Source organism: Lampetra fluviatilis, chromosome 32 (genome assembly GCF_964198595.1).
Source record: "Lampetra fluviatilis chromosome 32, kcLamFluv1.1, whole genome shotgun sequence".
NCBI lineage: Eukaryota > Metazoa > Chordata > Hyperoartia > Petromyzontiformes > Petromyzontidae > Lampetra > Lampetra fluviatilis.
This window is the reverse complement of record NC_136306.1, coordinates 57,479-179,374: the sequence shown is the minus strand read 5'-3', so window position 1 is coordinate 179,374 and position 121,896 is coordinate 57,479. Positions and strand designations below refer to the sequence as shown.

At 48.2% G+C, this 121,896-nt stretch overlaps 4 protein-coding genes across 9 annotated transcripts; 3 read left to right on the top strand and 1 right to left on the bottom strand.

Moving 5' to 3' along the window:
- Positions 1-264: 264 nt before the first annotated feature.
- Positions 265-16,222, top strand: THG1L (tRNA-histidine guanylyltransferase 1 like). 3 transcript variants are annotated; one of them, XM_078871210.1, is made up of 7 exons: positions 265-1,021; positions 5,185-5,361; positions 7,191-7,360; positions 7,798-7,886; positions 8,053-8,160; positions 15,309-15,353; positions 15,637-16,222. In XM_078871210.1, the coding sequence occupies exons 1-7, from the start codon at positions 771-773 to the stop codon at positions 16,141-16,143; spliced, it is 1,347 nt and encodes a 448-aa protein (XP_078727336.1). In that variant the 5' UTR covers positions 265-770; the 3' UTR covers positions 16,144-16,222. The 3 variants fall into 3 exon arrangements, with proteins under 3 accessions (XP_078727336.1, XP_078727338.1, XP_078727337.1); XM_078871212.1 differs by lacking the exon at positions 15,309-15,353 and having other exon boundaries at positions 15,637-16,221; XM_078871211.1 differs by lacking the exon at positions 15,309-15,353 and having other exon boundaries at positions 15,634-16,221.
- Positions 16,223-16,902: 680 nt separating this feature from the next.
- Positions 16,903-39,810, bottom strand: LOC144943604 (cytochrome P450 4B1-like). The gene is made up of 13 exons (XM_078871208.1): positions 39,508-39,810; positions 38,803-38,968; positions 36,143-36,287; positions 35,280-35,324; positions 33,809-33,936; positions 32,065-32,189; positions 23,942-24,093; positions 23,362-23,468; positions 22,751-22,941; positions 22,348-22,481; positions 20,200-20,264; positions 19,771-19,853; positions 16,903-17,918 (listed from the first exon to the last, which is right to left on the bottom strand). Exons 2-13 carry the CDS (start codon positions 38,959-38,961, stop codon positions 17,720-17,722), a joined length of 1,533 nt encoding a protein of 510 aa, XP_078727334.1. The 5' UTR covers positions 38,962-38,968; positions 39,508-39,810; the 3' UTR covers positions 16,903-17,719.
- A 10,918-nt stretch (positions 39,811-50,728) lies between these two features.
- PEX14 (peroxisomal biogenesis factor 14) lies at positions 50,729-73,402 on the top strand. The gene is made up of 10 exons (XM_078871214.1): positions 50,729-50,816; positions 51,649-51,690; positions 52,237-52,321; positions 66,253-66,372; positions 66,552-66,628; positions 67,128-67,218; positions 69,335-69,432; positions 71,027-71,094; positions 71,565-71,797; positions 72,586-73,402. Exons 1-10 carry the CDS (start codon positions 50,775-50,777, stop codon positions 72,777-72,779), a joined length of 1,050 nt encoding a protein of 349 aa, XP_078727340.1. The 5' UTR covers positions 50,729-50,774; the 3' UTR covers positions 72,780-73,402.
- A 33,800-nt stretch (positions 73,403-107,202) lies between these two features.
- Positions 107,203-117,955, top strand: LOC144943602 (proteasome assembly chaperone 1-like). 4 transcript variants are annotated; one of them, XM_078871203.1, is made up of 8 exons: positions 107,203-107,279; positions 109,661-109,785; positions 110,252-110,334; positions 111,382-111,539; positions 111,645-111,707; positions 113,494-113,668; positions 114,464-114,600; positions 117,463-117,955. In XM_078871203.1, exons 2-8 carry the CDS (start codon positions 109,691-109,693, stop codon positions 117,535-117,537), a joined length of 786 nt encoding a protein of 261 aa, XP_078727329.1. In that variant the 5' UTR covers positions 107,203-107,279; positions 109,661-109,690; the 3' UTR covers positions 117,538-117,955. The 4 variants fall into 4 exon arrangements, with proteins under 4 accessions (XP_078727329.1, XP_078727331.1, XP_078727330.1 ...); XM_078871205.1 differs by having other exon boundaries at positions 107,249-107,289; positions 109,670-109,785; XM_078871204.1 differs by having other exon boundaries at positions 107,267-107,289.
- Positions 117,956-121,896: the final 3,941 nt, after the last annotated feature.

The window sequence follows — 121,896 nt, the reverse complement described above, 5'->3', positions numbered from 1 at the left end:
TTGGTCTCGGAAAAGACAATTTCATGAGAGCCCACCGAGTTGTAGCAATGATCGGCAACGGCCGAAGAATCAGTTCTGCCGTGTTTCAGATCTGACTTGTGCTCGCAGACACAATCAGAAACATACGTTTCGTTTCTCCAATGTAGCAATCACCACAAATGCAACTCAATTTGTAGACTCCAGGATACTGTAAGTCAGGAACGACATCCTTCACAGATGGAATCAGATCACGGATGTTATGCACTGTACTGAATCGGACTTGAATCTAATGTTTGTTTAGAATTTTGGAGATCTTTTTGGTCACGCCTGCTATGTATGGTAACGTGATAGTTTTGGTCGGAGTTTCATGTGGCTGTTTCTGTGTGGTGGGAGAGACAGCTTGGCGGATAGTACGGTCAGAGTATCCGTTTATCCTGAGGGCCCGATGTACATGTCTTAATTCACCGGTCAGGTGGTGTTGGTCAGAAATGCCATGGGCTCTGTGGTATAGCGTTTTGATGAGAGAATTCTTTTGAGATGGGTGGTGGTGGGAATCCGATTTCAACACTTGTGTTTGGACAGCGGGAACCTCGCCCACGCGCCCCGCCCCTTCGCCCACGCGCCCCGCCCCCTCGCAACGAGCCCCGCTCCCTCGCCCACGCGCCCCGCCCCCTCGCCCACGCGCCCCGCCCCCTCACCCACGCGCCCCGCCCCCTCGCAACGAGCCCTCGCCCCGCCTCCCATAGTCCCACCCCCTCCTACACGAGCCCCGCTCCTGCCGCCGCCTCCGCATGCGCGCCCCACGCCTCTTGCTGCTGCCCGCGCTTTGCCGCCGCCTCGCCGCGTCTCGCCCCGCGCCTCCTCCGCGTCTCCCCGCGCCGCCGCCGCCTCCCAGCGCGCCTGCGCGCCGCGAGCTGCACGCGGCGCCGCACCCCGCCATGGCGCTGAGCCGCTTCGCGTACACGCGCGGCTTCGAGCGCGAGGACGCGTGCCTGCCCGACACGTGGGTGGTGGTGCGGCTCGACGGGAGATCCTTCCGCAAGTAGGGCGCACTGTACGCCCGTCCACACGTAGAGACAGCGGCAGTCGCCGTCTCTCGCGCACGCACACATGGGGCTCAACCACCACCACGGCGCCACAGAGACAAAGAGCCCCCGCGTAGCCTTAACAGACTGTTGGGACAAGTGCTCTGCGAGCGAGTAGCACCTTTGAAGGGGGGGGGGGTGGCCAGCACCACACCTGGCCACCTTTGACTCCCTAGTTGCGATGTCTACACGCCGCACCAGGTACTCATTTGAGGCCGAGTCAACCTAGGAGAGGCCCGTGACGGGTTCCGATAAGTCACTGGTGTTGGCCGTAAGCGGGAATCCAACTCCCCACATCAACACCACAACACTCCAAAAACAACACCCCCATCCGCCACGAAGTAGCGGTGACATCACCACGGCGCTTGTGCCAGGCGAGGTCGTATGTCTTGAGGGCACGTCAAGTGCCGAAGGCTCGCTGCTGGCAGGAGGTCCCGGGACAGACCCTGTCACCCACCCACTCATTCACTTCCACTCTTAACCAGCCTCACTCAACCACCCACCTGCTCACCCATCCATCCACCCACTCGCTCACCCGTCCACCTACCCACTCACCACACTGTGGGTTATACTGTAGTCCTTTTCTGTTTTTCCAATCCCGTTGTCACTCATCCCAAGCTCATAATGCAGTCCTTGCTCGGGTTCAAGAAACGCATTCACCCTTACCGATTGCAACTTTGAGAGTGCTGTTTGTTGTCGGCCCGTTTGACGTTCTGGGCCTGTGCTCAGCAGCTGTGTAAACTACAAAACGCGCCGAGCTGCAGACGACGGCTCCCCGGGACTCGCCCGCCTCGCCTGCTGCTCTCGAAAGCCTCCACCGCGTGCAGCAGCCAGCGGGCGATGCTGCTGCTGTGATCCCAATTAGTCCTTGGGCCAGACCACATATCGGCACCACCCAAAGTGGCAAAACTTAAATGGTGCCATTTTATTTGTTACACCAACAGAAGTTAAATAATACGTGATAACCTTTCCAAATGAGCAGCTGTTATTTTTTTCTCGCAGGAAACCTGTCTCTGCACCTATCGCAATCACTCCTATTTGCCCGGACGTTACAAATAAAACATTCTAACGCATCCGCTGTTAATGAAGACAATAAATAATTGACAAAATGGATGTTTGGCCCCAAGGCATGTATTTCATACATATTCTTGCATTCACGCTTGTTCTTCAATTTCAGTGACTTAGTTAAGTCTGGAATAGATTGGCGCTCTCTGTTTTCCTTCTGTTTCTAGCAGCTTGTTTGCTCATGATCATTTACTGGCAGGTGAGTCAAGTACTGGTGGTTCTGTATTATCTGTTCAGTAAAGATATCTAAAGTGCTAACTTTACCCTCAATGTATTGTTAATGTACCTGTTAAGATTATTAAAGGCCAGGGACTAGAGGGAAAAAAAATATTTTTGTTCAGTTTGTCAATTTTGATACCTTCTATAAATTGTAAACTTTCATAACATGCACACAATTATTAAATTCATAAAAACTAACTATATTTGATAAATATAGTTCGTTTTTACGATTTTATACGAACTTCGCCAAGTAAGCAGCCTTAAATCAGCTTTTTTTTGCGTCTTTCATCGCAATTACTACAGCAGTGCATACTGACTGTGATGGGATCTGCTATGATTACAGCAGTGCAGATTGTAGTGGTATCTATTGTTTACAGCAGTGCATGCTGACTGGTGGTACCTGCTATGATCCCAGCAGTGGCATACTGACTGTGCTGGTACCTGCTTTCACTACAGCAGTGCATACTGACTGTGGTTGTACCTGCTATCACTACAGTCGTACATGCTCACTATAGCAGTATATATCGACTCTATAGCACAAAGTACTCACCTGACAGAGTGAACTCCGCAAAGGTTATCATAGAATATGTCCCACACACAGGGAGGATTACAAAAATCATTACGAGACTTTGCCACCTCAGGTCGTACCAATAAGTTATTTTTTTGGCCCGAGCCCATGGACTAAATTGAGTGATTTGCAGGTTACAGGTGTCCTATACCTGCTGTCAACCCCTTATCAGTGCTGCCTACCTTATTGTAGTGTTGCTCCCCAATATGGAGGCACACACTCTGGACTGGGAGGCAACACTTTTATTTAACAACTTCCCTAGCGGGTAACATTGAACGCAACTTGGGTTCTATAGTAGGTGATCTGGTTAACTATGTGAATAGCTAATTAACTCTAGACGAAGACCCGGAGACGATGAGACGCGGGAGCCAGGCTTGTTTCTACAGACGAGCCCAGAACACTCTCGGGACTGCCCCTTGATGCTCCTGGGCGTGGCCTCGTTCCGCCTTCGGCCATGCCCCCTTCGAGACCTTTCCCGAATGATCTCGACCGAGCATCACGTGCCCCACTCAGGCTACCACCCCTCCCTTGCCCTCTCTCAGACCATCGCCAGGAATCTGCCCCCTAGGGCTGGCTGACATGCCGTACTTTGGTGCTAGAGAGAGGCTCCAGACGCATTGTTGCACTCCTGTAACAGTAGCTGGCGCGAACACCCGAGTGACACCATTTACGTCACATTATTACAGACCAATTCAGATCTGATTGGTCACCCCGTGCCCCTTATAAATCTCAACGTTCATCCTACAAAGTCCAATGACTAGGGAGAAACACAAAAAAACAAATTTTTGTGCCCGTATTAAAACAGCAGTACACCGTATGGACCTGAAAACTCAATTAGCCTGTCCAAGAATACGGGTAAACCGTATGGGTTGGAAGGTATGGGTGACCCTCGCTTTGAGATAGTGGGATGCGTTCTTCAAAAAAACACAGGTTCAACGAAAACGGTCTGTCCTCGTGTAACGCGGTAGGGGCGATCCTGAAGAACATCGCGTTATGGAAAAATCACGTCTTAATATATAATGTAGGGTAAAGCACAGTCCGCAATAACACGATGCGTATGCAGGCGTGTGGGTGGCATCCAGCAGCATCGCACCTTGTGTGATGATGCTATGCTTAGGCAGCTGTACAACCGCTTATTCCTACTAATGCGTCATAGTTCTGTTCATTCAATCGCGTTACAGGGACTCCTCTACTTTCTAACGAGTTAGGTTCCAGAGGTCTGTTCGTAAGTCGATTTGTTCGTAAATCCAACTTTACTCCTGTCAATTCAAAAATGTTGTACGGCATGTACACTAAACACGGGGAATGGCTTTAAAAGTTGTATAATCTCCTGTGGCTGTAGATATCACTTGTTCTTCATGTTCTGTAGATGTCACTACCGCCATCTATTTTTGCGCGGTGGTTGAACTTTAGACTCTCGGTCCGAACAGGCAACTGGACATACGGACAGGTTTGTTCGTATCTCTCGAAGTTTGTATGTCGAATGTTTGTAAGTAGAGGAGTCACCGTATATCCCATTCGCATTAGTTGAAAAACGTGTTCCCTAATTCATCAATCGCGTTACATCCAATTAGCATTATGAAAACACGTCATATAAGAACGGACTATCGTAAATCGGAATGGCTTTTCCCATTAATTGAAAAAAGAAATGAGGGATGTGTTTCGGACACTAATTCCAACTCAACTCCTAACATTAAAATATACACCGATATCACTTTTCCCAAAACAAAAATAATGTAAATATTAAAACGATTTAATAATAACTTAAAACTAATATAATTAACGTTTTCAATGAACTGATCAAAAGATACCATAACGCTATCACGAATGGATGAAGCAGCCTCCTGGGCGCTTCTTGTTTGGTGATGTCACGGCGCGTGCCGTAGTGAAATTTCATTAACACGGATATTCGATTTTATTCATCAAAAAGTGTCTGTAATTTGTTAATTGCTTTCACGCAAAATTTTGTAAACTGTAATTCGTTGGTAAATCGAGGTGTAGCTGTCATTTTTCAGCATTGGGATATTTGGACAACACCAGTTATATTTTTTTTAGATATCGGAAGAAACCCAGGAATTCAGAGGAGCAACCCATGCAGAACAAACAAAGAAGGGCCTGGGTTCGATTCTTAAACTCGGGTGCCTTTCTGCGTGGCTTTTGTTCTCCCGATGTTTAACTGTGGGAGGAAACCAGAGAACCCGGAAGAGAGACACACGGAACGGCGACGCTGACGTGGCTTGTGTCGGCGGTGTCTGCTCCGCGACGCAGGTTCGCCGAGGACCACGGGTTCGTGAAGCCCAACGACGCCCGTGGGCTGCGCCTCATGGCGCACTGCGCGGCGCACGTGGTCACAGAGCTGGACGACCTCGTCCTGGCCTACGGGCAGAGCGACGAGTTCAGCTTCGTGTTCCACCGCAAAACCAACTGGTTCAAGCGCAGGGCCAGGTAACCACCATCACCACTGCCGTCACTCATGCCTCACAGTCAGGGCTATCCATAGGGGGGTGCGGGGCCTGGGAAAATCACACTGTGCGCCCCTCCCCTGACGCCTTCAAAATAAACCGGAAGTATTACATCTAACACTGTGACGTCGAAGCACGGGCCCCCCAAAACGCGGGGCCCGGGGCATCCACCCTGATTTGCCGTACCTTAGGGATGGCTCTGCTCACAGCAGAAAGGCCTGAGTTTGATTCCTGAATCGGCTGCCTTCCTGTGTGCAGTTTGTATGTTCTTTCTCTCTTGTTCTGCATGGGTTTTCTCTGAGTTTTCTGGTTAAGTGACAGTACAGTAAATCTCCATTTAAAACGTGTGGCATTCACACTACACATTTTAGCTTGAACGCGATTTTTTGTATTGGAACGTTTTCCACTTAACGCGTACCGTGCCTGCTATAACACAACTTTTCTGAACGGCTTGGGTAATGGCAGCATTGTTCGGTGATGCTGGGAGCTGGTCCTGTAGGTCTGATGTGTGCTGTGATACATGGCACGCCTTCCTGTTCCTCAGTCTTTGTTCTGGCATCTTTGTGTGCGAAGTGTCATCTCACTCTCTTATCTTTTCACTCGCCATATCTTTTACACACTTAATATTTGAATGACTGTTACACATAGCATATGTATAGCAAATATATATAGTGGGTTATCAGCGAGACAGAGACGACGTAGTCGAGGCACACTTGTTTATTAAAGCAAAGGCCAGTAACATAACACTTGAAGGGGTAATGGCCCCTTCACCCGTACTCAACAGGAATACACCCCTAGCACTATCCATGACTGATCTACTCCCAGTCCTCCTCTAAGAGTGCTAGGGGAGGCTATCTGATCCGGCCCTGGTTAAGCACGGATCCCGGCACCCAGCCAACCAGACCGTGCTCTTACAAGAGCATCGGTCCTGAGGCTCTAAGGGCCGCGCCATTGGCTTGCCCTGCCCGGCCCTGAGAAGGACAGCGAGCCAGGGAAGTTCCAGGGCCTATCTGCCGGTCTTCAATCTTCGCTGGTTAAGCTTCACACTGGACCCCGAGCCCTCTGGCTCCCCGCCTTTTATACCAACCGCCACCGAGGGGTGGGGCTATGGGGGATCACAGCGCCACCCATAGCCCCCCAGGGTTAACCATTGCGGACGTGGATGTAGACACCCCTGTGTGTTTGTCCGCTTCCCTTTCCGTAACCACCTCTACATATATAAACACAACACATAAAAAAATAAACATGTGAAACAGTCGGCTGTCAAATAAAAACAATTAAATTATGGGCTGGAACAGCACCCCTACCTTTGCCATTATTCCTTATGGTAAAATAACTCCTGCTTAAAGCGAATTCGTTTTACGTGGCAATTTCAGGAATGCAACCCCCGCGCCTAACACGGACTTCGTAGTTTAAAAGAGTGTTGAGTCTTTTTTGGGTAAACAAGAATTGTAATAATATAAATAACGTAACGGAAATATCATGGGACCTTTTTTGCTAGTATCAAAGTATGAAAAATAAGAATAGGTTTTACCTTTTCTGGCAATAAAACAGGAGGTGTTAAGATGCACAAACACGAAATAGATACCTTTTGTAGGCCAATCAATTTAAAAGACAATGCATTTTTATCAGAGCATGTTTTGTTTGCATGTTCACCACAAGTATGTGTGGTTAATGCAGACTTGATTTATTGCAAAATGTATCTATTTGGTGTTTGAACATCAAAACACCTGTTTTATTGCCAGAAAGAGTAAAATCTATTATTTTTCATAACTTATCGGGAATATGCGTCTCTGTGTCATCCCACGGCAGTAAGTTCATGACGCAGGTGGCTTCGCTCTTCTCCTCGGCGTTCGTCTTCTACTGGGACAAGTTCTTCGCGCCGGAGCGGCTCCTCTACCCCCCGGCGTTTGACGGCCGCGTTGTGCTCTACCCCACAGAGCGGCATCTGCGGGACTACCTGAGCTGGCGCCAGGCCGACTGTGAGCACAAACTCCTCCATGGGAATCTGCCTCCTGATATAACCTTTGCTCTTGAATTAAACCTCAAAAGTAATTTTAGTAGTTCAATTGATAACTTGAGACTCTGGGTATCCTTTGTTAAATGTTGTATCATAGGAAATAAGCTTAAAGGGTTGTGTAAAGGGAGAGAGGGTACGATTGCATCCTCCTTATGGAAACGTGTTTAAGATAATTTGGCTGCTAGAAATGTGATCATGATAAGCCACTTTGTTGAACTATCATTTATGGCTAGGTTGCTTCTGAAAAAGAGCTATATAGCTCAGCGGGCCTTACCTGGTGAAATAAAAAAGTTTATATTTTAGTTTATGGTTTTATGTGCGGCTCCAAGTAGAACCACGGAGAGATTCTCGAGTCGGTGATTCTGAATCTCCACCCCCCCTCCCCCTTCAATGGGGCAGGCCACATTAACAACCTCTACAACACCGTGTTCTGGGCGCTGGTGCAGAACGGGGGCCTCACCACTACCCAAGCCCAGGAACGGCTCAAGGTGAAGTCCTGGGCTTGTCACTCACGTGTGTGCAATTGACAAATATGTCCACGTCTTGCATCTGCACGTGCTGGCAGCGTGAATGCGTCGGTGAAACTCCTTTTCGAACTCCCCTTACTCTCCCACCGTCATAATCCCCTCATGTGGTTGTTTGGTGCATTCACAGCTCACGGTGGCGGCAGACAAGAATGAGATCTTGTTTTCAGAGTTCGGTATCAACTACAACAAGGAGCCGTTGCAGTTCCGCAAGGGAACTACCATCATCTGGGAGAAGGTGCTCGCACGCAGGCCAATCCCATACGCGCGCCGAGAACGTGCAGAACGCTGGCCGCTCATCGAGTTATTTAATGTTTTCGCGGCTATCACAGAGCGTTATCACTGTTGGCTATTTACAGTGCGAAAGAAGTTGAACATACATACTAATATTGGAAGAAAGACCGTTCCAGACAGTCGCAGAAGCGTATCTGAAAGCACGCGATGCACTGACCGTCTTTGTTCGATGGTTCCCTAAAAACCGCTGTAAGGATGACCAGAGTTTACGTGATGGTTTATGCTCTTTGACAAGATCAGCAATTTGTATATACAGAATGTGAACCTCACCCAGGCTATTTCCAGTCAAAATCTACACTTTTTAATTAAATATATAAACTAGTGGGAAGTACCCAGCATTGCCCGGGCAAAAAAAACACACACACATCGACTTACACACATACAGACATAGACTCACACACACATCGACCTACACGCACACACATATGGACTTACACACGCACACATTGACTAACAACAACAACCACCATTCGCCACTAAGTGGCGGTGACGTTACCACGACGCTTGTGCCAGGCCATGTGCACCTTGAGGCCACGTGAAGTGTCGAACGCCCGCTGGCAGGAGGTCACGAGGCAGACCCAGGTGTCACGGGTCGACTGAATGAGATGACCGAGATGACTAGCTGATGCACCACCTGTGCCAACTTGCTGTGCTTTAGCCACCCGGCGCTCCGCTCATTGTTGTGAGCGTCGTTCCTCCGCTCTCCGTTGTTGTTGGAGGGCGACTGCCTCCAACTGCCCAGTAGCGTCCTTCACGATCCTCCTCCACAGAGGCCGATCTTGACACCGCTGGTACCAGTCATCGGCAAGTCCACTCAGCTCCACGTCCTCCTGTATCACATCACTCCATCTCTTCTCTAGCCCATGCCGCGCCCGTTTAGCCCCCTCGATCCGGCTGAACAAAAGCTGTTTAGGCATGCGGTGGCTGGGCATGCTGGCTACATGACCCAGCCAACGCAGCCTTGCCTGCCGGAGGAGCTCACCGATGGGACTTTGCCCAGATCTTTCAAGGATTTGTGAGCTCCTCACACAATCCTGCCTAGTTAAACCCAGGATGGATCGTAGGCAGGCCAGCCTAAATGTTTCTAACCGGCGAAGATGCTCCATTAGGAGGGTCCACGTTTCGCAAGCGTAGAGAAGGGAGGGAATGACTGTGGCCGAGAAGACCTGAAGCTTCGTGCGGAGCGACAGACCAGGTAACGTCCACACAGCGTTATGCAACCAATGAAAAGATATTGCCGCTCGACTGATTCGGAGTGAGACCTCTGCTGTTAAACTGGAGCCGGTCATAAGCACACTGCCCAGGTATGGGAAACTCTCCACTCTCTCCACAACTGCCCCATCACCGATTGGGAGTTGTGTGGGTGTAGTGTCCGATGGTACAAAATACCCAGGCAGGTGCTTAGTTTTGGTGGGGCTGATAGTAAGGCCCCACCTCTTTGTGGCACGCTCCAGTCTCAGCAGCAGCAGCATCTCCAACTCCTCCTCTGAATGAACAGCTATTACCAAATCGGCATACATAAACGTGGTTGGCCAATAGGGAGCCATCCCTTGATCGCACCCGGGCATCGATCAGCCTCCCATTATATCTGTACCAAATGGAAATTCCCCCGGTACAGCTATTGAAGGCTTCACGAACTGCATGGTCAAAATAGATGTTAAATAATGTGGGAGCCAGAGGACATCCCTGTCACACCTCAAGGTGTACAGGGAATGACTCTGACTTCCGGCCACGTAGTTTTACCCGGGCCCGCTCACCATCATGAAGGTCCTTAATGATCGTGAGCAGAGGGTCAGGGACTCCAAAAGCACGAAGAACAACCCAGAGCCCAGGCCTACTGATGGTATCATAGGCCTTGACCAGATCAATAAAGCAGAGATGTAGGTCTTGTTGGAATTCCCTACACCTCTGGTGTTGCAGACGGACAGAAAATATGGCATCTGTGCAGGACCGCCCTTTCCTGAAACCGCATTGGGGCTCCGTAAGCCTCTCCTCAGCGTGCCTAGCAAGGCGATGTTGAATAATCCTTGCCAGGACCTTTCCCGGCACACCGAGTGAGATGCCCCTGTAGTTGTTACAGTCTGTGCTTCTTAAAGAGGGGGACCACCAGGGCATCCTTCCAATCCTGCGGAACCCGTCCAGTGGTCCAGACTGTTGTTATGATGTCATATAGGGCAGTCTGTGCACAAACGCCACCCTCCCTCAGCATTTTGCTTGGGAGATCATCTCTGCCCGGTGCCCTTCCTGGTCTCAGACTCCGGATCGCCTTCAGTACTTCCTCAACAGACGGCACCTCAGCCAGCCACTCACAATAATTGAGGCACCGCAGCCTCAGCAGGGTCATCCCCACTTTGTGCCATGATGTTTTCCTGGCTAAGGGATTTCCCCTCCCCCAGGATCTCACAGAAATGCTCAGCAAATCTGCAAACCTGTCCCTGGGGGTCGGAGATTGGATCACCGTTTTTTCCCCTAATGATGGTAATAGATGTGCCGCTGCAGGTTACTTTTTTGATGGAGTTAAATAGTGATTTGTGATCGCGGGCCACTGAGGCAGACTCCCATCTCTTCAGCAACCCACGACCACCACCCATCCTTGCAGCGCCTTACGGCTCTCCGAACCTCCGAGCGAAGGCTGCAGTAAGCCTCCTCATTCTCTGACGTGGGATGCTGTAGCTGATGAGAGTGGGCCTGTCGCTTTTTCTCAACTATCCTGAACACCTCCTCTGTCAGCCAGGGTCTCTGGAGAGGTCTGGACCGCGTACCCAAAGCAGCCATTGCAGCTGCATGAGTCAGTCCTAAACCTCGCCCATTTACCCTCGACATCAGGAAGAGTGGGGGGGAACGATGCCAACCCCAGCCGCAAGCGATGATGGAATTTTCGCTTGCAACTTTCATCAGCTAACTGAGACCAGGCCACTTTAGGTTGGAATGGGATCCTGGGTGTACACCCACCACCGGAGTGGAAGAATGGTAGGCGCATCTTACAGATGACTAGTCCATGGTCAGAGGGCAGATCAGCGCCACGGTAGGTCCTGGTGTCAAGGACATGGGCTCGCATCTGCTGGTTCGTCAATATCTAGTCCAGAAGATGTTCTTGCTTGGACCTGGCATGCATCCATGATGTTGTGTGGATGCGCCGATGCCGGAAGAGCGTGTTGGTAATTACAAGCCCATGGGCTGCACAAAAATCTAGCAGCCTCCTACCGTTGTTATTGAGCTGATCTGGCCCATGCCCTCCAATCACTCCAGACCAGGTGCCAGCATCATGACCAACTCGGGCATTGAAGTCACCCAACAAGATGACTATCCCGAGTGGCCACTTTAACCAGCACCTGTGACAGGAGGTCATAGAAGACATCTGACTCATCGGCTTTGCCTGCTTCCCTCCACGGATGTTCGTCTTCGGTGGGGGCATAAGTAACCACGACCCCCACTCCTCGCCTCCGGTTGATTGGAAGGCGAGGCCAAAGTAGCCTGGGGCTTACAGCTTCCCACACCTCACCGCCACACTCCCACGCTCCCACGCTCCCTTCATTATTTTGTTCAGAAGAAGAGCCCACACCCTGTTGTTTGGCAGTCTCCTGCCCCGAGTAGAGGACTGTCCACCCCTCATGGTGGCAGGAGCCAGAACCGGTCCACCGGACCTCCTGAATACCACAGAGATCCAGGCGGTACCGGTCCAGCTCCCGACAGAGGAGTGGCAGCCTCTCCTCCGCAGTGAGCGTTCGGACATTCCACGTGGCCACACGAAGTGGCTTTTCGTTGTTTCTGGAGGAACCTTGAGGGTAAAGATTCAATCTCCTGCCTCCGCCAATTGGGATTTGGCCAGGAGACGTCATAGACGCCTGTCCCCCCGCGGCATCCGGCACAAGCTTATTAGTTACATGTTTTAAGTCGTGGTTTAGTGGTAATTAATTGAAAGGTGGAGGGGTTACCAGCCCCTCGCACCCGTCCAGAGCCCCCGTATAGCCACTGTGGTGGTCACAGACGCCATTAGGGGAGAGGCCAATCAGCATTGGCCCTCCCCCCACAGCACTGTCCACGACAGAGTTGCCCGTCCGGCACCGCGAGGAGGTAGGGGGTTGTTTTGCCAGACTTGCACACATACATCGACTCGCACACACAGAGAAATGGACTTGCACACTCACATGGAGCCAAGCACACACATCCACTAACACACACACACGTCGACTGACATACACACATATCGACTCACGCACACACACACAGACTTACATACACACATCGACTTGTATACACACACACATGAACGTACACACACACACATCGACTCACACACGGGCATCGACTCACACACACATCGACTTAGACACACACATCGACGCAGACACGCACATCGACTCACACGCACACATGGACTTGGACACACACATTATTATAGTAAAAATTACTAACTTAATTGTTAAATATTAGTTGTCCACACACACCACACACACACATTGACTAACACACATCGACTGACACACAGACATTGACCCACACACACAAACACATCGACTTACACACTCACATACATCGACCCACACGCACACATATCGACTTGCACACACACACAGTGACTGACACACACACACATCCACTTACACACACAGATGTGGACTTGCACACAGCGACTCACACACACATCCATCTCCACACACAAACATCGACTTAAACACACACACATATGGATTTACACACATTGACGCACACACACACGGACTCACACACATGGACTAACACACACACATCGACTTACACACGGACGTATCGACGTACAGACACACAGTGACTCACACGCACATATCGACTTACACACATACACACACATGGACTTAAACACACACATACATAGTGACACACACATGGACCTACACACACATATTTACTAACACACACATATCAACGTACACACACATGGACTAACACATACAGTGAGGGAAAAAAGTATTTGATCCCCTGCTGATTTTGTACGTTTGCCCACTGACAAAGAAATGATCAGTCTATAATTTTAATGGTAGGATTATTTGAACAGTGAAGAGACAGAATAACAACAACAAAATCCAGAAAAATGCATGTCAAAAATGTTATAAATTGATTTACATTTTAATGAGGGAAATGAATATTTGACCCCCTCTCAATCAGAAAGATTTCTGGCTCCTAGGTGTTTTTTTTATACGGGTAACGAGCTGAGATTAGGAGCACACTCTTAAAGGGAGTGCTCCTAATCTCAGCTTGTTACCTGTATAAAAGACACTTGTTCACAATCAATCAATCAGATTCCAAACTCTCCACCATGGCCAAGACCAAAGAGCTCTTCAAGGATGTCAGGGACAAGATTGTAGACCTATACAAGGCTGGAATGGGCTTACAAGCCCATCGCCAAGCAGCTTGGTGAGAAGGTGACAACAGTTGGTGTGATTATTCACAAATGGAAGAAACACAAAAGAACTGTCAATCTCCCTTGACCTGGGGCTCCATGCAAGATTTCACCTCGTGGAGTTGCAATGATCATGAGAACAGTGAGGAATCGGCCCAGAACTACACGGGAGGATCTTGTCAATGATCTCAAGGTAGCTGGGACCATAGTCACCAAGAAAACAGTTGGTAACACACTACACCGTGAAGGACTGAAATCCTGCAGCGCCCGCAATGTCCCCCTGCTCAAGAAAGCACATATACATGCCCGTCTGAAGTTTGCCAATGAACATCTGAATGATTCAGAGGACAACTGGGTGAAAGTGCTGTGGTCAGATGAGACCAAAATGGAGCTCTTTGGCATCAACTCAACTCGCCGTGTTTGGAGGAGGAGGAATGCTGCCTATGACCCCAAGAACACCATCCCCACCGTCAAACATGGAGGTGGAAACATTATGCTTTGGGGGTGTTTTTCTGCTAAGTGGACAGGACAACTTCACCACATCAAAGGGACGATGGACGGGGGCCATGTACCGTCAAATCTTGGGTGAGAACCTCCTTCCCTCAACCAGGGCATTGAAAATGGGTCGTGGATGGGTATTCCAGCATGACAATGACCCAAAACACACGGCCAAGGCAACAAAGGAGTGGTTCAAGAAGAAGCACATTAAGGTCCTGGAGTGGCCTAGCCAGTCTCCAGACCTTAATCCCATAGAAAATCTGTGGAGGGAGCTGAAGGTTCGAGTTGCCAAACGTCAACCTCGAAACCTTAATGACTTGAAGATCTGCAAAGAGGAGTGGGACAAAATCCCTCCTTAGATGTGTGCAAACCTGGTGGCCAACTACAAGAAACGTCTGACCTCTGTGATTGCCAACAAGGGTTTTGCCACCAAGTACTAAGTCATGTTTTGCAGAGGGGTCAAATACTTATTTCCCACATTAAAATGCAAATCAATTTATAACATTTTTGACATGCGTTTTTCCGGATTTTGTTGTTGTTATTCTGTCTCTCACTGTTCAAATAAACCTACCATTAAAATTATAGACTGATCATTTCTTTGTCAGTGGGCAAACGTACAAAATCAGCAGGGGATCAAATACTTTTTTCACTCACTGTACAGCCAGTCACACACACACATGGACGATAACACACACTTAGACTTACACAAGTGTAAATTAAATGTAAACAAAGTAAAAATAGTTCTTGACAAAGTCCTGCTCACAAGAGGAAAGTTTGTGGGGAAAAAGACACAATGGCTGTGCTTTGTTGTCTTAAGGAAATGAAATAGAACAGTTGGTATGCAGGGGAAACAAGCCGGTTACATAGTGTATATCTACTGTCATCAAACATTTTGTTAAGAAAATTAGAGGCGAGGGAAAGTGTACAAACTCAATAGTTTGTGACGTAAAGTCCTGCTCACAAGAGGAAAGTTTGTGAGACAAAAGACATAATGGTTGTACTTTGTTGTCTTAAGGAAATGAAATGTAACAGTTAGTACCCAGGGGGAAAAGCATGTTACATAGTGTATATTACCAACAGAACCAAACGGTATAGTGTATATTTACTGGTTAATGTCTACGATGTATTATGAAAAAGCAGTAATAGAAATGAGAGAAATAAGATAGATGTATGGTTGACGGGTGCTGTAATTTCGTGTGTGTTACCTTGCGCAGTGTCCACAAGATAGAGAAATGCCTCCTCACCCCCACCGAACGCGTGTGAGTTGGTATGGTCGAGCACGTGCTATGTAATAAATAAGTAATGGAAAACAGCACTGAATCGCTAATTAAACAACTTTAAAGGTGACAGATACGAAATCGGAATAGTGCTGGCTCAGCACAGGGCTTATGGCGTGCTACCTGTCTACTTTAAAAAAATATATAAACCCCACGGTTTGTGAGCCAAATCCTTCGCAAGTTTCAGCCACACACACATGGACAGACAGACAAAAAATTACTCATAGGTTAAGATGAGCTGACCAAAATGTCCTCCTCTCAGCAGGTGGTCTCCGGACACCAACTAAAGGAGACTGAAGCCGCTCCCCATGGGGAAGCCGACCCAGGAAAAGGAGATGTCATTGAGAAGGAATGCAGTGGCAGTCGAGACCTTGTGGACAGGTCTGCGGATGAGCCCACGGCAGAGGGCAGACCTGAACAGCGGCGGGAGCGCCCTGTGGGAAGCGGTGATCGTGTCAGCAAGGTGCAGGAGTCCGTGTCTGCGAAGCGAATGAGCGATGGTGAGCCAGCGGCGAGTTACAGCGTGGGCGTTGAACCAATTGCTGCATCCGATTCTGCGAGCCGGTGTGCGGCTCCAGACACCCCGACAGAGGGAAGGCGTGCCTCGCGGAAGGCCAAGGGAACGGACAAAAGGCAGGAACAGCAGCGCAAGGTGGTGATGCTACACGAAGACATCATTGGGGATTCTTTCTGGGAAAGGCACCCAGATATCCTCGCAGACTTTTCAATAAAAAATAGTAAAAGCCTCACGCTTACAAAAGTAACCAACTGATGAAAAGTTAGACCGTAAAGATCAACAACAATACATTATGAAACAGCTTCATGATTCGGTCAGGAAAATTTATTTTTTAATAAAATAAAAAAAGTTTATATTGTCAGCTTTATTCTTATCTTTGGGCATTGTGGACCTGCTCTTCACGCAGCAGGATGATGCAAAATATTTCCAGTGTTTTATTTCACAAAATGTATCTTGACGGCTCATATACCAACAACCCAGCAGACCTATCGAGGAGCATGGTTCAGTTTATTTTATTATCCACAGGTTTCCCATCTCCAGCAGGAATAGATACCCATATGGACGGCAGAGTGCCAGCGCAGTGGTTACACTCGTGCCTCACAGCAAAAAGTTCCTGGGTTCAATTCTTGGCTCACGTACCTTGCTGTGTGAAGTTTGTTGTTCTCCCCCTATGCAGTATGGGTTTCCTCCAGGTTCTCCGGTTAGTTCCCAAAGCTAAAAATAAATGTAGAATGCAACTGGGTTTGACCAAACATCCCAATGCTGAAAAATTACCTCAATTGGGATAACACGCTGCAGAAAACATCGCTCACTACTGTAAAAACCTGGCATGATCCTCCTGAAAAAGTCTTGACTCAGGCCTTCCTGCGTATACCAGTGTCAAGCAAGATGCACGGTACGTGGCTGATGTTGTTCAGTGACCAGGACACAGGGTTTCAAACCAAACTGCGGTTTATTAGGACATTTCTTTTTAGGCGGCTGGCAAAGCAAAACATGTTTTACAGTGTACCACCATTGACAAGAACAACTCCCATTAAGAAAAATAGGCCCCTCAGGAGAACACAGCCCCCTCTTAGAACACAACAATCTGAGCACTCACACACGCTACACAAGCATCGCGCCGCAGCCACGCACCACGTGTCGTTTTGCTCCAGCCCTGATCATGCTGGTTGCTCTGGATCGGCAGTCTCATCTTGGTCACCTTGCATCTCCTCAGCTCGACTGCCTCTTGCTGCCTGACCCAGGCCCCATGACTGAAGTATTCCCCAACCTTCAGCACCAAATGCTCTAAGCTACTTGGCACAATACTTGTCTAATCGTCTTCTGTTCCAGTCAATTCCACTTCTATATTTATAGCAGATGGCCCCATATCTTAAATCCTTGGAACAGCAGCAGCACCACCTGCATTGATTTGACCGCAGCGACCTCTGCACTGCAGAGGCAAACCTCCATGTGTGTGGGATTTCCCCCAGACAAAGCTGTTATTTTTATTCTTCATATCATATGGCTGGAGGTGTTAACGGTGAAAAGTTGGCGCAGTCGTGCCTCATAGCAAGGGGGTCCTCTGGGTTAAATTACCAACTTGGGCACATTTATGTATGGAGTCATTTTTTATTAACAAACGTGTTTGTATTTGCATTGCACTAAGTAGTACAAGTTTCAGCACTTAATGGTTTTTATTTAGATTTTAATTTTTTTTTACCTTTTGCATCTTACCGTTTATCTAAAATTTCACTGATAAATCAGACTTGTCTTGGTGGTTTTTGATCGCCACGTTTATCAAAAACTAATATAAATTGCGCATGCCTTACCTTGTCTGGGTATCAAAATGTTATTTTGGGCCATATTTGAGAGGCTCGACTCTTTCAAAACGGAAATGAAAGCCAGTGTTTGAGCGTAGAACTATTCGAGAGATAGGCTGAGGCAGGGGCCAGGCTGGCGGGGAGGCCGAATGGATGCGGAATCGTGACAGGATCATCGCCACGGTGACGCGCAGCTCGTTGAGGGCAAAGTTCTGGCCAATGCAGTTTCTGCAGACAAAGGAGTCGGGAGCAATGATCACTCAATATACAGTACAACATAAACAATGCGGCCTTTAGTGCAATTGTGAACGATAAGGCATGTACCGACAGTCAAAGGCCATTACATTGACAAACGTGTGTTGAGTACATCTCTCTTAAAGTGGTGCATTGCTTAGTTGCCTGTGCTGTAAACGGCATGTCAGAAAACAGATGTGTTATGATTAAAACAAATCAGAATAGCAAATAAACCAACAGTGCAATACTTGTGAAGTGACAAGTCTTGTGACTAACATTTGGCACTTTTCAACCCTTCCCAGCTCAGGTTGACTGTTAATGCACGAGCTCTCTCCGTCTGTGTGTAGCATTGGGTCATGATAATCTAATTTAAGTGAAATATTTGTTTCAAGTTGTTTAGCTTGTCGGGACTTGGCATATAGAAACTACAGATTGTATTCCCCCTTGCATGTCTTAACCATGCTGCGATAATTCCACAAATTTGGTGGAACGATGATCATGTGCTCACTGATTCTCACTCATTGTTCAGTCACCTCTTTGTTGCTATTTAACGATGACAATCACTGTCATATCTGAACGTCACACTTTGATGCCTCTGCCCATATCAAGCACTCATTCTGGCTGATTAACTCTTCCCTCTCAGCTGTATTGTGTTCATCCACTCCATTGTAGGACAACTCTTCTTTTCCTGCTTCTTTCCTGGCATCGCTCGACTTTGGAACCGTCTCCCATCATCTCTTTTTTGCCAAGTCGCTGTCATCACCTATCCTTTGCTTCGGCTGATTTGCACCAACGGGATCAAACTCACTTTTGCCATGGTTCCTGTAACCTTGCTCCCAGAATCAAGTTGTTTATTTGGGTTTCATAAATCAAGTTGTATAATACAGATCGCCCAGGGGTGCAACTATGGGGGGTATGCAGCGTTATGCGACGCATTGGGGCCCAGTCAGCCACAAGGGGGACCCGAATAAAGAGATAAACAAGTACAAACATGTTAAGTAAAATTATAAAGATAATAAAAAAATTACCTGTGGTCTACCATGGACCCAAGCCCGATTAACGCATCTGGCTATCATATCGATGGAGAAGCATCAAGTTGCACGATCCACCCCCTTTGAGGAAATCATACACCGACGAGGCCGGCATGAAAGCAAGACGCATAACAACTTAAATATGTTTTCATAAATACTGTCACTGTGAGACCGTCTTTCTCTAAACCCAATACACGGTGCAACTAAAATGATTTATATAGTTATAGCCTACATATTGTATACGGAGTAAAAAAAAATTCGTAGCTATTCCAGTAAAAGTGAGTCGGGAGACAGGAGGGGGGCCCACAGTGGTTATCTTGCCATAGCCACCCCGTTGAAATAGGCGTTTGCTCCCCCTGGTGGTGCGGCAGTGTGGTGACACTCGTGCCTCAGCAAGAGGGCCTGGTTTCGATTCCTGACGTGGGCGCCTCTCTCTGAGGCGTTTGTTCTCCCCTTGTTCTGCGTGGGTTTCCTTCGAGTTCTCAAATCCCCCCTCCACAATAGCAAAAAAACATACAATCTAATAGGTATTGGTCAAACGTCCCAAGCCTAAATATTGCCTGCAAATTACTTTCTTCAGATTACACAGCAACATTGCATCATCATGGAGAAAACCTGGCAGGACTGTCCAGAAAAAGTATCTTGAGACTCAGGAATTCCTGGGTAAACGAGCAGAATAATAATCTGGGAGCCTAGCATAAATATTCCTTGTGGGCCACTTTGTATAAGAGGCATTTAGGCCCGTGCCCAGCATCTGTAATAGAGATGCATGTTCGTGTAAACCTGTGAAGCCCGCGTGTCTACGCGTGACTAACCGTGGTCCAGCAGAGAATGGAATAAAGGCGTACGGATGTCTGTGTGCGGAATTCTCCTGAGAAAACCGCAGCGGATCAAAAACCTACAGAAGCATCCACGCACATTACACACACTTGCATGTGAGCACAAACACAACTCATCTGCTGATAGGTAAGTTCGATGTGATATAAGTGAGTACTGCTGCTGAGCCCCATCTTTTCGTGTGTCAACATTGTGCAAAGATAAGCGTGTTGACTTTACGGCCTCGAATTAAGAATTGCACCAAACATGAGGGTTTTCCAATATGAGAAGAGATTTAAAATATTTCAAAACTGTCGGCATGATCTTAGCACAACCTGAATCGTGATTGGAAACTACATATGGTATTTGAATAGGCACATACAAATGTTTGTATATAATTCACAACACAGGGGCACTGCCATACATACCTCAGGATCCTTCCAGAATTCCTCATTTCTATGGATGCAGAAGATGCTGACGCCGACCCGCATCCCTGCGTCGCGCACACACACATCACCTCGCTATGCATCGCCGCGACGAGACACGGCATCGCTCATCGCAAGACATCGGCTGCGGACTTCGCGAACCGGGACCGAATCCTGCTCACGGTCAGCACCAGTGACGATTATTTGATTCGGCATTAAATGAGTACCTTGTGCGGTTGTCAACATCGCCACTGGAGAGATAGAGGCGACCGGGCGTGGTGCTGGCTAGCCACCCCCTGGTGTGCCAGTGCCGGCTTTCATTCGGTGCTCGCTAACAGCACTTGCTCCTATAGTCGGTGAAGGCTACATGGGGATTCTTTGTCTAGGGAGATGGCAGTGCAACGATAAGGTGATATCTTATATAGAATTATATGGCTGCTTAATCCAAGGCACTTTACAAGATGATAGTGGTTCAAATAAAGAGTGGGGTTCTTAAAAGTGGTGGTGTAGTTATGGTGACAGGACAGCTGAGAGTGGTTAAGGAAGTTAGTGGTAGTCGTAGGGGTTCGCCTGGTCGTAGCTGGGAGGCAGGGAGTAGCAATCGGATAGGCTAGGGAGGGTTTTAAAGGAAGAACGGAAGCAGGTTAGAGTGAAGATGATTGCTGTGTGCTGCAGTGGGAGGTTTTTTTTTCTTTTCCCAGTGAAGGTGAGCAAGAAGGGAAAAGGGACAAGAGAGTGAGACTGGGAGCAGGGCAGGCGTGAACAGAGAGGGACAGTAGACACTGGGAGTGTAGAAGACGCGATGGGACACGGTCAGACATAAGAGAAGCAAGGTGCGAAAGAAGTTCAACGTACACACAAGAAAATGTGGGGCAAGACCACGGAGGGATTTAGAGACTAGACCAAGGATTGGCAACAAAAATAACAAGAGCCATTTATTTTTCCAATTCGGTAAAAACTCACAATTTGAAAAGGAGCGATGCAATGTAAATACGAGACGGTGGTCCTTAATAAATCACGTCACGTGGTTTATTAAATCGCGTCACTTGGTTTATTACACCGACCGCATGCATGACCGCATGCTCCGGTCGGCTCCGGTCGGCTCCGGAGCACGCGGCTCCGGAGCTGACCCCTGGACTCGACTTTCCTAAAAGTATTCGATAAAAAGTAATAGACCTCAGCCACAAAATCCATCAACCTAAAAAATGCACTGAATGAACAAATCCTTCTGTTGGAGTGCAGTCTGTGAGTACAGATGCTCACAGCGGTGCAATGTCACTGCAAGTCGGAGATCTATGTATCAATTCACGAAATGTCCAAAGGTACGTATGCAATGCAGTGGAAACGCAGTTTCAAGTATATTTTGTTGAATCAGGCGCGAAGGCAAGCGACAAGGACAGAGACCGATATGCAAGGGTGACCTGGGTCATCACAATGACAAGAGCAATAACAATCAGAGCTAAAACAACCAAACATATCTAAACGACACCTAATTGCATAATAAGGCAAGGATAACTCTTAGGGTCTTTCGGTAAAGTCACCTAGATAGAAAAATTATGATACAAATCACGACGTTTTGAACGCAACACAAGCAATCGTCCTCAGGTGAAAAATATAGCAAGAGATTGCTTGTGTTGTGATCGAAACGTCGTGATTTTTTATTATAATTTTTCTATCTATGTGACTTTACCGAAAGACCCACAGAGTATGAATTCCTGCAGTCACGAAAGCTTTAAGTCAAGATTTAAGGCAAGGATACACATGCCAATACAACACATGGAACACAGCATGTACAACATACGAGTGTTCCGCTTGTTTACCCAGGCAAGCCGTACAGAATATATTTTTTTCACGAGTGTCGTACCAATATTTTCGCTGCTGTATGTAATCCCAACTAAGTGATTTGTAGGTACATTTTCAGCATTGGGGATATTTGGCCAATACCAGCTACATTGTGTACGTTTTATTAGCTATGGGAGAAAACCGGAGAACTTACGGTAGAATCCTGTGCAGAACAGGGGGCGAACGTACAAAAACTCCAAACAGAAAGGCACCCAAGTCAGGAATCGGACCCAGGCACCCTCTTACTGTGAGGCACGAGTGTTAACTTCTGCGCCGCCGCCCTGCCACCCACGAAGGCGCGCGACCTACCGGCTGGGAGAACGTGTCCGTGTGGCAGCTTGAGCGGCTGCGTGAGCTTGCGGCCGATGCCCGGCACCGGCGGGTAGAGACGGAGAGACTCCTTAATGACCATGGTGGTGTAGGGCAGGTTCGACATGTCGTCCCTGTGTGGATGCGCGAGAATCGACAGACACACCAAAGAAAACGTTGCTGGAAAACAGCGGTCCACAAGGTATGCAGGCTGACGAACAAAGCATGCACGTTGTATTTAATGCGCAAGGTTTTCGAAAGACTCTTCCCCTTCACCCTCCCCATCCTCCTCTCCCTCCTCTTCCCCATCCTCTTGCCCATCCCCATTCTTCTCCTCCCCATCCTTCTCTTCACCATCCCCATTCTTCCCCTCCCCATTTCCCCCCCCCCCGCTTCGCCTCACCACTCTGGCTGCGAGCGCCCGGCCAGCACGCGGGCCGCCTCGTTGCGGCACACCTCCTGGTGGTGCGGGTTGCTTGCTAGCGCGTGCAGGACCCAGGAGAGGCCACTCGCCGTCGTGTCGTGGCCTTCAAACATGAAGGTGTCGACCTCCGCGCGAATCTCTTCGTCCGATAGGCTCTGCCCATCTACGTCCTGGTAAGGGTTGGGACAAAGGCAGGGCAGCACAAACATTGGTACAGATGACGTCGTCTTCAACGAATTGGGGCACACTCACCTTGTCACACTTCATTGCCTATTTATCCCTGTGCACCGTTTACTTTCACCCGCCATGAACACCTGGTGGACACGTTTAAAGATTCCTGCGCTAAATTCTTTAAGGAACAAAAAAAACACACATCACAATGCTAAAATGACCTTCAAATTACTCAAATCGGAATACGCATTGCAACATTGACCCCCTACTGGCAGGGAAAACTTGGCGGGACCTTCCTGAAAACGAGTCTTGAAACTCGCTGGGTGAACATGTATCAAAGGAATAAAACAGAACATGGGCAGAATGAGGGCAAATGCATGGGCAGGGTGTGTCTTGTGCGATCCCAACGTTGTGCTCACACGGGCACTCAGCAAAATGTCGAGGAAATCCAGGTTCCGTTTCTGCTGCGTCTTGTGCTGCTGAGCTTCCAACTTCAGCGTCTCTCTCCTCCGTCTGATCACCTCCTCTGAATATGCGTGGCACGTGACACGTGTGATACAACACACACTTGTGACACAACAAAGACAAAAATCCCCCTTATAGCCTCAGACTGTTGGGGCAAGTGTTATTCGTGAACACCCATAAAGACCGGCACTGGGGCACATGAGCGGTGGGTAGCCAGCACCACGCCCGGCCGCCATTGTCTCCCTAGTGGCTCCCCATGTGACACAAAATACACACACATACAAGTCCTGTACACGCGATGCAGGCTGTAGGTCAGTTTAGAGGCATCACGGCTACCTTTTAGTTATCCTGAGATGTTCCAGAAATTGTTCTCGGAGTCACTTCAAACGTGCTGAATGGAAATGACCATGGCAATCATGCGATTGATAACGCCCCAAAACACACGCCCCACTTGTGTCCTTGTGCTTGTCATTACGTGATATTTACGACGTGTACGGCGTGTGTGTGCCCACGAGGGGATGTTGGCGCGTTTACCTGTGTGCTTATGTGCATGTGCTTTGGCTTTTTGAAAGCGCCATCCATCTGGGGTGAGGTAATATACCCACTTGTTATGCAACGCAAAATTTCGGAAGCGACGGTCAACCAAATCCGTCATTTCGTACACAGCTCGCACGTACGAATTGCCCCTGCAACGACAGACAACGACAGCATTTCGTGAGAAGAGGAATGATCATTAAACGCGGTCTGCATTATGTAGCCACTGCATTAAAAAGCAGAAACAGACATTAATGCATGCCTTACGTCACTCATGGATTCTCACCGATTCAGCATTAAACCGTGTTTAACTTTCAGCTGGGGATGGGGACTACAATCTAGGACAGTGGTTCTTAACCTTTACTGCAGCCTTGGTTCTCAATCGTTAAAACATGTATTCTGTTAATACACACATAGGTTTGATGAAACAAACTAGTTGTACACAGTGCCCTGCTTAATTTCTGTTTCGATTATATGCCTGAGGAAACCCATGAAAAACAGGGGAAGAACTTACAAACTCCACACAGAAAGGTGCTCCAGTCGGGAATACAACCCAGGTAACCTTCTTACTGTGAGGCCCGAGATTTACCGCCGCACCACCACCCTGCTGCCCAGAATACTGCTGCAGAAAATTCCTTTACCATGCACCTCCAACTCAAAAGAGTCGGCGCTAGGTCCGTAGAACAGGGTGGGCTACTCGAGAAACGCGAGGCTTGTGTAGGGCCGTGAAGGGGGTTGGGGCTATTTGGAGACAAATACGTGAATCCGATTGGGCTGGGGATTGCTAAATATGGACGATGATGACCAGTGCCGAATTAAGCTAGTGCGGGGCCTGTAGCATATGTTAAAAAAGCCCCTAAATAAAAAAAACCATAAATATTAAAACACATACACTTTTACCTTGCATAATAAAGTAATTGTATTTTTTCATTTGCTATACAGCCGGATAATACGATAAATCGCTAACCTTAAACACCCAGTCGTTTATAAAAGTTGAAGGCGGTATAGTATTATAGTAATAGAGCAAGTGCAGAATCACTGAACCGGAATTGATATCTTGAAAGCATTTAGCGCAGGGCCCTTGAAAGTGCCGGGCCCGTAGCGTATATGTAATATAGTAATTACGGCAGGAGACCACTTGACGGGTAGCACACTTTTATTAACACCCACTTAGCCACAATAACACGTGTGGCCAACTGCAGCCTACGCTACGCGTTCCACCCGGCTACACACACACGGGCTCTCCGGCCCCGTAGCTTCCAGGGGAACTCACAGACCCACCCCGGCTGGGGTATGGGTCCCGACCACTGGGTCCCACAGCCCGCCCTCACAAGGACGTCCGGCCGCGGGTCCCACGGTCTCGCCTCTGAGCCGCACAGGGTCCCGGCCCTTACAAGGACAGCGGGGCTAGGGGTCTCAGGGCCCTATCTCTTCCTCCTCCGTCTTCGGTCTTCACTGGTTACCAACTCCCCGAGGGCTGCTGCACATCGCCCTATATAGTCCTCCGCTCCAGGGGGCGGGGCCTATGCGGACCGCGATGTGGACATCTGCCTGCGGACCGCGATGTAGCCACACCCGACACGCTCTCACACAATCCCCCCCCTTGTCAGCACGCACCGCCACTATACCACGCGATGTAGCCACACCCGACGCGCTCTCACACGATCCCCCCCTGCCAGCGCGTACCGCCACTACATCACCCCCCACCACATAGCTCGCAGCCGGCTCGGCTGCTAAAAAAAACTCCCTCCCCGTGTGTGCCCCGTAACACCAACAATAACAACAACAATACAACAACATAACACAACACAACACAACAAGAACTCCGCAAATCCCGTAACAATCCGAACACGCCACCGTAACAACAAGAATTATATGTACAAACCGACGAGTGACAACAATAAACTATACACAAGAATGACCCGTGCAGCGTCCCTTCATTACTGGCCGCCCCTTGAACGGGACATTAGAACGGACAGAAGGGGAACGCTGCGACGAGTTGACACCGCGGGACCCCCTCTCCCCTCCCTTCAGGAAAAGTGTCGTGTCTTAGCACGAGTCCGCCTGGCCGGTCCGTCATACGGCACCGGACGCGGTTGACCGTCAGGTGGCTCCGGCAGTCCAGGAAGGCCGCCCCAAGATCGGCCCGCTCCACGCTCCAGGCCGCGCTACACCTCATGGCCAGGGTGTATGGACCGCCCTCGGCCTGTCGCCACCAGTTCTACGAGTGGCGGAAAGGGGACATGGAAACTCCGCTCGCCTACCGCACGGCACTGCTCGCCCTTGCAGAAGCCGCCTTTCCCCGCATGGACGAGGAGGGGAAGGACGCCATGGTGATGGAGCAGCTACTGGCGTTGGCCCAGGACCTGGGGGTCCCCATCAATACGGCGGACGAGGTGGACATTTGTTCTTTGCGGGTTGCTACGAGTATCCATGCACACGAGGTCCTGAAACGGAAGCGGACGGTCGTCTGTGCATCGGCTGGAGTCGCACCACCTGCCTCGATAGTCGCCGAGCCCCAGAGTGTTCCGTCTCGGGAGGAGGCCTTCTCCGTGGCAAGACCGGGGGATTGGAGATCGGGAGGTCGTTCACCCCTGCGATCGACCCGCAAGCTGGAGCAACCGAAACCTGCGACGTCTCTCGTCATGTGCTACAACTGCGGCCTTCGGGGTCACGTCGCGTCCGGGTGCCGGGCTCCTCATCAGCGTGCCACGGGACCACGTCCGGACGACGACCAGGGGCCCAAGTCATCCCAGCTGCCCCCGGCAAGTCGCAGCACCACACATGCTCGGTCCACATACACGGCACACGCGGGTCGCCGCTTCGCGGCGGAGGGAACGCGCATGGGGGCCGGGGATTCGGTTCGGCGAGGGGGGTTCGTACACGGCCTGGGGGCAGTCAAATGGTCCGAGTTGGCCCACAGAATAGTGGCTGCGTCGGCCGGGTCGTCCGTGGTTACTGGTTTTATTGACGGGGTTGAGGTCCGGGTACTGGTGGACATATATAACATCCTCCCCGTCCAATGTCGACCCCTACTCCCGGTGGATGTACCATGTTACGCGGCGAACGGGGGCTCCTTGGGGATTGTCGGCCAGATTCGGGCGACCATTTGTATCGGAGATATTAAATTGGCGGGTCCTGTTTTGGTCTCATCGTCCCTGGCAGTTCCATGTTTATTGGGTACCGACTTTTGAGCTAAAATGCCCATTAAAATTCTCGTCGATCAGGGCTGCATCGAGCTTCCATCGGGTCGGCGTGTTGCATTTTTGGCAAGTCCTACCAAACTACGCACGGTTTGTGCAACGGTCCAGGCGCTGGCGACTCAGACAGTGCACGTGCCCCCGGGATCGCAGATGCTGGTACCCCTTCGGTTACGGAAACCCTTCGGGGTGGATGCGGCAGGACAGGGGGTTCTGTTGGGCCCGTCAAACAAAGCTGTTGGGGGCCTCGACTTGGCGGTAGCTCAGACCATGGTGCGGGCGGACAGGGATCCATTCGTTATGGTTCTGAACGCGGGGTCGCGACCGGCCGTTATTATGCAGGGCACCGTGCTTGCTCACGCGGCGCCGGTGCCCGTGGACGAGCAGCTCGTTGCACATGTTGATTCTACCCTGGACCCGCATCCTCCATCGGTGGAGGACAAACAATGGTTGGACTCGTTGTGTGCAGGGTCCGATAACCTGTCTAGTGTGCAGTTGGGAGCGCTGAGGGGCCTGCTACTTGAATTTTCCGATGTGTTTAGCAGACACAAATACGATATTGGCTGCACGGACCTGTTGCGCGACCACATAGCGACGGGTGATACGGCCCCGATTCGGCAGAATCCCTTCCGGTTGAGCCCAGCCGAGAAGGACCATGTACAGTCGGCTGTTAATGACGTGCTGGCTGCCGACATCATTTCGCCCTCTTCCAGTCCATGGGGTGCTCCCATCGTACTTGTTAAAAAGCAGAACGGGTCCTTGCGTTTTTGTGTAGATTTCCGCCGCCTTAATAAAATCTCGGTGGCCGACACGTATCCGCGTCCCAGAATGGATGAATCTCTGGATGCCCTGGCAGGTGCACGTTTTTTCTCGACGCTTGACCTGCTTTCGGGATTTTGGCAATTGCCCCTCGATGAGGAATCGAAACCAAAGACCGCTTTCTGGACACCGGGAGGCCTGTTTCAGTTTAATCGATTGCCCATGGGGCTTCATTCCGCTCCCGCGACGTTCCAGAGGCTAATGGAATTGGTTTTGTCAGGTCTCCAATGGGATACCTGCTTGATTTACCTCGATGACATCATCGTTTTCAGCCGGACCTTTGAGGAGCACCTCCAACGATTAAGGGGGGTGTTCCTCAGGATGCGTTCCGCTAAGTTAAAATTTAAACCGGGGAAATGCCACCTGCTTTGGGAATCGGTGAGGTACTTGGGGCATATTGTTGGCCATTCAGGGATCTCTACAGACCCTGCTAAGACGCACTGCGTCAGCTCGTGGCCAACGCCAACCTCAGTCACTGAGGTCCGCAGCTTCATAGGGTTCGCCTCCTACTACCGCCGTTTTGTCGAACATTTTGCCACCATAGCCAGGCCCCTACATGCTTTGACGGCGAAAGGGGTAAGGTTTCACTGGGGGCCGGAGGAGGCCGCTTTCTGCTCCCTTCGGGACGCCTTAGTAAGGGCTCCTCCCTTGTGTTACCCCGATTTCACGCAACCGTTCCTGCTTGACACGGATGCCAGTAACACGGGTATCGGGGGAGTGCTCTCGCAGGTGGTCGGGGGTGTCGAACGGGTGGTCGCCTACGGTAGCAGGGTCTTGTCACCAGCGGAACAGCGCTACTGTGTGACCCGTCGTGAATTGCTGGCGATCGTTTTTTTTATCCAGCAATTCAGGCCGTATCTCTACGGCCGTCACTTTACTGTTTGTACGGACCACGCGGCGCTTCAGTACGCAATGCGGGTTGCCCAACCCTCCGGTCAATTATCCCGATGGTTGGAGGTCCTCCAGGACTACCAATTCATGACCATTTACCGTAAGGGGTTGCGGCACTCGAATGCGGATGCCTTGTCGCGATTGTTGCCTCGCTCGGAATGCGCATGTCTTCTGGGATCGGCGCGTTGTAAACCCCCTGTCGCCGTCCCCGCGGGAGTTCTGCTCGCCGCCACCGACGCACCACGGGTCGACGTCCCTGCCGCTCCCGCGTGTGGGGACTCGTTACTCGCGTTGCCTCTTATTGAGTGGGGCCGTCTCCAGATGGCTGACAGCTCCCTACTCACGTTGCGTCGCAAGGCAGAGGGTCCTGAGGGGGGGGAGACGGGGGTCGGCTCCTGGGTGGTCAAACAGGGCCTCCTGATGAAGTGGGACAATATGTCCCGGCGTCATGCGCTCGTTGTGCCATCTGCTATGCGGGGTAGGGTCGTTCTAGCTGCTCACGAACGACTCCTGCATTTGGGATTTCACAAAACGCTCGCCCTACTCCAACGGGACTATTATTGGCCGGGTATGGGGAGCGATGTGGCGAACATCCTTAAGGGGTGTGTGGGGTGCGCTCAAAGGAAACCGCCGCCAGTGGCGGCTAATCCGCCGCTACAGTCCATCCAGGTCTCGCGCACGAACGAACTGGTCGCGCTCGACATCTTGGGGCCCTTTCCCGTGACACCTAGGGGTAACAAGTACCTGCTGGTTGGCGTGGAATACTTCACCCGATCGCCCATGGCATGGCCGCTCGCCAACCAGTCGGCTGCGGCAGTGGCAGACGCCTTTGTCCAGGGCTATGTTTTGAACAAGGGTGCCCCCGAACGCTTGCTGACTGACCAGGGAAAAAATTTCTCGAGCGTTTTGTTGTGCGAGGTGTGCGACCTGTTGGGTACGAAAAAAGTGCGTACCTCCCCGTACCACCCGCAGACTGATGGAATGGTTGAGCGTCTCTACAGAACGATTACTTCTATGTTGTGCCAACAGGTGTGCGACGATCAGGTTGATTGGGACTTACAGGTACCTGGGGTCCTCGCAGCATATAGGATGGCCCCCCATGCGGCGACGGGCTTTTCCCCATTTTTTCTCATGTATGGTCGAGAGGCCGATCCGCCCATGGATGCCCATCTGGGGATTTCCGAGCCGCGTGCAAATTCGAAATTGGCCGACCACATCAAATTTAATATCGCTAAGCTGGCTGAAGCGCGGGAGGCTGCGAGGTTGAATTCAAGGTCTCGCCAGATCGCTAACGAGAAATTGCGTGCACGGAAGGTGCATACGCACGATTGGAAACCAGGCGATAGGGCCTGGCTGCACTGCCCGCATGCACCGTTGGCTACGTCCCCGAAATTGCTGAGGCCATGGAGGGGACCTGTGGAAGTCGTGCGTATTGCGCGACCCCAGTGCGTTCAGATTAAATGGGGAAAACGCCATTGGTACGTTCACCCCTCCCGTCTGAAACCTTTCGCGGCGCCACATGGCCTCCCTTTATGTCGTGACGACCGAGCATGTGATGTGGCCGTCGACTTGGGGAGGGACATGTCGCCGCCTGATCCTCACGTGTCTCCGCCTGATCCGCTCCCAGGTGTCTCGGACCTGACGGCTGCTGACCGTCGGAAACCGGAACCCCAAGGCGCGTCGTCGTCCAGCGTCGCCGGCAGCGCACGTAAGGCCGTGGCGTCGGACCACCCCGACATTTCTTGATGTGCGAGAAATCTTCGCTGGAAGGCTCCCCAGTCGCCCCCCTCAGCCTTGAACGCCGTCAGCGCGGGAAGTCTTTGTTGGAACACTTGGTCGTCCTCCGACAGATGATTTTCCCGCGCACCGCCTTTGCTGAGAAGAATGGCGGCTCCCTCGGCGGGTGTTTCGTGGGGACTGTTTGCGCGCGCTGATGACGCGGGCAAAGAGTGGAGGTCCCTGACCACGTGGTGCCCACGATTCCCGCCAATCGACGGGTGATCAGCAAAATTGGCGCCAACTTCAAAATTCGAGGCGCGGAGCGCATTCTGGCGGGATTCGTCGGCCCGCGCTCCCTCCTCCAGCCTTGTCGTCGTCCTCCCTCCTCCAGAAGTGGTGATTTCCGCCAAAATAGAAGCGGCGGCGAGCAGCAACTCCGCCAGGCGGGAGTGCGCATCCTGGAGCCCGATGTCGGACCCCAGCGGAGCGTTGGGCATCCCCGCGAGGTGCTGTGGCGTCGGCATCTCCTCCTCCTCCCCTCCCGAGGCTTGCAGTCCTGGTACGTCGTGGTCGTCTTCCCGATCTCGATTGTGGGTACGGGTAGTCTTCCTAGTATCCATTCTTTGAAGACAGGTTCACTTCTGACGCCAGTTGTAATATAGTAATTACGGCGGGAGACCACTTGACGGGTAGCACACTTTTATTAACACCCACTTAGCCACAATAACACGTGTGGCCAACTGCAGCCTACGTTACGCGTTCCACCCGGCTACACACACACGGGCTCTCCGGCCCCGTAGCTTCCAGGGGAACTCACAGACCCACCCCGGCTGGGGTATGGGTCCCGACCACTGGGTCCCACAGCCCGGCCCTCACAAGGACGTCCGGCCGCGGGTCCCACGGTCTCGCCTCTGAGCCGCACAGGGTCCCGGCCCTTACAAGGACAGCGGGGCTAGGGGTCTCAGGGCCCTATCTCTTCCTCCTCCGTCTTCGGTCTTCACTGGTTACCAACTCCCCGAGGGCTGCTGCACATTGCCCTATATAGTCCTCCGCTCCAGGGGGCGGGGCCTATGCGGACCGCGATGTAGCCACACCCGACACGCTCTCACACGATCCCCCCCCTTGTCAGCACGAACCGCCACTACATATATAGCTACTTTTGCTACTGGGATAATCTGGCACTAATGCTGACTGGCGGCAGGACACGCATCACCCAGGGGGTGTTGCTGGGTGATTAGCTCAGCTGCTGCTGTGCACAGCGACATGAGAAGCCAAGCAGGGGGGAGGAAGGCAATCAAGCTGTGGACGTGTTGTCGTTATTCTTCCTATCGCTGCTTCTACCGCTGCTAGTGGTGGTGGTGATAATGATGATGCTCAGGAGCAGGATGGAGATGCTGTCGTGAGCCTGAGTTATTGGTAAAATGTGCACAACGAACCGTCGTCCAAATTTACATTCAGAGTGACGTCGTATTTGTACTACCGTGCAAGACTCACGTTTCTGTTTGGCAATTGCCTTCATAGCTGAACGCACATTTGAGGATGCTGTCAAGCATGAGCAGGGAAATGTCACCATAAACCTCTAAAGTTGGTTGCTTCTCTGAAAGTCTCTCCCATTTATCCTGAAAACGAGAATAATGTTTTAATCGTATGCATGGTGAGTGCATGCCGGACATATCGAGTGGTTTTACACAACATCGATTGAATTTGAGTAAATACAATAAGTTTAATAGCACGATGTTCTCCTGAAAGTAGAAATTCAGCGTGGTTAGAATATTATATTATTGCCTCACTGCAGTTTATTCGAGAACTGCTCTTTCACATTTCTACTGGACCATTATTGCCGATATTTCTGCTCTAACACTGGTGGTGAGACAAGGCCATAAAGGAGGCCTTCTCTAGTGTAGGCCAATCTGTTTCAAAGACATGACAACATTATTATCAAAGCACGTTTGTTTGCATGTTTTACCACGAGCATGTGTGGTTAATAGAAACTTGACTCCTTGCAATAGGTGTCTATTTGGTGTTTGAACACTTGTAGGGATGGGTAAAGCCTTTTAATTTACATTATTAAGTAGCCTCAGCTGGTACTTGGGCTTCAGCTGTTGGAAATGTAAAATACCCTAAACTTTGTATAACACGATCTACTCATCCAGGAGCAAAACTTCGTAACTTCGATTGTTTTCAACAACAATCCCTAAACCGACCTGTTGCCTCTCATCTTTGTGCCCACTACAAAGGTGTGTTCACCTCTAACGCACCCCTCTTGTTCCACACAGTCACGTTAAACATATCAACGCAACATCCAGCATGCTCACCTGCTTGGCAGGTTCCCTTGCCCTATCCCCTTTTTGGACCCTACTTCCAAGCAAATCCCGTTTGAGTACCAATGATACGAAACGGTTTGCTCAGCTGGGGAGACTGGGTGTGACAGCCCACTTTTGACAGCCACTGATGCGCCTGAGTGGGCTGCTGCACGGACTTCGTTAATCTGGACAATGTCTGAGCTGGCAAAGGAATTGTTATCAGAGCTCGTGTCATGGTTTGCGGCTGATGACAAGACGCGATCACTCTCCACCGTCTACTGGGACCTCCTCTGCCTTTGCTCGCTGTACCATGGTCCACCCTAAATCGCATTCGCACAAACCATAGTAGATGCGGATACCTGATGCAAAAATGTAAAATAAAAAACTCTCCAGTAGTCTGCGACTGTGGTAATCTAGAACAGACCATACAAAGTGTAACGACGCAATGCCCGATCCACAAATATGAAGGAGACATCACGGCGATGCACTCCGCTGCTCCTGACGCGAATATCTAGTTTGACCATCTTAATGTAAAATTGTAGTTGTTGCTTCTGCATCTACATCAGCTGTACGAAAGAAGATAAGTTCTACCAGATGTGGGCCCCCACAATTTCAGACCATGGCCCCTTGAGAAATCACTTCTGGCCAACTCCCGCTTGTAACGATTCATAGTTGTGTTTTTGGGTTAGGGCACTACGTAATTATCTGACCCAGTTTGTGCCGTCAAGAATCCTCCACCACCCGACACAGCCAAACAATTTGTCACGTGTACAATTACTATTCCTTAAACTGACTGGTAAGTCAAAGAACAATTATCACAGCCATATTTAGCGGTTTTAGTTGACGTTTCATTTGAAACGGCGCCAAGCATGAGGACGACTTAGTGGAGACATTGTTAACTTCATTATGAAAATTGGAAATTTAACTTTACTCACCAGCATTGATGCAGTGCTTTGACCAATGATAGCAATGTATGGTTTGAGGATTTCATAGTGAAACCCAGGAGTCAGAAGTCGCCGGTTTCTAAACCACTTGGGTCCAGATAGCACAAGCAAGCCATTCCCTGAAAGAGAAACATTGCACATCGCCTTGAGTAATTCTTAAAGAAATATCCTCCCTGCATGAAGCCGTTGAGCAGACCAATGTCATCTACATAGCTCAGAGCAATAGGACAGCAGTCACAGCACTGATTTCCGGTGATAGCATGGAGATGATCATCAGACATGATAAATCCATGACTGGATGAAGGTCTCAACAAGCCATTGCCATATCTCACTAAATCAATCCATGTGGCACCTTCACATCAGCGCATATGAATGCTCCATCTACTTGGAGGATGAACTCTGGACAAGTTGCATTCCTTCGATGCCACTCCCATCATTATTCCTGTCAGCCATCATCCTTCTGGCCGTGACGTGTCCTGCACAAGCCCAGATATTTTCCTTCGCATGCGTATTCTTCAATCTGTGCGTTCTTTGTGTCAATACAATTCCACGCATGCATCTCTCCACACGTCTTTGAAAACGTATCAGTTTTTTTTTATTATTTGTTAAATACCATGTTTCTGATCCGTATGCCATAGCAAAATACAAATTGATTGATATAGTGGAGATTTATATTTTTAAACCCTACTACACAGGAAAGCCACTCTTCACTGCCCATAATGGGAACACATTTTATTAACCACGAAGGGTTGGAGTTAACCTTGAATCAGAATCTGAACTTGCAAACCTCGAAATGTAGATCAGGCACTCTAACCGAAGCACCACAACAAAACAGCCCGGCAGACTGGACTATCAGTCACGCAACTTTCGAAGCTATCCCACAGCTCACAAACTTCAACCTGGACGTATAATTTACACGTACCTGCCATACGCTAGAAGAATGAGAACAAAACACCCGGTGTAGCTCAACAAAAAGTCCATCCATTAAGACATTAGTATTCGTGCTGCGACATGTGTTTACACAGGAAAGTCTCAATGAGCATCAAGACTCTTATTTCACGAGGGTCCTGCCAGATTATTTATTTTTGCAGTAGGATGCGATGTTGCTACCGGCAAACCCAATTGAATAATTTGCAGGTACAATTTTTAGCACTGGAATGTTTGGCTAATGCAAGTTACGTTGCGTGGTTTTTTATAACATGGAGGAAACTCATGCAGAACAGGGGGAGAACATACAAACTTTACACAGAAAAGAACCCGGGTCCGGAATCGAACCCGGGTTCTCCTTTAGGTGAGGCACAAGCATTACTTTGTGTCAACCTGCCCCTCTGCTCCGTGGCCATCTAGCCGATCCGGCGCGTGACGAGACGAGAAACTCGCTTTGATGTGTGGGTCGTGGTTCCCCTCAGGGTATGAAACAACAATCTCACGTTTGTGCACATTTTGCAAATTCTCCACTTACCAATCCATGGGATAAGGAATTCATATGCCACATCGTCTTTTGGTTCTGCAATTGACACCATGGGTAATATGAACAAAGAAAGAGTTTTTTTTTACAAGTTTAACAATTAATAACAAAAAACGAGTAACTATTTGTTAAATTAAATCTTAAGAAAGTAATAAAGAGTGGTTTCAGGTAAATGCATTTCAATGTTAACACCAATACGGCGTCTCAAGTTGTCTTGCCTGGGCCACGTGTTCCTTCCTCGGGCTCGTGGCTGTGTAATTCCAAGTATTACATAAAACACGCACGAGCAGTGGGGAATGCGCAGCACTAGAATGTGTTCCGTAGTATGTAATACATGCAAACGGAATGTTAAATACTGTATCATGTATATTAAATGCACTGGAATACAATCTGTAGTATATGGTTATTACATGCATCAAAATTAATTACATAGTAGACCAGTCGTAGAGCGAGCAATCAACATCACCCCTCTAGCTGGGGTCGTTAAAATTAGAGTACCACTTTGTGGGGAAATCAACAGTGGGTTATGCTACGTCTAGACTAGCCCCCGTCATAGGATTGTGAATGTCATCCACTGGCTCATGTCTGTAAACGTTGCTCGTTTGAGAAGGAAATAACTTTGACTCTGAATGTGCGTTGAACGCGATACGGTTCATGTCTGTCCATATGAGCATCTTTTTCAAATCGCTAACAGCGTGAACAGTACACGGGGGGGGGAGGCCAGTCTGGCTTGACGCGTGGTACATGACTAGAGCAGTGCACCTACTTTGTTCTCGTGTGTACTTCTAGATCTGCTTCAAGCATATCAGAGATGCGCGTTTGGTCTCAATTGTCTGTTGGTGCAGTGTTGTAATTACCGCTGGATGTGAGCACTGCTCGAGCGTAGTCTGGATGCGTCATGGACAGGAAGCCTAATGTCGGCCCGAACCACAGCGGTGTGGCAAATGAATACTCCTTGGAGAACTTAAGCTCAATCTGCAGCGCCCTTTCATCGTTGGGGAACTACAAACATTACCCGAACATAAACACTCATCAGCATGTATTGCACGGTGTCAATCATGAAGACGTCTCGCCGCGCCAGAACATACGACATGAAGCTTCAGACATTTCATGCCTGAACAAATCACAAAACGCACAATCAGAACAGCTTCAAGCACATTTATAAATACGCAACAGACAGTTATCACGAGCACCCAAGGTTGCAGACTTGATTTCTTGCAAAAGGTTTATATTTGGTGTTTGAACATCTTAACACCTTCTGGTTTATTGCCAGAAATGGTAAAACCTATTTTATTTTTCATACTTTGACATTGACAAAAAGGTCCCACGATATAGCTCATCATATGTAAGAAACTTGGGGTTAATGTATAAATTAAGCATTGAGCTAATTTTGGTTACTCTCTGAGTTACTATTAACTGCAACAATGAGTGGTTGGTACACACAATGCTGAGCAGATAATAACATGCATCTGTTATAATGTGTCTGTTACGGTTGTGGTTACAATGTGCCTGTTATGATTGTGGTAATAATGGGTCTGTTATGGTTGTGGTTATGTGGTTGAGATTGTCGTCATCCTGGTTGTGGTCATATTGTGGCTACAGTTGTGGTCGTAAAATAGTTGTGAAGCTGTTGCTCATTTATAGAAGTGGTGTTAATGATATTAACATTATTGTGATGCCATGTTGTCATTGATGTTGTTGATGTCATTATTGTTGATGATAATTTAATATTTTAAAAAACCTAATTAGTTTAGTACAGCGTCGTTCATGCAAATTGTATCTTACAACCGCTGGGGATCAACAGATGAGCTGAAGGCTGGCAGGCGATGAACCGGCACCAACAATTGCTCGGCAGTTCGTTATGTACAGGGACTCTACTTACGAACACTCGACTTACGAACTTTCAGGGATACGAACAATCGTGTACATACGTTCAGTTGCCTGTTCGGACCGAGAGTCGCGTAATAGATGGCGGTGGTGGCATCTACGTCTGCAGAACGTGAATGTAGATGCCACTAAAGAATCAGTGGCATCTACAAGAGATTGTGTAACTTTTAAAGCCATTCTCCGTCTTTGGAATCGACAGAAGTAAAGTAGGATTTACGAACAAATCGACTGACGAACATACATCTGGAACCTAACTCGTTCGTAAGTAGAGGAGTCCATGTATTCAGCATCTGGACAATGCCCCCACATGCAAGGAAGCAACAACCTGTCCCATACAGAAGGGACATACTATATTCCTCCACTTTACTGTACTGCATTCTGCTGGCAAGCTAGGGTATAGCAATTTTGATGCACATGGGCAAGAGAGTTTTATAGCGTTCGTCATTTGTCTGATCTACCAACTCTCGCCTCTGCAGTTCTGGATCACAGGCGTGCGGGACCACCGCCAGGCTGTTGTTATTGATATGTAAATCGGTGTTGGTGTTGATCTGCTACTTTGTTTACGGTGTTGCTATGTCAATATATTGTTGCTGTTGATGGTGAGATTGCAGGTAGGCGAACGGGTGTCATTGGGAAACGAATGGCAAGGAAGCCAGATCGCTTGCAACTCACCGAAGGTATATCCCGCGCAAATGCACGTGCAAAGCTAGTTTGCTGTTATAAAAATACGTCGTTACACAAAGTAGAATTTTTCCTGGAGCTCCGTTTATTGAAACTTCGTATAATTAATAACTTATGACATTAGTACTATGATGATGCGCTCCCTGCCTTCGTAACTTACTATTTCATCAGATAAAGCCTTCATAAGTTACCTTTCATATTGTAAATACCATTTATATTCAAAATAATAATACATTTTATACTGTCCAGTTTTATAATTAAAACTGACGTAAATGAAATAAACATCGCGATGCACAACCTTCAATAATCAATATCATATTATAATTGTGTTCTTTATATAGCAGTGTAAACGGACACATTTATTATTTATTTCTCTGTACATATTTGCTTTGTTACTTTATTTTGTTGTAGCGTTCTGATTAAAGCAATGGTTATAAATCCAAAGTTCGTTATACCGAAGCTTCGTTTATCGAATATACGCATATCGAGGTGTTGCTGTATATTGCTGCGCTCAGCGACAGTAGCAGCAGCGTATCCCTAAGTCGAGCAGTCGCTTATTAAGCTTCGTAAGCTCAGGAAGCGTCACCGAGTCTCAAGGCTCTGGTTCAGGAGGGTCCTGACAAGTGTTCACAGTCGGGGGTTGCTGCTGCTGCTGCTGGGTGTGTAATCCTGATCGAGCGATTTTCAAGTACATTTTTCACCATTTAAATGTTTGGCATATATATCAGTTACAACCTCGAGGAACCACATGCAGAACAGCGGGAGAACATTGCAAACTTCACAGAGAAAAGGACCCGAGTCAGGCATCGAGACCCAGGCACCCTTTGCTTGTAAAGCACGAGTCTCACCACACCGTGCCACGCCCGATACACATTCCCACGTTATATAAAGGGAACGTGGCGAAACGAGTTTCCTTCACTCGCGTGGCGGGCGGGACGCGCCAACTCACGCAGTGCGCGTTCCCGTAGAGCCAGTGGCGGCGGGGTCCCGGGAACGCGGCGAGCGCCCTCGCGTGTGCGCGCGCCTCGCGAAGCGAGCGCCACGCACGCAGGGCGCAGAAGCAGCAGAAGAGCGCTGCGGCGCCCAGCAGCAGAGTCCACGCGTCCATGTCCCGTCTGCACGCGGACACAGGCCGCACGGTCCCGTGTACACACACCGCCCCCTGCACCTCGCTTTAAACAACTCCCCCTGCACTGCATATTAAACAGCGTTCCCTGCACAGCGCATTCACAGCGCCCCCTGCACACTACGCTTTAAACAGCGCCCCTGCAACTGCACAATAAACAGCCCCCCTACACTGCACATTAAACAGCTCCCCCTGCACTGCGAATTAAATAGTTCTCCCTGCACTTCGTATTAAAACATCCCTCCCTGCACTGCGCATTAAACAGCTCCCCCTGCACTGCACGTTAAACAGCTCACAACCACACCAAAACACAAACAGGCCGATGCACACATCTCCGTCACGAATGGACAATTAAAGACAAGTCACAGGATTGTGGCTATGCCACCCAAACTATGGACCATAAAGTAAACCAATGTAGCCTGTGCTTCTTCAGCGGAGATGGATGAGCAAAGCTACACGAACTCTATCCTCAAATCATCTTGCCGTGACGAACAGACTCCGACATTCGCATCCAACTCCTAAACTTACTGCCGCCTTCTACAAGTGTTGTGTGGTAGAAAGGATGCTGAAGCCGGTCGTGTAGGGGCTGACGCCAAACTGTTTATTCAGGGCTTACGCCTAACTCGGGGGAAGAAGTTAACTAATCTCCCCAGGGGAAGGGTACTGGGAGTTCTCTACACCCTACCAGGCTATCAGGCTCTTCCCACAGCACTGACCGAGGGTTCAGCCAACTCGGCCAGCCGGGTAAAGCAGCCCTTTAGCCTGGCTCTCTACCCTCTATCCCGGAGCCCCCTACTTCCTAACCACTCACTCCTCTGACTCCCGGCGAAGACCCCGTCTACGTCACGGGTCTTCCCTCAAATACCCCGGGGGGCATGACGTCACTTTACCTTGACGGCATTCCCCCCGAGGCGAGTGTGCCCTGACGTCAGTACTCCACTCCTCAACACAAGCATGCGATGGCGGTGAGCATACGAGCTCGCTCACCCGCTGCCTCTCAGCCTTGGTCTCTTCCCCCGCGTCTCAGCCGCTGCGGTGCCCGCTCCGCTCCCTCTGAACCCGGACTCTGCACCTAAGCACGTCACTGCGACGGCGCATGAGCACCGTGCAATTTATATCACGCCACCACCCTGTGCCCATAAAGACCTCTGCACAATCACACCGAGCGCGCCATCATCATGAACACTCACTTGGCGCACACTCTGTATATAAACACTCAGTGGTCAGTACAGATGAGTGAAGGGTTAACGGTGGTGATGCTCCTACGACACTGCTCGGACAACTGTAGCACAGGTAGGTTGCCCCAGCTGTCCGTTGATGTGAATTGAGAGGTCAAGGATCTGCAGAGCCCGGGGTGGGCGCGCCCACGAAAGCGCTCTCCATGCAGCACAGGCGCTGCACCCTCGTGCAGCAACAGCAGCAGATAAGCTGGCTGGCTTGTTGAGGGTCATTACCAACTCGCACACCACACACAACTGTCCTCGGGGTACTCGTGAACTTCACACACAGAGCCCAGTGGCAGCACGTTCGCCGCTCGTTGCAGAGGTCCGTGTGGCGTGAATGCCGCAGGCCGCCCTGATTAATCCTTCGGGGTGTACTGGTCCTAAACGCATGCTCAGTCTGCCTTAACGGTGAGCGTTCAAGATGCCCCCAACGTCATTCGAAATGAGTAGGACATTGCGTGTTCACTTCACGGTCTAAATCAGAAAACACATTCCTGCGGAGGAAGCTGGTAGGAACGTTGGGTTGCTCGGTCAATGGCCAGGGTGAACGGCGGCGTGGTGTATTCCGCAAATATGTCCGACTGTGAGGGCAGGCACAAGCCGGCGTAAGTAGGTTAAACGTTGAGTTTTATAAGGGCACCACGGGGTGACCAGCCCCACCCAGCCCCTCCCCACCCAGCCCCTCCACACCCTCCCCACCCAGCCCCTCCCTATCCTCCCCTCCCAGCCCCTCCCTGCACGACGGACGGACACAATAATCCCCTGTGGGCTGGTGGAACCAGAAGGTTCCTACCAGTAAAACCCAATCTCAAATGGGATTACACAGCACTAACATGGCCACCCTCCTGGTAGACTCTACCCGTCCGTGAAACACAGCGCTGCCAGTACCACGTTGTCCTCAGTCATCGTCATTTACGTCCCAGTTGACTTTGCCCCAAGTTAAAGACAAAAGTTACTAATTTATAGAGAGTCAAAGGTGGCTGACAGATTAGAGGGAAAATAAAAAAAGGTCTGTGATAGATCAATAGTGGGATTGGAAAACAAGTTCCACAGAACATTAAAAGCTTGCGCTTCCACGTGTAATATTCCCTGAGCACGCATCACCATCATCTCCTTCCCGCATTAGACGAGGACAATTTACTCATAAATGTTGCTGCATAAGCTTTTGGAGGAATTTTTTTAGGAAAAGTAAGCAAGTTACAGCTTCCAAAGGATTTTGGAGGCTGAAACCGATTATATTTTTTGCCACATTCGATGTTTGATGTTTTACTGAAATTGCCTGAAATTGACTGAAAATGTGGCTGACAATAAGCAAACGTGGGACGCAACGCAAAATTACTGATGCACTTCGCACATATTTTATTACATATTATACAACTTTGCAACGTTTTTCTGCACCTTGAAAAGAAGAGTGCATGTATAATGTTCAGCGAAAAGATAGCTTTAGAAGCACACATTATGGTGCAATTTTAAACGAATTATCACCGCAAGTACATTTCTTTGGAATTAGCGCGAGAAATTTGCAGAGTGCAACACCTGGCGGCCGGCTCAAACGAGCGTGGCGTGGCTCCCCGTGGCTCTGCGTGGCGTGGCTCGGGAAGCCGAGTGGAGCCCTATGCTAATGAGCTGCCGTGTCGTCACGAGGTCACGACTCTCCCTGCAGCGTCCCGAGGAGTGCAGAAGCGGAATCTTTTTTTTAGCGAAGCCGGAGACGCGGCAGAGACGTTTTTCCCTTTTTTGAGTGAGCTCAAACAAGAAGTCTAAAACGGCCTCTTGTCCATATCTGTTCCTCCACACCACAAATAGAAGGGCATATTCACCCTTCCCGTCAGCCACACGCTCTTCTGGGAGTGCATCACCATCGTTATTGCGTCAGCACTGGATCGATATTAACGACCTCGTCGGAGGTTAACGGTCACATCATTATTATAACGGGTCAACGACTTCACACAAACGTGAACAACACCCACGACGCATCTCACAGTGCTGCATGTGCTACCCCCACCGCCCCCTGCAGTCCCGTCTGCCTGCACCCGCCATCCTCTCTTCTACCTGGACACAACCGCCACCCACTGAGTGCCCTCAGCCCTAGCGCTCTTCCTCTTCTTTCTCCTCCTCCTCCTGGCCTCTGCTTCAGTTTCTGTCCCGCCTTCACTCTCTGCACGCTCTGCGCGGCTCGCTTTCCAACGGAGCCTTCTCCGCGCTTGCCGTGCACCGCTCTCCCTCGCACCCTGCTGATGTCAGCCAGGGCTCTCACTGCGTCATTAAATGTGGTGCCAGTCAAAGGCTCTCACTGTTTATGCAACTCGGGCTGTAAAAGCTCCGCCCGTGACTTGGCATTATGCAGTTATCGCTGTGCTGTACACATCTCTTGTTAAAAATTTACTTTTACCCCCCCCCCTCCTAAATCTTATCTTACCTAGGATTTTATATAGCGATTTGATATACGCACTTTTACCAAAGCGCTTTCATCAAAACACTTTACAAGAATGATATATTGGACATTAGTACTAGCTGATGGGGAAAAGGAATGGGATTTGAGTGTTGGAGAGGGTAAGAGATGGCAAGGAAGGGTGATGATAGGGGAAGGGAGGGAGGCCAGGTTAGGAGAGGGAAGGGGGGAGGATGGTTAAGGTTTTAAGGATGAGGACAGGAAGTAGTAGAGGGATACACTGTTAAAAAAAGATGAGTCTTAAGGGAGGATGAAAAATGGCGAGTGAAATTGCCCTGTTTGACGTGGAGTGGGAGTGTATTCCCATGGAGGGGATCCAGGAGGGAAAAGGAACGGCAACGCGACTGATCACAGGGGTGGGGGGAGGGCTTAGTGAGGGACAAAAGAGATCGGTCGCTCCAAATACAAGTGCAATGACCGAAAAATGACCCCAAGCCAATGTGCAGCCTAATGGCTTTGCAAAGATAAACCGGCAGGTCTCCGATTAGCGGGAAGAGGCCTCCACGGGGTTTGGTCGGGAGGCAGGGCTTTTGAAGTGATTGGAGAACAAGAGATTGAATGAGAAACGGCGGGAAACAAAAGTGGAACCCAGAGGCGACGGTTGGGATCCATGAGAGGGAAAGGACAGCGATTGGCTAAGAGAAACACAGCGAGGGAACATTCGAGAAAGGGGACTGGAACGGTGTAAAAGGGCAGAACACAAGGGGAGGGGACGTTTGAGGGAAAGTATAGCTTCAAGATCATGCATGAAGCTCGGGCCTAGTTGTTGCGTTAATAAAAGTGGCTTCTAGTACTTTGTCGTCCGAGTCTTTACACAATCAATTGGAACCGTATCTTAATGTGGATCCTTGCCTGATACTGTATCTGGTAGTTCACCAGCTGGGTTCAAGCGAGCGTGACTCCGCTGATGAGACATTGAATGTCCAAACTGGTCCAGATGTATTCTTGTCTTGAACCAATGCTGCTGACTAGATGCACTCACATAAGGCCATGTAGCTGATGGGATGAGTAAAACTTATTATGTGAAGCGACAGGTATGGAAAAGAGATTAATTGTCTTTATGTTATAACTTATACTCTCCATGACGAGACTCGTGAGTAATTTGTCCTGTGAAGTAAAGGACAGACAGTCATCGACTTACAAACACCTGCACTTACGAATCAGTTTCCATGAAATATCTATTTTTTACATTGTCTTAAAACGCGAAATCGCCTTTGCAAACTAAACTGCGGAACTATTTTGTTCAGCGTAGTGATCCTGCATGAGATGTAACGAGACAGGCTCGCGCTGGGAGTGTGTTTGTAAGTCGGTTTGGTGTGCAATTGAGTGTGCACGAGGGTCTGTGTGCGCGTCATCGGCCATTCATCTCAGTCAGACGACCCGTGACCTCCTGCCGGCGGGCGTACGGCACTTCACGTGGCCTCAACGTACACATAGCCTGGCACAAGCGCCGTGGTGACGTCGCCGCCACTTCGTGGCGAATGGTGGTTGTTGTTGTGTGCACGTGCCCCCGTGTGTTTGTGGGGATTGGTGGCGCAGTGGTTAGCACGCTTTGCACCCAGCGACCTGAGTTCGATTCCCGCTCACGGTCAACACCGGTCACTATTATCTGATCTGGTTCTGGGCCTCCCTAGGTCGACTCAGCCTCAAATGAGTGTCTGGTGTGGTGTGTAAAACAACGTTACTAGGGAGACAAATGCAGGCGGGCGTGGTGCTGGCTACCTATCCCCTCGTGTGCTGTCCCCACCTTGCTAACAGCACGTGCTTCGACTGTGTTAAGGCTATACGGAGGATCTGTCTTTGTGTGTACGCGCTCGAGCGTCCATCTGTATGTGCAGTTGTAGGGACTCATTACAACCCTTCAGGATTTGTTTTATATTTATTGTGGATTTATTTTGTTTCAATCTTAATTTAGGAGCTTTCGTGACTGCAGGAATTATTCTTTGGTTCTTTTCGGTTAAGTCACGTCTAAAAATAAAATAATAAATTAAAATAACATATTACGACGTTTCGATTGCAACACAAGCAATCATCATCAGGTATAAAAGAAATAGCAACAAAAATCTAACTAGAAAACTATAGACAGACATACAAGCAGACAGACATCACAACGGCACACAGAGAGAGGACACAAATCGGCACAAAGAGAGGGGTCGTTTCTGTGACGGTCCCTTAAATATAGAGAGGGGGGGCGGGGACGGAGAGAGGGAGGGGGCAGAGAGAATTAGCATATCAATGAGTGTACGGCAACGTACTGCTGTTGCAAGTAAGATGACAATGTGGAACGGGCACGCAAAATTGAAAACGGGCACGCAAAATTGAAAATTAGGAGACAGGCACACGAAAATTAAATAACCTAGCAAAATATCGAAATGTGATGTAATACAACACAGAGAGTCGGTTAACACACAATTAACGCATAGCCTGGTTGATTACGTGTTTCAAAATTTGCTAAGTTAGAATTTTAAGTGTGAAAATTCCAAAGAGAGGACACAGGCAGAGAGAACAAATAGCCAGAAAGAAAAAGGATAAGCTTAAAACTTCCCCGTAGAAGTGGTTCAATCTTGCAGTCACGAAAGCTCCTAAATTAAGATTACTTGCAACAGCAGTACGTTGCCGTACACTCATTGATATGCTAATTCTCTCTGCCCCCTCCCTCTCTCCGTCCCCGCCCCCCCTCTCTATATTTAAGGGACCGTCACAGAAACGACCCCTCTCTTTGTGCCGATTTGTGTCCTCTCTCTGTGTGCCGTTGTGATGTCTGTCTGCTTGTATGTCTGTCTATAGTTTTCTAGTTAGATTTTTGTTGCTATTTCTTTTATACCTGATGATGATTGCTTGTGTTGCAATCGAAACGTCGTAATATGTTATTTTAATTTATTATTTTATTTTTAGACGTGACTTAACCGAAAAGAACCAAATAATTATTTTGTTTCATTTACTACGCAATATGTATTACATGCAAAGGACGCAGTTTTCTACGTATTTGAGTTTAACGATGCTTCCCTTTTTTGTTGAACTGTAACACATTTTATAGCACTCACCGTATGTTCATTTAAATACAGTGCAGTGCGTTGCGACTTACGAACCGTCCCATTTACGAACGGGTCTCAGGAACGGAACACGTTCGTAAGTCAAGGATTGCCTATAATGAATTATTATTCAAGGCAGCTTGGCATTGTCGGGGTGAAGAGGCTGGAGAGCCTCGTAGACACGAGTGTCTGTGGGTTTCCGTGCAGGACTGAGTTTCCATGCGAGTCTTGTAGGCCACCGCATGAGTCTGTGGGTCTTCGAGTCTTCAGGTGTCTGAGGCTATAGACCTCTGTGAGTCTGTGGGTGTCCGTGTGAGTCGGGTCTCGGCTGGAGACAGGGCAGGGGCTGCTAAGAACCACTGAGTTATGAACCGGGCACCTTCTGAATTGACTATCATGACACTCACACACGGACTCTGTGACGCGATTCTAACCTTGTTTGGAATGGAGACATAATTGCCAGAAATAAATTGAGAATGAGTTAAAATTTCATCAATAATTGATCAACTTTGATTAATGCAAACAAAAAACATAACTCTGCAGGTATTGTGGTCTATGTGTAGTGGTGATACGCGCTGGCAGTAGGGATCGTGTGGCAGCGCGTGGTGATTGGCTGTGTATTGGTGACGCGCGCTGACAGTGAGGGATCGTGTGGCAGCGCGTGGTGATTGGCTGTGTATTGGTGACGCGCGCTGACAGTGAGGGATCGTGTGGCAGCGCGTGGTGATTGGCTGTGTATTGGTGACGCGCGCTGACAGTGAGGGATCGTGTGGCAGCGCGGGGTGATTGGTTATGTGGTGGTGACACGCGCTGGCAAAAGGGATCGTGTGGCAGCGGGTGGTGATTGGTCAACTAGAGTGGGTGCTCACATCGCGGTCCGCATAGGCATAAAAGGGCGATGCGCGTGGGCGCTCGGGGAGTTGGTAACCAGTGAAGACGGAAGACGGAGGAGGAAGAGATAGGGTCCTGAGACCCCTAGCCCCGCTGTCCTTGTAAGGGCCGGGACCCTGTGTGGCTCAGAGGCGGGACCTTGGGACCCGCGGCCGGACGTCCTTGGGAGGGCCGGGCTGCGGGACCCAGTGGTCGTGATCCATACCCCGGCTGGGGTGGGTCTGTGAGTTCCCCTGGAAGCTACGGGGCTGGAGAGCCCGTGTGTGTGTAGCCAGGTGGAACGTGTAGCGTGAACTGTAGTTGACCACACGTGTTATTGTGGCTACGGCAAGTGTTAATAAAGAGTGCTACCCGTCAAGTGGTCTCCCGCCGTAATTTACAATATTACATATGCAACCATGACTCGGTGTCAGTTTTGTTGCCAGATAGAAGGGTAAAAAACCAATTATCATATTTTTTACTGGCAAATGAGGTTCCAATGGTGTAAATGCTTACCCCGAGCTCTCATACTCTGATGGTGCATTGTCCTTGAGTTGTGCGCCTTTTGGCGTCATCTGGTCAAACCCATGTGAGACTAGGCTCTAAGGAAAGCTGTCTCGGGTGTGGACCAATCAACTTCCAGGACAGTGCATATATTATCAGAGTTATGTTTTTTGTTTGCATTATGGCTACAGGTATTGTGGTCTATGCAAACATTACTCCTTGTAAAAAAGGTGTCAGTTTTGTTGCCAGATAGAATGGTAAAAACCCAATTATGACAAATTTATCTTCACCGATGGACGCTTGATAGCGAAGAGTGAAGAAAGTCGCGTGCTGATACTGTCTGAAGTAACTAAGCAAATAACGAAAACCAAAGAGAAGCATTAGAGTTTTGAATAAATTGATCAGAGTATAATTTATTCTTGTCTAAATGTAATGGCAGGGAATATTGAAAAAACATGTCATCAAACACTTCACTGCATTTCACTGTGGCACTGTATTAATGGCAGTGGTTGTTGCACGCAACTAAGTCATCAAACACCTAACGTAATGTCACAGTAGCACGGTATTTCACGGACGTTCAATTACTAGCAATGCACTGCTCTGATACACTTATCTTCCGCATTCGCTCGCTGGGGTTGAAAACAATTGGAATTAGTGGGGGCCGACGTCCGCCCCACCGCCCTCGCTGGGCAGGTGGAGGCCGACGTCCGCCCCCTCCACTCTCTCCTCCACCGTCGCCGATCGCGTGGTCGGCCCTCCCGCGCCCTCTCGGGGAGACGTGGCTGACTTACCGCCGTACAGGGTCGGGCTTCACTCACTCGCACACACCAGCCCTCATGCTCCCGCTGACGATTATATTCCAACCTTTTAAAACAGTCTGCCTCAGCAGCAAACCACGCTGTTGCGCCCGAAACGTCGTGATTTATGTTATTTTCTACCTACGTGACTTTAACGAAAGAACCAAAGAGAATGGATTCCTGCAGTCTAATTTGCGTAAACAAATGTTTGTTTCCGCTCCACCTTCTTCATGCGGAGTGACGTCACCTGTTTATGATTATGAATGATGGGGGGTGGGGTCCATGTAGAGGACCCCACCTATTTTTCGATTTAAAGGTTTCGTGACTAAATCTTAATTTTGGAGCTTTCGTGACTGCAGGAATTATTTTTTGGTTCTTTCGGTAAAGTCAAGTATAAAGATAAAATAATAAATTAAATAATAGCATACGACGTTTCGATTGCAACACAAGCAATCATCATCAGGTATAATGAAATAGCGACATAAAATCTAACCAGAAAACTATAGACAGACATATGATCAGACAGATATCACCAAGATACATAGAGAGAGCAACACAGGTACAGAGAGGGGTGATCGTCTCTGTGACTGCAGGGATTCATCTTCTTGGTTCTTTCGGTAAAGTCACGTAGAAGGGAAGTAATAAAATAATAAAAAATAAAACATAATAAAATAATTCTCACGACGTTTCGGCCACAACGCAAGCAGCCGTCCTCAGGTGAAAACCCAGGGAAATGCAGGTATGTGATTAGTACTTTTGGCGTCATCTGGTCCAACACCAATGGAGACTAGGCTCTAAGAAAAGCTGTCTCGGGTGTGGACCAATCAACTTCAAGGACAGTGCATATCATTATCATCATCAGAGTTGTTTCTTTTTGTTTGCATTTTGACTGCTTGTGTTGTGGTTATTGCAAACATAATATGATGCCTTGTATAAAGGTGTCAGTTTTTGTACCAGTTGAAAGGGTAAAAACCTATTACTATATATTGCCACTGGTAAAGGAGGTCTCATAGTGTAAATGCTTCCCCGAGCTCTCAATACTCTGATAGTGTGCTGTCTTTGAGTTGTACGCCTTTTGGCGTCATCTGGTCCAACACCAATGGAGACTAGGCTCTAAGAAAAGCTGTCTCGGGTGTGGACCAATCAACGTCAAGGACAGTGCATATCATTATCATCATCAGAGTTGTTTCTTTTTGTTTGCATTTTGACTGCTTGTGTTGTGGTTATTGCAAATGTGATGCCTTGTATAAGGTGTCAGTTTTTGTACCAGTTGAAAGGGTAAAAACCTATTACTAGTACTACTTATGCCCGTGCATTATGCAGGATTGGCAGCATCAAAGGGAGGGGATATGGGAAATGCAGGTATGTGATTAGTACTACTTATGCCCGTGCATTATGCAGGATTAGCAGCATCAAAGGGAGGGGATATGGGAAATGCAGGTATGTGATTAGTACTACTTATGCCCGTGCATAATGGTACAGTGTATAATAACAAATAGTATACAATTTATATGCTTAATACAATGTACAAAGTAATATATAGTATCGTAATTGTATAGTGAATATACAGCAGTGTGCTATACATTAGGGTGGGTAGAATAATACATAGTGTAATATTACAATGTATAAGGTATTTGGTGGTTTATAGCAATACAGTATATAATTTAATGTTGGGTTTGTCTATGGCAGTATATAGTACGGTGTAGACTCGTGTGATGTAAGAGAATAAAGTTTAGATGGAAGCATATTATGTTTTTTACGACGTAGAATTGTAATGTATTACTTACTGTTAGTAACTCAGCTTATTGTAGAGTATATTTAGTATACTGATGATACTATGTAGTTTATACTTTAGTTGTTTACGTGGTGGTTTTAGTTACTGCAGCTACATACTATTAACACACCTTCCCTTTATTAATGCTACCCCTATCCCCTCCCTTTGATGCTGCTAATCCTGCATAATGCACGCGCATAAGTAGTACTAATCACATACCTTCATTTCCCATATCCCCTCCCTTTGATGCTGCTAATCCTGCATAATGCACGGGCATAAGTAGTACTAATCACATACCTGCATTTTCCATATCCCCTCCCTTTGATGCTGCTAATCCTGCATAATGCACGGGCATAAGTAGTACTAATCACATATCTGCATTTCCCATAAATATGCTAAATTCCTCTTCATATGCAAATTCTTTTGTCAAGGCGCCCCTTTCCCCCCCTTCCAATCCAGCTTAAATATATGCTCCAAGCATGGTGCTGTTTCATTCAGACGCTGTCGCCTCGACATACCTGGTTTTTCACCTGAGGACGGCTGCCTGCGTTGTGGCCGAAACGTCGTGAGAATTATTTTATTATGTTTTATTTTTATTATTTTATTACTTCCCTTCTACGTGACTTTACCGAAAGAACCAAGAAGAAGGACACCTGTTTATGATTATGAATGATGGGGGGGGGCTGGCCGACTTGGAGTGACGTCACGCGCGTTACACACACATCCTTGGCTCATTATATTAGGTAATGAACTCAGAATTATGTGAATCCAAATCCAGAGTCAATTGGGGTTTGACTCCATGCTAGGATGCGACCAATCCTAATCCGTGACTTGGAAATCCACGTATCTGGACGTCTGTGAAAAAGAGCTTCGTAGCTCATCGGATTCCTCCAGGATAAATAAACATTCTGACTCTGACCTCCCTGAGCGCGAGCGACTCGGCCGTCGATTGGTCGCCATGAGCGCGAGCGACTCGGCCGTCGATTGGTCGCCCTGAGCGCGAGCGACTCGGCCGTCGATTGGTCGCCCTGAGCGCGAGCGACTCGGCCGTCGATTGGTCGCCTTGAGCGCGAGCGACTCGGCCGTCGATTGGTCGCCCTGAGCGCGAGCGACTCGGCCGTCGATTGGTCGCCCTGCTCTGCCATGGCGGACACGGAGCGGGTTGGTTTCGTGGTCGCGACCGAGGCGAGTGGCCGCTGGCGTGGGGACGTATTCTCTCTCGGCGACTTCGCGCCCTCGCACGGACGCTGCTTGGCGCAGCCGTGCGGGCGCGCGTTTGGGTGAAAGTTTTGGGGCTCCCTCGCGCGGTCTTCAACGCCGAGAGTGGTCTGTGATGAGGGAGCGCGCGAACCCCGGTGCAACTACAACGGTTGCGTAACGGCTTCGGGAGTCGTCGTCGTGTGGTGCTGCCGGGTGTCTGGAGCAGCAGCAGCACCTCGCGCTGTTGTGGGCGGATGTTCGAGCCGTGGTCTGTGATCGACTTCGGGCCCGGCCCTGTGGCCCTTTCATGCTGCACTTACCAGCGTGGTGAAGTATGGTCGAACCCATCCCCATGACGCGCACATGGCATGGTGGTTGGGAAGGAAGCGGCGACTATGGCCAGGGTTTGTCAGTAGCCATGCTCTGTCCACTGCTGCAACAGGGCCGCCGCCGTCATCTTCGTGCTCCCTCCCTAAGCGCAGTAGTAACAACAACAGCAGCAGCACCGCAATGACGATGACGCACTGGGCCTTATTGAACCACGAAGGAAATGACGTGTGGATTAAAGCAGTTTGTGTGTTACGGTTTTTTATGTTTTTGTTTTGGTTGCACTACTTGCTCTCACCGAACGTGCTTGCCATACATGGCGCGTGGGTCAACGTGTAACTTTGCGTATTGGCAAGTACTGTACTTTTTGCTATTGCCACGACTTGTAAATACATTATCTTTGGACGCTAATATGTAGGATTGAAGCAGCAATGTTTTTGTTGGTGCCGTTACGTTTTATCTGACCGTGCAGTTTCTGTCTCAATTTCAGGAGGTGGATGCTGTAACAGGCAATGCGTCAAGAGAACATTTAGTAAGTGGAGTTGAATGTTGTGAGCAATGTTCTGTCATTTCCTCGAGGGGTGCATTGAACGCAACATTTTATGTCCTTCCAAATACCTGTATAGGTTCCGGCTGGTTCCAAATCCGAAAAGTAAAATCTTACCAGGTGTAGCTATAGGGGGATGTGAGCTATGAATGACAGATAGAGAGATAAGAGATGCCATGTATGCAGTGAGATGGGAGCTGTATATTCAATGAAGATGTAGGGCTGGGTATCAGCAGAGAACAATGGTTTCAATTGAACTGGGTTCTCGTCGGGCATAACAGAGACGAACCTCTGGCAATACTTGATTTGTTACGCGTATTGTTGTAGATCAGTGGATGTGAAAATTGAGCTCAAATGTTACCACCATTTACTTTGGCTCTCTACCCTCAATACGTTGTATTGTTGTGAAGAACGAGGACACCACATGGCTTGCCAATAGTTCTGAAACATGTGGACAGTAATAGGCTCTCACTATTAGACCTTGCTCCAAAATATGGCGCGTAAAAGGGATGTTTGTGATTCTGTGGACAGGTTGATATAGCCGTCAAATTCCTGAAAAATCCACGAGTGGCTGGAAGTCCTCCAAAGATACAGAGGGCGTTCCTACGCAAGAAAGGTGAGTGTCACGGGAGGCTCGGATGCGAGAACCCAGGGCCCATGTGGGGTCCTCCAGACCCTTGCCCTCCATGTGTACAACATTTGTAAAACCAGGACGTCTTAGGGTATGTACCATGAGTGGGGTTGCGATGGTGAGAACCGCCTTCCGAGATTAGGCGTCGAGACAGGTGGGGGGTCTGAGTTCACTTTTAATAGAGCTCACCCCTCCAAGATATTATAGATAGGGCAGAGTGCCAGCACAACCCGAATACTCTGCTCCACCTAACACACCGACGCAATTGCACTCGCAGATATACAATTACAAACTCGTGCTCAGCCAGCTTGGTACACAGGTTATCGGACACTAGCCCACGTATCAACTGTGTCAAATATGAGTAGCATCACGCTGGTTACCTCATGATTGCAGATTTATCTATGCAAATACCTGTAACCTGATGTTAGCATTACCTACATTTGTGGGTCAAATTGACTCGGTCTGAGACTAGGGAAGCCCCTAGACAACTAGCTGTGACTTCTGTACACCAGCTAGAAGTCCTGCTTACACAATTGCTCACCCCAAATTAGTTATAGGCACATTCAGTTCCACACCGTTCTGTGCAGCCATCACCATGTGCCTACAGTTACCACTCCTGTGTTCATCTATCAGTGAAACACCCACGGTTCATAACAAGCACTCTCAGTACCCTTAAGTACAGCTCACATGCCCGCCTATGACCACAACGCTATGCCGCACAAAACTGTGGCTCCAGAGCCGCATTCGGCTCTTTTAAGTACTGTTTTGTGACGTTATTTATTAAGGACCGGAAAAAATGGCTCTTATCATTTAGGGTGCCGACCCCTGGTGTAGCCTGCGTCACCGTCACCACGAGGAGATCTTCTGGCAGGCTGATAAAAGTCTCCAAACTACTGCGCGTACAGTATTTAAATGTCCAAAATATTTCCTGTAAATTTCTCAACATTTATGAACAAAATAAGTCCACTATACAAAGGTTAATTATGATGGATTTGTAATAATCCTCCAGGAGACGGCTTCGGAATCAGTCCTTTTATTTCCACTCCACAATACACTTTGCTCACTCACTCTCCGTTGCTGGCAGACAACGGAGAGAGGACAGACTACGCACGAAGTCCCCACCGCGCACGTGGCAACCCGAGGCCCCGTCCGCGCGTGACCCTGCTCTTGTCAGTTTCAGTCTGCTCTCGATCGTTCTCTCTCACTCGCTCTTAATACCTTCGTCACGTGGTTCCCCCAGCCAATCGTTCATGGACAGCTTCGACCATTCTCGATGGTTCCCTGTCAATCCCGGGACCACGCCGCTCATCCGGCTCCCCATTAGCTGGGGCCCCGAATGGCTAGGCCAATCACTCCTGATGACCTGTCGTGATGACGCATGGGCCATGGTCCCTATCTCAACCCTTATTGGCTACAAGCAGGACCGGCAAGCCAATCCCCACGTGAACCCTCTATGGCTGTTATTACATCACCCCCCCCCCGGTGAAAAAATTTAGCCGTCTCGGCTGGGAAAAGGGTGAAGAACCAATTCCGCAACATCTTATTAGGGCACCAAGGTGCGTTTAACAATTTGAGGGTGAACCGGCGTTCCCGCGCCTAACAACATGTAAAACAGTCACCCATAATAATTATAAAAAAAATCACAACATACATTAGGGCGCCCCTGCAGCGCGGTAACGACAGGGAATCAGCGAACGATCAAACGTTAACGAAACGGAAGAGATTTCGACCGCGTACGCGACGCGGGACCCTCTCCGCTCCCAGCGCAAGGTCGCTTTGCTTCCGGATGAACAGGAGGTGGCAGGCTCGAAGAAGAAGTCGGTTGTTGGTGCTTGGTTACGTCCAGGGCGGGCCCCGTTGGAGGGGGGGCAGCGGGGGCTTCCTCAGCCCTCAGAACCTGTTCATCTGCAGGAGGCACAACACAGTCCCCCCTGGGATCATCGGGCGTGTCAAGCGGCGCAGTCGGCCCAGCAGAACCCGGCAGGTCAGCTATTGGGGATGAAGGACCGACACGCGCGTCAACATAGGGTTTAAGTCGCGAGGAATGAACATACCACCGATGTTTGCCATATTGAACGCGGATACTTTGCGAGTTCCGAACATCTACGAGCGTCACAGGCCCCCGCCATGGCCTGTGCAGTTTAGGGGATGTGCCCGCCGGTACCTGGGGGCAGTGGAGCCACGCCAGGTCTCCCACTGACCAGGGCATGCGAGTATGCGATCGACGCGCGTACCGTTCGTTCCTTGCCTGAGCACGGGCCGTCGCACACCGGGCAGCCTCTCGCGCTTCCGTTACTCGTTCAAGCGAGTCACGCACGTGGTCAGGCAGGGAGCGGGACGGTTGTTTACTCGGCGTACCCAGTTACACATCGATGGGTGGAACATTTTCACGGCCATACATAAAAAAAAAACGGTGAGTATCCCGTGGACGTGTGCGGAACCATGCGGTATGCCGCCAAGACGCCTGGTATGTGCAAGTCCCAATCGGTTTGCTTTTCACTGACCGTGTGACAAAGCATAGCGGAAAGGGTACGGTTGAATCGTTCCACCATACCATCTGTTTGTGGATGGTATGGGGAGGTGCGAACTTTCTTTGTACCCAGCGCGTCACAAACTTCCCTAAGCAATTTAGAGGAGAAATTCCGGCCTTGATCTGTGAGCAGCCTTTCAGAGGCCAGGCCATCGGCCATCGAGAAAAATATTCCACCCCGACCAGAAGATATTTATTGCCCCTAGCCGACGGGGGAAACGGCCCCAGAATGTCGAGAGCCACTAATTCGTTGATACGGGACACTTCAATGGAACACAACGGTGGTACATAGTGGTTCCGAGGCGGCTTCCTTTTCGCACAGTCATGGCATGAGCGGACAAAATCATTGATGTCCGCCGTCATACCGGCCCAGAAAAAATCCTTTTGCATCGCGGCCACAGTCTTTTGGACGCCGAAGTGCATCAACTTATCAGCGTGCAGAGCACGGAGCAGGTCGTAGCGAAGCGAAGTAGGCACCACCAAGCGTGGTCGGTCAGACACCCCGTCGGTACACATTAGCAATCCCGACTTACCCCGGAACATCTGCCACTTCCAGCCCGCCAATTGCGATTTCTGTTTCCCAACCAATTTACGTAGCGGAGACAGCGAGGCATCGGCCTCCTGCTCGCGCAACCAGACCGCGTGCGGCAGCCGTAAGGTATCATCGGTGTCCACCGACACCTGCTGGTCCTCTTTCGCTTTCGCCCCTGCGTCGTCCTCATTCGCTATCGCCCCCATAACCGGGCAGGGCGACGTGGGCGGTGCGGCGCAGCGGTGCGTGCCCGTCAGGCAAGTGCACGGAGGAACGGGCGGCAGCCTTGAGAGCGCATCAGCGTTCGCATGACGGGCCCCTTTCGGTATGTTATATCGAAGGAAAATTCCTGTAACGATTCCAACCACCGGGCCAATTGGCCTGACGGCTGATCCAATTTGAGGGAATATTACAAAGCCGCATGATCAGTGCGGACCAGGAATTTCCGTCCATACAGGTACGGTCGGTACAATTGAACAAAATGGACAATTGTCAAAAGTTCCCGCCTTGTCACGCAATATCGCGTTTCCGCAGGGGACAGAACCCTGCTGCCGTACGCCACCACCCTCTCAACCCCGTCCTTACGTTGCGACAAAACGGCCCCAATGCCGATATCACTAGCATCCGTATCAAGGATGAACGGCTGCGGAAAAATCTGGGTAATCTAACGTAGGCGCCGTGGCGAGGTGGTCCCGAAGTGCCATAAAGGAAGTTTCTTCCTCTGCCCCCCATTTAAACCTTTGATTTTTGCCAGTCAGAACGTGTAATGGTTTTGCCAGCGTCGCAAAGTTCTTAACGAAGCGGCGATAATAGGAAGCGAATCCAATAAACCGCCGAACATCACCCACCGAGGTGGGTGTGGGCCACTCACGTACACACTTCGTTTTCAGAGGGTCAGTGGATACACCGTCCGAACTGACAATATGACCCAGGTAACGGACGGAGTGTTGCAGGAGGTGGCATTTCCTCGGTTTAAACTTAAGGTCAGCCGCACGCATTCTTTGAAACACTGTCTCAAGGCGTTGGAGATGTTCCTCGAACGTGCGGCTAAAGACAATTATATCGTCTAGATATATGAGGCACGTTTCCCACTGCAGTCCCGCCAACACCAATTCCATGAGCCGCTGAAACGTGGCCGGAGCCGCGTTCAGGCCCATCGGCAACCGATTAAATTCAAAGAGGCCTTGCGGCGTGCGGAATGCCGTTTTGGCTTTTGACTCGTCATCGAGGGGAAGCTGCCAGAAGCCCGAGGACAGGTCAAGGGTGGAAAATAATTTAGCACCCGATAAAGCATCCAATGAGTCATCCATCCTCGGTAAGGGGTACGCGTCCGCTACCGAGATTTTGTTCAACCGGCGGAAATCAACGCAAAACCTCGTACCACCATCTTTTTTCTTAACCAAAACGACGGGCGCGCCCCAAGGGCTGTTGGATGGCGAGATAATATCCGCCGCCAGCAATTCATCTACTGCCCCACACACGTGTTCCCTTTCCGCCGGGCTCATGCGGGGAGGGTGCATACAGACAGGAGGCGCCGCACCGGTTTCAATATGGTGCGACAAAAGCGATGTGCGGCCGAGGTCCAAATCATTTCTGCTGAACACATCAGTGTACTGCAGCAACAGCGAACGCAAGGCGTTCCTATGTTCATTTGACAAGGAAGAATTCTCTCCGCATAAATCCGCGATCCAGCGTTCTTGTGAACAATCATGCGGAGGCCCATTCGCGGGCATCCGAGTGCGCGGCGGTTTTTCACAAGAGGCGAAATCGGTAGTGGCGTGAGCCAGCACCGATCCCTCCGGAACAACAACGCGGTCAGGTCCCCCATTCAAGACCTGTATGAAAGGTGCCTGACCTGGGCGCACGATCGTTTGTGCCGCCGCCAAGGAAAAAGATTTCGATACGGAATTCGATGGGGATAATAGCACGCCTTTCGCACCCCTTCCCATTTGAAGTGGTTTTCGGTAACGCAGCGGGATAAGCATTTGCGCTCCCGATGGAACCTCCACCGTAGCCGCAACTACAGCAGTAACTGCGTTACCTGTAGGCGCCTTGGCCAGCAGGGAAGGCAGGAACGCCATCCTACGACCCCTCGGCATTTCCAAACAGTCCTGGTCGACCCGTATTCTCAATGGCATCCGGCGCAGGAAATCCGTACCCAACAAGCATGGAACAGCTAGCGAGCGAGAAATTAACACAGGTCCTGCGGCGGTGATATTTCCGATAGCGATGCTCACATCCACCTGTCCGCAGATACCCATGCTCCCCCCATTGGCGGCAACACACGCATCATTAACCTTGCGTATCCGCAACGCAGGAATGGACAACAAATGAAAAATAACATCCGAAATGATGGTAGCCGATGCGCCAGTGTCCACCAAGATACGGACGTCAACGACGTCGATGGTACCTCGTACCGTCGACGAGCCCGACGCCACAGCCACAATCCTGCGAGCCAATTTCTTCCACTGTGTAGCAGAGCGTGTCAATGGAGCAGGAGAAGTAAAATTATCCTTAGGAGTGTAAGAATGAGTGCGAGTGGATGAGTGATGTGACATGACCTGCCGGGTGTGCGATTTGTGCCGACTCGCCCGAGGTTGTTGCAGTTCCGCAGCAGGTGGAGGAGATGGAGGTCCCCTCGGCGGAAGAGGCGAAAGCAGAGGTCGGCAGCGGCCGTCGCGGGCGAAATGGCCTCGTCTGCCGCACTTGAAACATGCGGCCGACGTCGGCCGGTGGTCGGACGACCCGGCCGTTGCGCGCGGACGGCCCGTGTAGTCGCCACGCTGGTCACGCAGCCGCCGTCCCGGAATCCCGTGCGGAACAGCAGCAGCCAGCACGTCGTCGTCGCCCGAGTCGTCGGAGCAGTGGACAACCAGTCGCAGAGACCACCCCAGAGGCGGCCCGTCGATCTCGGGTTTCCCCGTCCACGCCGCCATCTGGTCCCACCGCTTGATATTAAACTTAGCGTCCAGGCAGCGCGCCACCCACCGCGATGAAAGCGGTTCGTGGCCGCACACTGGTAGAGAGATGTTGAGCTCCTGAGACAACTCCAGCATGCGGGAAAGGATGAGTGGATCCAAATGCTCGGCCGTTGCGTCGGGGTAGGCGGCCATGGCCATCGCCATCAACGCCCCCCGATAGGCCAACGGCGATTCCTGCGGTGCCCGGCAACGCGACATAAATTTCCTGGTGGCCGATGTCGGCGGGTCGTAAAATTCCGCCATCTCTTTTTGGACGCCGGGATGGAGCGGAAGACTCCCAGAGACACATCATCGAGCAGCGTAGGTAGCGCTCCCAGCGCTTCTTCCTCCGTCCAGTTGACAGATCTAAAAGCTGACTCGAAGCACCACGTAAAAGCACTCCAATCGCCGCCGGCGATAAATTCTTTAATTTGTGGAAGGCGATGTCCGCGGCGGCACGCGCGCGCCGTGGGCGTCTCCGACTGCCGTTCCCGCTCTCCACCCGCTGCAGGCAAAATGGCATCCGGCGGCCGCGTGGTGGTAGGCGCGCTCAAAATGGCGTCTGACGACTCCGGCGCAGCCGCCCCACCCAAGACGACGGCGTCCTCCTGCGTGGCAGGAGCAATGGCGGACTCCGATTCCTTTTCAGGACCTCTTCCCGCGGCGTCCAGCTGATCGGCGATCTGGCGACCCACGGCTGGTGAGGACGCCACCGCGGTCACCAGGCTTAGCAGAATGGCGCGTAACGACTCAATCTGCACCGCCATCAGCCGCCATTCGTCTTTTGTTCCTGCGGTGGTCGCATCTTCCCCCGGTCGACGCTGAGAGGCGTCGAGGAGAGTGTCATCAGCAGGCGGCATAAGGGCTGTAGCTCCCAACAGCTCATCTTCGTCCGTCTCGACCTCTTCCTCCGATAGAGGCACGGGCAGGTTCTTTTTTCTGGGGTGTTTAGACATCTTGACGATCGTCCAAACAGTCGCAGAATTACTTCTGACACCAGTGTAATAATCCTCCAGGAGACGGCTTCGGAATCAGTCCTTTTATTTCCACTCCACAATACACTTTGCTCACTCACTCTCCGTTGCTGGCAGACAACGGAGAGAGGACAGACTACGCACTAAGTCCCCACCGCGCACGTGGCAACCCGAGCCCCCGTCCGCGCGTGACCCTGCTCTTGTCAGTTTCAGTCTGCTCTCGATCGTTCTCTCTCACTCGCTCTTAATACCTTCGTCACGTGGTTCCCCCAGCCAATCGTTCATGGACAGCTTCGACCATTCTCGATGGTTCCCTGTCAATCCCGGGACCACGCCCCTCATCCGGCTCCCCATTAGCTGGGGCCCCGAATGGCTAGGCCAATCACTCCTGATGACCTGTCGTGATGACGCATGGGCCATGGTCCCTATCTCAACCCTTATTGGCTACAAGCAGGACCGGCAAGCCAATCCCCACGTGAACCCTCTATGGCTGTTATTACAGATTTGTAGGGGTTATTACGGGAGAAAAGGCGGACGAGAAACACAGGGGTGTCTGTACCCACACACACGGGTGGCCACACCGACGTCCGCATCCGTTAACCACTGGGGGGCCATGGGGGCTCTGTGATCCCCCATAACCCCGCCCCTCCGAGGGGATCTCTATAAAAGGCGGGGAGCCAGAGAGCTCGGGGCCAGTTGACACGAAGCTGACCAGTGAAGTCTGAAGACCGGGAGATTAGGCCCTGGGACTCCCCTGTCTCGCTGCCCTTGTCAGGGCCGAGCTGGGTAAGCCAGCGGCGCGGCCCAAGAGCTTCCGGACCTCTGCCCTTGTAAGGGCAAGGCCGGCTTAGCTGGTGCCGGGATCTGTGCTTACCAGGGCCAGATCAGACAGCCTCCCGTAGTCCATTAGAGGAGGACTGGGGAACAGGACAGGGGACTTAGTACTAGAGTGGTTTCCCAGCTAGTACGGGTGAAGGGGCCGTTACCCCTTCAACTATTGTGTCTGTCCCTGAGTTAATAAAAACAGTGTGCCTCAACTCCGTCGTCCGTCTCCCTGCAACTCACTACACATTTATGGCAATTCACAATTAACCAATTAATTCACGTGATCTTACCAAATTTGTCTTAAGACCCTCCACCACTCAACATAGCCAAACACATTTCATGATCACGTGTGTGTAAGTATTTTACGCGTCAATATTTTTTTCAGTTCACCTATAAGTTAAACACAAATGTACCAATTAGATTACATGTGACCACGTAATTAACACTTGTTCACATGACAGTTTAATTTCTTTGACTTTGATAGGTGGCGGAGTGTCTGAATGACACAAATTTGGTCCTACCATAACGTGGCCTAACTCAACAATAAGATTATGAATCGTAATATTACCTGTGTAGTGACATTAGGGATGTCACTGTGCGATGTTCCTACGTCGCGGACAGCACTGGGTGGATTTCGATTTAAAGCTTTCGTGACTGCAGGGATTAATCTTCTTGGTTCTTTCAGTAAAGTCACGTAGAAAGGAAATAATAAAATAATAAAAATAAACATAATAAAATAAAATTCTCACGACGTTTCGGCCACAGCACAAGCAGCCGTCCTCAGGTGAAGACAGAGCTGTCTGAAAGACAGCGCTCCAATGAACATTGCTAAGCTTGGCAGCGTATTTTAACCTGGGTGGGAGGAGAAGAGCGCCTTGACAAATAAGTTTACATATCAACAGAATAATTTAGCATTGAATAAGCTGTGATAATGTGAGAGAATTAGCAGGATGTTAAAGTCAGAAATTGGCATGTAATTGGGAGATTAGCATGATGTTAATGTGAGGAATTGGCATGTAACTGGTCACGGAAGTGGCTATGTTAAAGTCAGAGTTTACATATCAACAGAGGCATTTAGTATATTGACGCTAATGAACCGCAACACCCACTATCATACAATAAACCGATGTGAAAGAACTAAATATTAACTACATCAATATACTCAATATAATCTCCAATAAGCTGAGCTACTAACAATAAGTCATTATACATTACACTTCAATGTCGCAAAAATTATATGCCTCCATCTAATCTTTTTTCTTACATCACACGACTATAAACTGCCATAGACAGACCCCAACATTGAATTATACACTGCGTTACTATAGACTATAATAATATTAGACTTGTAATATTACACTGTATTATTCTACCAACCCTATTGTATACCACACTGCTGTATATTCACTATGCAATTACGATACTATTACCTCATGAATTATATTAAACATTACACTGTTATACTATTTATTATTATACAATCTTCTATAAACCATACCATTGACCGTCGCGTGAAAGGTACTAAGAGGCAATGCCAGTGAATGGACTGCAGTCTGAAAGTCACCGTAAAACCAAATCGATCAAGACTCCAAATGGTTTATCACGTCCTTCCAATGATTGCTGAGCCAGAATCCATCTTCTCGGTTGAAATTGAACGAATCTGTCATGGTAGATTAGTTCACGAGGCAATCCACATATTTCTAGATTTGAAGCTTTCGTGACTGCAAGGATTCATACTCTTATGTTTTTCCGGTAAAGTCACGTAGGTAAAAATAAATAATAAAAATAATAGAACTAATAATAGAAATGAAATAATAAATCACGACGTTTCGAAGGCAACACAAGCTTCCTTCATCAGGTGTAAAAAGGCACAGCAAAATCACTGTAGTGAGAGTTATTTGTGATGGGACATTTTATTATATAGGGTAAGAGGAGGGGGGAGGAGCCAAGGAGGACGGGTTTGGGGTGTGGGTGGAGCCAGGAAGGAGAAGGTGATCCTAGAGTTGAGGGGGGGAGGGGCTTGTCTGAATGTGGCAGCCAGGATGAAAATCCTCGGGAGCGGGGCTAAAAGAGAACAATGGTGCACATCGGCTCATGGTTGTGGCCGGTGTTAGCTGATAATAAGCATAAAAATAAGCAATACTGGTCAACGCTGGGGATGTCAACACTCGGTAAAGTAGAATAGTACCTGTCAAATAAGATGGTACAAATATATGTAGTTCAATCTTTTTTACATGTGTAGTGGTGATAACTACTCGCTGTTCGCAAGCTGTGAGAGAGCAGTTAGTAAACAAGGTTTTCCCGCTCAATCAAACGGTTAGGGTCAAATGGGGTGAGGTAGGATCCAAATGCCAGATTGGGAAGGACCAATCGGAGGGGTCCACGAGGTGGCTGGGGATTGGTCAACCCAGCCACGAACAGGTATAAAAGCAGGAGCGCTGAGAGCTCTTGGCCAGTTCTGCTACACGAAGACCCAAGTCGGCCGAAGACAGCTAGGACCCTGGACCAAGCCTTCCAGCCCGTGTCAGGGCTAGGGCTCAGTGTAACCAGTGGTCAGGGGAGATAGGTCCTGGATAGGACCCTGGCTCCCAGCCTTCCCGCCCTTGTGAGGGCGAAGGTCTTGAGTGACCAGAGGTCGGGGACCCACCGGGCCAGCGGCGGGTCAGTGTGCCTGCCCTAGGTCCCAGCTGGAGGACGCTAGGCTAGCGGGGAGATTAGATAGCCGGCAAGTCCAGAGGCTGTAGCTCCTTAGAATAGGAGCTAAGTGTGAGTGTGAGCTGTGCAGGGTCGGAGGCTGTACCTCAGGTTAACGGGTAAGGGGACCGTATACCCCTTGTGTGTTAGGGACTGTGTAATTAAGACAACAAACTGTGCCATAAAGAAGTGTATTAGTCCGTCCTTTACAACACTACACATGGTTAATGACATCTTTCCAATGATTACTCAGTTTGTACCTATCATCACGGTTGAAGTTACGTCTGTGTTTGTATATCTGGATGGCTTCGTGTACAAACCTCTGATGGTAGCCAGAAGGTTTGCAGAGCACCTTGGTCTCGGAAAAGACAATCTCATGAGAGCCCACAGCGTTGTAGCAATGATCGGCAACGGCGGAAGACTCAATTTTGCCATGTTTCAGATCTGACTTGTGCTCGCGGACACGATCAGGGATATGACGTTTCGTTTCCCCAATGTAACAATCACCACAGCTGCAACTCAGTTTATAGACTCCAGGGTATTGCAAGTCAGGAATGACATCCTTCACACATGGAATTAGATCACGGATTTTATGTACTGTACTGAATCGGACTTGGATCTTATGTTTGTTTAGAATTTTGGAAATCTTTTTGGTCACGCCTGCTATGTATGGCAACGTGATAGTTTTGATCGGAGTTTCAAGTGGCTGTTTCTATATAACAGCTTGGCGGATGGTGCGGTCAGAGTATCCGTTCATCCTGAGGGCCCGATGTACATGTCTCAATTCACTAGCCAGGTGGTGTTGGTCAGAAATGCCATGAGCTCTGTGGTATAGTGTTTTGATGAGAGAATTATTTTGAGACTGGTGGTGGTGGGAATCAGGTTTCAAGTAGGAATCTGTGTGGGTGGCTTTCCTGTAGACAGAATGTCCCAAGGATCCATCTGGTCTTCTCTCAAACAGAATATCTAAGAATGGTAGTTTGCCATCTCTCTCCACTTCCATGGTGAATCTGATGGATGGGTGTCTGGAATTGACGTGGTCCAGGAAGTGGTTCAATGCTGGGAGGCCATGTGGCCAAATGACGAAAGTGTCATCCACATACCTTTTCCACAGGGAAGGATGCAGGGTGGACGTCTGGATGGCGTCTGATTCAAACTTTTCCATGAACACATTGGCTGTCACTGGTGACAAGGGGGAGCCCATAGAGGTACCCTCATTCTGTTTGTAGAAGGTGCCATTCCAAGTAAAATAAGTGTTGGTGAGGCAATGCCTAACCAGTGCAGGTACATCCGAATTCAATCCATGTTGGACCAAGTCTTGAACTATTTTACCAAGTGTTGACATCCCCAGCGTTTACCAGTATTGCTTACTTTTATGCTTATTATCAGCTAACACCGGCCACAACCATGAGCCGATGTGCACCATTGTTCTCTTTTAGCACCGCCCCCGAGGACCATCATCCTGGCTGCCACATTCAGACAAGCCCCTCCCCCTCTCAACTTTAGGATCACCTTCCTGGCTCCATCCACACCCGCCCCATCCTGCACCTCGTCCTCCCTCCACCATCCGTTGCACCTGTCCTCTAGGATCACCTTCCTGGCTCCACCCACACCTCAAACCCCCCCCCCCACCCTGCAGTTATTTTGCTGTGCCTTTTTACACCTGATGAAGGAAGCTTGTGTTGCCTCTGAAACGTGATTTATTATTTTATTTTTATTATGTATTTATTTTTATTTATTTTTACCTACGTGACTACTAAAAAAACATAAGAGTATGAATTCTTGCAGTCACGAAAGCTTCAAATCCAGGAATATGTGGATTGCCTCGTGAACTAATCTACCATGAGAGATTCGTTCAATTTCAATTGAGAAGATGGATTCTGGCTCAGCAATCATTGGAAGGACGTGATACATCATTTTGGGTCTTGATTGATTTTGTTTTACGGTGACTTTCAGACTGCAGTCCATTCGCTGGCATTGCCTCTTAGTACCTTTCACGCGACGGTCAATGGTATGGTTTATAGAAGATTGTATAATAATAAATAGTATAACAGTGTAATGTTTAATATAATTCATGAGGTAATATATAGTATCGTAATTGCATAGTGAATATACAGCAATGTGGTATACAATAGGGTTGGTAGAATAATACATAGTGTAATATTACAAGTCTAATATTATAGTCTATAGTAACGCGGTGTATAATTCAATGTTGGGGTCTGTCTATGGCAGTCTATAATACGGGGCATAGTCGTGTGATGTAAGAAAAAAGATTAGATGGAGGCATATTATTATAAATAAATAAATCACGAGCACAAGTCAGATTTAAAACACGGTAGGACGAATTCTTCTGCCGTAGCTGATCATTGTTTCAACACAGCAGGTTCTCATGATATTGTTTTCTCCGATACCAAAGTACTCTGCAAGCCGTCTGGATACTACCAAAGATTTGTCCATGAAGCCATCCAGATATACAAACATAGACACAACTTCAACCGAGAGGATGGTTTCAAATTAAGCAATCATTGAAAGGATGTCATCAACCAAGTCAAACTTCAGCTGCCTTATAATTTTACAGCCATATCCATATTTCCAGTCTTTTACTCCCAGCCTGATACACCACCAACACTAGGAAATTTTGATGTACAACAGTGTTTCAATAGCACAAAAAATTATCCCCCAAAGAAAGAAAAAGATGGTTATCTATCGGCTTAATTCTGCCCTATAATTTTACAGCCATATCCATATTTCCAGTCTTTTACTCCCAGCCTGATACACTACCATCACTAAGAAATTTTAATGTACAACAGTGTTTCAATAGCGCAAAAAATTGTCCCCCCCATCCCACTCTCCTCCCCCTCCCCCCCCGTTTCCCCCCCCCCACCACTTTTGTCGTACAGTCATAGTACCGACACTCACCCTCCCCTGGCATCACAAAGAAAAAAGATGGTTATCTATCGGCTTAACTCATGCTAATCCCCTGCCCAACCGCCCGCGACGCCACACGGCCTGCCCCCCCCCCACCCCTTGGCTCCTCCCCCCCCCTATTAGCCTATATATACATGTGTCTAAATAGCTCTTCATACGCTACAGTAATTTTGCTGGAGCGGTCACACCTGATGACGGATGCTTGTGTTGCTTCTGAAACGTGATTTAATTTAGTTTTATTTTATTTTGTTTTCACCTGCGTGACTTTACCGAAAAAACCAAAGGATCCTTGCAGTCACGAAAACTTCAAATCAAGCCTGCGACTCAGTTGGACTCACTACACCGGCGAAAAACCTGCGTGTTAATGACCAGTAATTATCAAAATTTCTGTAGGATTTTGGATCTCACTAAAAATCTTAAACATTCACACGATGTACATCTCACTCCTGTATATTTTTGTTTTTTGTGTCTAGGTCTGACAGACGTGGAGATAGAGGATGTGTTTCTGCGGGCTGGGGTGCATGGAGGAACCAGCCTCACTCATGCGCAACATTTGGCCCAGTCTCCTGCAGGACCACCAGCATCACGGCACTGTGAGTGGAACCTTCTGTCACGACCATTCCACTTGGCCTGCACGCACAGGGCTCTCTCAGAGTCCTTGTGTTGTCAACTCTACTCTGATTCTGTCTCTGGAACTCAAAAAGTATGAGAGCCTTGAGAGTAGCTAACTACTTGTTGAATCTCATGTGCTTACAATTACTTTGCTCACCAGCTTGGCGCTGGAGGGACGTGGGCGCTCTGTCAGCTGTCATTGCGGCTGTCGGCTTCGGCATCAACCGGCTGTACAAGGCATGCATAGATAACGAGCACTTGCACTCATGTGAGGCTGTCGAGATTAGAGGCGATTGCAGGTATCCTACGTAATACACAACACGTTTGTGGCGAATGTTATACGAAGCATACAGAGCAGGTATATTTACTATGTGTGAAGTTATCCATTCACACTATGAGATCTCTTTTACCAGTGGCAAAGTATAGTAGTAGGTTTTTACCCTTTTAAACTGGTAAAAAACTATAAAGGTGTCAGTTTTGTCCCAGTTTAAAAGGGTAAAAACCTACTACCATAAGTTATCCATTGTTCAAGTGATATTTTTGCAGTGAAAGTGTTATTTACGAAAATCATCCACCCATTTTTCATATTAGCGCAAGGTACAATCATCTTACGTCATCTCGAAACATTAATTTGTTCGCATTTTGCACAGGAAAGCTAAATATGAGAATTGTTTACTCTCTGCAGCAATGGGTGTCTTGCTTCTGTGCTTGTATCGACCGACCTGTGCGTGCTTAGTGGCTGGCGGCTGTTCGTGGTGCAGAAGCCCAGCGTCTCACTGATGTGGAATCCACTGTCTCTGCAATGGCCGCTTCACTCACCCACGCTGGTGCGTGCATAAGCATAGCAATGCACAATCGTGCATTGCATACAACCGTTAAAGCGCTTGTAATTCACATTTACCTACAGTAGTTGCCATAACCATCATCAGCTATGTTACTATACTGCTGGATGAAGGCCTCCACAAACTGTCACCATGCCTTAGAGTCCTGCGATGCGAGTCTGTCTATTTCCTGTACTCAAGCTGATCTGGCTTCATCTCCTTCCGGCTGTGTTCCTTTCGCTGCCATTCTGACTTTCGGCCATCGTCCTTTACAGCGACATGTTCTCCCCGAGCCCCATTACATTTTTTACAGGTCAATGTGATGTGTTAGGGTTACGACGCTTGTTTACCCAGGAAAGCCTCACTGTGAGGCCTAGTACAGGTATCCCTCGATTTATGAGAGGGAGCCGTTCATCAAAACACATGTAAAATTAAATTGAATTAATCGGAATGGCTTTTCCCATAAATTTAGGGATGTGTTTCATTCCAATTGTATTCCTTAACCTAAAAATATAACACAAAAATGGTATTAAAGGACATAAATATAAAAATGATTCGATAATTAATTTAAATCTAAATAATTAACTTTTATTGTGGAAATTCGATTTCGTTAATCGAAAAGTGTCCATAATTTACAGCAAATTTCGTAAACAAAAGTTTGGAAATCGAGGGATACCTCCGGTACTCTTTTTTTAGTAGGGTCCTGCGAAGTTGTTTTGTAATAGGGGGTGTTGCTGTATGTTATCCCAGTTAAGTAATTTGCAGGTCTCCTTCAGTATTGGATTGTTCAGTATTGGGTTGTTTAACACCAATTACATCGCATGTGTAAGGACAGTACGGGGTTATGTAGGGACAGTACAGCTCCCCGTGGCAGTAACGGGAACAGACAGGGTCATGTTCGGGTAATGTGGGACCTAAGTGGTTGCTAATGATGATTGATGGGACAAGCGTTGACAGGGTTGCGTGAGGGGAAGCATGGGACCTAACGATAGTAAATTGTATTAAGGGCAGAGACGGACAGGGCCAGGTGCGGTAAGAGAGGGTTCGGGAATAGGGGCGTAGCCGGGTCGTGAGGGGGATAAGAGCCGGCGTGAACCGGAATGCTGGGCTGCTGTTTTAGGGGAATTTTCGTCGCCATCGTCACCTAGGAGCGGGTCATGTTCATCATCCAGGAGTGGACACCTTGTAGTGTTGGAAGACTAGCGATATGTTGTCTCAGAATAGAGTTATCTAAGTTACCCAAGTGTATATAGTTACTCGTTAAGTTATCAGTGAGTCGGCGGACTTTATTCATAATAAATATATATATAACTGAACAAGACTGTGTCTCTGAGAGCTACATTTCATATGTATTTTTTTAGCTCGGCCAGCACCAAACCAGAGAACCCAGAGGACATCAATGCAGAACATGAGGAGGACGGACAAACTCCACACAGAAAGGCACCGAAGTTGGGAATCGAACCTCGGACCTTCGTGCTGCGAGGCACGAATGTCACCACTGTGCTGCCCTGCTGCCAGAATTATTCATTAGCATCTGCCATCTGTCTAGAAATAATACTCAAGTCACTTCACCTGGGTGGCAGGGTGGTGGTGCTGTGGTAACAGTTGTGCTTCACAGGAAGACGGGTCCTTGATTTCGATTCCCAACTCGGGTGCCTTTCTCTGTGCCGTTTGTTCTCCCTCTATTCTGCTTGGGTTTGCTCTGAGGTCTTTGATTTGTATGTATGCATGTTGAACTTCTTTCACTCCGTTCATAGCCAACCGTGCGAATCGGATTTCCTCCCACTTGTATAAACACTCATTAATTGGCTGAAAACATTTTCTAATAAAACCCAAATGCAGGAGCCTGAAAAGAGTCCTGTGACTTGCTGGCTTTATTATTAATGTCATTAATAATTATAATTCGTATTGGCCAAACATGGCAATGATGAAAAATCACGTACAAATCACTTAATTGGGTTTACACAGAGCAACATTGTTCCCGACATGCGAGCACTTGGCAGGACCCTCCTGAAAAAGAGTCTTGAGATCCAATGAGGGTTTCCAGGGTAAACAAGCGTAAATGAAAATAAATGCAATAACACTATACATGTGGCTTAAGATGTTTGTATAATGTGTTTAGTGACACAACTACAGACAAGTGTCGCAGGGACCCACGAGCTGTTGTCACGTCAACAAAAACAGTTGGAGCGGCTGACAGATGACACCGCTGTATCCAAGGTAAAACGTGCGAACACTCATCGTATGAAAGAAGGTGGCGAAGTGGTCACACTCGTCCCCTCACAGCAAGTATGTGCCTGGGTTTGATTCGCTACTCAGGTACATTTCTGTGTGGCGTTTGTATGTTCTCCCTCTGTTCTGCATGGGTTCCTCCATTTCCTCTGATGTCATCCCATAATGTAATTGGTAGTGGTCAGAACGTGGCAGTGCTGAAAAATTACCTGCAAACTACTCAATTGGGATTATACACGGCAGCATCATGCCTCCTACTGCGAAAACTTGGCAGAATCCTCCTGAAAAAGAGTCTTAAGACTGAAGCTTTCTTGAATAAACAAGTATAAATAATCGACTTCTCTAATCGATCAGACCAAGCAGAGCTCCCTAAAACCTTCAGCTGCTAGACCACCCAGATTTTATGGCCTTCCAAAAATCCACAAAGTAGGTACCCCGCTCCGTCCTATCGTCTCCACCATTAACTCACCCACTTACAAATTGGCCCGATTTCTGTCAGCAGTTGCATTGGGGAAACGAAACGACATGTCTCGGACCGCGTTCATGAACACAAGGCAGATCTGAAACACAGTAGGACCAATACCTATGCCGTTGATGATCATTGTTTTAACGCTGTGGGCTCACACGAAATTGATTTTTCCAAGACGGAGGTACTCTGCAAACCTACTGGCTACCTTCAGAGATTTGTTCATGAAGCCATCCAGATATATAAACACAGACACAACTTCAGCCGAGAAGATGGGTACAAATTGAGCAATCATTGGAAGGACGTTATTAACCAGGTAAAGTCTTAACTGACTGTGATGTTTCCATCCTACCTGCCTATGTCAGCTGTTATTTCCGACTCTCTGTCTCTCTCTATGCCTCTCTCTTAGATCTCTCATGCTCACATGTCCTTTGCATTGCACTCCCATGCCGTTGGATTGCACTCTCATGCTCACATGTCCTTTGGATTGCACTCTCATGCCTTTGGATTGCACGCTCTTCATTCTTACATTAACATGCTAATCTCTCGCATTATTATAGCCACTTCTGTGCCCTCGTTGAGGAGGCCGCTCTCCGTTCTTAGTTACATGCTAATTTCTGACATTAACATCACTAGCCCCGCCCACTTCTTTATGACCCTTGCGCTACACCCATTTCAAACATTTTAGAACAGTCTGCCTCAGCAGATCATGCTTTCCCATCTGATGACGGACGCTTGTTGCACCCGAAACGTGATTTATTTTATTTTATACCTACGTGACTTTACTGAAAGAACCAAAGAGTATAGATTCCTGCAGTCATGAAAGCTTCAAATCAAGAAAGTTTAAATAAAACAAAATACTCAGCAATAATATGTACATGGCACCGCCTGACATATTTCCGTTTGCCAGAAGCCTTCCAGCAAAATTTACCCAGACACGCATATTTTGCACTTCCAACATCAATGACTGTAGATCCTTACATCTGTCACCACCCTCACAACCACAGACACTGTATGGGCTAGGTGTGATCTGTACCTGCCTTAATAGGTGCTAACTTGTCTAAATATTTTAAGGGGCTAAACTAGGGATTGTTGTCTTTTCATGTGTGTATGCAGGCCAGTGGTCCATTGCTTTCAGATCTTCGAACAGAAATAGCCTCCATTAAAGGTCTCATGCTGGGAAGGTATGTTGCCAAACCTCCCGAATGTTAAGAGCAACCCAAAATTGGCTGTTTCTTGATGCAGTCCTAGCCGCACACGCGAGCATCTGCAGGAGTGTGTCGATGGCTGCCGGAATGAAAACGAGGGCTTCGTTCACGGCTTTCAAGGCGGCCCTTGCTCCGTGTTGATGATTAATTTATTGTTAATCCGCTTGTTCAACCAGGAGAGCGTCATTGAGGCTCTCTTTCAGGAGAGTTCGGCCAAGTTTTTGCATTAATAGTCCATGTTGCGATGCGGAATCCCAAGTAATTTGCAGGTTTTGCATTGGGATGTTTAACCAATCCCAGTTACATTGTTTTTTTTATCTCTGGTAGGAAACCAGAGAATCTGGTGGAAACCCATGCAGAACAGAGGGAGAAAATACAGACTTAACATAGACAGGCGCCCACATTGTTGAGGTGTTCACACATTGCTGTTTTCGTGTCTCACTCAGAAAGCAGTTCCCGTGTCCCCCGAATCCTGCAGCCATTCTGCCGAGCTGGCAGCTGGCATTGAAGCCATCTACTTCGACTGGAACAACAATTTCTTCAACAATGATATCTCAGGACGTCAACGTGGCAACAAATAAAGAGCAACAACTGCAGCCAAGGGACAACACCGACAATCTTACTGGAAGCAGTGAAAATGTCAGCAGCAGCGATATTTCACCAATAAGTCATGAATCAGGTAAAAATAATCATTACTTAGCTTTTGCACTGTTACTGTCTCACAAGGCTATCACGACGGCACTGTGTTTCACAGTCTGCAGCACTGTCACAGTAGGGCCACATGTTGCCGCGTGTAATCCCAATTGAGTGATTTTAAGGTTATTTGTATAATTTGGTAAACTTGGATCATGACGTCGGCACAGTGGCCTACTCTTTGTAAATGGTGACAGGGGATCTTTAACGTCTGCTATGAAGCAAATGGCGAATATTTTATGGTTGATATATCTGCAGTGGTAACCAGGGCAGCCTTCTGGATTAAAATCATGAACCCCTGCAACAAGAGGTGAACGTGCTACCCCTGGGCCACGTCACCACCCAACACCTTTATAAAAAGACAAACACTTAGTTTTACTTAACTTGACTCCTGTGTCGTGGTCAAATCTTGTAATTAAAATTTAGTTTACTTCCTGTTCAATCAATTCCAATTTTGCACACGTACTCAGATCCGGTGACAATGCATGCATGTATCAAAAATCGGCATCAATCAATTAATTCGCTACTTTAAAGCAATTTACATTTTGTATGGACGCCTTATTATTTACATATATATTTATGTAGGTCAAAAACGCCGCGGTCCCTAAACTCTCGAATCGCCTCGCCCAAGAACCAGGCGCCACGTGTCTCAGGCGCCACGTGTCTCAGGCGCACCAGTTGTGAATAAAACCGTTGTTAAAAAATAACTTTTTTTAAGGAGTTTATTTAAGGGGATGAATATTGTTTGCTGATATGTTTTATTGTTTTAAACAGCATCACCAGGTCTTGATTCCGAAGTCCACATCCTGAAGGCAGAGGGTAAAGTTAATTCTGTCCAAAGTTTCACACAAAACGGTGAAGTGGGTGATGGCTTCATCCATCAGCATCAGGACAAGGACGAAGATGTCGTCACTGAAGTTTGTGTTCTCACGAAGGTGGAAGCTCAAGGAGAAAATGAGGTGGACTGAGCAATGATAAATTTGGTATCGACTCATTTTCACTGATCCACATTTTAAATTTTCGGGCAAAATTATGTACAAACATATGCTACTGTATTCACTCATACATTCAGACAGATATGTTATTTTTATTCTCTACAATGGTTAATTTAATTAACGTGTCGGTTTTCACAGCCAAAGTAATCATTCATGATATGTTTCTGTGTTTGTCCACAATGATGATCTGGCCAAATTTGTGCTTTTTAAAAGCCTCTACTATCCGACACAGCCAAAGCACTTGTCATGGGGTGTACAAGAGTTTTACACGCCAATTGTTTCACCGCACTGGTGAATTTAATTCAAATTCTCACAACCAAATTTAGCAAAAGATGTTCTCATTGAAATCGAAGTAATTTTTAAATGAATGGAAGGAACTAAACTAAAATTAGACAACATGAAAATATTAAGTTAAAGTTGAGAAAATGTAAAATGTAATCCGAAGCTCAACCTCAATCGGAAGTACTGAAAGTAATTTCTCACCTTGTCATGAGGTTTATTTTAGTATGGATCACGAAGCTGAACACTTCCCATGAGAACAATTAATCGCATTTGTATAATTTCACAATTACTTGTAAAATGAATTCAACAAATAAACATAAATCTAAAAAATTTGTCGCTGTTTTGTGGCTGAGTTTATCCCATTTACCGCAGAGGTGGTTTTTCCAGTGAAACGCCACAGGATTTCAGACCAAAAACGAGCCAGTGTGTAGGTGGGGTAGTTGATAGTAGTGGCGATTGGACGAAGGGGTGTATCTTCTTTATATATCTTTGGTAAGCCATATAATTTTGGTGGCCTGGCAGCAGAAGGTTTCAACGAGAACTGTTTGGTTTGAACAATTAATGCGGTTGAATCAGAAATGATTTTGTTGGTTTGTATGACGAGGCTGTTGGTGGGGTCTATTTTTAAATCCTTTATATTAAGTTTGCTTGCTTCTTGCTTGCGTGCTTGCTTGCTTGCGTGCTTGCTTGCTTGCTTACGACCGTACAAATCTTTCGGTTGTTTTTTAACCCACTTCCCGTGATCCAATCGAGCTGACATTTTCCACACAGACTCGTTGTGCGAGACAATTAATGTTCGTGAAAAAAAATTCCCAAAATTTTACACTTTTTAGGCAAAAATTTTTTATTTTACATATATTCAAATAGATCTCATTCATGGCTTTGGCTGAACGTCACAGTGTAAGAGCCCAGAGCGTAACCCCTCCACAGGCCGTGGCGGAGTTGCGCAGTTGGTAGCGCCCTCGCTTCCCATGCCAAAGGTCGCGGGATCGATCCCCGCGTCCTCCACAGGCGAATATATTTTTAAATCCTTTATATTAAGTTCGCTTGCTTGCTTAGGACCGTGCAAATCTTTCGCTCGTTTTTTAACCCACTTCCCGTGATCCAATCGAGCTGACATTTTCCACACAGACTCGTTGTGTGTGACAATTTTCGTGAAAAAAAAATTCCTAAATTTTACACTGTTTAGGGAAAACAAATTAAATATTTAATTACCAATTGCTTAATGGTGGCAGACAATCAACTGACCCATAGGTGGCAGCCATCTCAAGCCAGAGGACGAGATGACTCTAGCCGCCACGCATATAAAGGATTTATAGTGAAAAACTTTGTTTTTACGGGTTTACTTGTTATTTTTGTATAGCTGCCATCGTTGAGTATTTCTTGAATGTTGTTATATTCTATTTTATCCATGATGACAGTGGCATTGCCCTTGTCGGCTGAGAGGATGACAATGTCTTCCCTCTTTTTAAATTGAGATAATTCAAAACGCTCATCTTTGCTGAGGTTGCTAGCTGGCATCTTAGCGTTTGAGGGTTGCAGCGATTTCAGATCTTGCTACGTCTGCAGCGATGTGACCCAGGCCCTTGAGAGCCACATCTACTTGGGCAATGATATCATTAACTGGTATGTGTCTAGGTGTGATTGCAAAGTTTAGCCCTTTAGCTAAAACGGATTTCAGACCATCAAAAATAGAACTATTACTGCGATTAATTACGACTTTGTTAACGTCTAGCTTTTCGATGTGTGGGTCCGGTCTCTTGTTGGAGAGGAGGTTGAATTTGGAAATCAAGTTGTCCTTACATTTGGTCGACATAGTGGCAGCTTAAGAGGCAGTCATTGTCTACATGTTCCCAATCCGATGTGGACATTGTTGCCATCAATGATACGTGTGATTTGTAGTGTCTAACTGATCTAGTTCGGTGCGTATAAGTCTGATTTTCTCTGAGATAAGAGCTGAGCTAATTCTAGACAGAATTCGTTTCGCATTAGAAGTTACAGCAGCAGAGGTCAGTGTAAATGCGATTGGTCTTACCCCAGAGTCGCAGCATCTCGTCAGAAAGGTGAGAGACTCGATCAGCTGAGCCTTCTTATCCCGGAGTTTGTTGAAGGATCTCAAAGCTATGTGGAAACCCTCCCCGTAGAGGTGGTTAAATCTCGATTTAAAGCTTTCGTGACTGCAGGGATTCGTATTCTTGGTTATTTCAGTAAAGTCACGTAGAAGGGAAATAATAAAATAAAAAATAAAATTCTGACGACGTTTCGATTGCAACACAAGCAATCGTCATCAGGTGTGAAAACCACAGCAAGAAATTTTGAAAAAAGTGGAGGTTTTTTCTTAACTTTACAGGCCGCTGTCGGTAGCCTAAAAGAGGCCTAGAAATAGGGTTTCGTTCCACCAAGTGGGGCACTACCTACTTTTTTATATTTAACATCAGAAATATATAGAGATTCCTTAGGAAAAAGTTCTCCGCACACAACCTTGCAGTTTTTGAGAAATTATGCTAAAGGTGCCCATTTTGAAAAAAAGGGAAACCATAGGGAATTTTGCACTTGCAAACCTGTTTATCATATAAACCCAAAAATGCAGAATTACCACTTGAAGTACAAAATAAACCAGTTTGAAATGTGTAATATACCTGAAGTTGCTATCTATGCACAGTAAACATAATAAGATTATCAAGAAAACTTCTACTGTAGCATTAACATCCCAATTACTTCTCATTATGTTGTTCCAATTCAAAGGTAATATTTGAGGTAAAATCTGAATAACAAATAGAATTAAGCCAAAATATAATATATAAAAAAAACACTTTTCAAAATAACACATTTAATGGTGAATTGTCAATTCGCATACACGAGCAGTAACTGCACTACATGTACATATTCACAGGAATGATTATTGTAAACAAGATTTAATTTTGATTGATTTATATTAAATATATATGTCCTATATTAATTTTATTATCATATACACATCACTAAATATCAAGATCACTGTCCTCACTATCAGATTCACATGAAACAATATCCTCAGTTAATCTCACATTGTCACAATGAACACATTTACATAGGTCAGTGTAGGCCAGGCCAGCCTTGTGGCATGAGCACCTTCCACCTGTACAAGTGTAGTAAGTATTCAGGGGGCTTTGACGACGGGGTCGGAGGCACACTTATTTATTAATACCAACTCGTGTACAGTAACGGGTACACACAACTCTTGAAGGGGTATCGTCCCCTTCACTCGTCTATCAGGGAGACACAACGTCTAACCCCGCTAACCTACGCCCAAGTCCTCCACTACGGAGCTAGGGGAGGCTACCTATCCCAGCCCTTGTCAAGCTGGGATCCCGGCACCCTGAGTCTCCAGACCGGCTCTTATAAGAACGTCAGTCTGGGCTCTCGGGGCCACGCCACCGGCTTGCCCTGGTCGGTCCTGACAAGGACAGCGAGCCAGGGGAGCTCCGGGGCCTATTCTAGCTGGTCTTCACTCTTCGCTGGTTAAAGCTAACACTCGACCTCGAGCACTCCGGCTCACCACCTTTTATAGCACTCGGCCCCCGGGAGGGGCCCGTGGGAGATGTAGGTGCGGACGTCGGTGAAAGCACCTCCTCCGTGTACAGCTCTAACCCCGCCCCTTGTGTTTGTTTCCCATCCGTGCCCATACATCTACACAATTACACCTCTACACATCTACACAATTACACCTCTACACAAGTACCAGACTTACACCCACAGTGGAGTGACCCCAAAATCTGTTGAGGAGCTGGATCTTTAGTCATCCATGATATGATGAGATCACCATCCTTGACAATCCATCCAAAGCCGTCTGGACTGGGAGCATTTGTAAAAGGATCCAATGCTCTCCTGTGGATTGCAACTTGGTAGTTAGCACGCTTGAAGTGCTCTGTAAGTGCATCTTTTGTTGGAGGTAATGCCTGTTCGGAAGAGGCCTGGACACAGAACCTATTGTATCTGGCCAAATTAACATGTGATACCTTTTCTCCATACAGCTCACACACAAAACGTTCTGTGGTCACAAATGTGGTGCTGTCCATTTCAAATTGCATCCCAAGAGCAACAAATGCACTGATGTACTCTGCATTTCCAGACACTATTTTTAGTGGTTTCTCTTTTCCTTTCCCATAAAAGGAACTACTGTAGTTGAGTCACAGCCAGTGAATGTGTGTAGTCCTATCAGTGCCTCTGTTAGTGAAGGACCCAAAGCAGAACCAATAGCCTGGAGATCTAACATTCTTTGCCTGTCTTTTGTTCCTGTCAGAAAGTACATCTTTGCTGAGGGAAGCTTAGCCATTATTGAAAGTGAAATGATAGCAACATCAGTGTCAGGACTCTAGATGATTATCTTATTATAAAGTTCACTCCAGGCATGTTTTGCATGAAGTAGGAGCCTCGTGTCAGCTTCTTCATGGTCACAAGTCAAAGATTCTACCTCTTTGACAGACATAATGCCATCTTTAAGTGAGTTGATGACATACATTGCTGTGTGCCACAAAGATAGCTATGTCTTTTCCAGCTGCTTGTAAAGGCACAGTTCTCCCTGTCTCAAAGAGAAAGTCTGTCAAGGCTTCTTTATTTTCACCACTGGCTAGAAACTTGGTCCACTGACTTGGAGTCTTCTGCTTGATGCTGTATATTTGCAGTAATTGTTGTCCAGCAACAGCATGTCTTGATCGTTCAGCATTTTTGATGCTCACTGCCGGGTAGCGATCAATGACAAAATCGACCCTTGGACAGCTGAACTTTCTACCCATCTTAATCATAAGTTGAAGAAGATCATCAGCAAGCTCACCGAATGTGTCTAGTATATCCTTGAGACTCCTGATCAATGCCATGCCATATATCAGTAGGGCACCATTATCACCAACAGTCTTGTTCACATGACAGTCCTTGTTCTTTGATTCTAAACAAGCTAGAAGAGCAGCCTTATTTGTTTTGGCTAATGAACCATCAGTGCTTGCTAGCGGGGATGAGATATTGCCAAGTGAATATGTCAGAATCTCAAGTTTACAGACCGGGATTGACTTATCACTAACAGTCATGCAAAGAGTCTCCTGTCATTTTTTACAATGACTTGATTTCCATCTTTTGTCTTGGATGATTTCTTCATTTGATCCCCAAACGTAGGGAGCTTCAAGGACTTTATTGGAGAGAAGAAGTCTGTTTTTGATGACTGGACTCGGTCTTGGATGAAAATTTTCAGAGCTGTTTCACCTTTATCACAAGCACTTTGTATGTCATCTCTGACAGTCTTTGTAGCAACAACACCAGAGCTAATACATATGTAGTGGTGGTGTTGACGTGCGCCGACAGTGATGGATCACGGGGCGGCACGGGATGCGGGGTTGGGCACGCGTTGTGGGCGTGGTGTGGACGCGCACACCGGGAGTGAGAGATCACGGGGCGGCGCGGCGTGAGTGGTGAGGCGCGCTGACACTGTGGGAAAACAGGATCGTAGCCAGCGCCCAGTGATTGGTCAAATGGGATGGGTGCTCTCAGCGACGTCCGCAGGAGGTGTATAAAGGGGGATGCGCGAGAGCACTCGTGGTTGTTGTTAACCAGTTGAAGATCGAAGACGGAGTGAAGAGGTAGTGCCCTGAGACCCCTAGTCCCGCTGTCCTTGTGGGGACCGGGGCCCTGTGTGGCTCGGAGGCGAGACTGTGGGACCCGTGGTCCGACGCCCATGTGGGTCGGGACTGTGGGACCCAGAGTCGAGAGGGACACCCCGGCTGGGTGTGTTCCGAGAGGCTACGGGGCGTGAGAGCCCGTGGGGGTGTAGCCAGGAGAACCGTGTGGGGTAGGCTGGTGTTAGCCACCCGTGTAGCTAAGTGGGTGTTAGTCACCCGAGTAGCTCAGTGGGTGTTAGTCACCCGAGTAGCTAAGTGGGTGTTAGTCACCCGAGTAACATAGTGGGTGTTAGTCACCCGAGTAACCAAGTGGGTGTTAGTCACCCGAGTAACCAAGTGGGTGTTAGTCACCCGAGTAACCAAGTGGGTGTTGGTCACCCGAGTAACTACAGTGGGTGTTAGTCACCTGTGTAACGAAGTTGGTGAAATAAAGAGTGTGCTACCCGTGAAGTCGTCTCCCGCCGAGTTACTACATTACAACTGGCGTCAGAAGTAAACCTGTCTTCAAGAAGAATGGATACTAGGAAGACTACCCGTACCCACGAGCGAGATCGGGAAGACGACGGCGTACCGGAGACACCAACCTCGGGAGGAGAGGACGAGGAGTTGCCGCCGATGCAGCACTTCGCGGCGATGGCCGACGCTCCGCTCGCCTCCGACACCAGCCTACAGGACGCACACTCCCGCCTGGCGGAGTTGCTGCTCGCCGCCGCTGCAGTTTTGGCGGAGATCTCCGTTCCAGCGGGCGGAGGGACGGCTGCGGGGTTGGAGGAGGCGGCGCGGCTGGAGGGATCCCGCCAGAAGGCGCTTCGCGCCAAAAGTTTTGAAGTTGGCGCCGTTTTTGAGGGTCCGCCATTAATTGGCGGGAAGCGCGGACACCACGTGGGCGGAGAGCTCCACTCAGAGCGGCCCGCGTCATCGGCGCGCGCCGGAGCCCTCCATTATGCGCCTGCAGACGGAGCCGACATTTTCTACAACCACAGCGGCGTGCGGGAAAATCGTTTCGACGACGACGACCGGGTCCTCCAGCAACGATTGCCCGCGCTGTCGGCGTTCAAGGCAGACGGGGGCGACTGGGGAGCCTTCCAACGAAGGTTCCTCGCACATCAAGAAATGTCGGGGTGGTCCGACACCACTGCCCTGCGCGCGCTGCCAGCGATGCTCGATGACGACGCGCTTGCAGCCTTCACATCGGCCCCTAGGTCGTCCCGCTCAACGCTCCAGGCCGCGCTACACCTAATGGCTAAAGTGTTCGGGCCGCCCTCGACCTGTCGCCACCAGTTCTACGATCGGCGAAAGGTGGTTGGAGAAACGACACTCGCCTATCGCACGGCGCTGCTCGCCCTGGCGGACACAGCTTTTCCCCGCATGGACAAGGAGGGGAAGGACGCCATGGTGACGGAGCAGCTGTTGGCGTTGGCTCACGGCTTGGGAGTCCCCATCAATACGGCGGACGAAATGGACATCTGCTCCCTGGGGATTGCCACGAGTATTCACGCATACGAGGTCCTCAAGCGCAAGCCAACGGTCATCTGCGCATCGGCGGGGAACGCGGCAGTGGCTGCCACAGTCGCCGAGCCTCAGCCTGCTGCGGCTCGGGAGGAGGCCTTCACTGTATCGAGACCGGGGGAGTGGAGAACGGGAGGTCGTTCGCCCACACGTTCATCCCGCAAGCTGGAGCAACCGAAACCTACGACGTCCCTCGTCGTCTGCTACAACTGCGGCCTTCGGGGTCACGTCGCAGCCGGGTGCCGGGCTCCGCGTCAGCGCGCCACGGGACCACGTCCGGACGACGACCGGGGCCACAAGTCATCGCAACTAAACCCGGCAAGTCGCGGCACCTCACACGCCCGGTCCACATACGCGGCACGTTCGGGTCGCCGCTTGGCGGTGCGGGGACCGCATAAGGGTACCGGGGGTTCGGTTCGGCGAGGGGGGTTCGTACACGGCCCGAAAGCAGTCGAATGGTCCGAATTGGCCCACAGGATGGTGGCTGCGTCGGCCGGGTCGTCCGTGGTAATGGGGTTTATTGACGGGGTTGAGGTCCGGGTGCTTGTGGACACGGGTGCGTCGGCCACTATCATTTCGGACCTTATTTATAACATTCTTCCCGTCCAATGTCGACCCCTTCTGCCGGTGGACGTACCATTTTACGCGGCGAACGGGGGATCCCTGGGAATTATCGGCCAGATTCGGGCGACTATTTGTATTGGCGATATCAAATTGGCGGGTCCTATTTTTGTATCATCATCGCTGGCCGTTCCTTGTTTACTAGGTACGGACTTTCTGTCCAAAATGCCCATCAAAATTCTCGTAGATCAAGCCTGCATTGAGCTTCCATCGGGACGGCGGGTTGCGTTTTTGACGAGCCCTACTAAAATACGCACGGTTTGTGCGACGGTGCAGGCGCTGGCAACTCAGACTGTACGGGTGCCCCCAGGATCGCAAATGTTGGTACCCCTTCGGTTGAGAAAACCCCTCGGGATGGATGCGGGGGCACAGGGAGTTCTGTTGGGGCCGTCTAACAGAGCCAAAGGGGGCCTCGACTTAGCGGTAGCTCAGACCATGGTGAGGGGGGACAGTGAGCCGTTCGTTATGGTCCTGAATACGGGGTCGCGGCCGGCCGTAATTACACAGGGAACGGTGCTGGCTCACGCCGCGCCGCTACCCGTCGAGGAACAGCTCGTTGCTCACGCGGGATTGAGTGCCGATACGCATCCTCAAAGTAAGGAGGGGACAGAGTGGGTGGACTCGTTGTGTGCCGGGTCTAGTAACCTGTCCAGTGTGCAGTTGGGAGCATTGAGGGGCTTGCTACTCGAGTTTGCTGACGTGTTTAGCAGTCACAAGTACGATATTGGCTGCACAGACCTGTTGCGCCACCACATAGCTACGGGGGACGCGGCTCCTATTCGACAGAATCCCTACCGGCTCAGCCCAGCCGAGAAGGAGCATGTGCAGTCGGCGGTTAATGACATGTTGGCGGCCGACATCATTTCGCCCTCTTCCAGTCCGTGGGGTGCTCCTATCGTCCTAGTTAAAAAACAGGACCGGTCCTTGCGGTTCTGTGTCGATTTCCGCCGCCTAAACAAAATCTCTATGGCCGATGCGTATCCGCTCCCCAGGATGGATGATTTGCTGGATGCCTTGGCGGGAGCACAGTTTTTTTCGACGCTCGATCTGCTGTCGGGATTTTGGCAATTGCCCCTCGATAACGAATCAAAACCTAAAACCGCTTTCCGGACGCCGGGAGGCCTATTTGAATTCAACCGATTGCCCATGGGCTTACATTCCGCTCCCGCCACGTTCCAGAGGCTCATGGAATTGGTTTTGTCAGGCCTCCAATGGGACACCTGTTTGATCTACCTCGATGATATCATCGTTTTCAGCCGGACTTTTGAGGAGCACCTCCAGCGTCTGAGAGCGGTGTTCCTCAGGATGCGTTCCGCTAAGCTTAAATTTAAACCGGCTAAATGTTTTCTGCTTCGGGAGTCGGTCAGGTACTTGGGCCATATCGTTAGTCGTTCAGGGATCTCGACAGACCCTGCTAAGACGCACTGCGTCAGCTCATGGCCAACGCCAACCTCGGTCACTGAAGTCCGCAGCTTCATAGGATTCGCCTCCTATTACCGTCGTTTTGTCAAGCAGTTTGCCACCATAGCCAGGCCCCTGCACGCTTTGACGGCTAAAGGTGTGCGGTTTCACTGGGGGCCGGAAGAGGAGGCTGCGTTCTGCTCCCTTCGTGACGCCTTGGTGCAGGCTCCCCCCTTGTGTTACCCCGATTTCACGCAACCGTTTTTGCTCGACACGGATGCCAGTAACACGGGTATCGGGGGAGTGCTCTCACAGGTGGTCGGGGGGGTTGAACGGGTGGTCGCCTACGGTAGCAGGGTTCTGTCCCCTGCGGAACAACGCTACTGTGTGACACGTCGTGAATTGCTGGCGATTGTGTTTTTTATACAGCAATTCAGGCCGTATCTTTACGGCCGTCATTTTACAGTTCGTACGGACCATGCGGCTCTCCAGTACGCTATGCGGGTGGCGCAGCCATCCGGCCAATTGTCCCGATGGTTGGAGGTCCTTCAGGACTACCAATTCACGACGATTTACCGCAAGGGATTGCGCCACTCGAACGTGGATGCCTTGTCGCGGTTGCCGCCGCGCACGGAATGCGAATGTCTGCTGGGATCGGCGCGGTGTAAACCCCCTGTCGCCGTCCCCGCGGAAGTTGTGCTCACCGCCACTGATACTACGGGGGTCGACGCTCCCACGGGGAGGGACTCGCTGTTAGCATTGCCTCTCATCGAGTGGGGCCGTCTCCAAATGGCCGACAACTCCCTACTCACGCTACGTCGGAAGGTTGACGCTCCCGAGGGGAGGGAAACGCGGGTCGGTTCCTGGGTGTGCAGACAGGGCCTCTTGATGAAGTGGGACAACATGTCCCGGCGTCACGCGCTCGTTGTGCCATTTGCTATGCGGGGAAGGGTCGTTCTGGCTGCTCATGAACGACTCATGCATCTGGGTTTTCACAAAACGCTCGCCCTAATCCAGCGAGACTATTATTGGCCGGGGATGGGCAACGACGTGGCGAACATTCTTAAGGGATGTGTAAGGTGCGCCCAAAGGAAGCCGCCACCAGTAGCGGCTAATCCACCGCTGCAATCCATTCAGGTTTCGCGCACAAACGAATTGGTTGCGTTAGACATCTTGGGGCCCTTTCCCGCTACACCTAGGGGAAATAAGTTCCTGCTGGTTGGCGTAGAGTACTTCACCCGCTGGCCCATGGCGTGGCCACTCGCCAACCAGTCGGCTGCGGCAGTGGCGGACGCCTTCGTCCAAGGTTATGTTTTGGACAAGGGCGCCCCTGAACGCTTGCTGACGGACCAAGGGAAGAATTTTTTGAGTGTTTTGTTGCGCGAGGTGTGCGACCTGTTGGGTACAAAGATAGTGCGTACCTCCCCGTACCACCCGCAGACTGACGGAATGGTTGAACGTCTGAACAGGACGATTACGTCTATGCTGTGCCAACAGGTCTGCGACGATCAGGTTGATTGGGACTTACAGGTACCGGGGGTGCTCGCGGCCTATCGAATGGCCCCTCATGCGGCGACGGGGTTTTCCCCATTTTTTCTTATGTATGGGCGGAAGGCCGATCCGGCCATGGACGTCCAACTGGGGCTTTCCCAGCCACGTGCAAAATCTAAATTGGCAGACCACATCAAGTTTAATATCGCCAAATTGGCTGAAGCGCGAGAGGCTGCGAGATTGAATTCGCAATCTCGGCAGATCGCGAACGAGAGATTGCATGGACGGAGGGTGCATACGCACGATTGGAAACCAGGCGATAAGGCCTGGCTGCATTGTCCACATGCACCGTTGGCTACGTCCCCCAAGTTGTTGAGACCATGGAGGGGACCGGTGGAAATTGTGCGGGTTGCACGACCCCAGAGTATACAGATTAAATGGGAAAAACGCCGTTGGTACGTGCACCCCTCCCGACTGAAACCCTACGCGGCACAGCGTGACCCCGTTTTGTGCCGTAACGACCGAGCGTGTGATGTGACCGTCGACTCGGGGAGGGATGTGTCGCAGGCTGATCCTCACGTGTCTCCACCTGACCCACCCCCAGGTGTCTTGGGCCTGACGGCGGTTGACCGTCGGGAACCGGAACCCCGCGGCACGCGCGGATCCCCGATGCCTGGCCCGTGCCTTCCTGAACTGCCGGCACCACCGGACGGTCAACCGCGTCTGGTGCCGTACGACGGACCGGCAAGGCGGACTCGGGCTAGGACACAACACTTTTCATGAGAAGAAAAAAAAAAAAATATATTTAAACCCGGGCTCACCGCCGTGTTCCCCCTCTGCCGGGGTAATGTCCCGTTCAAGGGACGCTCGGGATGAATGGGACGCTGCACGAGTCAGAAGAAAGAAAAAAAAATATTTTTTTTTGGCATACACATTTATTGTTGTCACTCGCCGGATTGTACATATTGTTCTGTTGTTGTGGTGGCATTGCTGATTTTTCCGGATGGCGGTGTTCGTGTTGTGTTATGTTGTTATGTTGTTGTTGTGTTACGGGGCACACATAGGGGGTGTTGTATATTTTTATAGCAGCCGGGTCGGCTGCGAGCTATGTGGTAGGGGGTGATGTAGTGGTGGTGTTGACGTGCGCCGACAGTGATCGATCACGGGGCGGCACGGGATGCGGGGTTGGGCACGCGTTGTGGGCGTGGTGTGGACGCGCGCGCCGGGAGTGAGAGATCACGGGGCGGCGCGGCGTGAGTGGTGAGGCGCGCTGACACTGTGGGAAAACAGGATCGTAGCCAGCGCCCAGTGATTGGTCAAATGGGATGGGTGCTCTCAGCGACGTCCGCAGGAGGTGTATAAAGGGGGATGCGCGAGAGCACTCGTGGTTGTTGTTAACCAGTTGAAGATCGAAGACGGAGTGAAGAGGTAGTGCCCTGAGACCCCTAGTCCCGCTGTCCTTGTGGGGACCGGGGCCCTGTGTGGCTCGGAGGCGAGACTGTGGGACCCGTGGTCCGACGCCCATGTGGGTCGGGACTGTGTGACCCAGAGTCGAGAGGGACACCCCGGCTGGGTGTGTTCCGAGAGGCTACGGGACGTGAGAGCCCGTGGGGGTGTAGCCAGGAGAACCGTGTGGGGTAGGCTGGTGTTAGCCACCCGTGTAGCTAAGTGGGTGTTAGTCACCCGAGTAGCTCAGTGGGTGTTAGTCACCCGTGTAGCTAAGTGGGTGTTAGTCACCCGAGTAGCTCAGTGGGTGTTAGTCACCCGAGTAGCTAAGTGGGTGTTAGTCACCCGAGTAACATAGTGGGTGTTAGTCACCCGAGTAACCAAGTGGGTGTTAGTCACCCGAGTAACCAAGTGGGTGTTAGTCACCCGAGTAACCAAGTGGGTGTTAGTCACCCGAGTAACCAAGTGGGTGTTGGTCACCCGAGTAACTACAGTGGGTGTTAGTCACCTGTGTAACGAAGTTGGTGAAATAAAGAGTGTGCTACCCGTGAAGTCGTCTCCCGCCGAGTTACTACATTACACATACAAGATCTTCACGAGGCAGGAAGGGATTGATCATAGACTCAACCGCTGAAACCAAAGATATAACAGCAGCATTGTCTTTTGCAATTCTTGTTGCATCCAACTCTTTATGACCCCTCTCTTCATGTTGCATTCCAGCCATCATTTCACACTGCCTTGTGATTGCAGAACGTTCAGGATGAGACAGTATCCATCGCTGGACGGCACCTCTGTTCAATGTTATCCCAGTTATGCCGCCTTTGGTCTTTGAATCACGGTTGCAGGTTTGTTCTATTGCTTGGTCACAAGCTATGGATGAGAACCTGTTAGCATCCTTATGCTGTACTGTCCAGTTTCCTTTTGCAGTAACTTCTTCATAGCAGTGTGGATGAGTCTTTGGAAGATTGATCATCTCGACCCAATATGCTGATAGGTACCTTGCATATTTTTGGCGGTCATATGCAAAATACCATGCCAGCATATGTCTCACTGTTGCTAAGTGAAGGCTCCAGTCAGAGTCTCTGGTTGCTCTAATGAAACTCAGTAAAAGTTGAACCATTTCAATGTATGAGCTCCAAAGTCCAAAGGTGGGATTAACAGAGTTCATCTCATGTACATTGTCTTGCCTCATGGCAGATGTGGAGCGTACGTTCACAGGAAGTTCCAGTTTTTTTATGCTAATTTTGGTCACGTGACCAGGAAGTCACGATGTTAGATTTTCAGTGAACCATGCGGGCATCGGCCATCTTACTCATAATTCAAGATGGCGGCACGCATCGCATCTCAGTGAGACCACAGCCGCACTTGTCCATTGTGGGAGCTTAAGAAGCATTGCCTGTAAGTTTGTTTATATTCCTATAATATTGGCAATGCTGTTGTAATGTTGGAATGACCGTTATAGTGATGTAAATGCCTTTATGGTGACGTTAAGTTGTTGTAGTAAATACGAGGCCTAGTTAGTAACGAAGCCTGCGACTTTCCTTATTGTGGATGTTACTTGTGATTTAGTAGGTCGAGTCAGACTTGTGCCTATGTTGCGATCCTGAGAGTAAAGATGACGAAGTATCTCATCCACAGTTTAGTGTTATGTGTAATGCTGTACATTTGGGGTGCAGTGGGATGAATACACGATGTGCCTGTATGCAACGCACCGGCTTGTGCTCTTGTCTAGCTGTTCAGTGGTAATGTAGGGGCCTGGTCCGTCCAGGATCTATTGTTATCTAAGACAATGTTCTGATGCTGTGGTGTTCATTGTGTTGGTGTTTCCGGATTATAACAGATGCTGTATCTGTGTTTTCTCACCAGTTTTACCTTGTTACAATCAATAAATGACGATTGGAGTTGGACGTTCATCCTGGCTCCGAGGGTTTATTGAACGCAAGGTTATCTACTCGACTAGCGGTGCAACGCAGTGCACAGCGAGGCCGAAATATACATATCTATCATAGCAGGACAGCATATCTGATGTCAGACACTGAGTTAGATGAAAATCCTGCCTCAGAATTGCACTCTCGTACTAGATCTTCCATGGCTGATATGTAACGAGTGTGCTGTTGCTCAGGAAGGGACTGAAGAAATGACCTCAACTGCAAGATATGCATTGCCTCAAATAGGAGTTTGTGTGCATGAATGCTACGGTTGTAGTGATGTCCACTAATGACTCCATTTATTGAACCAACAGCTACCACATTTGATTCAATCAGCATATCCTGTAGTCCTGCTTCTTTGAAACGTTTGCCTATCACTGCCATAAAGGACATGGCTGTGTGGAACTCACCTAGTCTTGGGATGATACGCTGCATCGAGCTTGATCGCCGCTATCAGATGAAGCTGCGCTGATTACGTCCTCCTCCATGTTTACATGTGCGTAGTGATATTGGCCTGATGTTGGCTCTGACCTACTTACATTTTCGATGCTGATTGGTTGAAAATCTAGCTCAACAGTTGTATATGTCTCAATACGCAGTCAATATAGTGCGCCAATGAATTACACTTTTCTCATTAACTGCAGGATAATGCGTGGAGAACTTTTTGCTTGGATACCTTTTATTAACGTTGAACATATTGAGCAAAAGAAAAAGTAGTGCCCCGTTTGTCGGAACAAAACTTAACGATACAGCTCACGTACAGCGGCGTATTAGCACCACGGACAGCAACTGGCGGTTGTTCAGATGGACGAGTCCATCCATGCTCGGAATGGAGGAGGGGGGTGTTGTATGTGTCGGGTTATGAAATTTTGATGAAAATAATAAAAATTCATAATTTTCCGAAAAATGCGCAAATCGCATTAATTATGTTAATGTGTGAGTTAATATGCATAAATTATGATAATGTGAGTAATTATATGCATGAATTATGATAATCATGGAGATAATCGTAGTAATTTATGCGGATGCTTGCGATTATGTTATTGTGAGCAGTTATGATAATTAGGCTTAGCTTCGTTTATCCATTGTTATATCAATCAGGATAATACGATTATCATCGATTAAACGTTTACCGATTATCTTAGTGTGTGTTATGATATTTTAGGTCTCCATTTTCATATCTCATCGCAGGATACAGTTATCAAGAATAAGATAGTTTTGCATGGACTTGGAAAGAAGCACTCGAACAGTTGGTGATAAGCAATTTTATTCTAAGCAAGCACATGACACTCTCTTATCCGAAAGCAAGTATACGTCAATAAATTCATGGACAAGATTATGCAGTAACGAAAATGAATGACTAAAAATACTTCTTCATTGGCGTGATTATGCAGTTAACGAAAATGAATGACTAAAACATTTCTTATTCATGTAACTCGACGACAGAAACTGTTTTGCACGATCCGTTGATATTGAACGCACCACCTCGAAATGGCAACCCTTTTTGAAACGCAATGACAATTTTTTAAAAGTCTTATTCGTGTGCGTGCTGTGTGTGCGTTGTCCCCTTGTAATATTAATTAATTCTTAGAGCCGGGAGTTGTGTCGTTAGCTTGTGTGGTGTGGGAGGATACGAACAGCGGCCAGAAGTTTTCTCTGGGTTGGGCGTGGCCGCCGCTCTGCTCCTGCTGCTCCCTCGCTCTCTCTCCACTGCTGGACGACGAGTTGGCACGATGCTGTCCTTGAAGATGCTCGGTCGCTCGTTATCGCTCGTTGTCGCTCGTTGGCGCTCGGTGGCGCTCGGTGGCGCTCGGTAGCGCTCGGTGGGCGCTCGGTGGCGCTCGGTGGCGCTCGGTGGCGCTCTTTGGCGCTCGGTGGCGCTCGGTGGCGCTCGGTGGCGCTCGGTGGCGCTCGGTGGCGCTCGGTGGCGCTCGGTGGGCGCTCGGTGGCGCTCGGAAGACTTTGACTCTCTTTCTCCACTGCGGGATGACGAGTCGGTTTTGGTTGATGCTGGTTGATCTGGGTGTGTATTAGACACACGGCGCATTCAACAGCGCTGTCCTCCTCCTCCTCACAGCCGTTTGACCAGGCTTTCTCCACTGCTTCGCGCTCTCTGCTTTGCTCGCTTGGCGATCTCCGCCTTTCCTGCGGGTTGTTCGCTGGTCGTCACTCTGACGAGGAGCGATGCTTCGTTCGTGGCAGGGTGGACGTTGGCGTCTTTGTTGGCTTCACTCGCAGCTCGGCGACTCAGGGTAGCGATTCTTCTCAGGTGGTGCAGACCTCGGCTTGTAGCTGCACGTCGCTACCCCGCGAACCTCGTCATTCTGGATGACGAAAACTTCTTCGTTGTCGGCGTTGAGATGAGGTGGGGCCCAGGGCCTCTGACGAGATGTGGTGGGGGCCGAAGCCCTTGACGATCTCTGGTGGGGCCCGTGGCCCGGACGATCTGTGGTGGAGCCGGAGCCCTTGACGATCTGTTTTGGATGGATTTTCCTTTGGCTTATATCTCGAAAAATTCCACTCAGTTTCCCGAGTTGTTCAAAGGTTGTCATAAAACATTCCTGTGGGTGTGAACCATCTGCGTCCGTGTGTGTGTCGTGTGCGTGTCCGTCCGTGTATTTCGCGTGCGTTTTTGTCCGTGTGTTTATTAGCTTTGAAGACACAGCTGTGTGTCGTTCTGAAAGGGTGGGGGCCTCGCGACGGCGTCACCTCATTATCCATTAACCCGACCGATGATTCGCGTTCGCATTGAGTTATATATATAAAAAAAATATTCGAATCCATGTTTTTGTTTCTGAATAATATTTGTCGCGAAAACCTACGCGTTAAGCGAGCTTAATTATTCCCTCCCTTGCTCGGGGATCATATCTTTTGTCTCACACAGCTTAAGTTGTTTTGGTTTGGAAGTTGAAATGCGACTTATTTCCATTATGCCCAAGTTATGCCGAAAACCGTGTTCACGATGTTTTATCGTGACCCGATCTCTCATGGAAATGTTATTTCCTCGCGTGTGCAATTTTTGCTGTCCGTGTTGCGGGAAGACAAAGACGGTTGTTTCCACGGTGGGAGCACCCGGCGCATGCGCTTATTTATTTATTTATTTTCCGAGGACGTGTTAATTTTCTTTGAGCCATTGCCCGGGAGCTTTATTGGTGTCATTTCCTAACTTTTGGCGTGTTCGTGTGGAGATCCTCTCGGGAAGACAAAGACGGCCGTGTTGCTCGCTTCCCATGGGGTGTTGTGTTTGGTTAATTTTGAGGCTTTTTAACGAAAGGGTGTCATTCTAACCCCCCGCCTGCCATTCCCTCCTCCCTTGTTCCTCTTGTGTGAAATTCGGGGAGTTTTTATGACCTTGATTGCCCTCTTTCATGCCCTCTTTCCTTTGAAATGAGGTATGCGCGCATCTGTGGAAGTGTGGGGGCGTGTTCGTTCCACGTTGCCCCGTGTATATTAAAAAAACGATATTATATATGTTGGCAGAATAATTCTTAAAAAAAAATTAATATAAAAAAAATAAAAAGGGGGTCCATACACAACAGTCCGCCCTTTTGAAAATTATCAGGGGTCGATTTGGCCACTGGCGAATTTTCAAACAAAGTAATGCCCCCTTTTTGTCATGAATCCCATCAGCCGCCCTTACTCTCGGCGGTTATTTCTTACGACGCGCGTGTACGTATTACAATCTTAACCTGGTTACATCTGAAATAAGCAAAGAAAATAACAACACGTTAAACATCGATATTGCGTTACATCGGTTCTCATACATCATAACTCCGACGAATATTCATTTTTGTTTTTGCTTAACATGGTTACATTTGAATTAAGCAAAGAAAATAACAACACGTTAAACATCGATATTGCGTTACATCGGTTCTCATACATCATAACTCCGACGAATATTCATTTTTGTTTTTGTTAAATCCTGGGAAACGCTAGGTAGCGGTTTCGAACGCATTTATGCGTTACCTTCCTCATGTTGCCTGGTTTACCACTTATCACTTTGATAATTCGATCACGGTTTTGGGTTCGTTTTTGTAGTTTCCTCTCTCACTCTCTCGCGTCGTGGGAGTGTGTGGTGAAAAATTGTGCTGCACATAACCAGAATTCGCGCACACGACCCACTTTGACACTTGGTTCGTGGCGTTCGCTCTCTCTGCGATTACATGCACATTTGCCGAGTCAGTGTGTCGATTTAATTCTGTGCCTCGTAATGTTGCCCTCTTGGTTTTTACGAGTGTGTTAGATTCCAACACCATTCCCGATATGTCATGAACATTCGTCTCCATTTTAGCACTCCGATCCACGTAAATTTTGGTTTCCCTTGGATATTGTTCATTCAAAGACTCACGCCTGCGCTCATCAGGGCGTGTCTCTGTGTTCTCTCTTTGTCTCTGCTGTCTGTTATCTACTGTCCGATCACGCTTCAATGCAACCCTGTCCCTGTATTCGATCCACGCGTCATTTACAAGAGCACTGCTCGTGTTTTTGCCCGCCCTGTCACTTGCAGCCTGCTTGTATTTCCCATTGAGCTCAGGGTTTAACAAAACCTCGGTGGGTGGGGCGCGTGTTGGCCGCTCGCTTGCACTCACTGTGGGTGGTTCATCATGTATTTGGACCGCATTCTGTGTTATTCTTCTATTCCCTCCTGGTATAGCCGGTGGAGGAATTGGTCGTAATTGGACTGATTGTGTTTGACCTCCCATCCTGCGATTCTCGTACATTTTTGGCCCAGTGTTACTCCCCTTTGGGTGCCAAATTTTTCCTGGATTGTTACTTTGCCATTTTTGTGGGTAATTTTGACCTTGCGTATGTCGGGGCATGGGGTGTTGATATGATTCTGCCCTTAGCCTCCACATTCTGCGATTCTCCTGAATGTTCGCATCCATACCTCTGCAGTCTGTGTACCTTCCTGCTGGATGGTTATCTCGCCATCTTAGTGTGCAACTTTGGCCTCGTGTGTGTCGTGGCATGGGGTGTTGGTATGGTTCTGTTCTGAACCTCCCCCTCCTGCGATTCCTCTGAATGTTCGGCTTTGTGCCGCTCTCATTCTCGTGCCAACCTCTCTCTGGTTTATTTTGCCACAGGTGCGTGTGTGTTTGCTCCTCTAGGCATTGTGGGACTGCTCGGTGATTTTTATTCCTCTCTGAGAGGCTGGGTTCCTTATCCCTCTCCCTGTGTTCTGGATCCGAATTACGATTCTTAGCTCTGTATAACCATGCCATGTACACCTTGCTCTCTATGCGGCGTAAGGATGCGGTTTCTGGATTCAAAACCATTCTCACCCTTTCTGTAATCTCTGGGCTCAAGGATTCAAAAAACATAATTTTGAACATTTTATCTCCTTCGTGGTATTGATTCACATCGCCTGCGTAATACGCTCTTTTAAATTGTACGAGGTAGTCACGTGGATCTTGGTCCATGCCCTGGGTCATCGATTTTACAGCATAAAACCCTTCAGTGAGTGTCGATTATTCTCCAAACTTCCGAATCACTGCCAGGCTCAGTTGTTTAAAATAATTTCTAACCTTGTGTGGTAGTGACTTTACCCATGGGATAGATTCTTTATGTAAGCTCCGTTTCAACAAACTCGCTTTTTCATCCCGTCTCATCAGCCCTCTAATCATTGCCTCCTCTTCTACTGTTGCGATATGTGTGTGTATATCCATGGACTTATTGTGGGGGTCAAAATCGGGAATTCTGACTAGAGCCTTGTCCATCAATTTAAGGGTTTTACTGGTGAATAGGTATTCCGAAAGTTGATTGCCGACAGCGTCATCATCAAACAAGTTATCATCAGGCAATCTGTCACTTTGGTCTGTGCTGTGTCGCTCGTGTTTAAGCGGCGTGCATTTTGTGTGTGCGCGCCCAGTGCTGTGTTGCTCGTGTTGCCATTTCCCTTCAGTTTTTGCCTCTGCCCTTAGTGGAGCATGTCCTGTCGACTGTACTTCAACATTTTGCCTCCCTCTATCTGTGAAGTTGTCAGTCTCACATGTTTTTTTTGCATATGTATCTCTCCATCCCTTCTCTCGAATTGTGAGGGTTTCCCTTTGTCAAGGATTTTTTGTTCGATATCCATAATTTTTTTGCGATCAGTCCCTTGACTCTGTCCACGTACCCAAGAGTGTGATTTACTGTTACTTTCATATTTATTCTGTGGATCAACGTCTGTGAGTATCGCTGGTGTCGCGAGCACTGATTTCTCTCCTGTTTCCTTTCCGACTTTTTCCTCATTCCCCAATCCCTGTCTGTATGCCTGTGTGGGAGGGCATGAGTCCTGTCCTGCCTTCTCTGGAGTTTTTGCATCGTGTTCGCCTTCGTTACATTTTATCCAGTCAATTAGTTTCCCCCGAGGTGTGTTCGTGTTATCGATACAGCTCCCTTCCCATATGTCTCTCTGACTGTACTGCTTTGTAACAGATTGGTCGGTACGTTTTAATATGAGCTCCCAGTACCCCGTAACCCATTCAAAAATTATTCTTAATCCTAGCATCTTAGGTATGGCAAGAGTTACTTTGACATTTCCTTTTAGAGTGCATATAAAACAATTATCTCACAGAGTGTAGTCAGTTTGACTCGAGCTATTGTTATTTTCCGATTCAGAGTGCGTACCTCTAACACCATTTATCACAGGATGCAATCGGTTTGATACGATATTATCTTAATTCCACTGTCTCTGTTTCAACTTGCTATTCTGGGTTTTAACCTTAGAGTGCGTTTTTTTTGTTTTACGCCCGTTTACAATCACCATGCAATGTTCGATCCCGATATTCTGGTTAACACGTAGTGGTTCATTCCATCATCCATGCAAAACACTGTCTGCGAGAGATCCCGGACGAGCCACCCATTATGTTGTATGTGTCGGGTTATGAAATGTTGATGAAAATAATAAAAATTAATAATTTTCCGAAAAATGCGCAAATCGCATTATGTTAATGTGTGAGTTAATATGCATAAATTATGATAATGTGAGTAATTATATGCATTAATTATGATAATCACGGAGATAATCGTAGTAATTTATGCGGATGCTTGCGATTATGTTATTGTGAGCAGTTATGATAATTAGGCTTAGCTTCGTTTATCCATTGTTATATCAATCAGGATAATACGATTATCATCGATTAAACGTTTACCGATTATCTTAGTGTGTGTTATGATATTTTAGGTCTCCATTTTCATATCTCATCGCAGGATACAGTTATCAAGAATAAGATAGTTTTGCATGGACTTGGAAAGAAGCACTCAAACAGTTGGTGATAAGCAATTTTATTCTAAGCAAGCACATGACACTCTCTTATCCGAAAGCAAGTATACGTCAATAAATTCATGGACAAGATTATGCAGTAACGAAAATGAATGACTAAAAATACTTCTTCATTGGCGTGATTATGCAGTTAACGAAAATGAATGACTAAAACATTTCTTATTCATGTAACTCGACGACAGCAACTGCTTTGCACGATCCGTTGATATTGAACGCACCACCTCGAAATGGCAACCCTTTTTGAAACGCAATGACAATTTTTTAAAAGTCTTATTCGTGTGCGTGCTGTGTGTGCGTTGTCCCCTTGTAATATTAATTAATTCTTAGAGCCGGGAGTTGTGTCGTTAGCTTGTGTGGTGTGGGAGGATACGAACAGCGGCCAGAAGTTTTCTCTGGGTTGGGCGTGGCCGCCGCTCTGCTCCTGCTGCTCCCTCGCTCTCTCTCCACTGCTGGACGACGAGTTGGCACGATGCTGTCCTTGAAGATGCTCGGTCGCTCGTTATCGCTCGTTGTCGCTCGTTGGCGCTCGGTGGCGCTCGGTGGCGCTCGGTGGCGCTCGGTAGCGCTCGGTGGGCGCTCGGTGGCGCTCGGTGGCGCTCGGTGGCGCTCGGTGGCGCTCGGTGGCGCTCGGTGGCGCTCGGTGGCGCTCGGTGGCGCTCGGTGGCGCTCGGTGGCGCTCGGTGGGCGCTCGGTGGCGCTCGGAAGACTTTGACTCTCTTTCTCCACTGCGGGATGACGAGTCGGTTTTGGTTGATGCTGGTTGATCTGGGTGTGTATTAGACACACGGCGCATTCAACAGCGCTGTCCTCCTCCTCCTCACAGCCGTTTGACCAGGCTTTCTCCACTGCTTCGCGCTCTCTGCTTTGCTCGCTTGGCGATCTCCGCCTTTCCTGCGGGTTGTTCGCTGGTCGTCACTCTGACGAGGAGCGATGCTTCGTTCGTGGCAGGGTGGACGTTGGCGTCTTTGTTGGCTTCACTCGCAGCTCGGCGACTCAGGGTAGCGATTCTTCTCAGGTGGTGCAGACCTCGGCTTGTAGCTGCACGTCGCTACCCCGCGAACCTCGTCATTCTGGATGACGAAAACTTCTTCGTTGTCGGCGTTGAGATGAGGTGGGGCCCAGGGCCTCTGACGAGATGTGGTGGGGGCCGAAGCCCTTGACGATCTCTGGTGGGGCCCGTGGCCCGGACGATCTGTGGTGGAGCCGGAGCCCTTGACGATCTGTTTTGGATGGATTTTCCTTTGGCTTATATCTCGAAAAATTCCACTCAGTTTCCCGAGTTGTTCAAAGGTTGTCATAAAACATTCCTGTGGGTGTGAACCATCTGCGTCCGTGTGTGTGTCGTGTGCGTGTCCGTCCGTGTATTTCGCGTGCGTTTTTGTCCGTGTGTTTATTAGCTTTGAAGACACAGCTGTGTGTCGTTCTGAAAGGGTGGGGGCCTCGCGACGGCGTCACCTCATTATCCATTAACCCGACCGATGATTCGCGTTCGCATTGAGTTATATATATAAAAAAAATATTCGAATCCATGTTTTTGTTTCTGAATAATATTTGTCGCGAAAACCTACGCGTTAAGCGAGCTTAATTATTCCCTCCCTTGCTCGGGGATCATATCTTTTGTCTCACACAGCTTAAGTTGTTTTGGTTTGGAAGTTGAAATGCGACTTATTTCCATTATGCCCAAGTTATGCCGAAAACCGTGTTCACGATGTTTTATCGTGACCCGATCTCTCATGGAAATGTTATTTCCTCGCGTGTGCAATTTTTGCTGTCCGTGTTGCGGGAAGACAAAGACGGTTGTTTCCACGGTGGGAGCACCCGGCGCATGCGCTTATTTATTTATTTATCTTCCGAGGACGTGTTAATTTCCTTTGAGCCATTGCCCGGGAGCTTTATTGGTGTCATTTCCTAGCTTTTGGCGTGTTCGTGTGGAGATCCTCTCGGGAAGACAAAGACGGCCGTGTTGCTCGCTTCCCATGGGGTGTTGTGTTTGGTTAATTTTGAGGCTTTTTAACGAAAGGGTGTCATTCTAACCCCCCGCCTGCCATTCCCTCCTCCCTTGTTCCTCTTGTGTGAAATTCGGGGAGTTTTTATGACCTTGATTGCCCTCTTTCATGCCCTCTTTCCTTTGAAATGAGGTATGCGCGCATCTGTGGAAGTGTGGGGGCGTGTTCCTTCCACGTTGCCCCGTGTCTATTAAAAAAACGATATTATATATGTTGGCAGAATAATTCTTTAAAAAAAATTTATATTAAAAAAATATAAAAAGGGGGTACATACACAACAGGGGAGAGAAAGAGAATGGAATGCAGTCTGAAAGTCACCGTAAGCGTGAACACAATCAATTAAGACCCGAAATGGTTTAACAAATCCTTCCAATGATTGCTAAGCCAGAATGCATCTTCTCGATTGAAATTGTCTCTGTGTTTGTATATGTGGATAGCCTCATGAACGAATATCTCATGGTAGCGAGATGGCTTGCAGATATTCTTAGGTTTCTTCGGTAAAGTCACGTAGGTCAAAAATTTTAAATTAATAAAAGTAAAATAAAAATAAAATAAAAATCACGACGTTTCGGAGGCAACACAAGCTTCCGTCTTCAGGTGGAACCGTCACAGCACGATAGCTGTATCAAGTGAGAGAAATTCCAAGAACACAGTATTTGTATATATACTGGTTGAGAGTGGGAGGGGCCAAGGTAGGCCCTGAATATTATTTTTGTGAGGTTCGGTGCGGCTGAAGTACGCTGTTAGGAATGGGCCTTTGTTGTGTAGAATGGTTGACTGAGCCTATTATTATGTAGAGGTGTTGCGGCTTAAATCGCTATCAGGAAATGAGTCTTTGTTGTGTAGAATGGTTGACTGAGCCTATTATTATGTAGAGGTGGTGCGGCTTAACTCGCTGTCAGGAAATGAGTCTTTGTTGTATAGAATGGTTGACTGAGCCTATTATTATGTAGAGGTGGTGCGGCTTAACTCGCTGTCAGGAAATGAGTCGTTCTTGTATAGAATGGTTGACTGAGCCTATTATGTAGAGGTGGTGCGGCTTAACTCGCTGCCAAGAAATGAGTCTTTGTTGTGTAGAATGGTTGACTGAGAATTATTATGTAGGGGTGGTGCGGCTGAAATCGCTGCCAGGAATGCTCCAAATATGTGTAGTTAAATCTTTTTTACATGATTAATAACATCTTTCCAATGATTACTAAGTTTGTACCCATCATCACGGTTGAAATTATGTCTGTGTTTGTATATTTCGATGGCCTCGTGTACAAACCTTTGATGGTAGCCAGGAGGCTTGCAGAGCACCTTAGTCTCGGAAAAGACAATTTCATCAGTTTTGCCGTGTTTCAGATCTGACTTGTTCTCGCGGACACGATCAGAGATATGACGTTTCGTTTCTCCAATGTAGCAATCACCACCACTGCAACTCAGTTTGTAGACTCCAGGGTATTGTAAGTCAGGAATGACATCTTTCACAGATGGAATTAGGTCACGGATTTTATGTACTGTACTGAATCGGACTTGAATCTTATGTTTGTTTAGAATTTTGGAGATCTTTTTGGTCACGCCTGCTATGTATGGTAACGTGATAGTTTTGATCGGAGTTTCATGTGGCTGTTTCTGTATGGTGGGAGAAACAGCTTGGCGGATAGTGCGGTCAGAGTATCCGTTCATCCTGAGGGCCCGATGTACATGTCTTAATTCACCGGCCAGGTGGTGTTGGTCAGAAATGCCATGGGCTCTGTGGTATAGCGTTTTGATGAGAGAATTCTTTTGAGATGGGTGGTGGTGGGAATCCGGTTTCAAGTAGGAATATGTGTGGGTGGCTTTCCTGTAGACAGAATGTCCCAAGGATCCGTCAGGTCTCCTCTCAAACAGAATATCTAAGAATGGTAGTTTACCATCTTTCTCCACTTCCATGGTGAATCTGATGGATGGGTGTCTGGAATTGATGTGGTCCAAGAAGTGATTCAATGCTGGGAGGCCATGTGGCCAAATGACGAAAGTGTCATCCACATACCTCTTCCACAGGGAAGGACGCAGGGTGGATGTCTGGATGGCGTCTGATTCAAGCTTTTCCATGAACATGTTGGCTATCACTGGTGACAAGGGGGAGCCCATAGGGGTACCCTCATTCTGTTTGTAGAAGGTGCCATTCCAGATAAAATAAGTGTTGGTGAGGCAATGCCTAACCAGCGCAGGTACATCCGAATTCAATCCATGTTGGACCAAGTCCTCAATTATTGTTAGGGTGTCAGGTACTGGGACCTTGATAAACAGAGATACTACATCAAAACTGACGAGGATATCATCAGGAGATAGTACCATGTCCTTGACCATAGAGACTAATTGGGTTGAATTGAGTACTGCCGAAGAGGTCTTGCCTGTGAAGGGAAGCAGAGTATCTGATAGAAACCGGGCCAGTTTGTACGTAGGAGAGTTGATCGTCGACACGATGGGTCGTAGCGGGGTGCCTTCTTTATGCATCTTGGGAAGACCATAGAGTCTGGGAGGTCTTGCCGCCGTTGGTTTTAGAGAGGGACGTTTGGTTGGTTCGATTAGGGAAGTCGAACTCGTGATGATTTTGTTAGTTTTTGTCGTTAGGCTGTTAGTAGGATCGTTTTTAATTTTGGAGTAACTCCCATCATTAAGTAGGTCCAGGATTTTGTTGTTGTACGAATCTTTATCCATGATGACCGTGGCATTGCCCTTGTCTGCCGAGAGGATGACAATATCATCTCTCTTTTTTAGGTCCGCGAGAGAACCTACGGCAGAATTCTCCATGCAGGTCCTCAAGTGATTTGCTGTATTTTTTGCGTTTCGCGATGCCTCTTCCTGCATGGCAAGTGTGGGGAAATGAGCGAAAGATTTGTTGGCAATTTGTCCGGAGAACAAAGTGAGCTTGGATTTGAAGGCTTTCACATGTTTGTACATGTCGTGAACAAACTGATATTTCCCCTGCAGTTTCTCATTCAGCTCATTCATGTGTGAAAATATGTCCACAGCAAACGCAAAGTCACTAAGCCAGTTCTTGTCGCTTAGCTCAGGGAATTCGTCAGATTTCCCCATCAACTCCAAAAATGCGATGATATCTTCTTTCAGCTCCCACACTCGCTGTAACACTTTCCCCAAACTTAACCAGCAGACACGAGAGTGGTACAGCAAGTCCTGATGATCCGTATCAGTTTCCTCCAGGAATGTAATAAACTGACGGTGCTGAAGTCCCCTTGATCGTATAAAGTTCACAAGTTTTACGACTGGATTCACGACACGATTAAGCTGCAATACAGACTTACACAGGGATTCCTGTTGGATGATGCAGTGAAGGAAAATAAGATCCTGGACAGGGTTTTCCTCTTTCACTTTATCCTGGATTCTTTTCAGCAGCCCAACATTTTTTCCAGTTAAATTTGTCGATCCATCCGTTGTGACATTGACAAGTTTACTCCGAGGTAGCGTCATTCTTTCGATGACAGCAGATACCTGGTTATACAAGTCCTCTCCCCGCGTTGTTCCTTTCAGGGACTCTATGGTCAAAACCTCCTCTGTTATCGCAAAACTGTCAATGCCTCGGATAAAAATGAGGAGCTGAGCAGTGTATTTTACGTCTGTACTTTCATCCAGTGCTAGTGAATATAATTCAAAGGAATCAGACTTTTTGTTTAATTGAATGGCTATATATTTTTATCAATCAGTTCCACACGGCGAGTCACAGTCCTGCGTGATAAGCTGACTTTTTCAAATTTGTATTTGATCTCCGGACACAAGATGTCTGCTGTCTGTACCATGCATTCTTTTACAAACTTGCCTTCGGAGAAAGTGGTAATGAGTGGTAATGTTGGTGAGAAGAAGGTTTTAAAGACAATTTAAATCGAAGTGAAGAAGGAAATTATTGAAAAGTTTGTATAATTAATGATTTCTTAAACTTTAATTATGTGTTCTGTGCTTAAAACTCTTTTTAAAAAACTGTGGGGTCTAGAACGGACTCATGAAATTTGGAGAGAACTCGGAGTTAAGTGTTGTTTGTTTTGTTGAATTACACAAAGCGTAACAGTTATGTATATAACTTTTGTTATATGAAATTCCTAGTAAGATATTAATTTTGTGAGTGTAGTCATACCCCTCCCCCTCATTCAAGCCGTAATTTAGAGCGAAAGCACCGAGTATGTCAATCGCTAACATAAGAACCCGTTAATCTCTTCTCGCATCATTCATACGATGATGCGGTGAAGTAAACGTTGATACGATATTACTGTGAATGCTTCCAAAAACAATACTGTACCCAAATATTACTGTCAACTTACTTTCAATGGAAACATGAATTGCTCATACGAATATTCTCTCTCTCTCAGAATCGACTGACTGATGTAGCAGACGAAACAATCATCTTGTTGAACGATTCTAAACCTTGATGCGGCAATGTTAGTTTTCTCTGTTATTCAAGGTTATTTCAGTGTTATTCAATGTTGTTACATTTAGTTTACTATTACACTGAATTCTATGGCGTAATTAACTATTTTTGTGCTTAATAATCTTTAAAAAAAACAATATTTATATACAGTTCGTAGGAGTCTGGAACGGATTAATTGTATTTACATACAATCCAATGGGGAAATTAGGTTCGAGTCACGACCAAATCGGGTTGGACAAGTTCGGCGGGCCGGATTAAAAAGCCCAACGGGCCGTATACGCCCCGCGGGCCGTAGTTTGCCCATGTCTGATCTAGACGCACACACATATGGACTCAAAGACACACACATCAACTGACACACATCGACGGGCACAGCAATTCCCGATGATAGCACAGCTATCAGTATCGCAGTACAACGTATAAGTAAATAGCGTGAGGTAGCAATGGAAACAATACAAATGCATTTAAAAAATAAGCAGAATTAAGTGTAAATGAAAGAGCAGCAGTACGCACAGGTAAGTTGAGAAGCAGGCTACAGTCGAGATTATAGACTTGCAGTATGCCGACTCAATGACATAAGCATAGCTACAGTCGACATAAAAGGCTGGCAGTCCACTGAGTGAGGTAAAGAAGCAGGCAACAGATTATATACTGGCATACACTTGTAATAAGAGCCTATGTCGGATTCACGTGGTGATCGGCTTTGCCGGTCCCGCTTTACAGCCAATGGGGGGAGAGCCTGGGAGCATGGCCTCGGCGTGATCACGGGATGTCAGCTAGGTGATTGGTTTCGCTGGTCTTGGCCTCAGCCAATGGGAAGACAAGTCAGGGGCGTGGTCCCAGGAGTTGATGGGGAATCTGGAACATTCGGCGCAGGCTTTTGAGGATTGGCTGGAGTGTACCACGTGACCCAGGCGTTAAATAAGGGGAGAGAGGAGAGACACGTGGTCAGACATGGAACGAAGAGAGAGGGGGGCCACGCGCGAGTGGGGCTCCGGGTGCCACGTGGCGGTGTGTCTCTGGTGGCTGTCTGCCCGCTTCCCGTTGCCTGCCAACAACGGGAAGTGTTTGTGAACTGCAAGAAGTGAAATAAAAGGACCGATTCCACAAGCCGTCTCCAGCGTGTTATTACACACTCATAATGGTGAAAAGGAAAATGAGCAGTGTAGGTAATAGTTTGGCAGTGCACTGACGTTAATGAATCAGCAGGCAGCAGGCCATATGACAGACTGGCAGTAGACCATGGCAGGGTCATAAAAGCGCAGCAAAGAAAGGGAGAATTTAGCAACCTAAAATTTAAAAAAGTGTTGTGCACACAAACATTATTATAATATCTGGCAACTTGTTTAATAATAGTAAACAATGCACCTGAGTTGTTATCTGCACACAAACATAATTATTGTAATATCGGCAAACATATTTGTTTCAGAATAGTAAGCAATGAACGTAAGTTATTATCTGCACATAAACATTATTATAGTAAGATTTGTCAACTGATTGGTTGAATGATAGTAAACAATGTGCCAGAGTTGGTATGTGCACACAAAGATAAAAAGAGTAATATCTGGCAACGTATTTGTTTCGTAATAGTAAGCAATTAAGCGGATTTTTATCATGACACAAAAATTATTATTGTAATGTTTGTGAACTAATGTGTTTAACAATAGTAAACAATGCACTTGAGTTAGCGTAATAAGCAAGGAAATAAGTACTTACCATAGCCGTGTTGAGGCCTTGTGGCATGCGTAGCCCCCGTGCTGGCCTACATTGGCGAGGCGGCGGAGTTGGCACGTTGCCAGGCTAGGGGCTGGGCCCGCTACCCCCACACCCCCCAGCATCCCCCGCCCGTGCAAGAATAATGGTATGTAAGCACTAAAATATGATTATGTAGGGAGTTTGTAGTATAAACTGGACGCATCGTGTTAAAAAAGGGGGGGGTTTAAGAGGACATGACACTGTGAAGAAATATCCGCAGCGTGATGTGTATATGTGTTGCCTGTAAAAAGTGTAAAATGAAATGTCCCCCGTGAGCTGGAGCGAACGCGCAGCACTTGGTAGGGTCCGCCCCCCGCCCCCACGAAATTGTCGTCAGTTGGTACAGTCGACGGCGCACAATAAGTAAATAATAATAAAAATAAATGCCACAAATGTGTTCATTAAACTACTTTAAAGTTTACGGATGGGAAAACGGAATAGCATATTCCCACCGCGGGGCTTAGGGCGTGCTGCCTGGCAATTCTTTTTCGATGAAAAGCCCACCGTTTGAGAGCCAAATCCCCCGCAAGCGCGAGCGTACGGAGACTTTTATAGATGAATAAAAAGAAGAAGATAGCCCTGTGAGCCATTCGGCTCTTGAATCGGGTGCAACCGCAACAAACAAAAAAACTAAAACATGAACAAGAAAACATCTTAAAGTGACTATGTGCAAACAGAAAATTCAAGAAAAGACAGCAAAATATTGCAGAAAAAGCACCATACACCAACACTGTGTGCAAAAATCCCAGTGGGATGCAAGTCAAACAACAACAACCACAAGACAACTTAGATTAAGGCCATCAGTCTAGCTCTGTACTACAACAAACAAACATGGCCAAACCGAAAAACTTTTCAAAAATCACCAAAATAAAGCCATAAAAGCAATGAACTGTGATCATAGGAACTGTGACCGAATTTTCACAATAAACGACGTAAACAACATGTATTACCAAACTCTGCAGCCATAGCTGGCTGCATGAGTCACTCCACAACAGCAGGAGCATCAGTCGGAGTGTCAACATTTTTCAATGGACCTTTAAGATCAGCACACTAAATCAAAATACAGATCATACTTTGCAGCGATCATCCGGAGCGAAACATTGTATTTTAGGCCACTGAATTGCAGTGGCAGCTAGGGGTGTACAACTCCTCTAAAGCAGTTTTGAGTGAAGATCTCATAGGTAGTGATTCAAGTTTCAGTTTATTGGCAATAGCATTCCAGACCCTGGGGGCATCAATAGCAAAGGCCCTTCCTCCAGTATTTGTATGGCAATAGGGAATGTGAAGCTGGTAAATGAGCGAAGACCTGAGGTCAAATTTGTTCTTTGAAACAGAGAGGAGATCCAGCAGGTAATCTGCGGATTTCTTTGTAAGTACATCATGAATAAATAAGATCTGATGCACAAGCCGTCGAACATTGAGAGATGTTAAGTTTGACCCAATGTAGAGATCACAGTGGTGAGTCCTATATGGGCAGTTCAATGCAAATCTTAAGGCCGAGTGATACATTGAGTCAAGCTTCTTCAGTACAGTACATGGGACTGATTTATACACGAACTCACAGTAATCAAGTAGAGGCAGTATGGTAGCTTGTATCAATTCCAAACGGAACATAGGGGGGAAGCAGTGCTTGTGTCGATACAGAAAACCAATTTTTTTTGTCTTTTTACCAATATAATCAATGTGATCTTCAAAATTCAGTTTTTAATCGAGAATGACCCCAAGATACTTATAGATCTTGACTTGCTCTATTTGATAATTATTTAAGGAATGTAATTGGGGAAAAATAACTTCCTGCTTTAGTCCTGGTGAGAAGCATAGCACCTTGGTTTTGGAGGTATTCAGGACTAGTTTAAGAGCAACTAGCTGATGTTGTAGTTTGTTGAAATCACCCTGGAGCTTAGCAATCACGTCATCCGGAGAGCGGCCAGCAGTAATCAGTATTGTGTCATCTGCAAAAAGATTTACTCTGGAATGATCCAGGTCAGTGCCCAATTCATTGACATAAAGAGAGAACAAGAGGGGGCCGAGGATTGAACCCTGTGGAACCCCTTTTGTTATCTTAACACTGTTTGACCTCCAACCATCGGTTAGTACAGTTTGAGTGCGAAAAGAGAGGTAATGTTTTTAACCATTCTACTGCGTGTTTGGAGAAACGGAGGCAACTTAGTTGACTAAGCAGGGTGTTGTGGTTGACTGTATCAAAGGCTTTGGATAAGTCAAGAAAAAGACTGGCGCAGTACTGCTTATTATCAAGGCTACTGTAAATGTGATTCAGAGAGTCTAATGCAGCGGATGTGGTGCTGTATTTTTTTCGGAACCCAGATTGTTTTCAATGTAATAGATTGTTGTCGGACAGGAAACTGCAAATTTTCATCAATGGTGACAAAATTGAGATAGGTCGGTAGTTATTTAGATCATCTTTAGGGTCCCCTTTGTGAAGTGGACGAACACAGGAATGTTTCCATTCTAAAGGTATTGATGCTTCTTTGATGGACAGGTTGAAAATATGGGCTATAGGTTTGTATATTAGGTGACCAACAGTTAGCAGAGCAAAGACGGGAATACTATCTGCTCTGGTAGAGGAGGACCCTTTGAGGTAGAACAGTTGTTTCAGAACATTACTTTCGTGGATTGGCTGGAAACTAAATTCGTTTAATGTTTGGACAGGGGTGTAGGAATTTGCATGCACAGGGGTGACTCCCAATACATTATTAAAAAGGTCACCAGCTTCAGAAAAATGAAGGTTAAAATTGTCAACTATTTTTTGGGGCTCTGAAAAATATTCCCCATTTCGGTTAAGCTGAACGGGCAGATTATCTGTGTTAGATGCCTTTTCGATACTTTGATTGTTTTCCAGAAGATCCTGACATTTCCATGTGATTCCAGGAGAGTGAAGGAAAAGTATGCATTTTTTGCATGCCGTATTTTTACGCATCTATTCCTTAAAATCCTGTATTCTAGCTAGTCATGGACCAAATTACTTTTCTGAGCACATGCCCAAGCCTTGTCCTTAGTTTTCATGAGCTTAGTAATCAAGGGATCAAACCATGGTGGGCGGTTGCCTTTAGTTTTAAATCTAACCAACGGAGCATGTTTGTTAAGAATTTGGAGAAATGTGTACCAGAAGATCTCCCAAGCCGTAGTCAGGTTGGGGATATCACAGACCTTGTCCATATCCGAGTGAAGCACATCATTAGTAAATGCCTGAATGCTGAAGTGTCTCATGGAGTGCTTCTCAACCAATTTATGGGGGGCTTTGGGTCTGGCTGATGATCTCACCCCAAATATGAAGGAGTGATCACTAAGGTTATTACCCAGAACACCAGTCAGCGCGAAATTGTGAGGGGCATTTGTTAATAGGACGTCAAGCAGAGATTACTGTCCCGGGTTTTTTAGGTTGGGTCTTGTGGGGACATTTATTAATTGAAATAGGTTAAATTAATCTGCAAAATTTGTGGCCACGGCCGGCGGGTTTAGCCAATTCCAATTGAGATGACCCATTAAAATGATTTCACCTTTAGGAAGGTCCCAAAGAAGCTCCCTCAGTGCGTTCCCAGCTTCAACATCCTTACCACTAGGTGGTCTATAGCAGCACACTACCAATATCTGTTGATTTTTAGGGAGAGTGATTCTGAGAGCCAGACTTTCAAAGCAATATTTAAAAAGGACTGAGCTGATGAACATGCAATAGTACTACGAACATAAATGGCAATTCCACCTCCTTTGGACCCTCGGTCAAGTCGAAAAAGGTTGTAGTTGTCAATCGTAATCTACAAGTCATTGACAGCCGGAGTGAGAAATGTTTCTGTAAGGCAATTCTCTGATGTTGACATGTAGAACACCAACACCTTTTCTGCCAGAAAAATCGACAGAATTAAATGAGTTCTTTACATTTGGGCCAGGGTGAAGCTCAATACCTCCCAGAAATAAGACCCATGGAGCAGTAGCTAATGCAGCTGCAGGGTGCAGCAGCATAGACAGAATCAGCAGCATAGACAGAATCAGCAGCATAGACAGAATCAGCGCGGGCAGGTGGAACGTCGCGAGTGCGGACGTGTTGTGGGGTGAAGGGGGCCCATAGTGGCGCACGCGTAGTAATAACCCCTCGGTGGTGGTGAGCCAGCCAGTGAGCGATGTCCCTCCGAGAGGACACGTCGCGCCCGCCCGCTCACGGGGAGTGGGAAGGTGGGCGTTAGCCCCCACAACATCACATTGATCTTCATACACGTCTGATGCGGAATAGGTTCACATCAACCCCCACCGCCAGCCGCTAGAGTGCGCTGGAATCACCACAATGGAAGCAATGCGGACATCCAAGATTCTGGAATCGCGACTCCACTCATACCGCGGAGTCGCGAATCCCCATCGACTTCAGCGTGAGTGACACGAGCAGTAGCGATTCCTTATCGAGATTCATTCACAGACGCGCATCGATGCCATGTGCTGTATGTACAACACGGAGTACTACTTTTGCACCGTACGTAGCCAACCGTGCAAATCGGAGCTGGAATAAGAATCAATGCAGACCGATATTTACACGGAATCGCGATTCCGAATACATTAAAAAGGATCGAGGATATGGCTATTATAATCGCGCTGTTAACAAACTTTATCGATTCCATGACCGTTGGGGGCTCTGAAAATCGATTTGACGATTAGAACGACGAAAAGAATCGCGACTCCATTTCTCTCGTCCTCCCCACCCGCAAAAGACGTGAGTAGGGGTGAGTGAGGGTGAGTAGGGGTGATATGCGGTGAGTGAAGGTGAGTGAGGGTGAGTAGGGGTGAGTAGGGGTGAGATGCGGTGAGTAGGGGTGAGTAGAGGTGAGTGGGTTGAGTCGGGGTGAGGGTGAGTCAGGGTGAGTGAGATGAGTCGGGGTGAGGTAAGGGTGAGTGAGTTTGAGGTGAGACTGACTATGGGTGAGTGACGGTGAGTAGGGGTGAGTGAGGTGAGCAGGTGTGATTTAGGGTAAATTAGGGTGAGTATTTGTGATATGGGGTGAGTGAGGGTGAGTAGGGGTGAGTGAGGTGAGTGAGGGTGAGTGAGATGAGTCGGGGTGAGTGAGGTTGAGGTGAGACTGACTATGGGTGAGTGAGGGTGAGTAGGGGTGAGTATTTGTGATATGGGGTGAGTGACGGTGAGTGAGGGTGGGTGAGTAGAGGTGAGTGATGGTGAGTGGGTTGAGTAGGGGTGAGTGAGGGTGAGTAGGGGTGAGTGAGGGTGAATAGGGGTGAGTGAGGGTGAGTAGGGATGAGTGAGGGTGAGCGAAGGTGAGTGAGGGTGAATAGGGGTGAGGGTGAGTAGGGATGAGTGAGGGTGAGTAGGGGTGAGTGAGGGTGAGTGAAGGTGAGTGAGGGTGAGTAGGGGTAAGTAGGGATGAGTGAGGGTGGGTGAGGGTGAGTGAGGGTGAGTAGGGGTGAGATGCGGTGAGTGAAGGTGAGTGAGGGTGAGTAGGGGTGAGTAGAGGTGAGTGGGTTGAGTCGGGGTGAGTGAGGGTGAGTCAGGGTGAGTGAGATGAGTCGGGGTGAGTAAGGGTGAGTAGGGGTGAGTGAGGTTGAGGTGAGACTGACTATGGGTGAGTGACGGTGAGTAGGGGTGAGTGAGGGTGAGTAAAGGTGAGTGGTGAGAGGGTTGAGTAGGGGTGAGGGTGAGTGAGGGCGAGTCCGGGTGAGGGTGAGTCGGGGTGAGTGAGGGTGAGTCAGGGTGAGTGAGGGTGAATCAGGGTGAGTGAGGTTGAGGTGAGACTGACTATGGGTGAGTGAGGGTGAGTAGGGGTGAGTAGGGGTGAGTGAGGTGAGCAGGTGTGATTTAGGGTAAATTAGGGTGAGTATTTGTGATATGGGGTGAGTGAGGGTGAGTAGGGGTGAGTGAGGTGAGTGAGGGTGAGTAGGCATGTGTATGGGTGAGTATGGGTAAGTAGGGGTGAGTTAGGTGAGTCGGTGTGAGTGAGGGTGAGTAGGGGTGAGTGAGGGTGAGTCAGGGTGAGTCGGGGTGGGTGAGGGTGAGTGAGATGAGTCGGGGTGAGTGAGGTTGAGGTGAGACTGACTATGGGTGAGTGAGGGTGAGTAGGGGTGAGTATTTGTGATATGGGGTGAGTGACGGTGAGTGAGGGTGGGTGAGGGTGAGTAGAGGTGAGTGATGGTGAGTGGGTTGAGTAGGGGTGAGTGAGGGTGAGTGAGGGTGAATAGGGGTGAGAGAGGGTGAGTAGGGATGAGTGAGGGTGAGTGAAGGTGAGTGAGGGTGAATAGGGGTGAGTGACGGTGAGTAGGGATGAGTGAGGGTGAGTAGGGGTGAGTAGGGGTGAGTGAGGGTGAATAGGGGTGAGTGAGGGTGAGTAGGGATGAGTGAGGGTGAGTGAAGGTGAGTGAGGGTGAATAGGGGTGAGTGAGGGTGAGTGAGGGTGAGTAGGGGTGAGTGAGGGTGAGTAGGGATGAGTGAGGGTGAGTAGGGGTGAGTGAGGGTGAGTGAAGTTGAGTGAGGGTGAGTAGGGGTGAGTAGGGATGAGTGAGGGTGGGTGAGGGTGAGTGAGATGAGTAGGGGTGAGTGAGGGTGAGTCAGGGTGAGTGAGGTTGAGGTGAGACTGACTATGGGTGAGTGAGGGTGAGTAGGGGTGAGTAGGGGTGAGTGAGGTGAGCAGGTGTGAGTTAAGGTAAATTAGGGTGAGTATTTGTGATATGGGGTGAGTGAGGGTGAGTAGGGGTGAGTGAGTGTGGGTCAGGGTGAGTAGAGGTGAGTGAGGGTGAGTAGAGGTGATTTAAGGTGAGTAGTGTTGAGTGTGGGTGAATAGAGGTGAGTGAGTGGGGAGCAATAGTGCAGTGGCTAGCGCATTGCACTACGAATCTGGCGGCTTGAGTTCGATTCCCGCTCGTGACGAATATGTGAACCGGTCTTGGGCTTCCCCTAAATGCACTAGGCCTCAAATGAGTAACTGTAGTGGTGTTAAGTAAACATCACCACTAAGGAGACAAAGGCGGCCGGCCGTGGTGCTGGCCACCCATCCCTTTTGTGCCATTTCGGCCTTAATAGGTGCTCGATAACAACACTTGCTTCTACAGTATGTTAAAGGCGATACTGGGGTCTTTTTGTCTTTGGAGTGTGAGTAGGGGTGAGTCGGGTGAGTGACCATGGCCTCGTTCTTTGGGGAGGTGCTGCCCGTGTTTTCACGAGCGGGGAGCGACGAGGAGAGCGGAGACGACGAGGAGAGTGAAGAGGAGGAGAGGTACCACCTCGAGACTCGTAGACTCATACTCGCACAGAGACTTATAGACTTACATAGCGAATCATCGACTCAAACGGACTAACAGACTCACATAGGCATAGAGACTTACAGAGAGACCCATAGACTGATACAGACATACATACACAGAAACACTCACATAGACATACAAACTCACACACACCCATATAATCACACAGACATACATACTCACACAGACACTCACATAGACATACAGATTCGCACAGATACACTCGAACAGAAACCCATAGGTTCACAAAGAGACCTAAAGACTCGCACATGGTGATGGGGGAGATGATGGTGATGATAGTGATAATGGTGATGATAGTGATAATGGTGATGGTGGTGGTTATAATGTGATCGATGATGGTGATGTCGATGGTCGTGATAATGATGATGTTGGTGATGATGGGAGTGATGGTGATGGTGGTGGTGTTGATGTTTACAGTCGTGTGGTGATGTCCTGGAGTGATGGCACAATCCCATCCTCCTGCTGCACACTCATCCTCGCTACAGGAGAACACGCTCTCGGTACCATTACCTCTATTAATACTATGATCGCCATCACCTTTATCACCACTATCATTAACACCATTACCACCATCAGCACTACCATCAACACCATCATCAGCACTACAATCATATCATCACTATTATCACCATCATCAACACAATTATCACCACCACCAATCTGCATCATTATCACCATTATCACCGTCATGAGGACAAGATAATAATCATGCGGTACATGCCAGGGTTACCAAGGAGACAATCTAAAAAAATCTGTGACGTTTCATGCAATGGCTCTTCTTCACAGTGTTGTTGACAAACGTGTTGAGTTTTGTGTTCATGCACCACTTCTAACGCAGCAGCATCACAAGATATAATTTGTTTAATTGAAAGGGAGTCCACACCAGGTGATCTTCGGGCTTTATTAAAAATCCCTCGCACTACAACACATGCACTGGTAAGGGAGCTGCTTCTTCAGGATCCCTCACATCCGTCACATCCCATCTCTATACACTCTCCCCGATTTCGCAGGATCCCTCCAACTAGTTCCTCTAATCTCCACCATCCCCTCTTCTCCACCAAACCTGTCCCTTGGCCTGTCTGTCTGCCTCTCGCTCTCCCTTTCTCTTTCCCTTCAAATCTCTCTCCCAGTCCTTAGCCAATTCCGTGCTTTTTCCTTCATAGCTGTGTTCCAGCCACCTTTGATTGAATAGTTAGGGTATGCCTATGTGCCCTTGCATCACCCCAATGTGTCCTTACAGCACGTTTACATAATGACTAGCGTTTGCTACACTGCACAGTGACCAGAATATTATACTTTACACTGCAGTGACTGCTATACAAAGCACACATTTGCCTGAAGTTTGAATCATGATCCAGCACTCACTTATTAACTACATTCACTTGCTCAACCACTCACCCACTTACCGACTAACCAACTCACTCTAGGCCTCTCTTCCATTTTCTCTTTTTACAAGCTCTCATAATAATCGCCTCATTTTTATAAACGTTTTACACTCTAATAGTGCTGTTTGTTGCTGGCTGCTTGTCCATGTGCTGTGCCCTCAGGGTTCGTGCAAGTATTTGTGCTGGGTTTGGGGGGTCAATCATGGGTGCAGAGGGGGTCCTTGCACCCACAGGGCACGACCCCTGCCCCCCTTGCACCCCCCGGGGAAAAGTGGGGGGTGCAGACGTGTCGCATCTACCAACACAGAGATTCACCAGAGGTACTGAAGGCACAGCGGCATGTCGTAGTGCTGCGAAGCTACACATTAGGCAGCAATGCCCACTGTGGTACTGATTCACTCCTATGCTTCCTGGTCTCTGTCCAGGTGTGGGTGGCGCTGTGTGCTTACACCATCCCAGAGAAGCTGCTTCATGATTGGGCGAAGCAGGTAAGTGGCACAACTAATCACAAGCCAGGTTTGGTGACCATGTGTTCCCATGGACCAGGAGTGTGTCAGGATATTGGTGAATGTTGTTGAATGGACAGAGGGATTCATAATGGACAGGTCAGAGATACTGAGCCAGCAACACGTAAATTATTGGTTTCTCTCCTCATGGGTTTTATAATGGCTGGGTCAGGTTTCAAAACGGCTGATTCATAAACTCATACAGATAATAAAATTAGTGGATAATCGGATAATAGTGTATCTCTGTAAATTCTCAGCTCCATGACAGTGGTGATATATTACAAATAATAGCATTTCCAGATAATTGTATACAGGTAATTAAATACAGAGAATAGGATTGTGGTTCAAACTTGATTTGAAGCTTTCGTGACTGCAGGAATTACTCTTTGGTTCTTTCGGTAAAGTCACGTAGAAAGAAAATAAATTAAATAATAGAATACGACGTTTAGATTGCAACACAAGCAGTCGTCATCAGGTAGAACTAAATTTGAGAGAGTGACAAAACACAGACACGGATACACAGACAATCACACAAGCAGAGAGAGACAACACAGAGACACAGAGAGAGAGACCCAATGCCTCTGTGTCCGTGGCCTTAAATAGAGAGAGAGTGGGGGGGGGCAGAGAGAGAGGTGGGTCTACTGGAGCAGAGAAATTAGCATGTCAATGAGAGAGCTGTGTGGAAATCCTCCCCGCGGCAGCAGGGGGAGAGAAAGACCCAACAAGTCTGGTAAATTTTAGAGAGAGTTGTGTGGAAATCCACCCGGAAGTGGCTGGGGGAGAGAAAGAGTGAATGGACCTATGAGAGCCTGGTACATTTTAGAGAGAGAAATAGGCAGTTTGAGAAAACAAACTTTGCAAATTTTTGGAAATGTAATGCAATGCAACGCAGAGAGTCGGCTAACACACAGTTAACGCATAGCCTGGTCGATTACATTATCCAAAGATTGCTAAATTAGAGCTGTGTGGAAATCCACCCCGCGTCGTATTCTATTGTTTAATTTATTTTCTTTCTACGTGACTTTACCGAAAGAACCAAAGCGTAATTCCTGCAGTCACGAAAGCTTCAAATCAAGTTTGAACCACCTCTACGTGGAGGATGTAAGTTTGTTTTCTCTCTCTCTGTGGGTCTCTATCAAATTTCACGCTTAACTTCAAATTTAGCAATATCTGGAGAATGTAATCAACCAGGCTATGCGTGAACTGTGTTAGCCGACTCTCTGCATTGCATTACATTTCCAAAAAATTGCTAAGTTTTTTTCTCAAATTTCCTATTTCTCTCTCTAAAATTTACCAGGCTCTCATAGGTCCATTCGCTCTTTCTCTCCCCCGGCCGCTTCGGGGTGGATTTCCACACAACTCTCTCTAAAATTTACCAGGCTCTCATAGGTCCATTCGCTCTTTCTCTCCCCCTGCCGCCGCGGGGTGGATTTCCACACAGCTCTCTCATTGACATGGTCATTTCTCTGCTCCAGCAGACCCACCTCTCCCTTTATTTAAGGCCACGACACAGAGGCATTGGGTCTCTGTGTGTCTATGTTGTGTGTCTCTCTGTGTTGTCTCTCTCTGCTTATGTGTTTGTCTGTGTGTCTCCGTGTCTGTGTTTTGTCTCTTTCTCAAATTTAGTTCTACCTGATGACGACTGCTTGTGTTGCAATCGAAACATCGTATTCTATTATTTTATTTATTTTCATTCTACGTGACTTTACTGAAAGAATCAGAGGATTGTGGTTATTGGGTTTGTAGATAACAGGATTGCTTTGTGTAGTTGGTGACTCTGGCTGACCCTGTGCGGGGCCGGGTCCTTGTACTGTCTGGACTGCGGGCATCGGAGCTGCTGGCTGCACCACTCGGAAGGACCCTGAGCTCTGCCCCCTGGAAGGACCCCTTGGCATGGCCCCTCCTTCCTCCCCCCATGCATGCAACTGGGCTGCCTGCTGCAGGTGCCTGACGTGGGCTCAATTTGTAGATATTGTTGTGGTGGTTGTGGTTAATGTGGTGGTGGTTGTGGATCATTCAGTCTGGCCTGCCTATGATCCATCCTGGGTTTAACCAGGCTGGATTGTGAGGAGTTCACAAACCTTCGAAAGATCTGGACACAGTCCCATCAGTGAGTGCATCCATCAGGTAAGGCTACATTGGCTGGGTCATATAGCCCACATGGCCAGCCACCGCAAACCTAAGCTGCTTCCGTTTGCCTGAATAGAGCAGGCGAAATGGGCACGGCACAGGCTAGAAAAGAGGTGGACTTGCCGAAGATTGGTACCAGCGATGTTAAGATTGGTATCTATGGAGGCAGCTCATGAAGGATGCTACTAGGCAGTTGGAGGCAGTTGCCCTCCAGCTACAGTGGAGGGCACAGCAGCGACGCTCACAACAACAATTGGAGCGCCATGCGGCTAAAATGCAGCAAGTTGGCACAGTAGAGGGCACAGGTGATGCATCTGCCAGTCATCTCAGACAGGCAACCCATGTAACGTAGGTCTGTCCCGTGACCTGCCAGCGAGCCTTCGACATTTTACGTGGCCCCAAGTGCACCTAGCCTGACACAAGCCACGTGGTGACGTCACGAATGGCGGCTGTTGTGGTTGGTTGTGGCTATGGTTAATGTGGTGGTGGTTGTGGTTGATGTGGTGGGTTATGTGGCATAAGCTCCATGGTCATGTGGTTGTAGTTAATATTGTTTTGGTTAATGTGGAGGTGTTTGATGTGGTTGTGATTTTGCTTGATGGTTGTAGTGGTGAGCGAGGCGGTGCTAAGGGAAGTGCCAGTCGCCCTGTATCTCCTCTACTCGGAGGCCCCTGCCCCCGACCTCCCCAGCACCCGTGCCTTCCTGCCGGTCCTGAGTCTCCCACCTCTCACAGGCCTCACTCCGGTGAGGTCACTCACTCTCACCGACTCTCATTCACTCGCACTCAGACACACACACACCCTCACACACAAAGATCCCCCGTGTAACCTTAACACTTTTGTGGCAAATGCTGCTAGCAATCACCTGTGAAGGCACATGATGGGGTAGATGGCCAGCACCACACCTGACCGCCTTTTCACATTGAAGCTGAATCAACCTAAGGGAATCCCAAAACCCATTCACATAATTGTCACTGTTTGCCATGAGCAGGAATCGAACTCGGATTGCTTGGGTCATAGCACAGTATGCTAACCACAACACTACCACTCCCCACCCTTACACCCACATTCGATTACACTCACACTCAGTCACACAACAACAACTACCGTTTGCCACTAAGTGGCGGTGACATCTCCGTGGCGCTTGTGCCAGATTAGGTGCCAGACTAGGCTGCCCTAGGCTCACCTCCTCATCATCAAAGTTATATGCCTTCCCACCATTTGAAAAAGAAGCCACCTACACCACCAGTATCGAAATAGGGGAGCCGCACATCACCATAGTGTACAAAGCCTCTAATGCAAAATGGCCAAAGCCAGCACTCCCAAGTGTACCAATCCCAGCCCTATACATTGATCATGCCGACGGCGAAGACCTCTCTGACTGGATCCCCGCCGAAGATCTGCATCTGGTTTTTGATCCCAAGCAACAAGAAACTTTACACTCTGCTTGCTGGCAACACCACTACAACCCGGACCTCACCATAGTTTCCAAATATCAAAGTGGGAGCACACTGCATGCATCCCGCAAAATACTTACAAGCTTCCCCAAAAGTCAACATAGGCCCATCATCACCCACATTGGCATAAAAATCCCTGTGATTGTGTCAAAATGATTTCCAAGGTGGAACCTGGTCAAAGATGACTGGGATCACTATAAGGAGGCTGTAGAGATAGTGGTGAGTAGAATTCCCATCACACTGGAATGCTATCACCGTTTTATTGGCCTCCTTACAGCATCCACCAAGAAGAGCATCGCCACCCGAGGCTTCTGGAAATAATACTCTCCATGCTGGACAAAGGATTCCTAGGACCTGCTCTGAAAGCACAACCAGTTAGGCAGCCCACAGATTGGATAGGCCCTGCTAGAGTCTTTAGACTCAGCCAGATGCGGTGGATTGAGTGTGTTGAAGCCCTGGAATTCACACACTCCAGCCACCGTGCCTGGGCCCTACTATGATGCCTGGGTGCTGCTAATCCAATACTGGACCTCAAAAGTCCTGCCCAACTCTATAGCCTCCAAACTAGTGGAGAACACAAAAGGACCTCTTGACAAAGACATCAAGCAAGAGATCCATAGCCAATTACACCAGACAATGGCCTCAATTTCTTCACAAGACCCCACCGCCATCAGCACAAAGGAAGTGAGGGACAGTCTGGCTGCAATGAAGAAAGGCAAAGCTCTTGGCAGAGATGAAATCCTCCAGAATTTCTCCACCAATTAGGCCCTAGGGGACTCCAATGCCTGGCAAAGCTTTACACAAACATGAAAACCGGATGCATCCAAAAAGCATGGTGGGAAGCAATGGTTATCACCATACCTAAACTGGGAAAGCCAACTAATGATCCGGGAAGCGATAGGCCAATATCACTCCTGTGCACGACCTATAAACTCCTGGAATGCATCATCCTCAGGAGAATCCGCCCTCTGGTCGAGTCAGTGATCCCTGAAGATAAGGTCCACCCTAAACCGCATCCGCACAAACCATGGCAGCAGATGCGGATACCTAATGCACAAATGTAAAATAAAAAACTCTTCAGTGTGTGACTGTGGTCACTCAGAACAGACCATACAACATAATGATGCAATGCCTGATCCACAAATATGAAGGAGACATGACAGCGATACACTCCGCTACTCCTGACGTGGTTATCTGGCTTGACCACCTGAATGTGAAAATGTAGTTGCTCTGCATCTACATCAGCCATATGAAAGAAGAAGACCTCCCCATCAACGGGAAGATGTCACGCGATACAAAGCCTGTGCGAGCAGGGTGGCAAAATTGGTTAGCTGGTGCAGTCTGAAATCTCCCCAGGGCAGCGGGGGCTGGCCTGAAGTAGCTCCCATTTCGCTAGCCCATGCTTCTGAATCTTTGTCCACGTCTCCATCTCCCAAAATGAGGAATACTCCTTCCCGAGCTTGTGAAATACGTCAGCCCTGTGGCCGGAGCCCCGATGTGATGGGCACCAGGTGGTGGAGGGACGGCCCCTTGCCACACTAGCCCCGAGCAGAGACCCATATACCCCCCTCCCCCTCCAACTGCTGTGGAGTGCCAGCCCGGCTCATGGTTGTACGCAGGGGTTGCACTCCGCATCTCACTACCTCACACAAAGGTTTAGCACTCATGCCCCTCTGTCTCGCAACCATTCACCCTCTCTTCTGTTGGCATTGCCTCCACTTAGTGGCGAACAGTGGTTGTTGTTATCCTCGTACAAAGACAAAGATTCCCCATATAGCCTTCACAGACTGTGAGGGCAAGTGTTGTTAGCGAGCATCAACGAAAGCCAGCACATCACGTAGGGATGGGGGGGCCAGCACCACCCCTGACCACCAAAACTCCCGACCGCCTTTGTCTCCCTAGTGATGATATTTAAACATTGCACCAGGTCCTCAAATGAGGCTGAGTCGACCTAGGGGAGGCCCACGACTAGTTCAGTTAATCGTCATTGGTGTTGGCTGCGAGTGAGATTCGAACTCGGCTCTCTAGGTTCGTAGTGCAGCGCGCTAACTGCTACACCTCCCCTCCTCACTCACTCACACTCATGCTGTCACACACTCATCATGCGTGATGTGTTTTTCTTTGTCCCCCTACTTCACCACTTCTTGCAGCTCTTAGCGCCGAGCCTTCCGCAGCTGCAGACGTTGATGAAGCCACCGGCCCTACCCAGCAACATCTATACATAGACCCATAGCCTCACAGAGACGTATAGACTGACAGAGACCAGACTTGTATTGAGACCTATAGACGAATGTAGAAGACCCATAGACTCACTTAGAGAACCATAGACTTGCATAAAGACCCATTGAATCACAGAGACCCATATACTTTTATAGGGACCCATAAACTTGCATTTGAGACCCCAAAGACTCAGAGATACATATACTCACATAGAGACTCATTGACTCACACAGAAACCCATAGACTTACATGAAGACCCATAGGCTCACATAGACCCATAGACTCACTTTAGAATCTTTGGGTTTCTATATGAGTATGTAACCTTGCGCAATTTAAGGAATTTTTCAGTTACCTAATTAAACATTTTACAGTGCTGTTTTTTGCTGGCGACTAAGCATTTTGGGAATTTGTTCCTGTGCTCAACTGTGATTAAAAATAAAGTAACGCCAATCACGTATGTGGCTGTGTGTGGATCTATGTGTGAGCCTGGGTATTTGTGTATTTGTGGCTGCATGTTTAAGTAGATAGATATGTGAGTGCTTTATTAAATTAGTGTTTTTTTGTGTGTGTGCTTCTATTTGTATGTATGTTGAGTCCGGAAAAACAACCTCCTACCTCCTCGTTGGTGCCGGACAGCAACGCTGTGGTGAGCAGTGCCATGGGTGGAGGGCAAATTTTGATTGGCCATCCCCCTCATGGCATTTATAGCCACCACAACAACCAAAGGGGGCTCTGGATGGGTGCGAGGGGCTGGTAACCCCTCCAACCTTCAATTAATTACCACTAAACCACTAATTTAAACTTTAATTAAGCTTGTACTGGAGGCCCTAGGGGGACAGGCGTCTATGACGTCTCCTGGCCAAACCCCATTTGGCGGAGCCAGGAGACTGAATCCTTACCCACATGGAATGTTCGAAAGAGAGGCTGCCACTCCTCTGTCGGGAACTGGACCAGCACCGCCTGGACCTCTGTGATATTCAGGAGGTCCGGTGGCCTGGCTCTGGCTCCTGCCACCACGATGGGTGGGCAGTCCATTACTCGGTCCAGGAGACTGCCAAACAACAGGGGGGAGTGGCTCTTCTAAACAAAATAATGAAGGGGGCGTGGGAGCATGGCAGTGAGGTGTGGGAATCTGTAAGCCCCAAGCTACTGTGGGCTCGCCTTCCCATCAACCAGAGGCGAGAAGTGGTGGTCGTGGTTACTTATGCCCCCACCGAAGATGAACATCCATGGAGGGATGGAGGCCAGGCTGATGAGTTAGACGCCTACTCTGACCTCTTGTCACAGGTGCTAGCTAAAGTGGCCCGTCGGGATAGAGTCATCTTTTTTAGCGACTTCAATGCCCAAGTTGGTCATGATGCTGGAACCTGGTCTGGAGTGATTGGAAGGCATGGGCCAGATCAGCTCAATAACAATGGTAGGAGGCTGCTAGATTTTTGTGCAGCCCATGGGCTTGTAATTATCAACACGCTGTTCTGGCATCGGCACATCCACACAAAATCATGGATGCAGGCCGGGTCCAAGCAAGAACATCTGCTGGACTACAGTGACGGAACAGCGGTTGCGGTCCCATGTCCTTGACACCAGGACCTACCGTGGAGCTGATCTGCCCACTGACCATTGTTCCTCCGATGGTAGGTTCACACTCAGGATCCCATCAAAACCCACAGTGGCCTGGTCTCGGCTAGCTGATGAAAGTTGCAAGCGAGAATTTCATCATCACTTGCGGCTGGGGTTGGCATCGTCCTCCACTCCTGATGTTGAGGGGAATTGGGCGAGGTTTAGGACTGGATTCTTTTCAGCAGCCCAACATTTTTTCCAGTTAAATTTGTCGATCCATCCGTTGTGACATAGACAAGTTTACTCCGAGGTAGCGTCATTCTTTCGATGACAGCAGATACCTGGTTATACAAGTCATCTCCCCGCGTAGTTCCTTTCAGGGACTCTATGGTCAAAACCTCTGTTATCGCAAAACTGTCAATGCCTCGGATAAAAATGAGGAGCTGAGCAGTGTATTTTACGTCCGTACTTTCATCCAGTGCTAGTGAATATAATTCAAAGGAATCAGACTTTTTGTTTAATTGACTGGTTATATATTTTTATCAATCAGTTCCACACGGCGAGTCACAGTCCTGCGTGATAAGCTGACTTTTTCAAATTTGCTTTTGATCTCCGGACACAAGATGTCTGCTGTCTGTACCATGCATTCTTTTACAAATTTGCCTTCGGAGAAAGTGGTAATGAGTGGTAATGTTGGTGAGAAGAAGGTTTTAAAGACAATTTAAATCGAAGTGAAGAAGGAAATTATTGAAAAGTTTGTATAATTAATGATTTTTTAAAATGTAATTATGTGTTCTGTGCTTAAAACTCTTTAAAAAAAACTGTGGGGTCTAGAACGGACTCATGAAATTTGGAGAGAACTCTGAGTTAAGTGTTGTTTGTTTTGTTGAATTACACAAAGCGTAACAGTTATGTATATAAATTTTGTTATATGAAATTCCTAGTAAGATATTAATTTTGTGAGTGTAGTCATACCCCTCCCCCTCATTCAAGCCGTAATTTAGAGAGCGAAAGCGCCGAGTATGTCAATCGCTAACATAAGAACTCGTTAATCTCTTCTCGCATCATTCATACGATGATGCGGTGAAGTAAACGTTGATACGATATTACGGTGAATGCTTCCAAAAACAATACTGTACCCAAATATTACTGTTAACTTACTTTCAATAGAAACATGAATTGCTCATACGAATATTCTCTCTCTCTCAGAATCGACCGACTGATGTAGCAGACGAAACAATCATCTTGTTGAACGATTCTAAACCTTGATACGGCAATGTTAGTTTTCTCTGTTATTCAAGGTTATCTCAGTGTTATTCAATGTTGTTACATTTAGTTTACTATTACACTGAATTCTATGCCGTAATTAACTATTTTTGTGCTTAATAATCTTTAAAAAAACAATATTTATATTCAGTTCGTAGGACATGAACTTCTCTGTGTTATTTGCTGAAGCCATATGCATGAACTCTACGCACATCCATGCGCTTAGCCGGGCTCTTGCGCTATCTCGCTTTCTCATGCTTCCTTACCCTTGCTTGCTCTCCCACTCTCTATCATATTTTTGTACATTTGTTCTATATTTTTTCAACAATACCTCTTCAAGCCTTGGGGATCGGCTTGCTTCTTGTGTTTCAAGTGCCGACTTTTATGTTTTCTTTGGTTTAAGATTCAGCATTACAAGTGTGCCTCATGGTGATAGACTCAGATTAAACTATACAATAGTGATGATTGAAGTATTCAATGATAAATTATTGAACACATTTCATTCCTCTTCAATGAAGCATTACCTTTCTGTAGCAAAGAAGCTCAAGTACCTTGTAGATCTGCGTAGCTAAAGTGGAAAGGGCCACCCAAACCAATTTCAGCAACTCGGCAATAAGTGAGACGAAATATTATTCCTTCATCAACCTGCACGGCGAGTTTGAGGTAAGGTCAATCCCCCGCCATGATGCACACGCCTTCATCACGGTCCTCCCCAGCAGCTCTGGATCCACCATCTACAACACACAGACTTTGTCTTGCAAATGAAACTGTCGAATTTAAGATAATTAGCTACCATGGTGTGATAGTAAACACACTGTTCCTTCTCCCCGGCATGGCAGCAGAAAAAGTTATTTAAATTCTCCCACCTTAGGCCACGCCTCTCTAAAAATGATCTTACCTTTGGTCACCCTGCCGTATAAAGGTGTACACCACAGTCGATTGGCCATTTTCGTATTGTTACATGACGTCGGTAAAAATCGGCCAAATACTCTGTGGACAGTTTCTCAAGATCTCCCTCGAGTGGAGGTCTCTCCACAAGCAGTTCTGTAAACAAGCAATTGCAATGGTGCACCTGTACCTTAACTTATTGTGTGCTGACACCACCACCCCACGGTTGTTCCTTAGACTGTCTCCGAGAAGTCATCGAGCACGACGCCGTGTGCCCCTCTTCCGGCTGGCGGGGCCTTGCAGAGGAGTGCGAGAGCCACAGCTGCTCTGACCTGGCGACCGCCATTGTCGCTGCCGTGGCCTCCGTGCCGCTGAGGAGGCTGGACCATGATGAGGGCTGGGCCGAGACTGCAGGGGATGCCCAGCTCCCTAAAGAGCGAGACAACAGCGAGGGACGCTCGCTCATGGAGCACGTGTTTTACTGAGTGACTGTCACCCAGCATAAGCCCCCAAATAAATAAAAATGTTGACACTGGCAGTGGGGATTGCCACTTGTCTGGTTCCGACTCAAGACAGTCGAGGTGGCAAGAATGAATATGTACCGAGATCTGGTGGAATTCTGTTGAAGTTTATTACTATTTACTGCACAG

Excerpts from the sequence above, each read along its gene's own strand:
- THG1L (XM_078871210.1), top strand. The coding sequence starts at position 771 with ATGCGCGCCCCACGCCTCTTGCTGCTGCCCGCGCTTTGCCGCCGCCTC. Across the intron at positions 7,887-8,052 it reads AAGCCCAGGAACGGCTCAAG|CTCACGGTGGCGGCAGACAA; the intron begins GTGAAGTCCTGG and ends GTGCATTCACAG. Across the intron at positions 8,161-15,308 it reads CTACCATCATCTGGGAGAAG|TGTCCACAAGATAGAGAAAT; the intron begins GTGCTCGCACGC and ends TACCTTGCGCAG.
- LOC144943604 (XM_078871208.1), bottom strand. The coding sequence starts at position 38,961 with ATGGACGCGTGGACTCTGCTGCTGGGCGCCGCAGCGCTCTTCTGCTGC. Across the intron at positions 36,288-38,802 it reads TCTACGGGAACGCGCACTGC|TTCCCCAACGATGAAAGGGC; the intron begins GTGAGTTGGCGC and ends TAATGTTTGTAG. Across the intron at positions 35,325-36,142 it reads AGCAGTGCTCACATCCAGCG|AACCAAAAGACGATGTGGCA; the intron begins GTAATTACAACA and ends TGTCAATTGCAG.
- PEX14 (XM_078871214.1), top strand. The coding sequence starts at position 50,775 with ATGGCGGACACGGAGCGGGTTGGTTTCGTGGTCGCGACCGAG. Across the intron at positions 66,629-67,127 it reads GCATCAACCGGCTGTACAAG|TGGCTGGCGGCTGTTCGTGG; the intron begins GCATGCATAGAT and ends GTGCGTGCTTAG. Across the intron at positions 71,095-71,564 it reads AAAGGTCTCATGCTGGGAAG|AAAGCAGTTCCCGTGTCCCC; the intron begins GTATGTTGCCAA and ends TGTCTCACTCAG.
- LOC144943602 (XM_078871203.1), top strand. The coding sequence starts at position 109,691 with ATGGCCTCGTTCTTTGGGGAGGTGCTGCCCGTGTTTTCACGAGCGGGG. Across the intron at positions 109,786-110,251 it reads GAGAGTGAAGAGGAGGAGAG|TCGTGTGGTGATGTCCTGGA; the intron begins GTACCACCTCGA and ends TGATGTTTACAG. Across the intron at positions 111,540-111,644 it reads AACACAGAGATTCACCAGAG|GTGTGGGTGGCGCTGTGTGC; the intron begins GTACTGAAGGCA and ends GTCTCTGTCCAG.